At 68.2% G+C, this 135,707-nt stretch overlaps 5 protein-coding genes across 7 annotated transcripts; 2 read left to right on the top strand and 3 right to left on the bottom strand.

The window, feature by feature from the left end:
• Positions 1-11,731: 11,731 nt before the first annotated feature.
• LOC142824342 (cell adhesion molecule CEACAM6-like) lies at positions 11,732-24,301 on the bottom strand. The gene is made up of 5 exons (XM_075916232.1): positions 24,147-24,301; positions 23,200-23,574; positions 16,508-16,783; positions 16,111-16,377; positions 11,732-11,879 (listed from the first exon to the last, which is right to left on the bottom strand). The coding sequence occupies exons 1-5, from the start codon at positions 24,199-24,201 to the stop codon at positions 11,839-11,841; spliced, it is 1,014 nt and encodes a 337-aa protein (XP_075772347.1). The 5' UTR covers positions 24,202-24,301; the 3' UTR covers positions 11,732-11,838.
• A 12,961-nt stretch (positions 24,302-37,262) lies between these two features.
• On the bottom strand, positions 37,263-57,218 carry CEACAM19 (CEA cell adhesion molecule 19). 3 transcript variants are annotated; one of them, XM_075916222.1, is made up of 8 exons: positions 57,025-57,218; positions 55,946-56,016; positions 55,005-55,370; positions 48,185-48,380; positions 41,797-41,849; positions 41,622-41,716; positions 41,409-41,447; positions 37,263-41,318 (listed from the first exon to the last, which is right to left on the bottom strand). In XM_075916222.1, the coding sequence occupies exons 2-8, from the start codon at positions 55,995-55,997 to the stop codon at positions 41,271-41,273; spliced, it is 849 nt and encodes a 282-aa protein (XP_075772337.1). In that variant the 5' UTR covers positions 55,998-56,016; positions 57,025-57,218; the 3' UTR covers positions 37,263-41,270. The 3 variants fall into 3 exon arrangements, with proteins under 3 accessions (XP_075772337.1, XP_075772339.1, XP_075772338.1); XM_075916224.1 differs by lacking the exon at positions 57,025-57,218 and adding an exon at positions 56,143-56,969; XM_075916223.1 differs by lacking the exon at positions 57,025-57,218 and having other exon boundaries at positions 55,946-56,969.
• A 3,685-nt stretch (positions 57,219-60,903) lies between these two features.
• Positions 60,904-72,280, top strand: BCL3 (BCL3 transcription coactivator). Its single transcript, XM_075916219.1, is given in 11 exon segments — positions 60,904-62,328; positions 62,474-62,642; positions 63,682-63,790; positions 66,540-66,741; positions 66,889-66,977; positions 67,781-67,858; positions 67,968-68,135; positions 70,556-70,676; positions 71,123-71,161; positions 71,164-71,265; positions 71,268-72,280. Coding segments are annotated over 11 exon segments (2,109 nt in total). The 5' UTR covers positions 60,904-61,964; the 3' UTR covers positions 71,936-72,280.
• A 263-nt stretch (positions 72,281-72,543) lies between these two features.
• CBLC (Cbl proto-oncogene C) lies at positions 72,544-83,051 on the top strand. The gene is given in 14 exon segments (XM_075916220.1): positions 72,544-72,564; positions 73,041-73,675; positions 77,147-77,293; positions 78,380-78,452; positions 78,454-78,534; positions 79,137-79,261; positions 80,104-80,241; positions 80,885-80,907; positions 80,910-80,971; positions 81,053-81,184; positions 81,490-81,638; positions 82,356-82,463; positions 82,565-82,823; positions 82,918-83,051. Coding segments are annotated over 11 exon segments (1,581 nt in total). The 3' UTR covers positions 81,634-81,638; positions 82,356-82,463; positions 82,565-82,823; positions 82,918-83,051.
• Positions 83,052-87,164: 4,113 nt separating this feature from the next.
• Positions 87,165-119,762, bottom strand: BCAM (basal cell adhesion molecule (Lutheran blood group); the record flags this gene model as incomplete). Its single annotated transcript, XM_075916233.1, has 15 exons — positions 87,165-87,272; positions 87,863-87,983; positions 88,476-88,623; positions 91,448-91,474; positions 91,608-91,746; positions 93,199-93,326; positions 101,576-101,717; positions 104,604-104,719; positions 105,250-105,406; positions 106,033-106,157; positions 112,717-112,899; positions 115,994-116,090; positions 116,266-116,336; positions 117,671-117,887; positions 119,153-119,762. Coding segments are annotated over 15 exons (2,287 nt in total), but the record flags the coding sequence as incomplete, so codon positions are not given.
• Between the last annotated feature and the right edge of the window lie 15,945 nt (positions 119,763-135,707).

Raw genomic sequence — 135,707 nt, forward strand, 5'->3', positions numbered from 1 at the left:
TCTCTCTCTGCACTCTGATAAGCTCTGTTTCTAACTTCCAGTAGCTAGTACAGGCTGCTTGCCACACACCCTTTAACAGCCAGATGCAAGTGTCTTTCCTTAACATCTCTTTATCCCACTTAGGGTTGCCCCATCCCTCTCGGGCAAACTCCTTTTCTATACAGCTAAAATCCATGACAATCATGATAGGCTTCATGCTGCTGTATTTGAACCAATAGCACAATCCTGCCGACTACGCCAATTCTGTCAGCCGACGGTCAGGGCAGTGTGTGTGTGTATGCTTCCGAGAAAAGGTTTAACGTCCGTGTCTTTACTGCTAGGACCAGGGTCCCGTCGCAGAGGGTGGCCAGCAGGCCAACAGACGCCCCGTTATATAGGAAGAGCTTATTACACCTTAGATTTTAGCTGCTAGAACACAGGGGTTCCTTCGCAGAGGGCAGCCTAGGAAAGGCTGAAAAGGTGCCCCAACGGATCTTGTCACCTGGGAGTGACACAGATCCAAATGCCCAAGCTCTCCCTATGTCTGTCCCTTTATGACCGGCTGAAGTTCTTTTAAATTGTGCTTGGTTCTGTTACAGCAACTGAAGGAGTCAGGTTAAAGCTTAAACAGTTACAGGTTTATTAAAAGACTTATAAAAGCATATGGTTACAATGGCTATTGCTCTATTTCTTAAATGCTAACAAATACAGATTTTAAAAATGGTTACAAAGAAAATAAAGATAGAAAATAGAAATAATGGTACCAAGTGACAGCTTAATCTTTAAAGAGCTCTAAGTCTATGTATATATATACTTAAACAAAGGACCACATCCAGGTACAATTTTTACCCCTTTCTGTGCCTCTCGACTCCAGCGTGTCAGGCCAGGGCCGGTCTCTCAATTCCTAGGAAAGACGAATACGAGGTGGGCGTCCCCTTGGAACCTCGGGAGATCAAACACCAAACCCGACCAGCAGATAGATGGTAGATTGACACTCAGAGAAAATGCGCTGCTGGACCTATCTTTATACCCCTGGGGGCCCGTATTCTCTTTCTTATCTAAGATGCCGAATTCTACTGGTCCGTTTTGTGGCGCCAGTTCTTACAAGCAAGTTTCAAGTTAATTTACACTTGCAAGAGAGAGAACTAAATTGTGAGCACTAGACATTTTTTTACTGGGCGAGAGATTCCTCCCCCCCGCGGATGGATGTGTGTTCGTATCAATATGGGTTAAGTTAAGGGCACTCCTTGGCAGCCTCTTGGTCAGCAATTGGCATATCTCTGTTTATAGCCATTCACGGTCACAGCAGCCTGGGCCTTCTGCTCTGTGTGCCCTGTATGCTCCAGGCAAGCAAAAATGGATGTTACAAGGGGGTTCCTGTCTGGCTACACCCGCTTGCAAAGAAGTTCTGGCTTGGAGTGCCCTGAGTGCCCACACTGAGCACATCACACCACTCGGCCATCAGCCCGGCTGCACTTGCCGCAGGCTGCCATCTGGGGAGAGGGAGTAATTGGGGGGCTGCAGGAGAGCTTCCACCCCCAGAAGCCCGCAGAGCCAGCCCAGTCCTCCCCATCGGGGGCTCGTACCCCATTCCTCCCTCACCTCCTTCCACTTACCCTTCCCTAGCCCCCCCTTCTTATTGATGTACAAAATAAAGATAACGTTTCTTCCAACATTGACTCTGTCTTTATTGAACAAAACTGGGGGAGACTGGGAAAAGGAGGTGGGAGAGGGGAAGAGAAAGGCTGGGAGAGGGGAGGGCAACTAACATGATCAGGGGTTGGGAACAGGTCCCAGATGAAGAAAGGCTACAGAGACTGGGACTGTTCAGCTTAGAAAAGAGGAGACAGAGGGGGGACAGGATAGAGGTCTCTAAAAGCAGGGGTTGGGTGGAGAGGGTGCATTCAGAAAAGTTCTTCCTGAGTTCCCATAAAGAAGGACTAGAGGACACCAAAGGAAAGGAATGGGTAGCAGGCTTGAAACTAGTAAGAGAAAGTTGTTCTTCTTGACAAAGCAAATAGTTAACCTGTGGAACTCCTTGCTGCAGGAGGCTGTGAAGGTTACAACTAGAACAGAGTTTAAAGGGAAGTGAGATAAAGTGATGGAGGTTTGGTCCATGGAGTCCTATTAGCCAGAGGGTAGGAGTGGTGTCCCTGCCCAAAGTTTGTGGAAGGCTGGAGAGGGATGGCACGAGACAAATGGCTTGGTCACTGTCTTCGGTCCATCCCCTCCAGGGTCCCTAGGGTTGGCCGCTGTCGGCAGACAGGCTACTGGACTAGATGGACCTTTGGTCTGACCCAGGACGGCCATTGTAAGCTCAGGGCTCAGTGTCGGGGGTCTCAGTGGACCCCCTTGATTTTCATGCACACCTGGTCCTGGGTGGCCAGGCTGGAAGCTCTCCTGCCCTAGACAGCCACTTTCCTGTGCCTAGTGCGGAGATCGTGGACGAGGTCCACGATGTCCGCACTAGCCCAGGAAGGTGCCCGCCTCTTGCGGTCCAGGGCAAGCTCCCGGGAGCCGCCAGCCTGGTCCCGGCAAGAGGGGGTGGGCTGGGGGGCATCGGGTGGGTGGCTCTGTGCCGTGCCAGGTGCAGGGTCTGCTAGCTGGGTGCTGGCAGGCTTGCACCTGGCACGGGCACCGTAGCCAGCCCGTGCCCCTTTAAGGGGTCCGGGGCCGGGAGGGGGGCATAGAGTTTCCCTGGTGTTGGCCAGAGTGGCCACCAGGGAAACCTGGGGAGGGCTAGCCTCCCACTAGTTCGAACTAAAGGGCTACACAGCCCTTAGTTCGAACTAGCTAGTTCGAACTAGGCGTTAGTCCTCGTAAAATGAGGTTTACCTAGTTCGAACTAAGCGCTCCGCTAGTTCGATTCAAATTCGAACTAGCGGAGCGCTAGTGTAGCACCTATTGAAGTTAGTTCGAACTAACTTTGTAGTGTAGACATACCCGATGTTATTTGCACTGGTGTTGCAGAGGCTAGCAACCCCACTTCATTCACAATGGGCTGCCCACAATGTCTCTGGGACATCTGAGAGGTCCAGGAGGGGTGTATGTCCTGAGGTCTCATCGGATTCCTCTGAGAGTAGTAATGCCATCAAATTTGGAGCCTGATAGGGGGGAAGGTCAACAAATATCCCTTCCTCTCTACAGAGAAGGTTTGCACCCAATTTACACAACAAGTCAGGTCCCATAAGGTTTACAAGAGAACAGGGAGATAACAGGAAAGAATGTTCAGCTGACAAGGGTCCAAAGCGGGTGGGGGTGCAGATGGCACATCTGGGGAATCAAGCTGTTTCTTTAGAGTAGCCAATTCTTGCTGCAGCTTTTCAATAGAATCTTTTTTGCTAGCCATAGTGCTCTGATTTTTTTTTTTTTTTTTTTACTGCCACATCCTCTCAGAGGCACCAATATTCCATCTGGTTAGGATGTTTTTCCTCGAGGAAAACTCTAAGATAAGCAAGCTTTTGTAAGTCAAAGTTCTAATTGTCATTTATTCTGGGAATTCCCCTGAGTATAGCCATTCCAAATGCTCAATAATTCCTTAAGTCTCCTTAGTTTCAAACCTGCAGGCAATACCTAGCTGACTGATCATCTGAGACAAGGGAGTCCCAGGCTGTGAGAAACCTTTTCCCTCAGTAGGAGACAGACTTGAGGGAGCAATCTTATCCATGTTAGCACTGTCTTGTCCAAGGACAGCGCAGGAGCCCAACAGTACTACCCTCTCCAAGGATAGCACAGGCGTCCAGCAGCACTACCCTCTCCAAGGATAGTGTGGGAGTCCACACAAACTGTCAGCTTCACTCATACTCCTTATGTGCCGGGGGAAACCGCCCTTGCTTTCAGCAGCTGTGCAGTGACACTGACAGCATTGGTGCGGCTGCAGTCCCCCTCCGGACTTCACTCACTCAAAACCATGCGCTTGGACTCGCCACCAATCAGTCAGCAACAACAACAACAACAACAACAAAATCCAACCCCTATTTGGCTATACCCAGTGTTTTCACTTTAAATTTCCCTCAAGCCTCTTAACAAAAAATTTTAAGTAAAAGATGACTCTTACCGCCAGCCGGTCCAGCTGGTGACGAGAACAGGGAGGCAGACTGGGGGATTTTAAATGGATCCCTTACCCTCCAGATGCGCGCTGTAGTCCGTTCCCATTCCCCGTCATCAGCCTTTCCAACTGGAGTTCCAAGCCATCCCACTTCTGACACCAAATTGAGGGGGAAATCTCGCTCCCCTGGGGTACAGAGCCCCCAGAAGGGTCCGAGGCCGGAGGTCAAATCAGTGAGGCAGGAGAGAAACCTAGAAGGAAAAACTTTATGATGCATGCATGCAGGCTGTCACTTCCAAGAGTGAAGCAGCCCTGACAGACAGATTCAGGGAATCTTTATACAGTATGTTCAGACAGTTCAGTTGTGGATTGTTCTTCTTTAACATCTCAAAGTCTCAGCAGAAGCACTCTGAGACTTCTGTTCACCCCAGGAGTGCTAGAAGTAAGTTTTACAGAACAAAGCCACATGAGAACTTGAGTGGAGGAGTCTACAAGGCAAACTGTGACAAAGATAAGGGTTTACATGACAAATTGTGACAGACTAGGAGTCTCCATGAATTTGAGATAGTCATTTGTAAGGGTCTTTGATTAGAGCTCATTTGATTTCTCTCTGTTACAGGGAGAGAGGCCTGGAAAACTTTTTAACCCTTCCAGCAGTTTTCTCTTAGAAAGTTATGATTTCTGCACAGTCCCCCCTTAGACACAATTGGAGTTATTTGATTTTTCTCCCACAGTGCCCACCCAAACTGAGGCTGTGGCTCAAGGACCGGAGACTAGAGAACCCCCAGGAGGCCGGGAGACTGGCGGATGAGTTCACGGAGAGCCGGTCCGGGGGTGAACGGGAGTTCCGGAGAGAAAGAGAATCGCGCAGAGACCGGTTCTCGGCGGAGCAACGGAGAGAGACACCTCCGAGGCGAGCCCCAGGGACCAGGACCAGTCATCGATACCCCAGAGAACCAGCCAGGCCCTGGACAGAGACAGCCCAAAGCCCAACTTGCCATCGCTGTGGGCAAAAAGGCCACAAGAGGGCTCAGTGCACCAGGTCCCAGGACCGGGGACTTTCCAGGGTTAACTGGCTGGGGCGGGAGGAAGGGCAGGCTGCCCCAGAGGCAGGGGCTGGCAGGCAAACCTCAGCTCAGAGAGAGGGGAAGGATGCTCAGTGCACCTCCCCTGGGAGGTCTGATTCTCAGGAGGCGGATTTCTCCGTGTACCGGGTGGAGGCAGGACAGCCCCTGCGGAGCGAGTGCCTCATACCCCTGGAGGTGGATGGTAGGAAGATGACGGGCTTCTGGGACACGGGGGCGGAGGTGACTCTGGCCCGATCCGACATAGTGGCCCCGGAGCGGATACTACCCCACGCGCAGCTGACCCTGAAGGGCATAGACGGGTCCCCGTTTAAGGTGCCTGTATCCCGGGTGCATCTGAAATGGGGGGCGAAGGAAGGTCTCAAGGAAGAGGGGGTGCACCCGCACTTGCCCACCGAGGTGCTGATGGGGAATGACCTAGAGGAGTGGCCCCATGAATCCCAGCGGGCTCTAGTCACTACCCGGAGCCAGAGCCAGCGGGGGGCTGACAACGTGGGTCCAGTGAAGGACTCCGGGCAGCGTCCTCAGGGTCCCATCCCAGTGGACACGGGGTCCAGCCAGGCTGGGACTCCGGACCTAGGCAGAGGTGGGGAACAGGTCCCAATCCCTGCCTCAGCAACTGAATTCCAGGCTGAGGTGCAGGCAGACCCCTCCTTGCAGAGGCTGCGGGACCAGGCTGGCCTCCGTGCAGCTCAGCCCCGTGGGAGAGGTGGCCAGGAGAGATTCCTGCAGGAGCGTGGACTCCTGTTCCGGGAATGGCTTCCCCCCAGGAAGGCGAGGGCATGGAGGGTCCAGCGGCAGCTGGTCGTCCCCCGAAAGTATCGCCTCAAGCTGCTGTATTTGGCCCACGACATCCCCGTTGGGAGCCACCGGGGGATCCGGAGCACCCGGCTGAGGCTGCTCCAGCACTTCTATTGGCCGGGAATCTTTACAGCCGTGCAGCGGTACTGCCGGTCCTGTGACTCCTGCCAGAGGGGCGGGAAGGCCCAAGATAGTAGGAAAGCGGCTTGGGGGTCTCTACCCCAGGTAGAGGACCCTCTGGGCTTGCTGAGAGAGTTATGGGAGGGGAAGACCTCCCTGGATGGAGCATCGGGGATGGAAGCCGCCCTGGCTGTCCAGAGAAGGCTCGCTGGGCTCATGGCCCTGGCCCGAGAGACCCTGGCCAGAGATCAAGGCCAGCGGAAGGGTGGGTGTGACCCCCGAGGACAGGCCTGGGCCAGTCGCCCTGGAGCGGGGCAGCGAGTGGACAGAGGGAAGCCAGCTCATGTGGGGCCTTGCCGCGGCCGGCCCGAGTCAAGGGGAGCACCCGTGGCCCCAGGGCGGGTTCCCACGCAGAGGACCCGAACTTCCCTAGGTCACGAGCGGAGTGACCCTGCTCAGTTCGCTCTCGGAGGGGGGAGAACTGTGACGTAGTGGGGGTACCTGGCTGGTTTCTATGCTGCTGGCTCTGGGGGAACCCCCACTGGCTGCCGTGGGTACCACGACCCAGCAAAACAGGATGAGTCACTATGCAAACCAGTGGCCAGACACCCCCCATGGAGAGGAACAAAGGAAGGTGGATGCTGCCCTGGCTGGGGGGGAGGACTGGAAGTTAGTTAGTTGGCTGCTGGCTGTCTGAGAGCATGGAGGAGACAGCCTAGGGAAGGGGCTGGAGTTTAGGGGCCCAGTCTCCCCCATCTCAAGGGGGCCTGAGGCATCCTAGCCCAGCTCTGTGACCAGATTCCATCTGTGCTGTGCTGTATCCTGGAGAGGCAATAAACTTCCTCTATTCCACCGGCTGGTGCAGTCTGTTTGTGCCATTTCGGGGTGCAGGAGACGGGGGACCCCAACGCGCCATCACAGCCTGGTTCCCCCCCCCCCCAGCCCCGCTACATGGAGCCCTGGCTCCCCCCCCCCAAAATCCGCCCCCCCCCTGGCCTGGTTCCCCCTCAGGCGTCCGGACAGGAAGAAAAACCCGTTTGTGCCGCAGGTTTGCTTAGCGGCGATGCAGGAAAGTGACAAAGGAAACGGAGAGAAACCTCCCCCCTCCCCCCCTAACGCTCACAGCTGCCCCAGGGTGCAGCCTCGCCCCCCCCCCCCCCGTGAGGGCTGAGTCCCTGGCCAGGCTGGCTGGGGTGGGGGGGCACCAGGGGGCCAGGCCCGGGGAAGTTGCCTCAGTCAGGCAGGGCAGGAATCTCCCTTCCTGCCCCCCAAACACTCCCCTCCCGGCACAGGGCGGGGGGCTCACACGCCTCGCCCCGAGGGAGCCGGACAGACGGACCCAGACAGACAGGCCTGGCCATTGCAGGGGGGGGCTTCCCGGTGTGAAACCCACAGGGAGGGGCTGACCCCCCCCCCCAGCTCTTGCAGGGGCCCAGACGCCTGGGTCCCCCATAACCCCCAGGGACTCCTGCCCACCCCCGGGGCGCAGGCTGCTGGGGGAGCGTGTCTGGGTGGGTGCAGCGCCCGGTCCCCTGGGTCCCTGGCAGGGCCAGCGTGGAACAGACGTCACCGGGGGACTCTGCCCTGCGAACGGCCTTGGGCGGCTTCCTCATCGCGGGGACCTGCCCCGCCCGGCTGTGAGGGGGAGGGGCAGGCGGCGCCAGGGGAGCCACGAATCCGGAGACCTGGGGGGGGGGCAGATTTGGCTCCTCCATGCTGCCGCATGGGCCCCTCCCCCAGCCCCAGACATGAGCTGGTGCCCACAGGCCTGCGTGGGGGGGGGGAGACGCAGGGAGATTTATGGGGGGAGGGGAAGGGGAAGTGGGGGGCTGGATGGGGAGGGGAGGGTGAATGGGGAAGGAGGCTGCCTGTGTGATAAGGGAGGGGAAGCAGAAGTGGGGGGCTGGGTGGGGGAGGGTGGATGGGGGAGGGGAGGGGCCGGCCTATGTGGTAAGGGAGGGGAAGGGGAAGTGGGGGCTGGGTAGGGAGGAGTGGGTCCATGGGGGAGGGTTCTGACTGTGTGGTAAGTCTCACACCCCCAGACTTTGGGTGCACGCGCCCCTCCCTCCACACACACACCCCCCCCCACAGGGTAGAACCGCAGGCCAGTTCTTGCCACACCAGCGACTGTGGCTTTTCCTGCCACGTCCTCAGGGCGCTGACGGGAGGCCGGGCTAGATGGGCCCTTGGTCTGAGCCAGGAGGGTTGGGCCGTCCCAGGCCAGACGGCCCCGCGTCTCGCTTGTGCCCCACCCGCCAGCCCGGTCCTGCCAGCGCCACCCCAGGGGTGACAGGCCCCCGCCCCACTCAGAGCCGACCCCCAGCCAGCGCAGGGGAGCCCCGATCCGGGATCTCCCGGGGAGCTGCGGAGGCTGGAGCGGGAGCTGGAGGATAGACGGGCCAAGGGGGCCTGTCCAGGTCAGTGGGGAAGGGCTCCGCCTACCCGGAGGGGGCCAGCGTGCTGGGGGAGGGGACCAGGGCCAGCACTTCCGGGGACGGGTACAACCCAGTGGGGCTGGAGCAGCCGTGGGACATTTGCCCCCCCAGACCTCAAGGGGCAGCTGGCCGACCCGCAGCCCCAAGGCTGCGCAGGGTGGGATGCGTGTGAGGCCAGCAGGTCAGGGACAGGCGACAGACCCACACCGGGGTGTCGCGAGGATCCCCCTGAAATGGGCCCAAGGAGGTGGGGTGCAGGATCAGCTGCCCACGGAGGTGCTAGTGGGAACCGATCTGGAGGGACCAGTGATGCTGAGCGGGTCCCACCAGGTCATGTAGCGCTGGGGAGAAGGGTCAAGGAGTTCGGAGCGCCTGGGGTTCTCGTCCCCCCTCCCGGCTGAGGGGAAGGGCCGGGCAGGGGTGGTCGACTGAGGCAGTAAGTGCGAGGTTGCGCAGGAGAGTCGCAGAGGGGGCTTCGGTTTCTTCGACCCGGGACTCTGTTCCGGGCACAGGGATTGCTAGGAAGAGACGGGACCCACCTAGCCAAGCGAGGAAGGAGCATCTCCGCGGGCGGCTTGCGCACTAGTGAGGAGGTTTGAACTAGGGTCGTCGGGGGACGGTGACCAAACCCCCAGGGGGGTGGGGAAGCCGGACACCGGGAGGAATCACAAGGAGGAACGAGCAAGGAAGAAGGACCCGATTGGGCTGGAGAGGGCGGGGCGATCAGCTGGTTCTCTAGCCCCGCCCCCCTGATTGGGATGGAGAGGGCGGGGCGATCAGCTGGTTCTCTAACCCCGCCCCTCTGATTGGGATGGAGAGGGCGGGGCGATCAGCTGGTTCCTAGCCCCGCCCCCCTGATTGGGATGGAGAGGGCGGGGCGATCAGCTGGTTCTCTAACCCTGCCCCCCTGATTGGGCTGGAGAGGACGGGTGATCAGCTGGTTCTCTAGTCCGGCCCGTGGGGCGGAGGAATCCCAGGCCTTGTTACAGGCTGGGGGCCGACTGGCTAGGCAGCAGTTCTGCAGAAAAGGACCTGGGGGTGCCAGTGGGTGAGAAGCTGGAGATGAGTCACTAGGGTGCCCTGGTAGCCACACTACACGGGGGCTGGTGCAGACACACCCTGAGGGATCCGTTGCTGGGTTCAAAGCTCCGTAACCCCCCTGCTGGGGGCTGGCTGGGAGTCGCTCTGGGCTGGGGAGCAGGCTGGGCTAGTCCCGTTCTGCGTCTCTTACAGCTGCCATCAGGCGCCCTCCATCAGTTGGCGTCCGGGGCAGCAGCCCAGCTCCGCCCCTTAGTCCAGCGCTGAATCCAGTGACCGGCAGTGTCTGAAGGCGAGGGCCTGGCAGACAGTCGTCTGAGTGTGTCTGTTAAATTGTCTCTGAAAAGAAGCCAGCCGGCCTTTATGGCAGCCGTCCTGCATGGTCTGTCTGTCTCTGGAAGGAAGAGGCCGGGCGTCTTCCATTGTCTGTGAATTGTTTCTAAGGACGTTGGGCTCCCTTTATGGCAAGTGCCTTCCTGGTTTTCCCTGGTGTGGGACCCTAACGAAGCAAAGAATAACTTCAGCTGAAGTCTGGTGGGAAGCGCCGGGTCCTTAGGGCAGCGCCACGTCACAGAGACCCACGGGAACTGGGCGAGAGAGACGCATCTACAGGTGGAAACTAGGGGCAATGTGAAAAGGAGAAAAGAGAAAAGCAATGTGGGTCTGTCTACACTACCCTCCTAGTTCGAACTAGCGGGGTAATGTATGCATACCGCACTTGCAAATGAAGCCCGGGATTTGAATTTCCCGGGCTTCATTTGCATAAGTGGGGAGCCGCCATTTTTAAATCCCCGCTGGCTCGAACCCCGTGTAGCGCGGCTACACGGGGCTCGAACTAGGTAGTTCGGACTAGGTTCCTACTCCGAACTACCGTTACTCCTCGTGGAACAAGCTGTACCGGTAGTTGGGAATAGGCACCCTAGTCCGAACTACCTAGTTCGAGCCCCGTGTAGCCGCGCTACACGGGGTTCGAAGCAGCGGGGATTTAAAAATGGCGGCTCCCCGCTTATGCTAATGAAGCCCGGGAAATTCAAATCCCGGGCTTCATTTGCAAGTGCGGTATGCCTACGTTACCCCGCTAGTTCGAACTAGGAGGGTAGTGTAGACAGACCCTGTGTGTGGAGAATGTTGAGTACGGATGTGCTGAGGGGCCTGTGATGCCGCTGCCCGGGTCTGAGGGTTACGGATTCCAGGGCTCTCCCACGAGGGGGTTCTGAAAGCAGGGGGGTCGGCGAACTCGGAACACGTGTGGAAGTGACGACTCCCCTTATTTCATGAGCTGCTGCTACGGCCTGACGCTCCAGACCCAGCAGCCCCTTCTCTGGTTTCCGATGAGCCGCTGAGCGGACAGGCAGTGGACAGGGTACGCCCGGTGACTAACATAGGTGGGCCGGTCTAAGCACACCCCGCCCCGCCGGAAGGCGCCCTGCGTACCACAGGTGCGGGCATCATGGACCAGGGACCTGTCCGCTTTTGGCAGAGAAGGATTTAATCAGGGGGCGCTGGGAAAGGAAAGTGCCAGCACCAAGGAAGTAGAAATAACATTGCCCCCCCCCCCCCGGCATCAACAGAGCGAAAATCAAAGCCCTGAGGGGTGAGTGAAGCTCAGAAAAGCAAAAATCCCCCCCCCCCCCAGTGAGACGTAACTCGCAAGCAGCAGCACCGTGACTGGGCCTGTCCCGGCTCCCAGGGCCCTCCCACGCTTGGCCCCTCGGCTCCAGGGCAGAGCCCCCCCCAGTGCGGCAGCCCCTTCTCGGGGAGTCCCCCCCTCTGGCAGCAGAGACAGCCCTTTCCCGGGGCCACTCCAGTGCGGGGACCCTCTCCTGGGGGCCCCTCTCACCTGGGGGCCACCCCTCCGCCTCTGGGATGGCACCTCTCAGGGCCTCCAGCCGCCTCCTCCACCATGAGCCCCTCGGGGGTCCCGTCCCTCTGTTCCCCTGGGGTCCCCCTCCCAGAGGGAGCAGGGCCCCCCGTTCTCTAGAGCAGAGCGACTCGCAGCCAGCACCGAACAGGCGGGTTTATTGGGCTTTGAACAGCAACAGGTCTCCAGGCCAGTCTCCTGGGCCTCAGCCCCCCGTCAGCCTCCCTGCAGCCAGGTGAGTCCTGCCCTCAGTCCCCAAAAACAACCACCCCAGGTCCTCGAGCAGCGCCCCCAATAGCCCCTCCCCCGCCCATTGGCTACTCCCAGGTAAGAGGGTCGCCTGGGCCTCTCTTCTCCCCCCCCCCCATGTTCCCCCCTCGCTGGGGTCAGCTGGGCCGGTTCCGGGTCCCCTCTGCAGCCCCTTGTCTGTGTCTGGTCTGAACTAGCCGTGTCCTCCGAGCAGGGTCGGGGTCACCAGGGTCCCACATACGCCTCCACCTCTGGGCTGCTGTCTGAAACAAGAAAGTCCCCCCCTTTGTCACATGAAACCAGTAACTGCTGGGCACTGAGCCCCCCTGTAACACCCCCCTTTGAGCCCCCAAACTCCCCCCTCCTCACAGCGACGAAATGCCCTGGGGAAGGAATTGGGTGGTGGTTTGTCAGAGCTACGCGGGGAGTTTCGATTAGAACATTTCTAATAGTGCTGGTGCTGTCCTGGGGCTTCCAAAGTCAATTAAAACCCTGAAACTATTGAATGTAACCTGCTGGGTTAGAGAACCCCAACGGCAAGAGGGAGGAACTGGGGGGTAAACTGAGGCAGTCCATGGTATCTTGCTGAGAACTGACAACTCAAATCCTAAATTGAAGGCTTGGGAACACAGCACGGGCAGTTAACTGGACCCTGCCTTCCCTGACAACCACAGTCCAACGGGGCTTTATCGAAGTGACGGGCTGAAGCTTTCACACGCTCTTCGTTACTGTCAGGTGTTAATGAAACGTGTCTGATACGAAGTTTCTATGGAGAAGACGACAGAAGGGGTCTCTGAACACAAGGGACTTGATGAGACGGCTGGACACAAAGATCCATCTAAACACACACGATCTCTCTTGGGACTGAGATCTTTACACACTTTCTCTTAATACAAAGTTCTGTGGGAATGCTACAGAGATTTAGTCACACCTGGCTGCCCAGGGCAGTGCCGGGTCCTGGTCCCTGTGGGAGGACCGCAGGGAGGGATTCCTGGACTGGGAACAGACCGGCAGGGACAAACCGAATCCTGGGAGGGGAGGAGGCAGCTGGGGGTGCTCCAGGGGTCCCGCCGCCGGCTGCTGTTCCTGGCCCGCGAGATCCCCCTTGTGGGGCACCGAGGAATCCGGCCCCCAGGCAGAAGCTGCTGCAGAACTTTTACTGGCCGGGGTCTTTGACGCTGTTCACGGGATTGCCGGGCCCGTGACTCCTGCTGGGGGGGAGCCCAGGACAATTGCAAAGTGGGTCTGAGGCCCTGCCCATCACAGAGGAGCCTGCCAGAAGGGGGCGCTGGATCTAGGGGGCCCCTGGGCAGGGCGACCCGGCCGGGGAAGAAATACGCCCTGGGGGGTGGATTTGGCTACTTGCCACTCCAGGCCGTGGCTCTGCCCTCACTGGCTCTGCCCTCACGGTGGCAGACGCGCCGCTGGCCCTTTTCAGCAGGGGGGTTCCCCCAGGAGTCCTCATGGACCAGGGACCCCACTTCACGTGGGCCCCGCTCCGGTGCCTGTGGGAGACGTGCGGGGTCCATCCCCCATCCGGCGTACCCCATTCCGGGCCACTGGGGGACGTCTGCACTAGGTCGGTAGTTCGAGCTAGGTAGGCAAACGAGGGCAACCGGAGTTGCAAATGAAGCCCCGGATTTAAGTATCTCTGGTGTATTTGCATCTTCCAGGGTGCCGCCATTTTTAAATCCCCCTTAGTCCGAACTAACTGCCCGCGGCTCCACGCAGCTCCACATGGCTCCATGCGGCTCCATGCGGCTCCACGCGGCTCCATGCGGCTCCACGCGGCTCCACGCAGCTCCATGCGGCTCCACGCGGCTCCATGCGGCTCCACGCGGCTCCATGCGGCTCCACGCGGCAGTTAAACGTTAATTCAAACTAACTCCTTAGTTGGAATTAACTGTTACTCCTCGTGGAATGAGACACCCTGGGAGAGCAGCCCGGGCCCTGGAGAGGGAGGCTGGGGACACGCTGGCTCTTGGGGGGACCCAGCCCCCTCCTGTCCCTGGGCCCCCCCCCGTGGTGCTGGTCCCCACGAGGGGCGGAACAGTCCGGGTCTGCGTGGACTGTCGGGAACTCGGCGCCCTCCCCGCGCCCGATGCCGACCCATGGCCAGGGCTGACGGACCCCAGACAAGGGGGGGCCGGTTCCTCACTGCCATGGACCTGCCCAAAGGGGACTGGCAGTTGCTGGGACCCGGAGGCCCGGGGGAAGTCGGCTCCATCACCCCACTGGGGCTCTTTGAGTTCCTGGTCCTGCCCTTTGGCCTCAGGGGCCCGGCCCCCTCCCAGCGCCTGGGGGGTCAGTTACTGGGGGGGGGGGACTGGGCTTTGGCTTCTCTCCACGATCCCGTGTCTGTGGCCAGGCCTGGGAGGACCACGTGGCCGGGTGCAGAGGGGCCGGGCCGTCTCCCGGGGGCCGGGCTGACCGGAGGAGCCGGGAAGTGCAGGGTGGGGCTGGCCAAGGGGAGGCGTCTGGGCCACAAGGGGGGGAGCAGTCGGCCGGAGCCGGAGCCGGCCAAGGTGGGAGCCACCCGGGACTGGCCCCCCAGCCCAAGAGGCAGGCCCAGGCTCTCCTGGGAGGGCCGGGTGCTACCGGAGGTTTGCGCCCCATTGTAGCGCCTGGCCGCTCCCCTGCCCGGGCTGTGCAGGACGGGACGGGCCGGGGGGGTCTGGGCCCAGCGGGGCCGGGGGCTCTCGGGGCCTGAGCGAGGCCTCAGCCAGGGCCCGGTGCCGTCAGCCCGGACTGGAGCAAACCCGCCCTGGGCTCACGGAGCCTCCCGCACGGCCGGGTGCAAACTGACCCCAAGGGGCGCGACGCCCCAGCGCTACCTGAGCAGGGAGCTCTGCCCGGGAGCAGCACGGCGCGGCCAGAGAGCAGGCGCCGGCCCGGGGCCCTTGGAAAGCTGCAGCCCTGCCTGTGGGGGGGCCTCTCCCAGGGCGGCCGACCCCTCCCCAGACCTGGCTGCACCGGGCCCAGGGGCCGAGGCCGAGCGGCTGAGATGGAGCCTGGGAGGGTCCGTGCCAAGGGGGCGCCAGTGTCCCAGCCGGCGCCTGATCCCGGGGGGCTGAGCTGCCCCAGGCCCCTGGCGGAGCGACCCCCTCAGTCCGGTCTGGAGGGGGAGGGGGGTGAGCAAGGGGGAGTTTTGGGGGGGTCAAGGGGAGGGCTCAGTGCTGGGATGTGACTGGTTCAGTGTGATGGGGCGGGGGAGGAGATTGTCCTGGCAGAGACCAGCCCAGATCTGGAGTCGGTGTCTGGTGCCCTGGTGCCCCCGGCCCTGCTCAGAGCCCCCGGCCGGTTCCCACCAGACGCCAGACAAGGGGGTGCAGAGAGGAGACCCCAGCACCCTGCCCAGCTGGTCCCAGCGAGGGGGGAACATTGGGGGGAGGGGAGAAGAGGGGCCCAGGCGACCCTGTTACCTGCAGAGACACTGGCTGGGGGGGCTGTTGCTGGAGGTATTGGGGGCTCAGATTGGGATGGGGGGCAGAGCAGGCAGAGCCCCGGGCAGCAGGGGGACTCAGCCATGCTGGGCTGGGGGGGCCCAGGCCGACAGGCCTGAGGGTTTGTCTACACTAGCCCCCTAGTTCGAACTAGGGAGGCTCGTGTCGGCATTCGAAGTTGCAAATGAAGCCCAGGATTTAAACATCCCGGGCTTGACTTGCATCTTCCCGGCCGGTCGCCATTTTGAAATGTCACTAGTCCGGACTAACGGCCCGCGGCTGCACGCGCCAGGGACCCGCTAGTGCGATTAACGCCCCTAAATCCAGCTACCCGGTATTGCTCCTGCAAGGAGGTTTAAGGAGATTGGAACTGGGGGGCTGGTACAGGCACTCCCGGAGGGGCCGTTGCTGGTCGCAGCCCCATAGCCCTCCTGGGGGGCTGGCCGGGGGTCGCTCTGGGCTGGGGAGCAGGCTGGGCTAGGCCCTTGGGAGGGGACCCCCAAGGGCTCACAGTGGAGTGAGGCATCAGGAGGCCCTGAGAGGCACTGTCCCGCAGGCGGAGGGGGACCCCCCCAGGTGAGAGGGGCCCCCCAAGAGAGGGTCGCCGCACTAGAGTGGCCCCTGGGAAAGGGCTGTCTCACTGCCACCGGGCTGGAGGGGCCCCCTGGAGGGGGCTGCAGCACTGGAGGGGGGGACAGACGGGCCCAGCGTGGGCAGGGCTGGGAGCCAGGATTCCTGGGTTGTCCCCCCAGTTCTCCGGCCAGCGCCACCCCCGCCAGGGACCCGATGACGATCCCAGCGAGGGCCCCGGCAGAGAGACCCGAATCGGCACCCGGGGGAGGGGGATTTGGGGGAGAGATGGGGGAGGGGTGTTACAGCCACCGTCCCCCCCACCCTCTGCCCCACAGCGCCCCCTAGTGCCCATTGGGGCAGCCCTGCCTGCCAGAGAAGAGCGCCCCCTGCTGAGCCCCAGGTACCTGCAGCCCAGGGCCCCCTAGCGCTGCGCTGCCCCGTAGGGTGTGCAGAGCCCAGCTCCCTCCTGGGGACTCACCCGGGCCCGGCACCCGCACGGTGACCGACGCCCAGGCAGTGAGGCTGGTGCCCGAGTTGTGAGCCTGGCACTCGTACGTGCCCTGCTGAGTGCTGGTCGTGAGGGTCAAGGTGAAGCTGCTGCCGGTCTGGCCAGTGTCGGTGCCGTTGAGAGCCCAGTGATAGCTCGGGGCTGGGACGGAGTCGGCGACACACGTGAGGGTCAGAGGGGACCCCAGGGGCAGGAGGATGGGGCCTGGTGGGTCTGTCCTGGCGGAGTCTGGCCCGTCTACACAGAGAGAGACGGGGCAGGAGACGGTGGCACCAGAGAGGGGTCTCTGGTGACCAAAGCCACACGCCCCACCCCAGAAGCAGCTGCATCTCGGTGGCCAGGCAGGGCCGGGGCTGCGGCTACTCACAGGTCACTGTCACGGAGCTGGGCTCGCTGTGGTTGGAGCTGACGGCGTTCCTGACCTCACACTGGTAGGCGCCGGCGTCGCCCCGGGTGACGTTCAGCACCGTCAGGGTGCGGTTGTCGGGGGACAGCACCAGCCGCCGGCTGGGCCCAAGGGGCTCCCCGTCCCGGAGCCAGAGCCGGGTGTCGGCGCTGGGGGAGCTGTTACACGTGAGGGAGAAGGTCCCGTTCTCAGGCACCAGGGTCTGGTTGGGCGTCACCGTGGGCCTGGGCAGCATTTCTGTGCGAGGAGCAGAGAGAGCCTCAGTGGGGGGAGCAGATGGACCCGGCCCCACCCCCAGGGGAACCCTCGGCCCCGGCTCTGCCCCACGGCCCCGTGGGGGACTCAGACCCAGCGCCCCGCCCACACTAGGGAGCTGTATCCAGCCAAACCCTCTGGCAGGGCTTGGGGGCAGTGGGGGGCTGGCAGCGGGGGGCTGGCAGCCTGCCCCCCCGGGCTCTATTCCCCACGCGAGGGGGGCAGGGGCATCGCAGGTAACACCACCCGCCACAGCAGCGCGGGGGAGGGTGTCACAGAGTGCAGGGGGGCCCCCGGGCGTTGCCCCCACCCGCAGCCAGAGGGGACTCTCAGGCGGCAGGTAGAAGAGAAGGTCTGTCGGGTCCCAGGACTTGTTACAGGAGCCAGGCCCAGCCAGCCCGGCCCGGCCGGGGGGTGGGGGGGGCCCGGAGCCAGCGCAGTGGAATCCACCTCACAAAAGAGCTGCCGTTTCGTGTAGGCGAGAGGGCCGCGTAGTGTGAAAGGGGAGGAAGTGAAACATTTGATCCCCAAAGAGAACGTCACCGTGCTGAGCGTGCCGAGGGCCAAGCATGTGCTAGTGACAGTCTGTTCTGGGCCCCTGCCAGAGGAGGAGCTGGAGCTGCGTTCGAAGGGAGAACACACTTCGCTGGGCTCTCGCTGTGCTGCAGCATGTCGGAATAAACTATCCTCCCGACCTTTTACTGAGTGGGAGGATCCCTTCGACCATTTGGAGGTTCCACCGAGATCCCAAACGTCAGCTCCCTGCCCCGGTGACGGACTGCCGTCCTGCAACCCGCTCAGAGCGCACGGCTGCAGGGAGGACACCAGCTTTGCTAGTTTCATAGTGTAGGGCCTGGGGGTCGGTCTTCGCCGCCTGGCGGGTGAGTTCCGACTACGGGATTTCTCCTACGTTTATTATCTTATGGGGAGTAGTTTATTGTTGTGTGTTATATGCAGGGCTCAGCCACGTGGGTCTGTGCATGCGCAGATCGCTCTGCGCCGGCTCTTCTGGGGTGTAATCTACTCGTCACGGGCAAGTCAGTACATTGCAGTCGGGCCCGGGTTAGATGTGTCTGTTCTGAACGCCAAGTCGCCACCCCGGCCTGCCCTCTAGGAGCAATCCAGTGACCGGCAGTGTCTGAAGGCGAGGGCCTGGCAGACAGTCGTCTGAGTGTGTCTGTTAAATTGTCTCTGAAAAGAAGCCAGCCGGCCTTTACGGCAGCCGTCCTGCATGGTCTGTCTGTCTCTGGAAGGAAGAGGCCGGGCGTCTTCCATGGTCTGTGAATTGTTTCTAAGGACGTTGGGCTCCCTTTATGGCAAGTAGCTTCCTGGTTTTCCCTGGTGTGGGATCCTAACGAAGCAAAGAATAACTTCAGCTGAAGTGTGGTGGGAAGCGCCGGGTCCTTAGGGCAGCGCCACGTCACAGAGACCCACAGGAACTGGGCGAGAGAGACGCATCTACAGGTGGAAACTAGGGGCAATGTGAAAAGGAGAAAAGAGAAAAGCAATGTGGGTCTGTCTACACTACCCTCCTAGTTCGAACTAGCGGGGTAATGTAGGCATACCGCACTTGCAAATGAAGCCCGGGATTTGAATTTCCCGGGCTTCATTTGCATAAGCGGGGAGCCGCCATTTTTAAATCCCCGCTGGCTTGAACCCCGTGTAGCGCGGCTACACGGGGCTCGAACTAGGTAGTTCGGACTAGGTTCCTACTCCGAACTACCGTTACTCCTCGTGGAACAAGCTGTACCGGTAGTTGGGAATAGGCACCCTAGTCCGAACTACCTAGTTCGAGCCCCGTGTAGCCGCGCTACACGGGGTTCGAAGCAGCGGGGATTTAAAAATGGCGGCTCCCCGCTTATGCTAATGAAGCCCGGGAAATTCAAATCCCGGGCTTCATTTGCAAGTGCGGTATGCCTACATTACCCCGCTAGTTCGAACTAGGAGGGTAGTGTAGACAGACCCTGTGTGTGGAGAATGTTGAGTACGGATGTGCTGAGGGGCCTGTGATGCCGCTGCCCGGGTCTGAGGGTTACGGATTCCAGGGCTCTCCCACGAGGGGGTTCTGAAAGCAGGGGGGTCGGCGAACTCGGAACACGTGTGGAAGTGACGACTCCCCTTATTTCATGAGCTGCTGCTACGGCCTGACGCTCCAGACCCAGCAGCCCCTTCTCTGGTTTCCTATGAGCCGCTGAGCGGACAGGCAGTGGACAGGGTACGCCCGGTGACTAACATAGGTGGGCCGGTCTAAGCACACCCCGCCCCGCCGGAAGGCGCCCTGCGTACCACAGGTGCGGGCATCATGGACCAGGGACCTGTCCGCTTTTGGCAGAGAAGGATTTAATCAGGGGGCGCTGGGAAAGGAAAGTGCCAGCACCAAGGAAGTAGAAATAACATTGCCCCCCCCCCCCCCCCGGCATCAACAGAGCGAAAATCAAAGCCCTGAGGGGTGAGTGAAGCTCAGAAAAGCAAAAATCCCCCCCCCCCCCCCCAGTGAGACGTAACTCGCAAGCAGCAGCACCGTGACTGGGCCTGTCCCGGCTCCCAGGGCCCTCCCACGCTTGGCCCCTCGGCTCCTGGGCAGAGCCCCCCCCAGTGCGGCAGCCCCTTCTCGGGGAGCCCCCCCCTCTGGCAGCAGAGACAGCCCTTTCCCGGGGCCACTTCAGTGCGGCGACCCTCTCCTGGGGGCCCCTCTCACCTGGGGGCCGCCCCTTCCCCTCTGGGATAGCGCCTCTCAGGGCCTCCAGCCGCCTCCTCCACCATGAGCCCCTCGGGGGTCCCGTCCCTCTGTTCCCCTGGGGTCCCCCTCCCAGAGGGAGCAGGGCCCCCCGTTCTCTAGAGCAGAGCGACTCGCAGCCAGCACCGAACAGGCGGGTTTATTGGGCTTTGAACAGCAACAGGTCTCCAGGCCAGTCTCCTGGGCCTCAGCCCCCCGTCAGCCTCCCTGCAGCCAGGCGAGTCCTGCCCTCAGTCCCCAAAAACAACCACCCCAGGTCCTCGAGCAGCGCCCCCCATAGCCCCTCCCCCGCCCATTGGCTACTCCCAGGTAAGAGGGTCGCCTGGGCCTCTCTTCTCCCCCCCCCCAATGTTTTCCCCTCGCTGGGGTCAGCTGGGCCGGTTCCGGGTCCCCTCTGCAGCCCCTTGTCTGTGTCTGGTCTGAACTAGCCGTGTCCTCTGAGCAGGGTCGGGGTCATCAGGGTCCCACATACGCCTCCACCTCTGGGCTGCTGCTGGAACAACCAAGTCCCCCCCTTTGTCACATGAAACCAGTAACTGCTGGGCACTGAGCCCCCCTGTAACACCCCCTTTGAGCCCCCAAACTCCCCCCTCCTCACAGCGACGAAATCCCCTGGGGAAGGAATTGGGTGGTGGTTTGTCAGAGCTACGCGGGGAGTTTCGATTAGAACATTTCTAATAGTGCTGGTGCTGTCCTGGGGCTTCCAAAGTCAATTAAAACCCTGAGACTATTGAATGTAACCTGCTGGGTTAGAGAACCCCAACGGCAAGAGGGAGGAACTGGGGGGGTAAACTGAGGCAGTCCATGGTATCTTGCTGAGAACTGACAACTCAAATCCTAAATTGAAGGCTTGGGAACACAGCACGGGCAGTTAACTGGACCCTGCCTTCCCTGCCAACCACAGTCCAACGGGGCTTTATCGAAGTGACGGGCTGAAGCTTTCACACGCTCTTCGTTACTGTCAGGTGTTAATGAAACGTGTTCGGGCTCTTTACTCCCGGTAAAGGAAGCGTTTCCCAAGGACCCCGAGCAACCTTCACACCCGTTAGAACCAGGAGCCTGGTTCTAAAGGTCCAGCAGTGAAAGACGCTCTAGCCCCACGTTGGGAAGGCCCTGACCAGGTTTTGCTAGCCACCACCACTGCTGCAGTGCCCGTCTGGACCCGTGGCTCTCACTGCAGAGAGACCCCTCCGCCTCGAGAGGAGTCCACCCGACTACTGAGAAGTCTCCCTCCTTCCGGTCCTGCTTTCCCTCCGCTGCACAGCAAGAGTTAAGTACGAGAGGAAGGTCTGGCCACTAACAGCATTGCCAGGCCTTCCATATCCGCCAGAAGAGCAAAGTATTACAGGCGATGTGCTGGGAACCTCTCCCCTGTTCACTAACAGCATTGCCAGGCCTTCCATATCCGCCGGAAGAGCAAAGTATTACAGGCGATGTGCTGGGAACCTCTCCCCTGTACACTAACAGCATTGCCAGGCCTTCCATATCCGCCGGAAGAGCAAAGTATTACAGGCGATGTGCTGGGAACCTCACCCCTGCACGATACTGAACCACGACTGTCGGGAAAGGAGGAGGCGTGTCGGCGCGGAAGCCCAGAGATTTCTGACTTCAAAAGTACATTAAGAACTGACCTTGGTGAAAGTGCAGTATTGTATATTGGCAAGGAGAAACGTGTGGGTGTGGTTTGGGTTTCTTTCAGGATCTGGACTCTGTGCTTATGGACAGATACCATCAGCATGTACAGCCCTCCCTCACTGGTTTTTAGATGCAATTAATCCTTAGATTCCAAATAATCTTTCAGTGGATTATCTTAGTGCCTGACTGCTTCCAAAACCTGCTTTCACTCCTACCAGAGGTTTAGAAAATCTCTGAATTACAAGATCAAATTCATATACTCCAAAGTATTTACCGAATTGAGGAACAGGCTTCCATACAGTCTATAGAGCAGTGGTCCCCAACCTTTTCAGGTTGGCGGGCGCCAGGGGGGCATGGCCGTTCGCCCACCGGGCGCCAGGGGGTGGGGACACTTGCCCGCCCTGGGGCAGCCCCCCCCCAGCCGCATGCCCAGAGGCGGGGCACCCCATAGCCACGGGGCCGGGGCTAGAAGAAAAGATCCCCCCCCATAGCCGCGCGCCTGGGGCCAGCGCCCCCCCCCATAAGCGCCGCGCGCCCGGGGCCAGCGCCCCCCCCCCATAAGCGCCGCGGGGCCAAGGCCGGCGCCGGAGCTGGCAAGGGTACGCGCAGCGTCCCTGGGGCCGGGACCAGCCATGCGCCCGGGGCTGGCACCTGCCAGCCCAGATTGCTCCGCGGGCGCATGTAAAGAGCCCGGCGGGCGCCATGGCGCCCACGGGCACCGGGTTGGGGACGACGGCTATAGAGCATCTCTCTTGTGTATTCATTACGATTTATTGTGTTATGTTACTAACGTTATAAAACAGCCCCATCATAGAATTATAGTAGGGACATTAATGAGTTTCTTGCTTTTGCTTATTTTAGAATTGTTGTCTATTGCTGTAATTTTACTAATGTATTATGCATTGTTTATGTTAGCTGAATGCTATATTAGCTGCTGTATGAGAAAAACTGAACCGTTTGTAACGGGAAAACAAGTGTACCAAGTGCTGCTGAAGTATGAAGAGGAACAGACGGAATGCAGGATGTTGTAAATGGTATGACAGCAATTGAAATGGAGCCATGAAATGGAAAGTAATGTTGTCCTTAAAGGACAAAAGGGGGGAATTGTGGAATCCATCTTGGAAGATCGCTGCCATTGTAGGTAGGGAAGAAGGTCACGTAGTTTGAAAGTGTGGGAAAGTGAAACACTTTATGGTAAAAGAAAACGGAATCATGCTGAGAGTTTGCCCAGCCCCAAGCATGCGCTAGTGACAGTCTGTTACGTAGCTCCTACTAGAAGAGGAATTGTAGCTGTATTGGAAGGGAGAACACACTTTGGTGGGTTCTCGCTGTGCTGCAGCATTTCTAAATAAACTATTCTCCGGACCTTTTACTGAGTGTGAGGCTCGTTTCGACAGCACCCTGAATCCCCCCGTGTCCTCTGCTAACCGAGACCCTCTCCCATCCTCAGCAACCAATCCCAGTCTGCCAGCAGCCCCACCCCTCTTCTGTCCTGTGCCCCGGAATGGTGTCACCAGGTTACTCCCCTCCCTAGGGAAACTGAGGCACACCCATGCACAGTTCCTGCAGGGCAGCACAGGATAGTGGGAATCACAGGCAGCACAACAACGCAACCAGACAGAACACAATCCCCACTATGACTCGGTGTGTGTGTGCCTCAGTTTCCCTGGCACGGGGCACTGGCTGGACGAGAAGGGGGCTGCGGGGCATGGTTCCCTGGGTGCAGCCTCTCAGCCCCAGGATCCGCCGGGCGGGGCACAAAGGGGAGGCGGGTGACTCCGGGCTGGGGACTAGGGCCTGGGGGCGGGTGAGTCTTGGCTGGTCTGAGGACCAGGGAGAGGGTGGCGCAGGAGGGGGCCAGGCCCCAGGCGCTGCTCCCCCAGACCAATAGCGCGGACCGCGCCCGGCTCCCGGCTACGAACCAATAAACCTTCCGTTCGCCTGGGCTGAGCGGCTGTCTGGTCACTTCACAAGCCCGGGGAGAGGCCAGGAGCCCGAGGGGGGGGGTCCCCGGGGTGTCACTTACCCCAGACGCGCACAAACACCGCGGCGAGGACTCTGTTGGGCGGAGCCTCCATCAGCAGCGAGTAGTTCCCGGTGTCACTGAGCGTCACCCCCGCGATGTGCAGGGCGCAGCCCGGCCCCCCTGTCTCCCGCCCCGTGTGCGCCGGGCCGATGCTCGGAACAGACGGTGCCGACGGGTAGTAAGTGAGGATCCGTCTGGTCTCATCAGTGGTCGCTGATCGGTACCAGGCGCAGGTCAGCAAGTTCTGCGGAGGATCCCGCGGGGCCAGGCTGACGCCCCCTCCCACCACGGGGCTCGGCGGGCTGAGGACGATGGTCCCTGGGGGCCGGGTGCTCTGGGCCGGCGCCGGCTGGAGGCAGGAGCCCAGGACGGAGGCTGCGGGGGGAGCCCAGATACTAACGGTGCCCCTCACTCCCGACCTGCCCCCCCGCTTTCCTTTGCCCCCATCGGGCAGCCCTTCGTGTCCCCTGCCCCGCCCCTCCCCCGACTGCCCCGTCTCAGCTGCCAGGGCCCCTCGCCAGGAGCCTTTGCTGCAGCGGGCGGGGGCAGGGGGCTCTGGCAGGGCAGCCCCGACTTCCCCTCCCACCTCGACCCGCCCGCTCCCCCGCTGCTTTGAGCAGGAACCAGTGGGGGGGGGGGTTCCCCCGTGGGGGGCCCGGTCCCTGGGTCACCGCACAGGCTGGGGCTGGGGAGGAGCGAGACACAAACAGCTGCTCCCTGCGAACCTTCCCTTGCGAGGCAGGGTCTGCGGGGCCCAGGGGCTGGTGCGGGGCCCCCCCGGGCTGGGGACGCTGCCGCGGGGGGCTGGGCGGGGACAGAACCGGCCTAGGGGGGAATCCTCGGACCCCCCCCCCCGCCCCCGCGCCCTGGGGTCCCCGCAGCTCAGCCCCGCTGCTTCGCCGGACACCGGCTCGTGCCCCGGACACCTGGGTCCCCCCCGCTCTGACCTGCCAGGAGAACCCGGGCCCAAGGGCCGCCCGGCCGGGGGGGGCCTCGCTCCATCGCCCGTCGCTGCCGCGGGACGCGCCGGGTGTCAGACGCCGGGTCCCAGCGGGGCGAAGGGCAGAGCGGGGGGGGGCGGGGCGGGGCGGGGGAAGCTCCGCCCCCGCCCTGCTCAGCGCAGGCACCTGGTCCGGCCCCTTTCTCGCACCCGCCCTGCCCGCGACCGCCCCCTCGTGGAAACTCGGAGGCTGCCGAGCGAGACGTGTCCCCGGGGCAGCGACCCGGACCCGGACCAGAGGGGGGGGGGGGTGTTCTGCTCGTAGCGCGTGGCCCGAGCCGCAGGATCTGCGGGACTCACCGCCGCGGGCCCCTGGCCAGGGCTTCCTCCCCAGGCGGGTTCTTGAACCCGGCCGCTCTATGGGGCGCCTCGCCCGGCTCCCACGGGCCGCAGCTCGCCCCCTCCAGCCCAGCCCCCAAGGGGCCAGGCTCCCCCCCCACCTGCTGCATGGCAACTGGTCCTGGTCCCCGCCCCCTCAGGCTGTCGTAAGCGCCTGCCCCCTCCTCCCCCCCCACTTACCCACCCGCCCCGCACCCACCATCCACCTGCTCCTTGTGGGGGCGAGTCGGTCCCGATCCCGCAGCTGCAAGAACAGACTCGGCCAGCGGTAGGATCGAGGGGGGTTCATTGTCCCTCGGGACACAGCCCAGCACAGACGTGAGGTGGCTACAGGGGCCGGGGCCAGGGCGCTTCAGCCCGAGGGTTAGCCCCCCCCCCCGCTTAGTCTCTTCTCCCCTGCTTCCCCGACAGCCACTGCCCTTCCCCCGCCCCCAGGCCTGTGTCCCTCTCCCGGTAGCTTGGGCGATAGCAGGAGAGACGCAGCCTGTTCGTCTGGTGCAGCTGAAACAAGAGCCGGGGCTGTGCACCGCCGGGCAGGGACCGCTCCCGTGGGCCTGACACTGTTTCCAGGAGGTGTCAGGGGTGGGATTTGGGGGGGCAGAGACGTGGAAGGACCCTGCGTGCCGGGGGGGGGCCTGTCTGCTCTGTGAGCCGGGCCCCCTGCGCTGGGCTGGGATCCCACTGACTCCCCCACGTGGGGATGGCCAGACACCCCGGCCCAGCCCGAGCAGGTAACAAGGCTCTTTGGGGGGGGGGGGAGACAAAGGGGGGGGCGGAGACGAACACCCGGCTGGGGAGCGAGGCAGTTTCTGATTGGGAAACAGACTAAGTGGGTGCGGAGGGTTGGGGGGCGATGGACCCTGCCCAAGGGGCCTGGGGCGCCCTGGCCCTGCCTCCTGTTGCCACCTCACGTCTGGGCTGGGCTGTCCCGGAGACGCAATAACCCCCCCCACTTCCACCGGCTGGGGAGTCTGTTCTCGCTGCTCCGGGGTGCAGGATGGGGGCCCCCACGTGCTGCCACAGGGGGTCTGAGCTCTCGCGCCGCTGGGACCACGGGACAGGCTCAGATGACTCCAGAGCAGCGTTTCCCGATTGGTGCTCCGGGGAGCCCTGGGGTCCCGCAAAGCAAACGAGGGGTTCCGCGAGGAGCCGGCGCTGCCCCGCCCCTCTGAAAGAGAGAGCCGGCTGGCCAGAGGCGTGGGCGGCGAGTTGTGTGGGCTCGTGGTGCCCACGCTCCAGCAATATTTGGAGCTGGAGTGGGACCCGGCCCCCGCGCGTCCTCCCACCCCGGCCCCAGAGCGTCTCTCCCCCGGCCCCGGCCCTGGCCCGTCCCTGCCGTGCGCAACCTTCACTGAGCTCCCCCTCGCCAGCTGCTGCTGCCTGCGCGGCGTGCTCAAACCGGTGGGCGGGAGGCGCCTGGGTGAGACGTAACATCACGGCCCGGGACTTTAAAAGTGCTGGGCGCTGAGTTGTGGGTTTGGAGTCCGGGGACAGAGCGTAGAATTCAGCCCCACAACGTGGAGGGAAGGGGAAGGGGCTTGTGCGGAGGCAGAGGGAAGGGGAAGGGCTGGGAGGGGAAGGGGCTTGTGCGGAGGCAGAGGGGAGGGGAAGGGCTGGGAGGGGAAGGGGCTTGTGCGGAGGCAGAGGGAAGGGGAAGGGCTGGGAGGGGAAGGGGCTTGTGCGGAGGCAGAGGGGAGGGGAAGGGCTGGGAGGGGAAGGGGCTTGTGCGGAGGCAGAGGGGAGGGGAAGGGCTGGGAGGGGAAGGGGCTTGTGCGGAGGCAGAGGGGAGGGGAAGGGCTGGGAGGGGAAGGGGCTTGTGCGGAGGCAGAGGGAAGGGGAAGGGCTGGGAGGGGAAGGGGCTTGTGCGGAGGCAGAGGGAAGGGGAAGGGCTGGGAGGGGAAGGGGCTTGTGCGGAGGCAGAGGGAAGGGGAAGGGCTGGGAGGGGAAGGGGCTTGTGCGGAGGCAGAGGGGAGGGGAAGGGCTGGGAGGGGAAGGGGCTTGTGCGGAGGCAGAGGGGAGGGGTAGGGCTGGGAGGGGAAGGGGCTTGTGCGGAGGCAGAGGGAGGGGGAAGGGCTGGGAGGGGAAGGGGCTTGTGCGGAGGCAGAGGGAAGGGGAAGGGCTGGGAGGGGAAGGGGCTTGTGCGGAGGCAGAGGGAAGGGGAAGGGCTGGGAGGGGAAGGGGCTTGTGCGGAGGCAGAGGGAAGGGGAAGGGCTGGGAGGGGAAGGGGCTTGTGCGGAGGCAGAGGGGAGGGGAAGGGCTGGGAGGGGAAGGGGCTTGTGCGGAGGCAGAGGGGAGGGGAAGGGCTGGGAGGGGAAGGGGCTTGTGCGGAGGCAGAGGGAAGGGGAAGGGCTGGGAGGGGAAGGGGCTTGTGCGGAGGCAGAGGGAAGGGGAAGGGCTGGGAGGGGAAGGGGCTTGTGCGGAGGCAGAGGGAAGGGGAAGGGCTGGGAGGGGAAGGGGCTTGTGCGGAGGCAGAGGGAGGGGGAAGGGCTGGGAGGGGAAGGGGCTTGTGCGGAGGCAGAGGGGAGGGGAAGGGCTGGGAGGGGAAGGGGCTTGTGCGGAGGCAGAGGGGAGGGGAAGGGCTGGGAGGGGAAGGGGCTTGTGCGGAGGCAGAGGGGAGGGGAAGGGCTGGGAGGGGAAGGGGCTTGTGCGGAGGCAGAGGGAAGGGGAAGGGCTGGGAGGGGAAGGGGCTTGTGCGGAGGCAGAGGGGAGGGGAAGGGCTGGGAGGGGAAGGGGCTTGTGCGGAGGCAGAGGGGAGGGGAAGGGCTGGGAGGGGAAGGGGCTTGTGCGGAGGCAGAGGGGAGGGGAAGGGCTGGGAGGGGAAGGGGCTTGTGCGGAGGCAGAGGGGAGGGGAAGGGCTGGGAGGGGAAGGGGCTTGTGCGGAGGCAGAGGGAAGGGGAAGGGCTGGGAGGGGAAGGGGCTTGTGCGGAGGCAGAGGGGAGGGGAAGGGCTGGTAGGGGAAGGGGCTTGTGCGGAGGCAGAGGGAAGGGGAAGGGCTGGGAGGGGAAGGGGCTTGTGCGAAGGCAGAGGGAAGGGGAAGGGAAAGGGGCTTGTGCGGAGGCAGAGGAAAGGGGAAGGGCTGGGAGGGGAAGGGGCTTGTGCGGAGGCAGAGGGAAGGGGAAGGGCTGGGAGGGGAAGGGGCTTGTGCGGAGGCAGAGGGAAGGGGAAGGGCTGGGAGGGGAAGGGGCTTGTGCGAAGGCAGAGGGAAGGGGAAGGGCTGGGAGGGGAAGGGGCTTGTGCGAAGGCAGAGGGAAGGGGAAGGGCTGGGAGGGGAAGGGGCTTGTGCGGAGGCAGAGGGAAGGGGAAGGGCTGGGAGGGGAAGGGGCTTGTGCGGAGGCAGAGGGAAGGGGAAGGGCTGGGAGGGGAAGGGGCTTGTGCGGAGGGAGGGGGAAGGGCTGGGAGGGGAAGGGGCTTGTGGGGAGGCAGAGGGAAGGGGAAGGGCTGGGAGGGGAAGGGGCTTGTGCGGAGGCAGAGGGAAGGGGAAGGGGAAGGGGAAGGGGCTTGTGCGGAGGCAGAGGGAAGGGGAAGGGCTGGGAGGGGAAGGGGCTTGTGCAGAGGCAGAGGGAAGGGGAAGGGCTGGGAGGGGAAGGGGCTTGTGCGAAGGCAGAGGGAAGGGGAAGGGCTGGGAGGGGAAGGGGCTTGTGCGGCGGCAGAGGGAAGGGGAAGGGGAAGGGGCTTGTGCGGAGGCAGAGGGGAAGGGGAAGGGCTGGGAGGGGAAGGGGCTTGTGCGGAGGCAGAGGGAAGGGGAAGGGCTGGGAGGGGAAGGGGCTTGTGCGGAGGCAGAGGGAAGGGGAAGGGCTGGGAGGGGAAGGGGCTTGTGCGGAGGCAGAGGGAAGGGGAAGGGCTGGGAGGGGAAGGGGCTTGTGCGGAGGCAGAGGGGAGGGGAAGGGCTGGGAGGGGAAGGGGCTTGTGCGGAGGCAGAGGGAAGGGGAAGGGCTGGGAGGGGAAGGGGCTTGTGCGAAGGCAGAGGGAAGGGGAAGGGGCTTGTGCGGAGGCAGAGGAAAGGGGAAGGGCTGGGAGGGGAAGGGGCTTGTGCGGAGGCAGAGGGAAGGGGAAGGGCTGGGAGGGGAAGGGGCTTGTGGGGAGGCAGAGGGAAGGGGAAGGGCTGGGAGGGGAAGGGGCTTGTGCGGAGGCAGAGGGAAGGGGAAGGGCTGGGAGGGGAAGGGGCTTGTGCGGAGGCAGAGGGAAGGGGAAGGGCTGGGAGGGGAAGGGGCTTGTGCGGAGGCAGAGGGAAGGGGAAGGGCTGGGAGGGGAAGGGGCTTGTGCGAAGGCAGAGGGAAGGGGAAGGGCTGGGAGGGGAAGGGGCTTGTGCGGAGGCAGAGGGAAGGGGAAGGGCTGGGAGGGGAAGGGGCTTGTGCGGAGGCAGAGGGAAGGGGAAGGGCTGGGAGAGGAAGGGGCTTGTGCGGAGGCAGAGGGAGGGGGAAGGGCTGGGAGGGGAAGGGGCTTGTGCGGAGGCAGAGGGGAAGGGGAAGGGCTGGGAGGGGAAGGGGCTTGTGGGGAGGCAGAGGGAAGGGGAAGGGCTGGGAGGGGAAGGGGCTTGTGCGGAGGCAGAGGGAAGGGGAAGGGGAAGGGGCTTGTGCGGAGGCAGAGGGAAGGGGAAGGGCTGGGAGGGGAAGGGGCTTGTGTGGAGGCAGAGGGGAGGGGAAGGGCTGGGAGGGGAAGGGGCTTGTGCGGAGGCAGAGGGAAGGGGAAGGGCTGGGAGGGGAAGGGGCTTGTGCGGAGGCAGAGGGAAGGGGAAGGGCTGGGAGGGGAAGGGGCTTGTGCGGAGGCAGAGGGAAGGGGAAGGGCTGGGAGGGGAAGGGGCTTGTGCGGAGGCAGAGGGAAGGGGAAGGGCTGGGAGGGGAAGGGGCTTGTGCGGAGGCAGAGGGAGGGGGAAGGGCTGGGAGGGGAAGGGGCTTGTGCGGAGGCAGAGGGAAGGGGAAGGGCTGGGAGGGGAAGGGGCTTGTGCGGAGGCAGAGGGAGGGGGAAGGGCTGGGAGGGGAAGGGGCTTGTGCGGAGGCAGAGGGAGGGGGAAGGGCTGGGAGGGGAGGGGGCTTGTGCGGAGGCAGAGGGAAGGGGAAGGGCTGGGAGGGGAAGGGGCTTGTGCGGAGGCAGAGGAAAGGGGAAGGGCTGGGAGGGGAAGGGGCTTGTGCGGAGGCAGAGGGAAGGGGAAGGGCTGGGAGGGGAAGGGGCTTGTGCGGAGGCAGAGGGAAGGGGAAGGGCTGGGAGGGGAAGGGGCTTGTGCGGAGGCAGAGGGAGGGGAAGGGCTGGGAGGGGAAGGGGCTTGTGCGGAGGCAGAGGGGAGGGGAAGGGCTGGGAGGGGAAGGGGCTTGTGCGGAGGCAGAGGGAAGGGGAAGGGCTGGGAGGGGAAGGGGCTTGTGCGGAGGCAGAGGGAAGGGGAAGGGCTGGGAGGGGAAGGGGCTTGTGCGGAGGCAGAGGGGAGGGGAAGGGCTGGGAGGGGAAGGGGCTTGTGCGGAGGCAGAGGGGAGGGGAAGGGCTGGGAGGGGAAGGGGCTTGTGCGGAGGCAGAGGGGAGGGGAAGGGCTGGGAGGGGAAGGGGCTTGTGCGGAGGCAGAGGGGAGGGGAAGGGCTGGGAGGGGAAGGGGCTTGTGCGGAGGCAGAGGGGAGGGGAAGGGCTGGGAGGGGAAGGGGCTTGTGCGGAGGCAGAGGGAAGGGGAAGGGCTGGGAGGGGAAGGGGCTTGTGCGGAGGCAGAGGGGAGGGGAAGGGCTGGGAGGGGAAGGGGCTTGTGCGGAGGCAGAGGGAAGGGGAAGGGCTGGGAGGGGAAGGGGCTTGTGCGAAGGCAGAGGGAAGGGGAAGGGGAAGGGGCTTGTGCGGAGGCAGAGGAAAGGGGAAGGGCTGGGAGGGGAAGGGGCTTGTGCGGAGGCAGAGGGAAGGGGAAGGGCTGGGAGGGGAAGGGGCTTGTGCGAAGGCAGAGGGAAGGGGAAGGGCTGGGAGGGGAAGGGGCTTGTGCGGCGGCAGAGGGAAGGGGAAGGGGAAGGGGAAGGGGCTTGTGCGGAGGCAGAGGGGAAGGGGAAGGGCTGGGAGGGGAAGGGGCTTGTGCGGAGGCAGAGGGAAGGGGAAGGGCTGGGAGGGGAAGGGGCTTGTGCGGAGGCAGAGGGAAGGGGAAGGGCTGGGAGGGGAAGGGGCTTGTGCGAAGGCAGAGGGAAGGGGAAGGGCTGGGAGGGGAAGGGGCTTGTGCGGAGGCAGAGGGAAGGGGAAGGGCTGGGAGGGGAAGGGGCTTGTGCGGAGGCAGAGGGGAGGGGAAGGGCTGGGAGGGGAAGGGGCTTGTGGGGAGGCAGAGGGAAGGGGAAGGGCTGGGAGGGGAAGGGGCTTGTGCGGAGGCAGAGGGAAGGGGAAGGGGAAGGGGCTTGTGCGGAGGCAGAGGGAAGGGGAAGGGCTGGGAGGGGAAGGGGCTTGTGTGGAGGCAGAGGGGAGGGGAAGGGCTGGGAGGGGAAGGGGCTTGTGAGGAGGCAGAGGGGAGGGGAAGGGCTGGGAGGGGAAGGGGCTTGTGTGGAGGCAGAGGGGAGGGGAAGGGCTGGGAGGGGAAGGGGCTTGTGAGGAGGCAGAGGGGAGGGGAAGGGCATTTTTTCTACAATTGCAAGACATTTGTTTAAACAACTTAATGGCAACGGGCGGGCGCTGACACTTCTGGGTGTAAGAAGCACAAAAATAACAAAACTCCGTAAAATTAAAACAAAAATTCAGTTTTCTTCAAATTTCAGTTGTGGTTTGGTGGCCCCAGACGTCTCTGGAATACGGTGACGGCGCGTCGGGGTCCCCCGCCTCCTGCACCCCCGTCATGGCACGAACAGACCCCCCCAGCCAGTAGAGCAGAGGGAGTTTACTGCTTCTCCCGGACACTGCACAGATGGAATCTGGTTCCAGGGCCTAGGACGCCTCAGCCCCCTGGAGATGGGGGAGCCTGGGCCCCTAAACCCCAGCCCCTGCCTAGGCTGCCTCCCCCATGATCCCAGCCAGAAACTCAAACTCTCTCCCAGCCCAGTGCTGGTCTCCCCCCCCTTTGTCTCCCCCGGGGAGGCTGTGCCGGGGTGTCTGGTGAATCCACATTTGGGGGAGTCCGTGGGAATCTCCCCTCCCAGCGCAGGGCCCCGGGGCACAGAGCAGACACCCCCCCGAAGGTACTCGAACTGCTGGTTGAGAAGCTCTGCTCTAAGTTCACTCAGCTCATTGTTTAGACTCCGTAGGACCTCGTTACACCCGGGCACTATTTCTCTGGCTGCCACTGCCTGCTGGCTTAGACGCTTCCATTTGACACCGGCTGAGCCCGGCCGGGTCACGGGGAACTGGCCCCAACACAGACACCCTGAGGTGCCCTGTGACTCCCTGGCCTCCCCCTTCCCCTGGCAGACGGTGCCCGGTGCCCTCTCCTGAGATGGGGGTTCTGCACCCCACCCCCCAACCTGCCCCTCCCGGCTCCGGCTCTCCCTGGGGGCGCCAGCTGTGACAGGGGGTTGGGGTTGAGCTGTACCGGGTGCGGGGGGATCCCTGGGCTCCCCAGCACCCACCAGAACCTGCCCTGCCCACCACTGCCCCTGCAAGGGCCCTGGGTGACATGAATTTGCTGGGTCTCAGCTCAGCCCTGAGTGAAATCCAGCCCCTCACCAGCAGGGGGCCAGGGAGTCTGAGATCCTGGGGGGGGGGGGCACACCGGGGGAGGGGGCTGTGTATGGGTTGTGGGGGCTCCCTGCATTGACCCTGTGACGTATTGGGAGGCTGTCTGCTCTGTGACCTGGTGTCCCCACCTGGCTGCGCTGGGCTGGGATCCCCACTGACTCCACGTGTGCACCGGCCCAGACCCCCAGGCCCAGCCTGAGCTGGTAACAAGGCTCTTCCCAGGGGGGAGACGGCACCTGGCTGGGGGCAGGGCCTGGGGGCTGGGCAGTCTTGGCTGGGGGGACGCATGAAGGGAGCAGACTAAGTCCAGTACGGGGGGGGGGGGGGCAGGGGCAGGTGAACCCCTCCCCCCACGAGGTCTAAGGCTCTGCCCTGGCTCCTCTGGCAATGCTGAATCTGTGCTTCTACTGGCCGGCGGAGAGTCCCGCCTGCACACGAGGTCCCCGACGCTGCCCCCCATCCCCTCAGTGCGCTGTCCGGGGGGGAGCTGTGAGGTGGGGGGCGTCTGCCCTGTGCCCCGGCGTTCCCGCCTGCACACGAGGTCCCCAACGCTGCCCCCCATCCCCTCAGTGCGCTGTCCGGGGGGGGGAGCTGTGAGGTGGGGGGCGTCTGCCCTGTGCCCCCCGACGCTGCCCCCATCCCCTCAGTGCGCTGTCCGGGGGGGGAGCTGTGAGGTGGGGGGGGCGTCTGCCCTGTGCCCCGGCGTTCCCGCCTGCACACGGGGTCCCCGACGCTGCCCCCCATCCCCTCAGTGCGCTGTCCGGGGGGGAGCTGTGAGGTGGGGGGCGTCTGCCCTGTGCCCCCCGACGCTGCCCCCCATCCCCTCAGTGCGCTGTCCGGGGGGGGAGCTGTGAGGTGGGGGGGGGGCGTCTGCCCTGTGCCCCGGCGTTCCCGCCTGCACACGAGGTCCCTGACGCTGCCCCCCATCCCCTCAGTGCGCTGTCCGGGGGGGAGCTATGAGGTGGGGGGCGTCTGCCCTGTGCCCCCCGACGCTGCCCCCCATCCCCTCAGTGCGCTGTCCGGGGGGGAGCTGTGAGGTGGGGGGCGTCTGCCCTGTGCCCCCCGACGCTGCCCCCCATCCCCTCAGTGCGCTGTCCGGGGGGGGAGCTGTGAGGTGGGGGGGGGGGCGTCTGCCCTGTGCCCCGGCGTTCCCGCCTGCACACGAGGTCCCTGACGCTGCCCCCCATCCCCTCAGTGCGCTGTCCGGGGGGGAGCTGTGAGGTGGGGGGGCGTCTGCCCTGTGCCCCCCGACGCTGCCCCCCATCCCCTCAGTGCGCTGTCCGGGGGGGGGAGCTGTGAGGTGGGGGGGGCGTCTGCCCTGTGCCCCGGCGTTCCCGCCTGCACACGGGGTCCCCGACGCTGCCCCCATCCCCTCAGTGCGCTGTCCGGGGGGGGGAGCTGTGAGGTGGGGGGGGCGTCTGCCCTGTGCCCCCCGACGCTGCCCCCCATCCCCTCAGTGCGCTGTCCGGGGGGGAGCTGTGAGGTGGGGGGCGTCTGCCCTGTGCCCCCCGACGCTGCCCCCATCCCCTCAGTGCGCTGTCCAGGGGGGGAGCTGTGAGGTGGGGGGCGTCTGCCCTGTGCCCCCCGACGCTGCCCCCCATCCCCTCAGTGCGCTGTCCGGGGGGGAGCTGTGAGGTGGGGGCCATCTGCCCTGTGCCCCCCGACGCTGCCCTCCATCCCCTCAGTGCGCTGTCCGGGGGGGAGCTGTGACGTGGGGGGCGTCTGCCCTGTGCCCCCCGACGCTGCCCCCCATGCCCTCAGTGTGCTGTCCGGGGGGGGAGCTGTGACGTGGGGGGCGTCTGCCCTGTGCCCCCCGACGCTGCCCCCATCCCCTCAGTGCGCTGTCCGGGGGGGGAGCTGTGAGGTGGGGGGGGCGTCTGCCCTGTGCCCCCCGACGCTGCCCCCCATCCCCTCAGTGCGCTGTCCGGGGGGGAGCTGTGAGGTGGGGGGCGTCTGCCCTGTGCCCCCCGACGCTGCCCCCCATCCCCTCAGTGCGCTGTCCGGGGGGGGAGCTGTGAGGTGGGGGGGGGGCGTCTGCCCTGTGCCCCGGCGTTCCCGCCTGCACACGAGGTCCCTGACGCTGCCCCCCATCCCCTCAGTGCGCTGTCCGGGGGGGAGCTGTGAGGTGGGGGGGCGTCTGCCCTGTGCCCCCCGACGCTGCCCCCCATCCCCTCAGTGCGCTGTCCGGGGGGAGGAGCTGTGAGGTGGGGGGGGCGTCTGCCCTGTGCCCCGGCGTTCCCGCCTGCACACGGGGTCCCCGACGCTGCCCCCATCCCCTCAGTGCGCTGTCCGGGGGGGGAGCTGTGAGGTGGGGGGGGCGTCTGCCCTGTGCCCCCCGACGCTGCCCCCCATCCCCTCAGTGCGCTGTCCGGGGGGGAGCTGTGAGGTGGGGGGCGTCTGCCCTGTGCCCCCCGACGCTGCCCCCATCCCCTCAGTGCGCTGTCCGGGGGGGGAGCTGTGAGGTGGGGGGCGTCTGCCCTGTGCCCCCCGACGCTGCCCCCCATCCCCTCAGTGCGCTGTCCGGGGGGGAGCTGTGAGGTGGGGGCCATCTGCCCTGTGCCCCCCGACGCTGCCCCCCATCCCCTCAGTGCGCTGTCCGGGGGGGAGCTGTGACGTGGGGGGCGTCTGCCCTGTGCCCCCCGACGCTGCCCCCATCCCCTCAGTGTGCTGTCCGGGGGGGGAGCTGTGACGTGGGGGGCGTCTGCCCTGTGCCCCCCGACGCTGCCCCCATCCCCTCAGTGCGCTGTCCGGGGGGGGAGCTGTGAGGTGGGGGGGGCGTCTGCCCTGTGCCCCCCGACGCTGCCCCCCATCCCCTCAGTGCGCTGTCCGGGGGGGAGCTGTGAGGTGGGGGCCGTCTGCCCTGTGCCCCCCGACGCTGCCCCCCATCCCCTCAGTGCGCTGTCCGGGGGGGAGCTGTGACGTGGGGGGCGTCTGCCCTGTGCCCCCCGACGCTGCCCCCATCCCCTCAGTGTGCTGTCCGGGGGGGGAGCTGTGACGTGGGGGGCGTCTGCCCTGTGCCCCCCGACGCTGCCCCCATCCCCTCAGTGCGCTGTCCGGGGGGGGAGCTGTGAGGTGGGGGGGGGCGTCTGCCCTGTGCCCCCCGACGCTGCCCCCCATCCCCTCAGTGCGCTGTCCGGGGGGGAGCTGTGAGGTGGGGGGCGTCTGCCCTGTGCCCCCCGACGCTGCCCCCCATCCCCTCAGTGCGCTGTCCGGGGGGGAGCTGTGAGGTGGGGGGTGTCTGCCCTGTGCCCCCCGACGCTGCCCCCATCCCCTCAGTGCGCTGTCCGGGGGGGGAGCTGTGACGTGGGGGGCGTCTGCCCTGTGCCCCCCGACGCTGCCCCCATCCCCTCAGTGCGCTGTCCGGGGGGGGAGCTGTGACGTGGGGAGCGTCTGCCCTGTGCCCCCCGACGCTGCCCCCCATCCCCTCAGTGCGCTGTCCGGGGGGAGCTGTGAGGTGGGGGGCGTCTGCCCTGTGCCCCCCGACGCTGCCCCCCATCCCCTCAGTGCGCTGTCCGGGGGGGAGCTGTGACGTGGGGGGCGTCTGCCCTGTGCCCCCCGACGCTGCCCCCCATCCCCTCAGTGTGCTGTCCGGGGGGGAGCTGTGACGTGGGGGGCGTCTGCCCTGTGCCCCCCGACGCTGCCCCCCATCCCCTCAGTGCGCTGTCCGGGGGGGAGCTGTGACGTGGGGAGCGTCTGCCCTGTGCCCCCCGACGCTGCCCCCCATCCCCTCAGTGCGCTGTCCGGGGGGGAGCTGTGACGTGGGGGGCGTCTGCCCTGTGCCCCCCGACGCTGCCCCCCATCCCCTCAGTGTGCTGTCCGGGGGGGAGCTGTGACGTGGGGGGCGTCTGCCCTGTGCCCCCCGACGCTGCCCCCCATCCCCTCAGTGCGCTGTCCGGGGGGGAGCTGTGACGTGGGGGGCGTCTGCCCTGTGCCCCCCGACGCTGCCCCCCATCCCCTCAGTGTGCTGTCCGGGGGGGAGCTGTGACGTGGGGGGCGTCTGCCCTGTGCCCCCCGACGCTGCCCCCCATCCCCTCAGTGCGCTGTCCAGGGGGGGAGCTGTGACGTGGGGGGCGTCTGCCCTGTGCCCCCCGACGCTGCCCCCCATCCCCTCAGTGTGCTGTCCGGGGGGGAGCTGTGACGTGGGGGGCGTCTGCCCTGTGCCCCCCGACGCTGCCCCCCATCCCCTCAGTGCGCTGTCCGGGGGGGAGCCGTGACGTGGGGGGCGTCTGCCCTGTGCCCCCCGACGCTGCCCCCATCCCCTCAGTGTGCTGTCCGGGGGGGGAGCTGTGACGTGGGGGGCGTCTGCCCTGTGCCCCCCGACGCTGCCCCCATCCCCTCAGTGTGCTGTCCGGGGGGGAGCTGTGACGTGGGGGGCGTCTGCCCTGTGCCCCCCGACGCTGCCCCCCATCCCCTCAGTGCGCTGTCCGGGGGGGAGCCGTGACGTGGGGGGCGTCTGCCCTGTGCCCCCCGACGCTGCCCCCATCCCCTCAGTGTGCTGTCCGGGGGGGAGCTGTGACGTGGGGGGCGTCTGCCCTGTGCCCCCCGACGCTGCCCCCATCCCCTCAGTGTGCTGTCCGGGGGGGAGCTGTGACGTGGGGGGCGTCTGCCCTGTGCCCCCCGACGCTGCCCCCCATCCCCTCAGTGCGCTGTCCGGGGGGGAGCTGTGACGTGGGGGGCGTCTGCCCTGTGCCCCCCGACGCTGCCCCCATCCCCTCAGTGCGCTGTCCGGGGGGGGAGCTGTGACGTGGGGGGCGTCTGCCCTGTGCCCCCCGACGCTGCCCCCCATCCCCTCAGTGCGCTGTCCGGGGGGGAGCTGTGACGTGGGGGGCGTCTGCCCTGTGCCCCCCGACGCTGCCCCCCATCCCCTCAGTGCGCTGTCCGGGGGGGAGCTGTGACGTGGGGGGCGTCTGCCCTGTGCCCCCCGACGCTGCCCCCCATCCCCTCAGTGCGCTGTCCGGGGGGGAGCTGTGACGTGGGGGGCGTCTGCCCTGTGCCCCCCGACGCTGCCCCCCATCCCCTCAGTGCGCTGTCCGGGGGGGAGCTGTGACGTGGGGGGCGTCTGCCCTGTGCCCCCCGACGCTGCCCCCCATCCCCTCAGTGCGCTGTCCGGGGGGGGAGCTGTGACGTGGGGGGCGTCTGCCCTGTGCCCCCCGACGCTGCCCCCCATCCCCTCAGTGCGCTGTCCGGGGGGGAGCTGTGACGTGGGGGGCGTCTGCCCTGTGCCCCGGCGTTCCCGCCTGGCTGCGCCGTGCTGCGTGACGCCCACTGACTCACACGCGTGCACCGGCCCAGTCTGGGCAGGTAACAAGGGGGGACGGGAGGGGGGTTCTGCAGTCCTGTGGCCCGGGGCCCCTGCCGGGCAGTCACTGGTCGCTGTGCGGGCTGGGGGTCCCCCTACTGGCCGGTGCCTGTAGCACGGCCCAGCCGGGCGCCCTGACCACCAGCACTTAGACAAAGACCAGCCAATGTTTCTCAGCTGGCCGGGGGAGGGGTGTGAACAAGGGAGGGGGGCTGCCTGGGGGAGGGGTGCTCTGTGGTTTGGAGAAGGGGCAGGCTGGCTGGGCAAACATGGAGAGAAGAGACTGAGCTGAGTGCTGGGGGTTCCGGGTCCTGTGTCCCCCTGGCCCAAGGGGGCTGAGGCTGCCAGCCCCCCGCTCCTGTGCTGCGCTGCATCCTGGAGCAGCAATAGTCCCCCTCCTCCCCGTTCTAATGGCTGGCGGAGCCTGTTCTTGCTGCAGACGGGGTGCAGGGTTTGGGGGGACCCCGAAGCGCCATCACACTGGTGTCAGCGGTGGGATGCGCTGCACCCCGTGGATGGAGCTTCCAGTAGCAAGTAACGGGGTGCAGGGTTTGGGGGACCCCAACGCGCCATGACACTGGTGTCAGCGGTGGGATGCGCTGCAGCCCGTGGATGGAGCTTCCAGCAGTGAGTGACGGGGCGCAGGGTTTGGGGGGACCCCGACGCGCCGTCACACTGGTGTCAGCGGTGGGATGCGCTGCAGCCCGTGGATGGAGCTTCCAGCAGTGAGTGACGGGGCGCAGGGTTTGGGGGGACCCCGACGCGCCGTCACACTGGTGTCAGCGGTGGGATGCGCTGCACCCCGTGGATGGAGCTTCCAGCAGTGAGTGACGGGGCGCAGGGTTTGGGGGACCCCAACGCGCCATCACACTGGTGTCAGCGGTGGGATGCGCTGCACCCCGTGGATGGAGCTTCCAGCAGTGAGTGATGGGGTGCAGGGTTTGGGGGACCCCGACGCGCCGTCACACTGGTGTCAGCGGTGGGATGCGCTGCACCCCGTGGATGGAGCTTCCAGCAGTGAGTGACGGGGTGCAGGGTTTGGGGGACCCCGACGCGCCGTCACACTGGTGTCAGCGGTGGGATGCGCTGCAGCCCGTGGATGGAGCTCCCAGCAGTGAGTGACGGGGTGCAGGGTTTGGGGGACCCCGACGCGCCGTCACACTGGTGTCAGCGGTGGGATGCGCTGCAGCCCGTGGATGGAGCTCCCAGCGGCGAGTGACAGGGCGCAGGAGAAGGAAGGGGCTAGAAAGAGCCAGACGTGCGGGAGGCAGAGCGAAGCGGTTCCTGGGAGTCGTGGGGCGCTGCAGCATCGGCCGGTGAGTCTGCGCCCCAGGGATCGGCGGGGCGATGGCCTGCGCCCGACTCCTGAAGGCAGCCTTGTGGGGCTGTGCAGAGAGAGGGGAAAGCAACCGAGGCCCAGCTGGAGAAGGACCAGTCCCGGGGCCTGGATCCTGGCCTGGGGGGGAGCAGCCAGGAGGAGTAACGTCGTACCCAGTCCCTGCCGCGTGGAGCCGCGGGCAGGGAGTTCGAACTACGGGCATTTAAAAATGGCGGCGCCCGGGAACATGCAAATGAAGCCCGCGGTATTTTAATCCCCGGAATGAGGATCCAGCTTGCGAGCTCAGTGGGGGGAGGGGGGATTCCCCTGGTGGAGGAAACACCCTCCAGGCCATTCCCCATAAGGAGGGTCCCCAAAGCTCCCAGGCAATTCTCCATGGGGGGTTCCCCGCAGCCTGGGCACCCCCAGGCAATTCTCCATGGGGGGTTCCCCCCAGCCTGGGCGCCCCCAGGCAATTCTCCATGGGGGGTTCCCCGCAGCCTGGGCGCCCCCAGGCAATTCTCCATGGGGGGTTCCCCGCAGCCTGGGCGCCCCCAGACAATTCTCTATGGGGGGTTCCCTGCAGCCTGGGCACCCCCAGGTTATTCTCTATGGGGGTTCCCCGCAGCCCGGGCGCCCCCAGACAATTCTCTATGGGGGGTTCCCTGCAGCCTGGGCGCCCCCAGACAATTCTCTATGGGGGGTTCCCTGCAGCCTGGGCGCCCCCAGGCAATTCTCCGTGGGGGGTTCCCCGCAGCCTGGGCGCCCCCAGGCAATTCTCTGTGGGGGGTTCCCTGCAGCCTGGGCACCCCCAGACAATTCTCTATGGGGGGTTCCCTGCAGCCTGGGCGCCCCTAGGCAATTCTCCGTGGGGGGTTCCCCGCAGCCTGGGCACCCCCAGACAATTCTCTATGGGGGGTTCCCCGCAGCCTGGGCGCCCCCAGGCAATTTTCTATGGGGGGTTCCCCGCAGGCTGGGCGCCCCCAGGCAATTCTCCATGGGGGGTTCCCCGCAGCCTGGGCGCCCCCAGGCACTTCTCCATGGGGGGTTCCCCGCAGCCTGGGCGCCCCCAGGCAATTCTCCGTGGGGGGTTCCCCGCAGCCTGGGCGCCCCCAGGCACTTCTCCGTGGGGGGTTCCCCGCAGCCTGGGCACCCCCAGGCAATTCTCCGTGGGGGGTTCCCCGCAGCCTGGGCACCCCCAGGTAATTCTCTATGGGGGGTTCCCTGCAGCCTGGGCGCCCCCAGGCAATTCTCCATGGGGGGTTCCCCGCAGCCCGGGTGCCCCCAGGCAATTCTCCGTGGGGGGTTCCCTGCAGCCCGGGTGCCCCCAGGCAATTCTCCGTGGGGGGTTCCCCGCAGCCTGGGCACCCCCAGGCAATTCTCCATGGGGGGTTCCCCGCAGCCCGGGTGCCCCCAGGCAATTCTCCGTGGGGGGTTCCCTGCAGCCCGGGTGCCCCCAGGCAATTCTCCGTGGGGGGTTCCCCGCAGCCTGGGCGCCCCCAGGCAATTCTCTATGGGGGGTTCCCCGCAGCCTGGGCACCCCCAGACAATTCTCTATGGGGGGTTCCCCGCAGCCTGGGTGCCCCCAGGCAATTCTCCATGGGGGGTTCCCTGCAGCCTGGGCACCCCCAGGCAATTCTTCGTGGGGGGTTCCCCGCAGCCTGGACACCCCCAGGCAATTCTCCGTGGGGGGTTCCCCGCAGCCTGGGCACCCCCAGGCAATTCTTCGTGGGGGGTTCCCCGCAGCCTGGGCACCCCCAGGCAATTCTCCGTGGGGGGTTCCCCGCAGCCTGAGCACCCCCAGGCAATTCTCTATGGGGGGTTCCCTGCAGCCTGGGCACCCCCAGGCAATTCTCTATGGGGGGCTCCCTGCAGCCTGAGCACCCCCAGGCAATTCTCTATGGGGGGTTCCCTGCAGCCTGGGCACCCCCAGGCAATTCTCTATGGGGGGCTCCCTGCAGCCTGGGCACCCCCAGGCAATTCTCTGTGGGGGGTTCCCTGCAGCCTGGGCACCCCCAGGCAATTCTCCGTGGGGGGTTCCCCGCAGCCTGGGCACCCCCAGGCAATTCTCCGTGGGGGGTTCCCCGCAGCCTGGGCGCCCCCAGACAATTCTCCGTGGGGGGTTCCCCGCAGCCTGGGCGCCCCCAGGCAATTCTCCGTGGGGGGTTCCCCGCAGCCTGGGCACCCCAGGCAATTCTCCGTGGGGGGTTCCCTGCAGCCTTGGCACCCCCAGGCAATTCTCCGTGGGGGGTTCCCCGCAGCCTGGGCGCCCCCAGGCAATTCTCCGTGGGGGGTTCCCCGCAGCCTGGGCACCCCCAGGCAATTCTCCGTGGGGGGTTCCCCGCAGCCTGGGCGCCCCCAGGCAATTCTCCGTGGGGGGTTCCCCGCAGCCTGGGCGCCCCCAGGCAATTCTCCGTGGGGGGTTCCCCGCAGCCTGGGCGCCCCCAGGCACTTCTCCGTGGGGGGGTCTGCGCTCCAGGCACGTCACAACGGGGCGCCAGACGTCACCTCTGCATCTGTGTGTAGACAGACTCGGCTCGCTGCAGCAGCTCCTGCCGGGAGAGGGGCCGTTAGGGGCAGGCCGGCGCGAGAGGGTCCCAGACACACGGGCCTGCCCCCCAGGCTCGGCTGGAGGCGCTTACCGTGTAGTTGGGGTCTGGCCGGGGGGGCGCAGGGATGGACTGCAAGACAGACAGACAGACGGGAGAGATCGTTATAACCTGCAGGGGACCCTCCCTCTGGCAAGGGGACAAGCCCCGGGGAGAGGCTCCGACCCACAGGCTCTGTGGGGGCTGGGGAGAGGGGTACCTGGTGCCCATCGGGGCTGGGGCAGGGGCTGGCCCTGCCTTACTCACCGGGGGCACTTGGGGCTCGGAGCTGCCCCTTCTCCCCTCAGGCTGGGGCAGCTCCAGCGGCGACTCCATCACCTCGTAAATCGGCTCCGTGTCATCTGGGGAGAGAAGGGGAGATGGAAGCCAGGAGTCTGGGCACTCGGCCCGGCCCCCACCCCCCAGGGGGGCTGAGACTCACCCCTGGCTGACCTGGGGGGTTTCTTCCCTCTGGGATCCGGCTTCCCTGCGGAGCTAAACACGACACGGGCCCCATCACCAGGAGAAAAGAACCCAGGAGTCCGGGCCCAGCCCCACTTCTACCCCACACCAGCCTGCCCCACACACAGCTGAGAGAACCCAGGAGTCCGGGCCCAGCCCCACTTCTACCCCACACCAGCCAGCCCCACACACAGCTGAGAGAACCCAGGAGTCCGGGCCCAGCCCCACTTCTACCCCACACCAGCCTGCCCCACACACAGCTGAGAGAACCCAGGGGTCCGGGCCCAGCCCCACTTCTACCCACACCAGCCTGCCCCACACACAGCTGAGAGAACCCAGGAGTCCGGGCCCAGCCCCACTTCTACCCCACACCAGCCTGCCCCACACACAGCTGAGAGAACCCAGGGGTCCGGGCCCAGCCCCACTTCTACCCACACCAGCCAGCCCCACACACAGCTGAGAGAACCCAGGAGTCCGGGCCCAGCCCCACTTCTACCCCACACCAGCCAGCCCCACACACAGCTGAGAGAACCCAGGAGTCCGGGCCCAGCCCCACTTCTACCCACACCAGCCAGCCCCACACACAGCTGAGAGAACCCAGGGGTCCGGGCCCAGCCCCACTTCTACCCACACCAGCCAGCCCCACACACAGCTGAGAGAACCCAGGAGTCCGGGCCCAGCCCCACTTCTACCCACACCAGCCTGCCCCACACACAGCTGAGAGAACCCAGGAGTCCGGGCCCAGCCCCACTTCTACCCCACACCAGCCTGCCCCACACACAGCTGAGAGAACCCAGGAGTCCGGGCCCAGCCCCACTTCTACCCCACACCAGCCAGCCCCACACACAGCTGAGAGAACCCAGGAGTCCGGGCCCAGCCCCACTTCTACCCCACACCAGCCTGCCCCACACACAGCTGAGAGAACCCAGGGGTCCGGGCCCAGCCCCACTTCTACCCACACCAGCCTGCCCCACACACAGCTGAGAGAACCCAGGAGTCCGGGCCCAGCCCCACTTCTACCCCACACCAGCCTGCCCCACACACAGCTGAGAGAACCCAGGGGTCCGGGCCCAGCCCCACTTCTACCCACACCAGCCAGCCCCACACACAGCTGAGAGAACCCAGGAGTCCGGGCCCAGCCCCACTTCTACCCCACACCAGCCAGCCCCACACACAGCTGAGAGAACCCAGGAGTCCGGGCCCAGCCCCACTTCTACCCACACCAGCCAGCCCCACACACAGCTGAGAGAACCCAGGGGTCCGGGCCCAGCCCCACTTCTACCCACACCAGCCAGCCCCACACACAGCTGAGAGAACCCAGGAGTCCGGGCCCAGCCCCACTTCTACCCACACCAGCCTGCCCCACACACAGCTGAGAGAACCCAGGAGTCCGGGCCCAGCCCCACTTCTACCCCACACCAGCCTGCCCCACACACAGCTGAGAGAACCCAGGAGTCCGGGCCCAGCCCCACTTCTACCCCACACCAGCCTGCCCCACACACAGCTGAGAGAACCCAGGAGTCCGGGCCCAGCCCCACTTCTACCCCACACCAGCCTGCCCCACACACAGCTGAGAGAACCCAGGAGTCCGGGCCCAGCCCCACTTCTACCCACACCAGCCAGCCCCACACACAGCTGAGAGAACCCAGGAGTCCGGGCCCAGCCCCACTTCTACCCCACACCAGCCAGCCCCACACACAGCTGAGAGAACCCAGGAGTCCGGGCCCAGCCCCACTTCTACCCCACACCAGCCTGCCCCACACACAGCTGAGAGAACCCAGGGGTCCGGGCCCAGCCCCACTTCTACCCACACCAGCCTGCCCCACACACAGCTGAGAGAACCCAGGAGTCCGGGCCCAGCCCCACTTCTACCCCACACCAGCCTGCCCCACACACAGCTGAGAGAACCCAGGGGTCCGGGCCCAGCCCCACTTCTACCCACACCAGCCTGCCCCACACACAGCTGAGAGAACCCAGGAGTCCGGGCCCAGCCCCACTTCTACCCCACACCAGCCTGCCCCACACACAGCTGAGAGAACCCAGGAGTCCGGGCCCAGCCCCACTTCTACCCCACACCAGCCAGCCCCACACACAGCTGAGAGAACCCAGGAGTCCGGGCCCAGCCCCACTTCTACCCACACCAGCCAGCCCCACACACAGCTGAGAGAACCCAGGGGTCCGGGCCCAGCCCCACTTCTACCCCACACCAGCCTGCCCCACACACAGCTGAGAGAACCCAGGAGTCCGGGCCCAGCCCCACTTCTACCCCACACCAGCCTGCCCCACACACAGCTGAGAGAACCCAGGAGTCCGGGCCCAGCCCCACTTCTACCCCACACCAGCCTGCCCCACACACAGCTGAGAGAACCCAGGAGTCCGGGCCCAGCCCCACTTCTACCCACACCAGCCTGCCCCACACACAGCTGAGAGAACCCAGGAGTCCGGGCCCAGCCCCACTTCTACCCCACACCAGCCAGCCCCCACACAGCTGAGAGAACCCAGGAGTCCGGGCCCAGCCCCACTTCTACCCACACCAGCCTGCCCCACACACAGCTGAGAGAACCCAGGAGTCCGGGCCCAGCCCCACTTCTACCCACACCAGCCTGCCCCACACACAGCTGAGAGAACCCAGGAGTCCGGGCCCAGCCCCACTTCTACCCCACACCAGCCTGCCCCACACACAGCTGAGAGAACCCAGGGGTCCGGGCCCAGCCCCACTTCTACCCACACCAGCCTGCCCCACACACAGCTGAGAGAACCCAGGAGTCCGGGCCCAGCCCCACTTCTACCCCACACCAGCCTGCCCCACACACAGCTGAGAGAACCCAGGAGTCCGGGCCCAGCCCCACTTCTACCCCACACCAGCCAGCCCCACACACAGCTGAGAGAACCCAGGAGTCCGGGCCCAGCCCCACTTCTACCCACACCAGCCAGCCCCACACACAGCTGAGAGAACCCAGGGGTCCGGGCCCAGCCCCACTTCTACCCACACCAGCCAGCCCCACACACAGCTGAGAGAACCCAGGAGTCCGGGCCCAGCCCCACTTCTACCCACACCAGCCTGCCCCACACACAGCTGAGAGAACCCAGGAGTCCGGGCCCAGCCCCACTTCTACCCCACACCAGCCTGCCCCACACACAGCTGAGAGAACCCAGGAGTCCGGGCCCAGCCCCACTTCTACCCCACACCAGCCTGCCCCACACACAGCTGAGAGAACCCAGGAGTCCGGGCCCAGCCCCACTTCTACCCCACACCAGCCTGCCCCACACACAGCTGAGAGAACCCAGGAGTCCGGGCCCAGCCCCACTTCTACCCACACCAGCCAGCCCCACACACAGCTGAGAGAACCCAGGAGTCCAGGCCCAGCCCCACTTCTACCCACACCAGCCAGCCCCACACACAGCTGAGAGAACCCAGGAGTCCGGGCCCAGCCCCACTTCTACCCACACCAGCCTGCCCCACACACAGCTGAGAGAACCCAGGAGTCCGGGCCCAGCCCCACTTCTACCCCACACCAGCCTGCCCCACACACAGCTGAGAGAACCCAGGGGTCCGGGCCCAGCCCCACTTCTACCCCACACCAGCCTGCCCCACACACAGCTGAGAGAACCCAGGGGTCTGGGCCCAGCCCCACTTCTACCCACACCAGCCAGCCCCACACACAGCTGAGAGAACCCAGGAGTCCGGGCCCAGCCCCACTTCTACCCCACACCAGCCTGCCCCACACACAGCTGAGAGAACCCAGGGGTCCGGGCCCAGCCCCACTTCTACCCCACACCAGCCTGCCCCACACACAGCTGAGAGAACCCAGGGGTCCGGGCCCAGCCCCACTTCTACCCCACACCAGCCTGCCCCACACACAGCTGAGAACCCAGGGGTCCGGGCCCAGCCCCACTTCTACCCCACACCAGCCTGCCCCACACACAGCTGAGAGAAACCAGGAGTCCGGGCCCAGCCCCACTTCTACCCCGCACCAGCCTGCCCCACACACAGCTGAGAGCACCCAGGAGTCCGGGCCCAGCCCCACACACAGCTGAGAACCCAGGAGTCTGGACCCCGGCCCTTACTGCTCTGACCAGCCAGCCCCACTCCCCCCCGGCCCTTACAGCTCTGACCAGCCATCCCCACTGCCCCCCGGCCCTTACTGCTCCGACCCACTAGCCCCACTGCCCCCCCGGCCCTTACTGCTCTAACCATCCAGCCCCACTGCCCCTCCGGCCCTTACTGCTCCAACCAGCCAGCCCCACTTCCCCCCCAGCCCTTACTGCTCCAACCCGCCAGCCCCACTGCCTCCCCCAGCCCTTACTGCTCCAACCAGCCAGCCCCACTGCCCCCCCGGCCCTTACTGCTCCAACCAGCCAGCTCCACTTCCCCCCCGGCCCTTACTGCTCCAACCAGCCAGCCCCACTGCCCCCCGGCCCTTACTGCTCCGACCAGCCAGCCCCACTGCCCCTCCGGCCCTTACTGCTCTGACCAGCCAGCCCCACTGCCCCTCCGGCCCTTACTGCTCCAACCAGCGAGCCCCACTGCCTCCCCAGCCCTTACTGCTCTGACCAGCCAGCCCCACTGCCCCCCCGGCCCTTACTGCTCCGACCAGCCAGCCCCACTGCCCCTCCGGCCCTTACTGCTCTAACCATCCAGCCCCACTGCCCCCCCGGCCCTTACTGCTCCAACCAGCCAGCCCCACTGCCCCCCGGCCCTTACTGCTCTAACCAGCCAGCCCCACTGCCCCCCCGGCCATTACTGCTCTGACCAGCCAGCCCCACTGCCCCCCCGGCCCTTACTGCTCCAACCCGCCAGCCCCACTGCCCCCCCGGCCCTTACTGCTCTGACCAGCCAGCCCCACTGCCCCCCCGGCCCTTACTGCTCTGACCAGCCAGCCCCACTGCCCCCCCGGCCCTTACTGCTCTGACCAGCCAGCCCCACTGCCCCTCCGGCCCTTACTGCTCTGACCAGCCAGCCCCACTGCCCCCCCGGCCCTTACTGCTCTGACCAGCCAGCCCCACTGCCCCCCCGGCCCTTACTGCTCCAACCCGCCAGCCCCACTGCCGCCCCGGCCCTTACTGCTCCAACCAGCCAGCCCCACTGCCCCCCCGGCCCTTACTGCTCCGACCAGCCAGCCCCACTGCCCCCCCGGCCCTTACTGCTCTGACCAGCCAGCCCCACTGCCCCTCCGGCCCTTACTGCTCTGACCAGCCAGCCCCACTGCCCCCCCCGGCCCTTACTGCTCTGACCAGCCAGCCCCACTGCCCCCCCGGCCCTTACTGCTCTAACCCGCCAGCCTCACTGCCCCCCCCGGCCCTTACTGCTCTGACCAGCCAGCCCCACTGCCCCCCCGGCCCTTACTGCTCTGACCAACCAGCCCCACTCCCCCCCGGCCCTTACTGCTCTGACCAGCCAGCCCCACTGCCCCTCCGGCCCTTACTGCTCTGACCAGCCAGCCCCACTGCCCCTCCGGCCCTTACTGCTCTGACCAGCCAGCCCCACTCCCCGCCGGCCCTTACTGCTCTGACCAGCCAGCCCCACTGCCCCCCCCAGCCCTTACTGCTCTGACCAGCCAGCCCCACTGCCCCCCCAGCCCTTACTGCTCTGACCAGCCAGCCCCACTGCCCCCCCGGCCCTTACTGCTCTGACCAGCCAGCCCCACTGCCCCCCCGGCCCTTACTGCTCTGACCAGCCAGCCCCACTCCCCCCCGGCCCTTACTGCTCTGACCAGCCAGCCCCACTGCCCCTCCGGCCCTCACTGCTCTGACCAGCCAGCCCCACTGCCCCTCCGGCCCTTACTGCTCTGACCAGCCAGCCCCACTCCCCGCCGGCCCTTACTGCTCTGACCAGCCAGCCCCACTCCCCCCCGGCCCTCACTGCTCTGACCAGCCAGCCCCACTGCCCCCCCGGCCCTTACTGCTCTGACCAGCCAGCCCCACTGCCCCCCCGGCCCTTACTGCTCTGACCAGCCAGCCCCACTCCCCCCCGGCCCTTACTGCTCTGACCAGCCAGCCCCACTGCCCCTCCGGCCCTCACTGCTCTGACCAGCCAGCCCCACTGCCCCTCCGGCCCTTACTGCTCTGACCAGCCAGCCCCACTCCCCGCCGGCCCTTACTGCTCTGACCAGCCAGCCCCACTCCCCCCCGGCCCTCACTGCTCTGACCAGCCAGCCCCACTGCCCCTCTGGCCCTTACTGCTCTAACCAGCCAGCCCCACTGCCCCCCCGGCCCTTACTGCTCCAACCAGCCAGCCCCACTGCCCCTCCGGCCCTTACTGCTCCGACCAGCCAGCCCCACTGCCCCCCCGGCCCTTACTGCTCCAACCAGCCAGCCCCACTGCCCCCCGGTCCTTACTGCCCCCCGGCGTGCTGTGCCCTGCTCACCCCAGGGCCAGGTCTGAGCGCCGCAGGACAAGGTGGTAAATGAGCGCAGCCCCAAGAGCGACCGTCAGCAAAACGCCGACCACAACCCCTGCCACGACCCAGCCCAGGATCTGTGGGGTGCTGGGAGCTGCCGACGCTGGGGGGGGCGGCGTGCCTGGGCCCGGCGGTGTCTGCGGGCCCAGGGTGCTCGCCGGGGCTGCAAGGAAGAGACATTGAGAGTGGTTAGCGGGACGCTGGGTCTTGGGTCAGATGTGGGGGGTGATGGAGGGCCTCTGAGTCCTGGGCTAGGAGCTGTGGGGGGCTAGTGTGGTTGGGGGAGGGTCACACGCTGGATCCCCTGGAGGTTGAAAGGTTGGGGTCCCTGGGGCAGTCTATGGAGATATTGGGAGTCTCGAGAGATCCATGAGGGGATGGAGAGCGGGATGGGTACCTTGGGGGGGGGGGAGGACTCTGAGGCAGTCCCTGGCAGGAATGGGGGGGCCATATGGTACCTGTGGCATTGAGGGGGCTCTGAGGCAGTCCCTGGCAGGAATGGGGGGGCATAGGGTACCAGTGGTGCTGGGGGGCTCTGAGGCAGTCCCTGGCAGGAATGGGGGGGCATAGGGTACCAGTGGTGCTGGGGGGGCTCTGAGGCAGTCCCTGGCAGGAATGGGGGGGGCATAGGGTACCAGTGGTGCTGGGGGGCTCTGAGGCAGTCCCTGGCAGGAATGGGGGGGCATAGGGTACCAGTGGTGCTGGGGGGCTCTGAGGCAGTCCCTGGCAGGAATGGGGGGGGCATAAGGTACCAGTGGGGCTGGGGGGGCTCTGAGGCAGTCCCTGGCAGGAATGGGGGGGCCATAGGGTACCAGTGGTGCTGGGGGGCTCTGAGGCAGTCCCTGGCAGGAATGGAGGGGTCATAAGGTACCAGTGGGGCTGGGGGGCTCTGAGGCAGTCCCTGGCAGGAATGGGGGGGTCATAAGGTACCAGTGGGGCTGGGGGGCTCTGAGGCAGTCCCTGGCAGGAATGGGGGGGCCATAGGGTACCAGTGGGGCTGGGGGTCTCTGAGGCAGTCCCTGGCAGGAATGGGGGGGCATAGGGTACCAGTGGGGCTGGGGGGCTCTGAGGCAGTCCCTGGCAGGAATGGAGGGGTCATAAGGTACCAGTGGGGCTGGGGGGCTCTGAGGCAGTCCCTGGCAGGAATGGGGGGGCCATAGGGTACCAGTGGGGCTGGGGGTCTCTGAGGCAGTCCCTGGCAGGAATGGGGGGGCATAGGGTACCAGTGGGGCTGGGGGGCTCTGAGGCAGTCCCTGGCAGGAATGGGGCAGCAATGGGCTTAAACTGCAGCCAGGGAGGTTTAGGTTGGACATTAGGGAAAAGTTCCTGCCTGTCAGGGGGGTCAAACCCTGGGATAAGTTGCCCAGGGAGGCTGTGGAATCCCCGTCTCTGGGGATGTTCAGGAGCAGGTTGGATAAATGTCTCTCAGGGCTGGTCTAGTCGGTGCTGGGTCCTGCCATGGGGGCCGGGGCCTGGACTCGCTGGCTCTCGAGGTCCCTGCCAGGCCTAGTGCTCTATGGTTCTACCCCAGGAGAGCCAGGCCGCTCGCTGGCCCCCGTGGCTCGCAGCAGGGGAGTGGCTGGGCCCGGCCCCCATTCGTCTCTGGCGGCTGAGCACTGGGCCTGGGTGCAGAGCGGACCCGCTACCGCTGCCTGGGCCACAGCCCTGCTCCAGGGAAAGGCGCCCGATGCCCCAGGCTGGGGCTGCCGGTCTGCAACCGAGCCGCCCCTGGAGCTGAGGCTCTGCAAGGGGCTCCGAGTGCGAGCGGCATAGGGCCAGCCAGGGCGCCGCGCGGCAGGGCCTGGAGGGGGCCAGGGGCTGGGGGCCGAGGATCAGGAGCCGGAGGCTGGGGGACGGGGATCAGGGGCCGGGGGTCGGGGGCTGGGGGACGGGGATCAGGGGCCGGGGGTCGGGGGCTGGGGGCCGAGGATCAGGAGCCGGGGGTCGGGGGCTGGGGGACGGGGATCAGGGGCCGGGGGTCGGGGGCTGGGGGCCGAGGATCAGGAGCCGGGGGTCGGGGGCTGGGGGACGGGGATCAGGGGCCGGGGGTCGGGGGCTGGGGGCCGAGGATCAGGAGCCGGGGGTCGGGGGCTGGGGGACGGGGATCAGGGGCTGGGGGACGGGGATCAGGGGCCGGGGGTCGGGGGCTGGGGGCCGAGGATCAGGAGCCGGGGGCCAGGGGCTGGGGGACGGGGATCAGGGGCCGGGGATCAGGGGCCGGGCCTCCCTCCAAGATCTTCCATCCTTGAGCAGAGGGGTTTTGTCTCGTGCAGCTTGGCCGCCTGTTCGGACGGGGCCACCGTGCACCCAGCAGCGGCACTGCCCCCGAGACCCGCCCGCGCCTGCTCCCATGGGGCTGGGGGCGTCCCTGCCCGGGCAGAGGGAAGCTGCTGCGGGCGCTGGGTGTGGCGTGGGGGGTGTCTGCTCTGGGGTAACGTTAGTTCGGACCGAGGGTTTAGTCCGAACTCCCGCGTCCCGGCGCGGACCAGCGGGGATTCGAACCGGCGCGCGGGGTGTTTCCATCCCGCTTCATCGACCGCCTCCGCTGGCGTCCCGCGTCCGAACCAGGGTGCCGGGCAGCCGCGCCCCGCCCCACCAGGGCAGGCCCCTCCCCCGCACGAGGACGAGGCTCCGCCCCGGCTCCTGCGTCAGCACCGAGCCTGCGCCGCGTCTCCGCGAACCAAGAAACCTTCCTCTCCAGCGGCCGGCGGGGGGCGCCTCTGGCGGGTCGGGGGCTCCCGCCACGGGGGAGCCGGCAGGGGGCTCAGAGCCAGAGGGCGGGGGGAGCCGGCAGGGGGCTTAGAGCCAGAGGGCGGGTGGGGGGGCTCCCGCCACGGGGGGAGCCAGCAGGGGGCTCAGAGCCAGAGGGGGGGGGGGAGCCGGCAGGGGGCTCGGAGCCAGAGGGCGGGGGGGGGAGCCGGCAGGGGGTCAGAGCCAGAGGGCGGGGGGGGGGAGCCGGCAGGGGGTCAGAGCCAGAGGGCGGGGGGGGGAGCCGGCAGGGGGTCAGAGCCAGAGGGCGGGGGGGGGAGCCGGCAGGGGGTCAGAGCCAGAGGGCGGGGGGGGGAGCCGGCAGGGGGTCAGAGCCAGAGGGGGGGGGGGGGAGCCGGCAGGGGTCAGAGCCAGAGGGCGGGGGGGGGGAGCCGGCAGGGGTCAGAGCCAGAGGGCCGGGGGGGGGGGGGAGCCGGCAGGGGGCTCAGAGCCAGAGGGCGGGGGGGGGGAGCCGGCAGGGGGCTCAGAGCCAGAGGGCGGGGGGGGAGCCGGCAGGGGGTCAGAGCCAGAGGGCGGGGAGGGGGGGAGCCGGCAGGGGGGTCAGAGCCAGAGGGCGGGGGGGGGGAGCCGGCAGGGGGCTCAGAGCCAGAGGGCGGGGGGGGAGCCGGCAGGGGGTCAGAGCCAGAGGGCGGGGGGGGGGAGCAGGCAGGGGGGTCAGAGCCAGGGGGGGGGGAGCCGGCAGGGGGGTCAGAGCCAGAGGGCGGGGGGGGGAGCCGGCAGGGGGCTCAGAGCCAGAGGGCGGGGGGGGAGCCGGCAGGGGGTCAGAGCCAGAGGGCGGGGGGGGGGGAGCCGGCAGGGGCTCAGAGCCAGAGGGCGGGGGGGGGGGGAGCCGGCAGGGGGTCAGAGCCAGAGGGCGGGGGGGGGGAGCCGGCAGGGGTCAGAGCCAGAGGGCGGGGGGGGGGAGCCGGCAGGGGGCTCGGAGCCAGAGGGCGGGGGGGGGAGCCGGCAGGGGGCTCGGAGCCAGAGGGCGGGGGGGGGAGCCGGCAGGGGGCTCAGAGCCAGAGGGCGGGGGGGGGGAGCCGGCAGGGGGTCAGAGCCAGAGGGCGGGGGGGGGAGCCGGCAGGGGGTCAGAGCCAGAGGGCGGGGGGGGGGGAGCCGGCAGGGGGTCAGAGCCAGAGGGCGGGGGGGGGAGCCGGCAGGGGGTCAGAGCCAGAGGGGGGGGGGGGAGCCGGCAGGGGTCAGAGCCAGAGGGCGGGGGGGGGGGAGCCGGCAGGGGTCAGAGCCAGAGGGCCGGGGGGGGGGGGGAGCCGGCAGGGGGCTCAGAGCCAGAGGGCGGGGGGGGGGAGCCGGCAGGGGGCTCAGAGCCAGAGGGCGGGGGGGGAGCCGGCAGGGGGTCAGAGCCAGAGGGCGGGGAGGGGGGGAGCCGGCAGGGGGGTCAGAGCCAGAGGGCGGGGGGGGGAGCCGGCAGGGGGCTCAGAGCCAGAGGGCGGGGGGGGAGCCGGCAGGGGGTCAGAGCCAGAGGGCGGGGGGGGGGAGCAGGCAGGGGGGTCAGAGCCAGGGGGGGGGGGGGAGCAGGGGGCTCAGAGCCAGAGGGCGGGGGGGGAGCCGGCAGGGGGCTCAGAGCCAGAGGGCGGGGGGGGAGCCGGCAGGGGGTCAGAGCCAGAGGGCGGGGGGGGGGGAGCCGGCAGGGGCTCAGAGCCAGAGGGCGGGGGGGGGGGAGCCGGCAGGGGGTCAGAGCCAGAGGGCGGGGGGGGGGGAGCCGGCAGGGGTCAGAGCCAGAGGGCGGGGGGGGGAGCCGGCAGGGGGCTCGGAGCCAGAGGGCGGGGGGGGGGAGCCGGCAGGGGGCTCGGAGCCAGAGGGCGGGGGGGGGGAGCCGGCAGGGGGCTCAGAGCCAGAGGGCGGGGGGGGAGCCGGCAGGGGGCTCAGAGCCAGAGGGCGGGGGGGGGAGCCGGCAGGGGGCTCAGAGCCAGAGGGCGGGGGGGGAGCCGGCAGGGGGTCAGAGCCAGAGGGCGGGGGGGGTCGCCTCTGGCGGGTGGGGGGCTCCCGCCACGGGGGGAGCCGGCAGGGGGTCAGAGCCAGAGGGCGGGGGGGAGCCAGCAGGGGGCTCAGAGCCAGAGGGCGGGGGGGGGGGGGGAGCCGGCAGGGGGCTCAGAGCCAGAGGGCGGGGGGGGGAGCCGGCAGGGGGTCAGAGCCAGAGGGCGGGGGGGGGGAGCCGGCAGGGGGCTCGGAGCCAGAGGGCGGGGGGGGGGGAGCCGGCAGGGGGCTCGGAGCCAGAGGGCGGGGGGGGGGAGCCGGCAGGGGGCTCGGAGCCAGAGGGCGGGGGGGGGAGCCGGCAGGGGGCTCGGAGCCAGAGGGCGGGGGGGGGGGAGCCGGCAGGGGGTCAGAGCCAGAGGGCGGGGGGGGGGAGCCGGCAGGGGGCTCAGAGCCAGAGGGCGGGGGGGGGAGCCGGCAGGGGGTCAGAGCCAGAGGGCGGGGGGGCGCCTCCGCCCTGCCGCAGCGCTCCATGGGGGCCGGTCTCACCCCCTCCCCACGAGGGCCCTTCCTCGCCAGAGCAGACGAAGGCGGCTCCCTCCACCACAGGGCACCTGCCCCACCCACGGGCCTCCCTCCCCCCAGCCTGGTGGCCTCTCGCTCCCCAGCCGGGGACCCGGCCCAAGGGCAACAGCAGATGAAGACGCTCGGGCCAAGCCCAGAGGGAGACAGATCCCGTCCCTGCCCACAGACCCGCTCTGCCCAGTGGCTAAGAAGGGAGGGGACGGAGGGGGAGGGGAGGACAGCTCTGTGCCGTAGTGGGGGGGCGGGCTGTCTGCTCTGTGACCGGGTCCCTGCGCTGGGCTGGGATCCCACTGACTCCCCCATGTGTGCGTTGGCCCAGACACCCAGGGAACAAGGCTCTTCCCAGGGGAGACGGCACCCGGCTGGGGGCGGGGCCTGGGCAGTTTCTGGCTGGGAAACATGAAGGGAGCAGACTAAGCTGGGTGCGGAGGGTTGGGGCCCGATGGACCCTGCCCCAAGCGGTCTGGGGCATCCTGGCCCTGACTCCAGTAATACATCACGTCTGGGATGGGCCGTGTCCCGGAGAAGCAATAATCCCCCCCCCCTCCGTTCCACTGGCCGGTGGGGTCTCATCTTGCTGCTACGGGGGTGCAGGATCAGGGGGAACCGACGGCCATCACAAGAGGGGATGACAGAAGATGGAGGGGGGAGCGGAGGGGAGGTCGGAGTAAGGAGCAGAGAGTGGAGGGGGGAGCAGAGAGCGGAGGGGAGGTGCAGAGGGGAGGGCGGAGGGCAGAGAACAGGGGAGGGCGGAGGAGTTTTCCAGGCACGCGAGGCGGCCAGAGATGAGAGGGTCCCAGCCGCTGATCCGGGGGTGTTCTCGGAGAGGTTCCCGCCGCTGGAGACCGCTGCCCCGGTGCACTGGGACCCGTGGGGCGCGCTCCTGCGGCGGCTGCCTGCCCTAGGCCCGTTCCGGGTCTCTCTGCTGGCAGGTGGCACTCGGCCGAGGAGGGGGGCTCGCCTCGTGTTCCTGGCGCTGCCCGTGCAAGCGCGCGTCTTAGAGGGAACACCGGCTCAGCCCCAGAGCCTGCTGGGCCTCACGCATGGAAGTGCCTGGCCAGCCCCCCGCGCCCTGCAGCCCATGGAAGCAGTGGCCACGAGCCTCACCAGGCTGCGGGTTCCAGGCTCTGGCCGCCACGCCCAGACCCGGCGCACAGGGGCAGCTGCCAGCGCTTGGCTCACGAACGTGGCCGGCCGGGCGCCATGGCAAGGCCCTGCCCATGAGCGCTGGGGACCCAGGGTGCCGGGTGCCTCGGGCTACCCCTGCCCACGCACTGAGGCCAACCCCCCACTGGGAGCTTGGCGCAGGATCGCGGGTGTTTCCCGCTCTTGCAAGATGCCAGAGGACGCAACCTGCTTCCTGCCTGGCTGCAAGAGGGCCCAGCGTCCTGCCAGGCCGCGCCCGGGGTCGCCTCACCCCAGGAGCCCGCCCGGCCGCAGGCCCCCTCCCCCGCATTTCCCTTCCCATCCTGCCTCCTTTGCCCTCCCTGCTCCTCAGCCCGTCCCGCCAAGGGCCACTCACCGCTCACCCGCAGCTCCACGATGCCCCTCTCGCTGCCCTGCGGCACCAGCTGCAGGGCAACCCGGTAGGTGCCGCTGTCGTTGGCCTGGGCGTTCCGCAGGAGCAAGGACCCGTTGGGGAAGCCGACCTCGCGGCCTGTGAACTGCACCCCATTGCGCTGGGGCCGCTCCTGCCCTGGGAAGTAGCTGAAGATGCGGGTGCTGCCTTCGCTCAGCCGCCCGCGGTACCAGTCGAAGTGCCGCAGCGGCTCCTGGCCGACCTCCACGGAGAGAGTGACATTCTGCCCCGCCACGGGCGCCTCCGGGGCCACACGCACCACCAAGGGGCAAACCACGGAGCAGGGGCCCCGGCACAACAGGAGACAGCCTGCGGCGTGGGCCCGGAGAGACAGAGGGGTGGTCAAAATGCCCTCGCTCCTGCCCCCAGCCCCCCCGGCGCCCCTCACTCCTGCCCCGCATCCCCCGGCCCTGCCGGTGCCCCTCACCCCCACCCCCACCCTGCACCCCCCAGCCCTGACGGTGCCCCCACCCCCACCCTGCACCCCCCAGCCCTGCCGGCGCCCCTCCCTCCCTCCCGTCCTGCACCCCCCGACCCTGCCGGTGCCCCTCACCCCCACCCTGCACCTCCCAGCCCTGCCGGTGCCCCTCACCCCCACCCTGCACCTCCCAGCCCTGCCGGTGCCCCTCACTCCTCCCCGCACCCCCCAGCCCTGCCGGTGCCCCTCACTCCTGCCCCGTACCCCCCGGCCCTGCCTGCACCTCCCAGCCCTGCTGGTGCCCCTCACTCCTGACTTGCACCCCCCGGCCCTGCTGGTGCCCCTCGCTCCCGCCCTCGAGCCTCCCTAGCCCTGCCGGTGCCCCTCGCTCCCGCCCCCGAGCCTCCCCAGCCCTGCCGGTGCCCCTCACCCCCTGGCTCCTCCTACACACTGTTCTGTGGTTCACCTGCAAACAGAAGCCCCGTAAATGGGGTGTCCCAGAAACGAGGCCCCCCCATCCTCCGGGAGGGTCACAGGCTGTGGAGAGAGAAGACTCTTGTGAGTCCCTCGCTGGGGCCTGGCCCAGCTCCTCTGGCTGCCCGGGGCGGGACCAGCGCAGGCTGTGGGGGCGGCAGCGGTGGAACCCGTCTGGCCCTGACTCACCAGATGCTGGAATGTGGCTGGAGAGGCAGGTGCCCGGTGCCCAGCCCAGCAGGTTTCCTGGGAAACACCTCAGGGGAGCCCCCTGGGCATGAAGGGGCCAAACCGCAGGAGTCCTGCCTCCCAGCCCTGCTCCTGTCCTAACCATTAGGCCCCACACCCCTTCCAGAGCCAGGAGTCCTGGCTCCCTATGCCCCCGGTCCTACTCTAACCACTAGGCACTGCTCCCCTCCCAGAGCCAGGGAGTGAACTCAGGAGTCCTGGCTCCCAACCCACCTACACTCATCCTGCTCTAAGCACTGCTCCTCCGCCCCACCAGGAAGAGAACCCAGCAATCCTGGCTCCCAATGCCGCCCTGTTCTAACCACTACGCCCCACTCCCCTTCCAGAGCTGGGAAGAGAACCCAGCAATCCTGGCTCCCAATGCCGCCCTGTTCTAACCACTAGGCCCCACTCCCCTTCCAGAGCTGGGAAGAGAACCCAGCAATCCTGGCTCCCAATGCCGCCCTGTTCTAACCACTAGGCCCCACTCCCCTTCCAGAGCTGGGAAGAGAACCCAGGAATCCTGGCTCCCAATGCCGCCCTGTTCTAACCACTAGGCCCCACTCCCCTTCCAGAGCTGGGAAGAGAACCCAGCAATCCTGGCTCCCAATGCCGCCCTGTTCTAACCACTAGGCCCCACTCCCCTTCCAGAGCTGGGAAGAGAACCCAGCAATCCTGGCTCCCAATGCCGCCCTGTTCTAACCACTAGGCACGGCTCCCCTCCCAGAACAAGCACAGAACCCAGGAGTCCTGGCTTCTCCCGCCCTCACCCTGCTCTAACCACTGGGCCCCTTTCGGCCCCCGAGAGCAGGGGAGCGAACCCGGGAGGCGGCGGCGTCTCACCGAGGCCAGGGGGGAGATGAGGCTCCTCTGGCTGCGGCGGGCGGTCGGTGCCTCTGTCCGCCCGTCTCCTGCCCGGCTCCCTCCCCCGCGGGGCGGGGCCGGACGGGACGCGCCTCCCTTCTCGGGGTGACGCGAACCCCGCGCCCGTCGGTCACAGGCGGCTCGCTGGGGAGCAGCAGGGGGCGGGCGGGGCGATGGGGGGCTCGCTGGGAAGCAGCAGGGGGCGGGCGGGGTGATGGGGGGCTCGCTGGGAAGCAGCAGGGGGCAGGCGGGGCGATGGGGGGGCTCGCTGGGGAGCAGCAGGGGGCGGGCGGGGCGATGGGGGGCTCGCTGGGGAGCAGCAGGGGGCGGGCGGGGCGATGGGGGGCTCGCTGGAAGGAGCAGGGGACGGGCGGGGCGATGGGGGAATCGCTGGGGAGCAGTAGGGGGCGGGCGGGGCGATGGGGGGCTCGCTGGGGAGCAGCAGGGGGCGGGCGGGGCGATGGGGGGCTCGCTGGGGAGCAGCAGGGGGCGGGCGGGGCGATGGGGGGCTCGCTGGGGAGCAGCAGGGGGCGGGCGGGGCGATGGGGGGCTCTCTGGGGAGCAGCAGGGGACGGGCGGGGCGATGGGGGGGCGATGGGGGGCAGCAGGGGGCGGGCGGGGCGATGGGGGGGCGATGGGGAGCAGCAGGGGCGGGCGGGGCGATGGGGGAATCGCTGGGGAGCAGCAGGGGGCAGGCGGGGCGATGGGGGGCTCGCTGGGGAGCAGCAGGGGACGGGCGGGGCGATGGGGGGCTCGCTGGGGAGCAGCAGGGGGCGGGCGGGGCGATGGGGGGGCTCGCTGGGGAACAGCAGGGGGCGGGCGGGGCGATGGGGGGCGATGGGGAGCAGCAGGGGGCGGGCGGGGCGATGGGGGGGGGGGGCTCGAGCCGCACATCAGCGCGGAATCGCAGAGCGAGTGGCTGAAGGGAAGAGCCTCTTCCCCCGCCCTCCCGGCCGCTCCGCAGCGCCCCCTGCCGACTCTAGGGAGTAGTTAGGCTCAAGGTCCTTGCAGCGCAGCACTGGAAAGGGGAGCAGGGTCACTGGAAAGGGGAGCAGGGTCACTGCAGGGGAGCGGTGGAGGGGGGAGCAGGGTCACTGCGGGGGGTTCAGTAGGGAGGGGAGCAGGGTCACAGCAGGGGAGCAGTGGAGGGGGGAGCAGGGTCACTGCAGGGGGTTCAGTAGGGAGGGGAGCAGGGTCACTGCGGGGGAGCAGTAGGGAGGGGAGCAGGGTCACAGCAGGGGAGCGGTGGAGGGGGGAGCAGGGTCACTTCAGGGGGTTCAGGAGGGAGGGGAGCAGAGTCACTGCAGGGGAGCGGTGGAGAGGGGAGCAGGGTCACTGCAGGGGGTTCAGGAGGGAGGGGAGCAGAGTCACTGCAGGGGAGCGGTGGAGAGGGGTTTGGATCACTGCAGGGGAGCAGTGGAGAGGGGAGCAGGGGTCACTGCAGGGGAGCAGTGGAGAGGGGAGCAGGGTCACTGCAGGGGAGCAGTGGAGAGGGGAGCAGGGTCACTGCAGGGGAGCAGTGGAGAGGGGTTTGGGTCACTGCAGGGGAGCAGTGGAGAGGGGAGCAGGGTCACTGCAGGGGAGCAGTGGAGAGGGGAGCAGGGTCACTACAGGGGAGCAGTGGAGAGGGGTTTGGGTCACTGCAGGGGAGCAGTGGAGAGGGGAGCAGGGTCACTGCAGGGGAGCAGTGGAGAGGGGTTTGGGTCACTGCAGGGGAGCAGTGGAGAGGGGAGCAGGGGTCACTGCAGGGGAGCAGTGGAGAGGGGAGCAGGGTCACTGCAGGGGAGCAGTGGAGAGGGGAGCAGGGTCACTGCAGGGGAGCAGTGGAGAGGGGAGCAGGGGCCACTTCAGGGGAGCAGTGGAGAGGGGTTTGGGTCACTGCAGGGGAGCAGTGGAGAGGGGTTTGGGTCACTGCAGGGGAGCAGTGGAGAGGGGAGCAGTGGAGAGGGGAGCAGGGTCACTGCAGGGGAGCAGTGGAGAGGGGAGCAGGGTCACTGCAGGGGAGCAGTGGAGAGGGGAGCAGGGGCCACTGCAGGGGAGCAGTGGAGAGGGGAGCAGGGTCACTTCAGGGGAGCAGTGGAGAGGGGTTTGGGTCACTGCAGGGGAGCAGTGGAGAGGGGAACAGGGTCACTGCAGGGGAGCAGTGGAGAGGGGAGCAGGGTCACTGCAGGGGAGCAGTGTAGAGGGGTTTGGGTCACTGCAGGGGAGCAGTGGAGAGGGGAGCAGGGGTCACTGCAGGGGAGCAGTGGAGAGGGGAGCAGGGGTCACTGCAGGGGAGCAGTGGAGAGGGGTTTGGGTCACTGTAGGGGAGCAGAGGCCCCTCTGGCACGCCCCGCCCCCATGCTTTCTGCCCCTCCGCCCCTCAGACACCGCAACCTGCCTCCCTCCCCACAGGAGCCCTCCTCTGTCCGGGGCGGGGTGTCTGGCTGCGGCTCGCGCTATCGCCCCCTGCCGGCTGCCACCGAAGCCCGGCCCTGCCCAGGACAAAGGCGCGTTTCCACAGTTCACCACCAGGTGTCCCCACTGCTCCAGGAGAACCCGCCTTTGGCGCGGGGTTGGTGCGACCCGGCTCCTGCGGTCCAGGCCTGGCTCCGGGAGGGCAGTGGGGTAGGCGGGTTAGAGCAGCGGTCGGGAGCCAGGGCTCCCGGGTTCACCCCCAGCGCGGGGGGGCGGGACTAGCACGCTTCTACACAAGGGGTATTCTCCATCCTGGGGCCCTGGTCACCTGCACACTGGTCTGCTCACTAGTGATCTTTGCACGCTTGCAGGAGACTGACATTTCCACTACCTGGGCCTTGCACACGCCCCCACCGTGCAGTTGCACCCTCTTGGGCTCTGTGGCAAGCTCCCATCCTCTTCCGGTCACTCCTGGCTTCACCTGTCCCCCCTTTCCCCGCCCAGTGGGGAATGCAGGAGAAGAGTCGGGGACTTTCCAACCCCAGAGCTTCTGGGAAACCGGAGCCTGCTTCCAGGGCGGAGAAGGGGGGCTCGGGGCTGCGTGGACAAAGGAAGCAGGGCAGAGGCACAGACAGTGGAAAGGTTGGTGCCTGGGTTGTGTCCCTCTGGGCAGGAGGCTGCGGGCAGCCACACAGCTCCTGCCCCGTCCCAGGAAATGCGGGCAGCCCCCTTCCTCCCCCCACTCACCTGCACCTGAAACAGGGATCTGGCTGGGGGAGGGGATGCAGGGCAGGAGTCACTGCTGGGGGAGCAGGAAGGGTGGGTGTCACTGCCAGGGAAAGGGGGTCACTGCCGGGGGAGCAGGAAGGGTGGGGGTCACTGCAGGAGGTGGGGGTCACTGCCGGGGGACATGGGGAGCAGGAGGGGTGGGGTCACTGCAGGGGGAGATGGGGAGTAGGAGGGGGGGGTCACTGCCAGGGGAGATGGGGAGCAGGAGGGGTGGGGGTCACTGCCGGGGGACATGGGGAGCAGGAGGGGGGGTCACTGCAGGGGGACATGGGGAGCAGGAGGGGGGTCACTGCCGGGGGAGATGGGGAGCAGGAAGGGGGGTTACTGCAGGGGGAGCAGGAGGGGTGGGGGTCACTGCCGGGGGAGCAGGAGGGGTGGGGGTCACTGCCGGGGGAGATGGGGAGTAGGAGGGGTGGGGGTCACTGCCGGGGGAGATGGGGAGCTGGGTCGCTGAGTCTCTCCCCCCCCCCCCCCCCGCTGTCCCCGGCGCTATGGGGCCAGGGGGCAGGCTCGGAGAAGAGACTGAACGCTGCCCCCCCTGGGCCCGGCTGGGCCCTCTGGGGAGACCGGGTGAGGGATGGTCACGGGGGGGCTTCGGGGACTCAGACCTGCCCGCTCTGCCCCCTCCCGGCTCCCGGCTCCCGGCACTGCTGACTCCCCCAGCCCCTCCCCCCAAGCAACAACCGCGGGCCTGGGTCTGGGCCAGGCGGCGGAGCCAGGGAGTCTCTCCGTGCGGGGGGGGCGAGGAGTTAACCCCCCCGCCGAGCCCGGGGCGTTCCCTCCCCCCCCCTGCGGGCCGTTTCCGGTGGGGGAGAGTCCGGGAAAGCAGGGCCAGGGCGCCGGGGCTCCCCTCTGCCGGGGCGGGGCCGGGCCGTAACTCCCCGCCCCTGCCCGGGGGGAGGGGGCTGAAAGTCCCTGAGTTCAGCTGAGCGGCGGGGGAAGTCCCGGCGGCCAGTCCTCTGCCGCCGCCTCCCCGGCCTTAGACGGGGGCTGCGGGCAGCCGGGCCGCCCCCTCTCCGGCTCAGGATGCGGCTGCAAACGGACGGAGCCGGGCTCGCTTGGTGACCCTCCCCCCCCCCGGGAAAGGACCCAGGAGCCCGAGCGTGTGACCCCCCCGGGGAAAGGACCCAGGAGCCCGAGCGTGTGACCCCCCGGGGAAAGGACCCAGAAGCCCGAGCGTGTGACCCCCCCGGGGGAAAGGACTCAGGAGCCCGAGCGTGTGACCCCCCCCGGGGAAAGGACCCAGGAGCCCGAGCGTGTGACCCCCCCGGGGAAAGGACTCAGGAGCCCGAGCGTGTGACCCTCCGGGGCAAAGGACCCAGAAGCCCGAGCGTGTGACCCCCCCGGGGAAAGGACCCAGGAGCCCGAGCGTGTGACCCCCCCGGGGGAAAGGACTCAGGAGCCGGAGTGTGTGACCCCCCCCCCGGGGGCAAAGGACCCAGGAGCCCGAGCGTGTGACCCCCCCGGAGGAAAGGACTCAGGAGCCGGAGTGTGTGACCCCCCTGGGGGGCAAAGGACCCAGGAGCCCCGAACTTGTGACCCCCTCCGGGGAAAGGACCCAGGAGCCCCGAACTTGTGACCCCCCCGGGGAAAGGACCCAGGACCTCGAGCGTGTGACCCCCCGGGGAAAGGACCCAGGACCTCGAGCGTGTGACCCCCCCCCGGGAAAGGACTCAGGAGCCCGAGCGTGTGACCCCCCGGCGGGGGGGGCAGAGGACCCAGGAGCCCGAGGCATGGCGGAGGAGCTGCCGGTGGATCTGAGGACGTGGCGGAAGGGGGACGCCCCCGGGTGCCAGGGAAGCGGGGTACCCCGTCTCGGAGGCCCCGCGTCCCCTGCCACAAGGACGCCTCCTCCCCGCCCCGGGGCGCCGAGCCCGGGCCCCCCCGACGAGTGGGGCAGGAAAGCGGAGACCTCGCTGCCCCTGCGCAAACGCCGCTACGCGGTGCGGGGCCCGGGCGCGGAGCGACAGGGGCCCCCAGCCGGCAAGGTGCCCAAGACGGAGAGCGACGGGGGGCAGCGCCCCCCCTTTTGCAACGGCTACTGCCCCCCCTTCGTGGCCGTGGGCTACCCCCGCCTGCCAGCTGCCTACTACCCAGGTGGGTGCGCCCAGCCCGCGCCCCCCAAGACTGGACCCGGGGCGCCCCCGGCCTCCTGGGTCCCCCGCGACGGGCCTCGGAGGGGGAGGGGAGCCCGGGAGCTGCGGGCCCCTCCTCACTGACCCCTCCACTTCCCTTTCGGCAGGTCTGGCCGGACCCTTCCTGGTCCCGGAGCGCGCCCCCTTCTTCCACCCCGCGCCCCCGCCCCCCCTGCTGGGGCTCCCCGCCGCCCCCTACCCCCTGCTCTGCCCCCTGCAGACCCAGCTGGCGGCGGACATCGCGACGGCCACCAAGCAGGACGAGGATGGAGACACGTAAGTGGGGGGGGGGGGGGTTAAATCGCCCGGGGCCCCAGCGCGGACCCCGCCGGCGACAGCGACCGCGAACCGGCTGCCAGGGGGAATCCCCGGCCCCGACCCAGCTGTGGAGCCCCCTGACCCCGCCCCTCGGTGACGTTTTCTTCCTGCGTCATCGTCTCAAGGCTCAAACTTCTTACTGGAAGGGGAGGGACGCGGATTTCCGGCCCGGCTGGGCACTGCTGAGGGAAGTTCGCAGCACTGGGGTCCCAGCTGGGCAGCGACAGGGCGCTGTTGTGGGGGAGGCTTGCAGCAGCGGGGTGCTGGCGAGGGCACTGTCACAGGGAAGCTCCCAGCCCGGAGCTGCCAGTGGATATGGAGGCAGGAAGTGGGGGTCAGCTGGTGGCCAGGGGCTCTTACTGGAAGCCCCAAATGGAGGGCACCGGCCCCTCCCCCGCCTTGCTGATGAGAGATTGACTTTTCGCTTAACTTGGCTGCTGGAGCCATTCTCTGAAATGCCCTGCACGCTGGGGGGCAGCAAAGGGGCTGGGGCTGAGGGGCAGTAGAGCCAGGGAAGAAGGTGGGGAGCTGGGGTGACAGGCTGCTGGGGAGCAGGGCATGAGAGGGAGGGGAGAGCTGGATGGCCAATTTCTGGGCCTTGGGGGTGGGGAAGATGTGGGGGCTCAGGGCCATTGGGGGTGGGGAGGGCCCCTTGCTAACACTGCAGAGCTTATTCTAAGCAGCGCCAGCAGGGCAGGCTGGGGATTCAGTGACATTGTCACGCCTGCTGTTCTAGCTGGCACCTGCCCAGGGCTTCATCGGCTGCTCTCGAGGGCCCAGTGGGGAGGGGGGGGGTCAGTGACACTGTTGCCCCTGCTCTTCTCGCCAGCACCTGCCTGGTGAATTACTGTGGCTGGAGGAGGTGGGAGGAACTTTCTGGGGAGCAGGGGGCCCTGAGGATGCTAGAGCTGGCAGAGACCTCAGCAGGTCAAGTCCAGGCCCCTGCCCAAGGCAGGCCCAGTCCCAGTGACGGTCTCTCCCTCCCCTCTGCCTGCAGGGCTCTGCACATCGCTGTGGCCCAGGGAAACCTGCCAGTCGCCCAGCGCTTGGTCGGCCTCTTCCTCCAGGGCCAGCGGGACCTGGATGTCTACAACAACCTGCGGCAGGTGGGGTGCGATGCGCCTGGTGGGCGGGGGCGGGGCTGTCATGTGGCACCAGGCTGATGGGAGGGGCAGCCCGGGCAGAGGTTCCCAGAACCCACGTGCCCAGCCCCGCCCAGCCCCAGCACAGACGGGACTTTCCCCAACAACTTCCTCCCCCGTTGCCTGGGAGATGCCCCAGGGTCAGAGTCTGAGTCACGGGGCGGGAGGAGGCTGGGATAGAGACAAGGACAAAGGAGCACGGGGAGGTACCTGCTTGCAGGTCACGCTGCAGTGACCAGGCCAAACCCTGCGGCACCCTCCTCTCCAGCTCCCTGCCACACCGAGATTGCCGGGGCACCTGAGCGTGGTGCATTGCACGCTTACCGTGCACGGCTGTGACACTGCGACATGCACCCAGACACGCTCCCACCGTGCAGTGTGTGCTCCAGAGCACCGGGGCGTGCTCCATTGCACGCTTACCGTGCACGGCTGTGACACTGCGACATGCACCCAGACACGCTCCCACTGTGCAGTGTGTGCTCCAGAGCACCGGGGCGTGCTCCATTGCACGCTTACCGTGCACGGCTGTGACACTGCGACATGCACCCAGACACGCTCCCACTGTGCAGTGTGTGCTCCAGAGCACCGGGGCGTGCTCCATTGCACGCTTACCGTGCACGGCTGTGACACTGCGACACGCACCCAGACACGCTCCCATCCTGCAGTGTGTGCTCCAGAGCACCGGGGCGTGCTCCATTGCACGCTTACCGTGCACGGCTGTGACACTGCGACACGCACCCAGGCATGCTCCCACCGTGCAGTGTGTGCTCCAGAGCACCGGGGCATGCTCCATTGCACGCTTACCGTGCACGACTGTGACACTGCGACACGCACCCAGACACGCTCCCACCATGCAGTGTGTGGTCCAGAGCACTGGGGCATGCTCCATTGCACGCTTACCGTGCACGGCTGTGACACTGCGACACGCACCCAGACACGCTCCCACCGTGCAGTGTGTGCTCCAGAGCACCGGGGCATGCGCCATTGCACGCTTACCGTGCACGGCTGTGACACTGCGACACGCACCCAGACACGCTCCCATCCTGCAGTGTGTGCTCCAGAGCACCGGGGCATGCTCCATTGCACGCTTACCGTGCACGGCTGTGACACTGCAACACACACCCAGACACGCTCCCACCGTGCAGTGTGTGCTCCAGAGCCCTGGGGCATGCTCCATTGCACGCTTACCGTGCACGGCTGTGACACTGCGACACGCACCCAGACACGCTCCCACCGTGCAGTGTGTGCTCCAGAGCACTGGGGCGTGCTCCATTGCACGCTTACCGTGCACGGCTGTGACACTGTGACACGCACCCAGACACGCTCCCACCGTGCAGTGTGTGCTCCAGAGCACTGGGGCGTGCTCCATTGCACGCTTACCGTGCACGGCTGTGACACTGCGACATGCACCCAGACACGCTCCCACCGTGCAGTGTGTGCTCCAGAGCACTGGGGCATGCTCCATTGCATGCTTACCGTGCACGGCTGTGACACTGCGACACGCACCCAGGCATGCTCCCACCGTGTAGTGTGTGCTCCAGAGCACCGGGGCATGCTCCATTGCACGCTTACCATGCACAGCTGTGACACTGCGACACGCACCCAGACACACTCCCATCCTGCAGTGTGTGCTCCAGAGCACTGGGGCATGCTCCATTGCACGCTTACCATGCACAGCTGTGACACTGCGACACGCACCCAGACACGCTCCCATCCTGCAGTGTGTGCTCTGGGGCACGCTGCATTGCACGCTTACTGTGCACAGCTGTGACACTGCGACACACACAGGCACGCTCCCATCCTGCAGCGTGTGCTCCAGAGCACGCTGCATTGCACGCTTACTGTGCACGGCTGTGACACTGCGACACACACAGGCACGCTCCCATCCTGCAGCGTGTGCTCCAGGGCATGCTGCATTGCACGCTTACCGTGCACGGCTGTGACACTGCGACACGCACCCAGACACGCTCCCATCCTGCAGTGTGTGCTCTGGGGCACGCTGCATTGCACGCTTACTGTGCACGGCTGTGACACTGCGACACACACAGGCACGCTCCCATCCTGCAGCGTGTGCTCCAGGGCACGCTGCATTGCACGCTTACTGTGCACGGCTGTGACACTGCGACACACACAGGCACGCTCCCATCCTGCAGCGTGTGCTCCAGAGTACCAGGGCACGCTGTACAGCACACGCCCCTTGCAATACCACACTCCCTGGTCTCTCTCACTCGCTGAGGTGCATACACCTGCTCTCACAGACACTGGCTGATTGGACACACACAGTCCTTCTTCCCCCTGCTCCCTCCGCTCTGCTGGTGCCCCTCACTCCTGACCCGCAGCCCCGGGCTCCTTCCCCCCAGCTCTGCTTGGGTGTCAGGGGGTCTCTCTGCTGGGGGTGGCCTCCCTGTGCCCCATTTCCCGTAAAGCAGCTCCAGCCCCTTCTGAGAAGCGCCTGCGTCAAGGCGGCCGGTGCTGGGGGTTGTGGTTAGCGCTGTCGGGACGGGGCAGCTTCCTCTGGTTACAGGGTGTGCACCAGCCAAGCAGCTTGCGTGTCTTAGTGCTGTGAGCTTCCCCATGGCGGTGCCTTGCCTGTGCTCCCTGCTTGGAAAGCCCCTGGCACCACCAGCTTCCCTTGGACAGTGGCTGGGACCCCTGCCAGCGCTGCGCACTTCCCTGCAGCAGTGCCTTGTGCTGATGGCTCTCTTGCCCTCAGACGCCCTTGCACCTGGCGGTAATCACCACCCAACCGGCCCTGGTGAAGCTGCTGCTCTCGCACGGGGCTTCCCCGATGGCGCTGGACCGGCACGGCCAGACCTCGGTGCACCTGGCCTGCGAGCATGGCAGCCCCCGGTGCTTGCGTGAGCTGCTGGAGGGGGGCAGCGACCGGCCCGATCTGGAGGCCCGGAACTACGAGGGTGAGTGGGGGTGGGCGGCAGGTGGGGGGGGGCAGAAGGGGGTGAGGGTGGAGGAGGGCGGTTGCAAAGAATTTTGAACACGGACACCCTGGAGAAGCCCAGGCCCTTCCCCACACCTGGCTCACCCCTCCCCCTTTCTGCCTTCAGGTCTCACCCCCCTGCACGTGGCGGTGGCCACCTCGAACCCCGACACGCTGCTGCTACTGCTGGAGCATGGCGCCGACATCGACGCTGTGGTGGGTATGGGGGCCCCCCAAAGGACTGCATGGGGGCTGGGTCCACCCTGCCCCACACAGGGGTGCTGGGTTCAGTGGCAGGCCAGCCTCTCTGCCCCCCCGTGCATGGGGGCTGGGTCCACCCTGCCCCACACAGGGGTGCTGGGTTCAGTGGGCAGGCCAGCCTCTCTGCCCCCCCGTGCATGGGGGCTGGGTCCACCCTGCCCCACACAGGGGTGCTGGGTTCAGTGGCAGGCCAGCCTCTCCGCCCCCCATGCATGGGGGCTGGGTCCACCCTGCCCCACACAGGGGTGCTGGGTTCAGTGGGCAGACCAGCCTCTCTGCCCCCCCGTGCATGGGGGCTGGGTCCACCCTGCCCCACACAGGGGTGCTGGGTTCAGTGGCAGGCCAGCCTCTCCGCCCCCCATGCATGGGGGCTGGGTCCACCCTGCCCCACACAGGGGTGCTGGGTTCAGTGGCAGGCCAGCCTCTCTGCCCCCCGTGCATGGGGGCTGGGTCCACCCTGCCCCACACAGGGGTGCTGGGTTCAGTGGCAGGCCAGCCTCTCCGCCCCCCATGCATGGGGGCTGGGTCCACCCTGCCCCACACAGGGGTGCTGGGTTCAGTGGCAGGCCAGCCTCTCCGCCCCCCATGCATGGGGGCTGGGTCCACCCTGCCCCACACAGGGGTGCTGGGTTCAGTGGCAGGCCAGCCTCTCTGCCCCCCCCATGCATGGGGGCTGGGTTCAGTGAAGGGCCCCAACCCCTCCAGTTCCCATGGGGGGCTAGGTGCAGCGGGGGGCTGAGCCTGCTGTGCACCCACAGGACATCAAGAGCGGCCGCTCCCCCCTGCTGCACGCCGTGGAGAACAGCCGCCTGGACATGGTGGAGCTGCTCATACAGGTGGGGTCACCCCCTTGTCCCTCCCCAGCATGTCCCCTACCCCGCCAGGCCCCGTGCTCTGAGGGGAGGGGCGCCCTGCCCCGTCTCACCCAGTCCTGTTCCCCGGCAGAGCGGGGCGAGTGTGAACGCGCAGTCGTACGCGGGGTGCACGGCGCTGCACGTGGCCAGCGGGCGGGGGCTGCTGGACGCCCTGCGGCTCCTGGTGCGCAACGGGGCCGACTGTGGCATCAAGAACTATCACAACGACACGGCGCTCATGGTGGCCAAGAACCGGCGGGTGAGAGGGGCCGGGGAGCAACAGGCGATGGGGGCGAGTAGGGTGGGGAGGGGCAGCAGTGGGAGATGGGGGCGGGGAGGGGCGGGAAGGGGGCGAGTAGGTGGCAGGGAGGGGCGGTGGCGGTGGGAGATGGGGGTGAGTAGGTGGAGGGGCAGGGAGGGGCCGTGGCAGGGGATGGGGGCGAGTAGGTGGCAGGGAGGGGCGGTGGCGGTGGGAGATGGGGGTGAGTAGGTGGAGGGGCAGGGAGGGGCTGTGGCAGGGGATGGTGGTGAGTAGGTGGCAGGGAGGGACGGTGGCGGTGGGAGGTGGGGGTGAGTAGGTGGAGGGGCAGGGAGGGGCTGTGGCAGGGGATGGTGGCGAGTAGGTGGCAGGGAGGGGCGGTGGCGGTGGGAGATGGGGGTGAGTAGGTGGAGGGGCAGGGAGGGGCCGTGGCAGGGGATGGGGGTGAGTAGGTGGCAGGGAGGGACGGTGGCGGTGGGAGATGGGGGTGAATAGGTGGAGGGGCGGGAAGGGTCAGTGGCGGGGGATGGGGGGCGAGTAGGTGGCAGGGAGGGGCGGTGGCGGTGGGAGATGGGGGTGAGTAGGTGGAGGGGCAGGAGGGGCCGTGGCAGGGGATGGGGGCGAGTAGGTGGCAGGGAGGGGCGGGTGGCGGTGGGAGATGGGGGTGAGTAGGTGGAGGGGCAGGGAGGGGCCGTGGCAGGGGATGGGGGTGAGTAGGTGGCAGGAGGGGCGGTGGCGGTGGGAGATGGGGGTGAGTAGGTGGAGGGGCCGTGGCAGGGGATGGGGGTGAGTAGGTGGCAGGGAGGGGCGGTGGGCGGCGGGAGATGGGGGTGAGTAGGTGGAGGGGCGGGAAGGGTCAGTGGCGGGGGATGGGGGCGAGTAGGTGGCAGGGAGGGGCGGTGGCGGTGGGAGATGGGGGTGAGTAGGTGGAGGGGCAGGGAGGGACGGTGGCGGGGGATGGGGGGCGAGTAGGTGGCAAGGAGGGGCGGTGGCGGTGGGAGATGGGGGTGAGTAGGTGGAGGGGCAGGGAGGGGCCGTGGCAGGGGATGGGGGTGAGTAGGTGGCAGGAGGGGCGGTGGCGGCGGGAGATGGGGGTGAGTAGGTGGAGGGGCGGGAAGGAGTCAGTGGCGGGGGGATGGGGGCGAGTAGGTGGGCAGGGAGGGACGGTGGGAGATGGGGTGAGTAGGTGGAGGGGCGGGAAGGGTCAGTGGCGGGGGATGGGGGGTGAGTAGGTGGCAGGGAGGGGCGGTGGCAGGGGATGGGGGCGAGTAGGTGGCAGGGAGGGGCAGTGGCGGTGGGAGATGGGGGTGAGTAGGTGGCAGGGAGGGGCGGTGGCGGTGGGAGATGGGGGTGAGTAGGTGGCAGGGAGGGGCGGTGGCAGGGGATGGGGGCGAGTAGGTGGCAGGGAGGGACGGTGGCGGTGGGAGATGGGGGTGAGTAGGTGGAGGGGCAGGAGGGGCGGTGGCGGGGGATGGGGGCGAGTAGGTGGCAGGGAGGGACGGTGGCGGCGGGAGATGGGGGTGAGTAGGTGGAGGGGCAGGGAGGGGCCGTGGCAGGGGGATGGGGGTGAGTAGGTGGCAGGGAGGGGCGGGTGGCGGCGGGAGATGGGGGTGAGTAGGTGGAGGGGCAGGGAGGGGCGGTGGCAGGGGATAGGGGGGCGAGCAGGGGGCTGGGAGGGGTGGCGGTGGGGGGGCCAGCGGCGGGGGATGGGGGGCTAGTAGGTGGCGGGGAGGGTCGGCGGCGGGAGGGTGGGGGAGGGTTGGCAGGGTGTTAGCAGGGGATGCACAAGTGTGATGAAAGGTCTGGAGAACATGGCCTAGGAGGGAAGACTGGAGGAATTGGGCTTGTTTAGTTTAGAAAAGAGAAGATTGAGGGGGACATGAGCCGTTTCCAGGTATCTAAAAGGGGGTCATAAGAAGAAGGGAGCAAACTTGTTCATCTTGGCCTCTGGGGACAGGACAAGCAGCAATGGGCTTAAACTGCAGCCAGGGAGGTTCAGGTTGGACATTAGGGAAAAGTTCCTGCCTGTCAGGGGGGTCAAACCCTGGGATAAGTTGCCCAGGGAGGCTGTGGAATCCCCGTCTCTGGGGATGTTCAGGAGCAGGTTGGATAAATGTCTCTCAGGGCTGGTCTAGTCGGTGCTGGGTCCTGCCATGGGGGCCGGGGACTGGACTCGCTGGCTCTCGAGGTCCCTGCCAGGCCTAGTGCTCTATGGGTCTGTGATCTGCTGGGGCTTAAGGGGGAAGTTTGGGCTGAGCTATGGGGCAGAGTGGGGTCCCGGGCATGGGGGGAAGCAGGGAGGGGCCGGGGAGCAGCCATTCCTGCAAGGTGGGGTAGAGCAGCGACGGGCCTTGGAGTGGTTGTGGGGAGCAGGGGGGTCACAGTGGGGCAGGGTAACACTCTCCCTCCTCCCTTTCTAGGTAATTGATATCCTGAGGGGAAAGGCCTCCCGGCCCCACCCGGCCTCCACCAGTAGCCGGGAAGGCGCCTCCCCGGCACCCAGCTCTGGCAGCTCCCCTGGCGCCTGCCCGACCCCCACTGGTGAGTGCCAGCGCCCCACTCTCCCCACGGCTCCTGAGGGGAGGGACGTTACGTTTCTATGAACGGGAATCTCCATCCATGAGTCAGGAAGGGGGGTCTCGCTGCCCCCACTGCGCCCCGTCCCCATTGCCCCGTGGGGGGCCTGGCTTTCCAGCTAGCTCCCCCCAGCACCGGCTCCTGCCCCTCCCCTCCCCTCTGGCTGATAGAGGCGGGGGGGTGCGAGTCTCCACACGACTGTCTGGTCAGTGCAGGGGATCGCACTGTCCCCCGCCGAGGGCCCTGCGCCGTCGTCCTGCCCACCGCCCTGGAGCCAGCCTGGCGGGAGACGCGCGAGCCCCCTCACCCGTGCCGGGGGGGGCGAGATTTTCTGTGGGGTGTTTCCAGGCTCCCTGGGGGGTGGAGGGCGGAGTCGAGCTGTTCCCTGATGTCCCCTTTGTTCCCCCCAGGTTCTCCCCTTTGTGTCCCGAGCCCTCCCCGGACCCCGGGCCCTGCAGAACTGCCCCCGCCAATCACAGGCCAGAAACTGCTCAGCCAGCCAATGGGGCGTCATCTGCCCCCTTCCCTGGGGTGAAGCTGGAGGGAAACGTGGCCTGCCCACCCTGGGGCAGCCAATGGGCTCTGCGATTACCCCCAAGGCTTTTCCACCATTGGCCGGAAGCCTACTGGAGCCTGCCCTCCATGGGGCCATCTATCCAATTGCATCTCCCGCCCAGAACTCCTCAGCCAATCACCTCTCGATGCCTGTTGCCTGTCCCCCACCAACTGTCTCTCTGGCCCCCCCTCGGATTCCTGGGAGGGGCGCTGGACTGGACCAGCCACGGACTCGGCGTGGGACGGGGAGCCCGCCCCCTGGAGTGGTGGAGGGGCAGCTGCTTGGCAGCCAGGACGGGTGGGGGCAGCTGACAGACGGAGCCCTGGGGGCTGCTGACCCCCAACCCCGGGCCCTGGGGAAATGTGGCCCTGGGCTGCCCATGGGGCGACAGGATTGGGTCTGGGGAGAGCTGCCCCTCCAGGCCCCCCTCTGTTCTCTAGAGACCCCAGGGCCCCTCCTGAGCAGCAGCAGCTGCCTGCGGGACCAAGGAGTCTGCGTGTCTCCATGTTTTTGGTGGGCCCCTGGGCCTCCCACTGCCAGGACCAGCTGCCCCCTGCCTGTGGGCCCCGGCTTCTGGCTGCCTCCAGGGAGGGAGTCCCGGGGGGCTGAGGGGCTGGCTAGCACCATGCCCCACTCCCAGCCTGCCGTGCTGTGCGAGGGGGTTTGAGCATCCTCTCTCTGTCCTGCCTTCCCACCTGCAGCCAGCACTCGGTGGGCTGCCCACGTCACCCCCCCCCCCCCCCGCACCCTGGGGTGGTGCCACAGAACTTACTGCATTGACTGGATTTATGGGGACCTCCAAGCCCCCCCCTTCACGAGCATTAACCCTTTGGCTCCCAGGCTCCCCCTCTCTGCTCCTCTAGAAGCAGGTGGGGGGGGGGCCACCCAGCCTGCCCCCAGGTCAGTTGCTGCCAGTCAGATACTTGAATCTCCTGGGGAGGGAGTTGTGGCTTGGGGGGTAACTTATGGGGGATCTTTTCTAAGCCTCTAATAAAATATTTTTGTACGTTTTGTGCCGGACTGAGACTGCTCTGCTGTGGGGCTGGGGGAGAGGGGGGGGGGGAGGGGCTGGGGGGAATTGGCCGGGCTGCCGCGCCCTCTGGCGGCCGAGGGCGACATTGCAGGCGGATTCCAGCCGCGCCCGGGGACAGGTGAGTTGCGGCCCCTGGATTCACAGGTAGGTTCAGGCCCCGCCCCGCGAGCGTAACAGGGGAGGAGACACCGCAGCGGGCGGGGCCCCTCACTCCCGACCGGCAGCCTTCCCGGCCCAGCCCTATGCCCCCCCCAGCTCGGCCGGTGGTCCTCACTCCGAACCTGCAGCCCCCCCAGCGCGGCCGGTGCCCCTCACTCCTGCCCCCCGCCTGCTGGTGCCCCGCCCCCCGGTGCCCCTCACTCCCGACCTGCAGCCCCTGCCCCGCCCCCCGGTGCCCCTCACTCCCGACCTGCAGCCGCCCCCCCCCCCAAGCCCGGCCGGTGCCCCTCACTCCTGCCCCCCCCCGCCCTGCTCTGCCCCCCCGCCTGCTGGTGCCCCGCCCCCCGGTGCCCCTCACTCCGAACCTGCAGCCCCCCCAGCGCGGCCGGTGCCCCTCACTCCTGCCCCCCCCAGCCCTGCTCTGCCCCCCCGCCTGCTGGTGCCCCGCCCCCCCGGTGCCCCTCACTCCCGACCTGCAGCCCCTGCCCCGCCCCCCGGTGCCCCTCACTCCCGACCTGCAGCCCCTGCCCCGCCCCCCGGTGCCCCTCACTCCGACCTTGCAAGCCGCCCCCCCCCCCAGCCCGGCCGGTGCCCCTCACTCCGAACCTGCGGCCGGCCCGGCCCTGTTCACCGCCCCCCCCAGCTCAGCCCTGCTCTGCCCTCAGCGCCCCGAGGTACACAGGCCGAGCGAGCGGCAGGTGATGTGTTCACGCCCCCGCGCCGCCTCCCGTCCGGGGGGAGTGACCTCTCCGGATGTGGGGGGGGGGCCCAGGGCCTCTTTGTGTGGCTCGCTCCTGCCCCCTCCCCCGCCAGACCCGCCCCGGCCCGGCCCGGCGCAGGAAGCGCGGTCTCCCCTCGGGCCAGGGGCCATGGCGGCTGCAGGGGGGCCGGGCGCCCGTCGGGGTCCCTGCGCCCCGGGCGCGGCCACGCGGAGCGCGCTGGACAAGGCGCTGCAGGCGCTGGAGAAGCTGCAGGTGCTGGTGGAGCAGCCGGGCCTGGGGCTGAGGAGCAGCCCCCCCTGCCTGCCCCAGCTCCTGCCCCAGACGCGCCAGCACCTGCTGCGGATCCGGGCCAGCCCGGGCCCGGCCTGAGCCGCCTCTGGGGGGCCGGCTACTTCCCCGTCTTCCTCAGCAACCTGCAGCGCAAGGCCAAGCAGGCAGCCCGGCTCTTCAAGGGGGACCCCGAGGGGATCTGTCAGGAGGGGTCGGCCTCCAGGTACTGGCCCCCGGCAGCGGGGCAGCGCGAGGCGGGGATGCCCAGGGCCGTGGGTCGGAGCGAGGGGCAGCGATAGGGCTGGGGCCGGCCGTGGGTCGGAGCGAGGGGCAGCGGTAGGGCTGGGCCGGCCGTGGGTCGGCAGCGAGGGGCAGCGGAAGGGCTGGGCCGGCCGTGGGTCGGAGCGAGGGGCAGCGGTAGGGCTGGGCTGGCCGTGGGTCGGCAGCGAGGGGCAGCGGAAGGGCTGGGCCGGCCGTGGGTCGGAGCGAGGGGCAGCGGAAGGGCTGGGCCGGCCGTGGGTCGGAGCGAGGGGCAGCAGTAGGGCTGGGCTGGGCTGGCCGTGGGTCGGCAGCGAGGGGCAGCGGTAGGGCTGGGCCGGCCGTGGGTCGGAGCGAGGGGCAGCGGTAGGGCTGGGCCGGCCGTGGGTCGGAGCGAGGGGCAGCGGAAGGGCTGGGCCGGCCGTGGGTCGGAGCGAGGGGGCAGCGGTAGGGCTGGGCCGGCCGTGGGTCGGAGCGAGGGGCAGCGGTAGGGCTGGGCCGGCCGTGGGTCGGAGCGAGGGGCAGCGGTAGGGCTGGGCCGGCCGTGGGTCGGAGCGAGGGGCAGCGGTAGGGCTGGGCCGGCCGTGGGTCGGCAGCGAGGGGCAGCGGAAGGGCTGGGCCGGCCGTGGGTCGGCAGCGAGGGGCAGCAGTAGGGCTGGGCTGGGCCGGCCGTGGGTCGGAGCGAGGGGCAGCGGTAGGGCTGGGCTGGCCGTGGGTCGGCAGCGAGGGGCAGCGGTAGGGCTGGGTCGGAGCGAGGGGCAGCGGTAGGGCTGGGCCGGAGTGAGGGGCAGCAGTAGGGCTGGGCTGGGCCGGCCGTGGGTCGGAGCGAGGGGCAGCAGTAGGGCTGGGCTGGGCGGCCGTGGGTCGGAGCGAGGGGCAGCGGTAGGGCTGGGCCGGCCGTGGGTCGGAGCGAGGGGCAGCGGTAGGGCTGGGCCGGCCGTGGGTCGGAGCGAGGGGCAGCGGTAGGGCTGGGCCGCTGTGGGTCGGAGCGAGGGGCACTGGCAGGGTAGGGCTGGGAGGGGTTGTAGGCTGAGATCGAGGGGCACCGGCAGCTGCGGGGGGGAGCCAGGGCTGGGCTGGCTGTGGGTCAGGAGTGAGGGGCACTGGTAGCTGGGGGGGCTGTGGGTCCGGAGTGAGGGGCACCGGCAGCTGGGGGGGTAGGGTAGGCCTGGGGGGGCTGTGGGTTGGGAGTGAGGGGCACCGGCAGCTGGGGGGCAGGGTAGGCCTGGGGGGCTGTGGGTTGGGAGTGAGGGGCACCGGCAGCTGGGGAGGCAGGGTAGGCTTGGGGGGGGGGCTGTGGGTCTGGAGTGAGGGGCACCGGCAGCTGGGAGGGCAGGGTAGGCTTGGGGGGGGCTGTGGGTCCGGAGTGAGGGGCACCGGCAGCTGGGGGGGCAGGGTAGCTTGGGGGGGGCTGTGGGTCCGGAGTGAGGGGCACCGGCAGCTGGGGGGGGCAGGGTAGGCCTGGGGGGGGCTGTGGGTCCGGAGTGAGGGGCACCGGCAGCTGGGGGGGCAGGGTAGGGCTTGGGGGGGGGGCTGTGGGTCCGGAGTGAGGGGCACCGGCAGCTGGGGGGCAGGGTAGGCCTGGGGGGGCTGTGGGTCCGGAGTGAGGGGCACCGGCAGCTGGGGGGGGTAGGGTAGGCCTGGGGGGGGGGCTGTGGGTTGGGAGTGAGGGGCACCGGCAGCTGGGGGGGCAGGGGTAGGCCTGGGGGGCTGTGGGTTGGGAGTGAGGGGCACCGGCAGCTGGGGGGGCAGGTTAGGCTTGGGGGGGGCTGTGGGTCCGGAGTGAGGGCACCGGCAGCTGTGGGGCAGGGTAGGCCTGGGGGGGCTGTGGGTCCGGAGTGAGGGGCACCCGGCAGCTGGGGGGGTAGGGTAGGCCTGGGGGGGGGCTGTGGGTTGGGAGTGAGGGTCACCGGCAGCTGGGGGGAAGGATAGGCCCTGGGGGGGGCTGTGGGTTGGGAGTGAGGGGCACCGGCAGCTGGGGGGCAGGATAGGCCTGGGGGGGCTGTGGGTTGGGAGTGAGGGGCACCGGCAGCTGGGGGGCAGGGTAGGCCTGGGGGGGCTGTGGGTTGGGAGTGAGGGGCACCGGCAGCTGGGGGGCAGGGTAGGCCTGGGGGGGCTGTGGGTTGGGAGTGAGGGGCACCGGCAGGCTGGGGGGCAGGGTAGGCCTGGGGGGGCTGTGGGTTGGGAGTGAGGGGCACCGGCAGCTGGGGGGCAGGGTAGGGCCTGGGGGGGGCTGTGGGTCCGGAGTGAGGGGCACCGGCAGCCTGGGGGGCAGGGTAGGCCTGGGGGGGCTGTGGGTTGGAGTGAGGGGCACCGGCAGCTGGGGGGGCAGGGTAGGCCTGGGGGGCTGTGGGTCGGCGGTGAGGGGTGCTTGTCCATAGGGAGGGGCTGGAGGCTCCGGTCCTGCCCTGGTGAAAGGGCGCAGCCCAAGTTACTCAGTAACCAGCTCCCAGCAGCCCAAGCAGAGAGTCTGGGACGGTTAATGAACCAAAATGGGAAACGCCCAGCCCTGCCGGTGCCCCTCGCTCCCCCCCGGCCCTGCTGGCCCTGCCGGTGCCCTTCGCTCCCCCCCCAGCCCTGCTGGCCCTGCCGGTGCCTTCGCTCCCCCCCCAGCCCTGCTGGCCCTGCCGGTGCCCCTCGCTCCCCCCCCCCAGCCCTGCCGGTGCCCCTCGCTCCCCCCCCCCCCACCCTGCCGGTGCCCCCTCGCTCCCCCCCCCCCCGCCCTGCCGGCCCTTGCCGGTGCCCCTCGCTCCCCCCCCGGCCCTGCCGGTGCCCCTCGCTCCCCCCCCCGGCCCTGCCGGTGCCCCTCGCTCCCCCCCCGCCCTGCCGGTGCCCCTCGCTCCCCCCCCCAGCCCTGCCGGTGCCCCTCGCTCCCCCCCCCCGCCCTGCCGGCCCTGCCGGTGCCCCTCGCTCCCCCCCCCAGCCCTGCCGGTGCCCCCTCGCTCCCCCCCCCCAGCCCTGCCGGTGCCCCTCGCTCCCCCCCCCGCCCTGCCGGCCCTGCCGGTGCCCCTCGCTCCCCCCCCCAGCCCTGCCGGTGCCCCTCGCTCCCCCCCCAGCCCTGCCGGTGCCCCTCACGCACCCCCCGGCCCTGCTGGCCCTGCCGGTGCCCCTCACGCACCCCCCGGCCCTGCTGGCCCTGCCGGTGCCCCTCACGCACCCCCCCCGGCCCTGCCGGTGCCCCTCGCTCCCCCCCAGCCCTGTCGGTGCCCCTCACGCACCCCCCGCACGGGCCTCCTGGTGCCCCTCGCTCCTGCCCTGCGCTCCCCGGCACTGCCGGTGCCCCTCACCTCCCCCATCTCAGGGCCTGTTTCTGGGGTGGGCAGAGTCCGTTGTTCCCCATGGCCAGGGATCCTCTCTGATACTTGCCCCCCAAAGTGTTGTCTGTGGTGGGGCAGGGGCACTTGGCCCCGTTCTCACCCCCCCCATGGCTCTCCAGGAGGAAGCTGACCAAGCTCTCACTGATCTTCAGCCACATGCTGGCGGAGCTCCGGGCCCTGATCCCCGAGGGGCAGGACCAGGGCCACCAGTTCCGGCCCAGCCAGCCACCCGCCGAGGCCTTCTGGAGAGGAACCTGGGGGCCACGGTGAGATCCCGATACCCCCCCGCATCCCAGCCCCTCTCCTCCCCCCCGCCCCCTCCGGTATCCCAGCCCCTCTCCTCCCCCCCTGCCCCAGTATCCCAGCCCTCTCCTCCCCCCCGCCCCCCCGCCCCCCCCAGCCCCTCTCCTCCCCCCAGCCCCTCTCCTCCCCCCCGCCCCCCGCCCCCCCAGCCCCTCTCCTCCCCCCCTGCCCCCCCGCTATCCCAGCCCCTCTCCTCCCCCCCCTTCCCCCCCCGCTATCCCAGCCCCTCTCCTCCCCCCCTGCCCCCCCCGCTATCCCAGCCCCTCTCCTCCCCCCCGCCCCCCCGCTATCCCAGCCCCTCTCCTCCCCCCCCTTCCCCCCCGCTATCCCAGCCCCTCTCCTCCCCCCCCTTCCCCCCCGCTATCCCAGCCCCTCTCCTCCCCCCCTGCCCCCCCCGCTATCCCAGCCCCTCTCCTCCCCCCCTGCCCCCCCGCTATCCAGCCCCTCTCCTCCCCCCCTGCCCCAGTATCCCAGCCCCTCTCCTCCCCCCCTGCCCCCCCCGGTATCCCAGCCCCTCTCCTCCCCCCTGCCCCCCCCCCGGTATCCCAGCCCCTCTCCTCCCCCCCTGCCCCAGTATCCCAGCCCCTCTCCTCTCCCCCCGCCCCCCCGCTATCCCAGCCCTCTCCTCCCCCCCGCCCCCCGCTATCCCAGCCCCTCTCCTCCCCCCTTGCCCCCCCCGGTATCCCAGCCCCTCTCCTCCCCCCTGCCCCCCCGCTATCCCAGCCCCTCTCCTCCCCCCTGCCCCCCCGGTATCCCAGCCCCTCTCCTCCCCCCTGCCCCCCCGGTATCCCAGCCCCTCTCCTCCCCCCCTGCCCCCGGTATCCCAGCCCCTCTCCTTCCCCCCCTGCCCCCCCCGGTATCCCAGTCCCTCTCCTCTCCCCCTGCCCCCCAGGTATCCCAGCCCCTCTCCTTCCCCCCCTGCCCCCCCCGGTATCCCAGCCCCTCTCCTTCCCCCCTGCCCCCCGGTATCCCAACCCCTCTCCTCCCCCCCTGCCCCCCAGGTTTCCCAACCTCTCTTTACCCCCTGCCCCTCCTCACTGCCCCTGCAGGAGCCTGGTGCCCTGGAGTGAGTTCCAGGCCGGCTGCAGCAGGTGCATCCCGTGGCACCTGGCCCATGGCCGCAGCCCTGCGAGCCACTATAGACCTCACCTGCAGCGACCACGTCTCCATCTTCGAGTTCCACATCTTCACCCGCCTCTTCCAGGTACAGGGCCAGTCCTGGGGAGACTAGGTCTGGGGGGGCAGTCCTGGGGCCGGTCGGGGGGGGCAGTCCTGGGGAGACTAGGTCTGGGGGGGGCAGTCCTGGGGCCGGTCGGGGGGGGGCAGTCCTGGGGAGATTAGGGCTGGGGAGCAGGTCCAGGCCAGGGAAATGGGGGAGCCAGGCTGGGGAGATGCGGGCTGGGGGGCAGTCCTGGGGCCAGGCTGGGGGTGGCAGCCATCCCCCCCACCTCTGCCCCTTCTGTCCTCTCCCTCCCACCGCCTGCTCCAGGCACCACCCCCATCTTGCAGGCTGCCCCCCCCCCGGCAACGTTCGCTCCATGGGCCCAGCCACATTGCGGGAGTGAGGGGCTCCTCCTGTGGCCCATCCCCCACAAGGCCCCAGTCCGCGCCCCTCCCCCCACGAGCAGAGCCCAGGTGCTGCCCTGAGCCCTAGCAGGATGCAGCGCTGACCCGTGGGCGGGAGCCGTGAGGGTTTCCGGCTAAGCAGCAGCCGGGGGAGCCGGGCCTGTGCGAAGGAAATGGGGTTTGTGTGGGGGGAGGGGCTTGGAGACATGGGCACCCAGCACGACCCTCATGGCCCGGCAGCCCTGGCCCACGCTGCTGAAGAACTGGACGCACCTGGCGGTGACGCACCCGGCCTACGTGGCCTTCCTGACCTACGACGAAGTGAGGGACCGACTGCAGCCCTATTCAACAAGCCAGGCAGGTAGGCACCCATGGGCAGGGCCGATGGAGAGATCCCCCCTCCCGCTGAGCCCCAGCTCCTGCCCCACAGCGCCCCCTAGTGCCGCTCTGGGGCCAGCCCTGCGGGCCTCGGACAGCGCCCCCTGCTGAGCCCCAGCTCCTGCCCCACAGCGCCCCCTAGTGCCGCTCTGGGGCCAGCCCTGCGGGCCTCGGACAGCGCCCCCTGCTGAGCCCCAGCTCCTGCCCCACAGCGCCCCCTAGTGCCGCTCTGGGCCAGCCCTGCGGGCCTCGGACAGCGCCCCCTGTTGAGCCCCAGCTCCTGCCCCACAGCGCCCCCTAGTGCCGCTCTGGGGCCAGCCCTGCGGGCCTCGGACAGCGCCCCCTGCTGAGCCCCAGCTCCTGCCCCACAGCGCCCCCTAGTGCCGCTCTGGGGCCAGCCCTGCGGGCCTCGGACAGCGCCCCCTGCTGAGCCCCAGCTCCTGCCCCACAGCGCCCCCTAGTGCCGCTCTGGGGCCAGCCCTGCCGGCCTCGGACAGCACCCCCTGCTGAGCCCCAGCTGCTGCCCACAGCGCCCCCTAGTGCCGCTCTGGGGCCAGCCCTGCCTGCCTTGGACAGTGCCACCTTCTGAGCCCCAGCTCCTGCCCCACAGCGCCCCCTAGTGCCGCTCTGGGGCCAGCCCTGCCTGCCTTGGGACAGCGCCCCTGCTGAGCCCCAGCTCCTGCCCCACAGCGCCTCCTAGTGCTGCTCTGGGGCCAGCCCGGCCTGCCTGGGGACAGCGCCCCCTGCTCGCCCCCTCTCCACTCTCTGCCATGCCCCCTTGCACCCCCTGAGGCTTTGAGGTCTCTCCCCACTGACTTTGTCCCCCCAGCTACGTGTTCCGTCTCAGCTGCACACAGCTGGGCCAGTGGGCCATTGGCTACGTGAGCCGGGACGGCCGCATCCTGCAGACCATTCCCGAAGAGCGACCCCTCTTCCAGGCACTGATCGAGGGCTACAAGGAAGGCTTGTGAGCGGGGGGCTGGCGGGGCGCGGCTTGTGAGCGGGGGCTGGCGGGGCGCGGCTTGTGAGCGGGGGGCTGGCGGGGGGCGGCTTGTGAGCGGGGGGCTGGCGGGGCGCGGCTTGTGAGCGGGGGGCTGGCGGGGGGCGGCTTGTGAGCGGGGGCTGGCGGGGGGCGGCTTGTGAGCGGGCGGCTGGCGGGGGGCTGGCGGGGGGCGGCTTGTGAGCGGGGGCTGGCGGGCGGCTGGCGGGGGGTGGCTTGTGACCGGGGGGCTGGCGGGGCGCGGCTTGTGATCGGGGGGCTGGCGGGGCGCGGCTTGTGACCGGGGGGCTGGCGGGGGGCGGCTTGTGACCGGGGGGCTGGCGGGGGGCGGCTTGTGAGCGGGCGGCTGGCGGGGGGCGGCTTGTGAGCGGGGGCTCTGCTGGGCCGGGGGCAGAGCCCCACAAGGTGCCCGGAGTCTGCGATTTGGGCCGGGGGGTTGTTTCTGCCTTGGGGCAGCCGCAGGAGGGAACTGGCTGGCCGGGCTCAGTGGGCCCAGGGCCCAGTACCCTGGATTGGGGGAGGGGCCCCCTGTGGGACCAGCCCTGGGTCTGGGTGTGGATCCAGGGAGTGGCGTCAGACCAGCCTGGCCTCAGTTTCCCCTTCCTCCCAGTTACCTGTATCCCGACGGAGGAACGTGAATCCGGACCTGACGGCGCTGATGGAACCGACGCCTCAGAACCGGATCGAGGTCTCACCGGTCGGTACCAGGGCTGCCCCGCCCCCCCCCGCCCCCCCCCCCCGCCTGGGCAGGACCAGCCTCACCCTCCTTGTCCCCCAGGACCAAGCCCAGCTCTATTCCCAGATGGGCTGCACCTTCCAGCTCTGCAAAATCTGCGCCGAGAACGACAAGGACGTTCGCATCCAGCCCTGCGGGCACCTGCTGTGCGGGGGCTGCCTGAGCGCCTGGCAGGTGGGTCCGGCCCCTCCCCCCCGGGGCGCCCCCCCCCGTCCGGCCCCTCCCCCCCGTCCGGCCCCTCCCCCCCGGGGCGCCCCCCCCGTCCGGCCCCCCCCCGGGGGGCGCCCCCCCCGTCCGGCCCCTCCCCCCCGGGGGCGGCCCCCCCCCCGTCCGGCCCCTCCCCCACGGGGCGGCCCCCCCCGTCCGGCCCCTCCCCCCCGGGGGCGGCCCCCCCCGGTCCGGCCCCTCCCCCCCGGGGCGGCCCCCCCCCGTCCGGCCCCTCCCCCCCGGGGCGGCCTTGACCCTCCATCTCCTCTCAGCAAGCGCAGGCCCAGACCTGCCCCTTCTGCCGCCGGCAGATCCAGGGGCAGGAGCAGATTCGCATCGAGCCGCAGGCGGGGGGGCCCCGGAGGACGACGACCTGGAGGACGTGGAGCTGGTGCTGCGGGAGCTGGCTGCCCTGAGAGAGGTGGGGGCTGGAGCAGGGCGGGGGGGGGGGCTGGGATTTGGGAAGTGTCAGGAGGGGCTGGGGATAGATAGTGGGGGGGGGCGACAGGAGGGGGTGGGGCTGGGGATAGGCAGTGGGGGGGCTGGGGTGGGGGAGGCGACAGGAGGGGGTGGGGGCTTGGGATAGCAGTGGGGGGGCTGGGGTGGGGGAGGCGACAGGAGGGGGTGGGGGCTGGGATAGGCAGTGGGGGGCTGGGGTGGGGGAGGCGACAGGAGGGGGTGGGGGCTGGGGATAGGCAGTGGGGGGCTGGGGTGGGGGAGGCGACAGGAGGGGGTGGGGGCTGGGGATAGGCAGTGGGGGGGCTGGGGTGGGGGAGGCGACAGGAGGGGTGGGGGCTGGGGATAGGCAGTGGGGGGGCTGGGGTGGGGGAGGCGACAGGAGGGGGTGGGGGCTGGGATAGGCAGTGGGGGGGCTGGGTGGGGGAGGCGACAGGAGGGGGTGGGGGCTGGGGATAGGCAGTGGGGGGGCTGGGGTGGGGGAGGCGACAGGAGGGGGTGGGGCTGGGGATAGGCAGTGGGGGGGCTGGGGTGGGGGAGGCGACAGGAGGGGGTGGGGCTGGGGATAGGCAGTGGGGGGGCTGGGGTGGGGGAGGCGACAGGAGGGGGTGGGGGGGCAGGGAGACAAGGGGCGTATGGGGTGCAGGAGGAGCTGAAGCCAGCCTCCTGACTTTCACCACAGGCAGGGCACCCTGGGTTCCCCCCCTGCCCAGACCCCAAGCTACCTGGCCCCCCTGTCCCCCCCCGGCTGGACCTGCTGCAACCCAGGACCCTGGACCCCGGACCACAGGTGAGCAACCCTGGCTGGGGGGGAACTGCAGTGTGTGCGCAAGGGAATGTGAGTGTGCAAAGTGCATCCCCTCTGGTGTAACCATCCCCCTCTCTCTCCAGGCCCCCCCAGATCGCCCCTTGGGCCAGCCCAACCAGAACCCCGATGACTGGCTGTGGCATCGGCCTCTGCCCCCCCCTCCCAGGCCTCGGGGGCTGCCTGCCCTGCCCCTCCCCCAGGGACCCAGCTGAGGGGGGCAAGGCGGGGGGGGGCACCGTGAGTGATGGAGAGGCCAACAGACGGGAAAGAGCAGGGCCACGCCCTTCTGCCTCCCCCCCCAGCTCTGCCTGCGCCCCAGGAGTCCGGGGGGGCTCAACCCGGGTGAGTCTCTTACTGCCCGACCCCTCCCACTTGCTCCTGCCCCAGGGCCCCCACCCCCTCCCTGCCTGTCCCTGACGTGTGTGTCTCATTCCAGGCATCCCCCGCCGGACTCCTGCCGAACCCACCAGCGATGGGGGGGCTGATCCTGCCCCGGACGGCCGGACCCGCCATGGGCCTCTGCAGCACCTCGGCTCCGCTCCCCGCAATAAAAGAGATGCAGGGACCAGACACCCCCACCCGTGTCCGGGCTCTGGCTGGGGGGGGGGAGCTGTGATGCCAGCGGTGGCCACTAGGTGTCACCAGCACCCCACAGGGCACCTCTGCCCTTTCAACCCCCCCAGGAGGTTCATCTTGGGGGCTGGCCCTGGGGGGGGGGGGGAGCTGGGGCAGGGGTGGGGGGAAGCGTTTGGCTGTGGGGAGGCTTGGCCTCTTCCTAGACAGAGGGGTGCTCCATCCTCCCGCCCCCCCCAGCGGAGCCCATGGGGTCGCCTGGGGGGGGGGGAGACCCCGGGCCAGAGTTGGGGAGCTAAGACCCTCTGTCCCCCTCCCCCGCTCTGAGGAGACGGTGCCTCGGCTGGGCGGGAAGGGGAGAGTATCCAGGGAGTCCCCAGGGCTTGGCCGGGCCCCTCCCCTCCCCCCCACGCCCTAGCCCCTCCTATCCCGGCTCCTGCAGGGGGGCTGAGGCCGGGCTGAGCTCGGTGCTGCTGAAGGCGGGTCCCTGGCAGCCAGTTCAGTCGGCCTGGCTTGGTACAGCCTGTGTCCCCTGCCCCCGTTGCTTTGGCTCCAGGCCAAGGGGGTGCAGCTGCCCTGGGGGGGGGGGGGGCGCATGCCAGCTGGGGCACTTGGGGGGGGGCGCATGGATTTGTAAGCGGGGCCTGGGGGCTGTGGGTTGCCAGTGGCGCTGGGGCGCAGCGCCCGGCCTGTGGTTGTCCTGGGTCTGGGCTGCAGGCTGGGGGGCTGTGGGGTGCCAGTGGCGCTGGGGCGCAGCGCCCGGCCTGTGGTTGTCCCGGGTCTGGGCTGCAGGCTGGGGGGTGCCAGTGGCGCTGGGGCGCAGCGCCCGGCCTGTGGTTGTCCCGGGTCTGGGCTGCAGGCTGGGGGGCTGCGGGTTGCCAGTGGCGCTGGGGCGCAGCGCCCGGCCTGTGGTTGTCCCGGGTCTGGGCTGCAGGCTGGGGGGTGCCAGTGGCGCTGGGGCGCAGCGCCCGGCCTGTGGTTGTCCCGGGTCTGGGCTGCAGGCTGGGGGGCTGTTCCTGAGCAGGCTCTGCCCCGCCCTGCACAAGGCAGGAGGGTCAGCTAGAACCTGTGCTGGGGGCGAGTGGCCTGGTCTGGGGGGGCAGCTGCCTTCTCTGCCCCCCCCCCGTGACCCGGAGAGCCACGTTCTGAGGGTGGGGGCTGGGCTCCTGGGTGCCTGCCCCTGAGCTGTGGGGCCAGGGGAACGGGGCCCTCGGTGTTGTGCTCAGGAGCCCCCTGGCTGCTGTAGCCAGACCCCCCCCCCCAGCAGTATCGGGGCCCGGGCAGCCAGAGAGGGTGTAGCCAAGGAGTGCAGGGAAAAAGGGGGCAGAGTGGGGGGCTGGGAGCCAGGCCTGCTGGGTTCTCTCCCCCGGGAGCAGAGCCCGGCCTGCTGCGGGGGGGGGGGGGGGGGGCTGGCTGCCTGCAGCGAGCGGAAGAGGGTCGTGCCGCAGGGGCTGCGGGGGACGCGCCTGTTCCAGCCCGGCGGCCGGGAAAACGCGCTGATGCAGCAGAATCCCTCGCGTGCCTGGTGACCTGGGCCGCAGCGACCCCTGAATTGAGCTGGGCTCTCCTGGCCGTCAGCTACAGCCCAGCCTGCAACCTCGGGTCTGGGCCCCAGGCTCTTCAGCCCTCCAGGGCCTGAGCGTACCTGCCTGGGGGGGCTGCGTGCCCCACGCCCACAGCCATTGACACCCATGCGGCGCCTGACGCTGGGTGCACGACGGCAACAGGTGCCTTCCCCTCTGCAGAGGGGGAGCGGTGAGAGCGGGGGGGTTTCTGGTGTGTACTGAGGCCGTCTCGCGCTGCTCCTGCACCCGCATCGTGTTGCTCCCGTCACCCGCCTCGCTCTGCTCCCGCTCCCCTCGCACCCGTCACCCGCCTCGCGCTGCTCCCGTCACCCGCCTCGCGCTGCTCCCGCTCCCCTCGCACCCGTCACCCGCATCGTGTTGCTCCCGTCACCCGCCTCGCTCTGCTCCCGCTCCCCTCGCGCCCGTCACCCGCCTCGCTCTGCTCCCGCTCCCCTCGCACCCGTCACCCGCCTCGCTCTGCTCCCGCTCCCTTCGCTCTGCTCCCGCTCCCCTCGCACCTGTCACCCGCCTCACACCCGCCTCGCTCTGCTCCCGCTCCCCTCGCACCTGTCACCCGCCTTGCTTTGCTCCCGCTCCCCTCGCACCCGTCACCTGCCTCGCTCTGCTCCCGCTCCCTTCGCTCTGCTCCCGCTCCCCTCGCACCCGTCACCCGCCTCGCTTTGCTCCCGCTCCCCTCGCTCTGCTCCCGCTCCCCTCGCACCCGTCACCTGCCTCGCTCTGCCGGTGGGAAGTGGTCCCCAGAAGGCAGAGGGGTCGCCGGTGTAACCCTGGGTTGCCGCTCAAGGAGGCGGGTTGGGGGTGCCCCCCCTTGTGGGGAGCTAGGGACCGGCTCACGCCAGGCTCAACACCTGGGTTTGGCGTTGCAGAGCCTAGCGCTGAGGTGTCCAGGAAATCACTGGAACAGCAGCGGGACCCCCAAGGCCTGAGCTGGTCGGTCCCCAGCTCCCTGCAGACCTTAGAATGGGACCCAACCCCAGAGGGACACGGGCTACATCCCCAGCCCTCTCCACGGGGCCCCGCCCGCCCAACACGGGAGCTGGGTGCAGCCGGGTGATGTTTTGCCTGGACTCTGCAGCAGGCAGGGGGTGAGCGGCTGGGGGCGGGTGCCCAGTGGCCGAGGGCGAGGCGGTTTTGGCTGGGGAAGAAGGGGGCCTGGCAGGCCTGGAACAAGGAGTCTGAGCTGCGACCCAACAGACCTTGTGTTCTACCTGCCGCCTGAGAGTCCCCTCTGGCTGTGGGTGGGGGGCTCCCCCACCCTTGTGACACCTGTCCCGGTGCCTCTGCCCTGCGCGTGGCCCAGCAGTACTGGGTGCAGACCGAGAGCCGGGGGGGGCAGGGCGCCCGTGGGACACTGGCAGACCGAGAGCCCGGGGGGGGGCAGGGCGCCCGTGGGACACTGGCAGACCGAGAGCCCGGGGGGGGGGCAGGGCGCCCGTGGGACACTGGCAGACCGAGAGCCCGGGGGGGGGCAGGGCGCCCGTGGGACACTGGCAGACCGAGAGCCGGGGGGGGCAGGGCGCCCATGGGACACTGGCAGACCGAGAGCCTGGGGGGGGGCAGGGCGCCCGTGGGACACTGGCAGACCGAGAGCCGGGGGGGGGCAGGGCGCCCGTGGGACACTGGCAGACCGAGAGCCCGGGGGGGGGGCAGGGCGCCCGTGGGACACTGGCAGACCGAGAGCCGGGGGGGGGGGCAGGGTGCCCGTGGGACACTGGCAGACCGAGAGCCCGGGGGGGGCAGGGCGCCCGTGGGACACTGGCAGACCGAGAGCCGGGGGGGGCAGGGCGCCCGTGGGACACTGGCAGACCGAGAGCCCGGGGGGGCAGGGCGCCGTGGGACACTGGAAGACCGAGAGCCCGGGGGGGGCAGGGCGCCCGTGGGACACTGGCAGACCGAGAGCTCGGGGGGGGGGGCAGGTGTTACAACCTTTAATACTCGCCTCAATGCAGCGTGTGCCTGGGTCCTGGGGGGGAGGGATGTGGAGCCCATAGGGGGCAGCGTGTGCCAGGGGGGCCGTGGAGTCCATAGGGGGCAGCGTGTGCCAGGGGGGCCTGGAGCCCATAGGGGCAGCTTGTGCCTGGGTCCTGAGGGGGGGGGATGTGGAGCCCATAGGGGGCAGGGTGTGCCGGGGGGGCCATGGAGCCCATAGGGAGCTGCGTGTGCCGGGGGGGGGGGGCCGTGGAGCCTATAGGGGGCAGCGTGTGCCGGGGGGGGCCGTGGAGCCCATAGGGGGGCAGCGTGTGCCTGGATCCCGGGGGGGGACGGACTGTGGAGCCCATAGGGGGCAGCGTGTGTGCCGGGGGGGGCCGTGGAGCCCATAGGGGGCAGCGTGTGCCGGGGGGGCCGTGGAGCCCATAGGGGGCTGTGTGTGCCGGGGGGGGGGGCCGTGGAGCCCATAGGGGGCAGCGTGTGCCGGGGGGCCGTGGAGCCCATAGGGGGCAGCGTGTGCCTGGGTCCCGGGGGGGCAGGGAGCCACCAGGTGTCTGCAGACGTCGACACCAGAAGCAGTAAATGTCCCTCCCTCTCCAGGGGGGCCACGGGGGCCACGTCCGCCTTCTCCTGGCCAGCCCCGCCTCCTCTTCCTCGGGGAGGGGCTCCTGGTGCAGCTGCTCTGCGGGGGTGGGGCTCAGCACTGGGGGGGGAGGAGAGACTCACACAGTGACCCCATGTCCCGAAGCCACCCCTCACCCGCCGACTCCAGGCAGCTCCCCTCCCCCGGCGCTGCTTGGCTCGAAGGCAGCGCCCCCAGCTCCCCCCATTGCAAAGCCACGGCCCCCCCCGGCCCTGTCGCTGCCCCACTTAGCCCCACGGCTCACCTCATGGCCCCCAGCTCCCCCCATTGCAAAGCCACGGCCCCCCCCGGCCCTGTCGCTGCCCCACTTAGCCCCACGGCTCACCTCATGGCCCCCAGCTCCCCCCATTGCAAAGCCACGGCCCCCCCCGGCCCTGTCGCTGCCCCACTTAGCCCCACGCCTCACCTCATGGCCCCCAGCTCCCCCCATCTGCAAAGCCACGGCCCCCCCCGGCCCTGTCACTGCCCCACTTAGCCCCACTGCTCACCTCATGGCCCCCAGCTCCCCCCATCTGCAAAGCCACGGCCCCCCCCGGCCCTGTCGCTGCCCCACTTAGCCCCACGGCTCACCTCATGGCCCCCAGCTCCCCCCATTGCAAAGCCATGGCCCCCCCGGCCCTGTCGCTGCCCCACTTAGCCCCACTGCTCACCTCATGACCCCCAGCGGCCCCCCCACTGCCACCTCTGGGGCTCAGCAGCCCCGTCTGCTCGTGCCCCTCGTCCGTCTTCATCTCCACAGCCGGGGCCTCCACGCCGCCCTCCTTGGACGCCCTGCGGGACAGAGCCCTGAGCTGGTGAGCCCGAGGGGGGAGCCCCGAGCCGGTGAGCCCGAGGGGGGAGCCCCGAGCCGGTGAGCCCGAGGGGGGAGCCCCGAGCCCGAGGGGTGAGCCCCGAGCCAGTGAGCCCAAGGGGGGAGCCCCAAGCCCGAGGGGGGAGCCCCAAGCCCGAGGGGGGAGCCCCGAGCCGGTGAGCCCGAGGGGGGAGCCCCGAGCCGGTGAGCCCCGAGGGGGGAGCTCCGAGCCGGTGAGCCCGAGGGGGGAGCCCCGAGCCGGTGAGCCCGAGGGGGGAGCCCCAAGCCCGAGGGGGGAGCCCCGAGCCGGTGAGCCCGAGGGGGGAGCCCCGAGCCCGGAGGGGCGTGGAGCAATGGTGGGTTTGGGGAACAAGGGGCCGGAGGGCCCAGGACCTCACCCCAACTTGTGACGGAGCCCTGGGCAGCTGCCACGGGGGGGTGCCCTGGCAGGGGGCTGGGCGGGGGCGACTCACAGCGATCTCTTCTCTCCCGCCCCGCAGGGCAGCTGCCCCCGGCGCTGCAGGCAGTAGAAGAAGCCGACGATGATCAGAAGCAGCAGGACACAGACCACGACAGCCACGACCGCGGCGCTGCTGCTCCCCTGGGGCTCGGAGCCCCCCGCTGTGGGGAGAGCAGGGTGCTGAGGCCGGGCCCCTGGGCCCCCTCCCAGTGCAGCGCTGCTGCCCCCCTGGGCTCAGAGCCCCCCGCTGTGGGGAGAGCAGGGTGCTGAGGCCGGGCCCCTGGGCCCCCTCCCAGTGCAGCGCTGCTGCCCCCCTGGGCTCAGAGCCCCCCGCTGTGGGGAGAGCAGGGTGCTGAGGCCGGGCCCCTGGGCCCCTCCCAGTGCAGCGCTGCTGCCCCCCTGGGCTCAGAGCCCCCTGCTGCCCCCACCTGCAGAGCCCCCCGCTGCCCCCGAAGAGAACCCCCACTCCCCCGCGCACAGAGCCCCCCCACTGCCCCTGTGTGCAGAACCCCCCAGCCACCCCCTGCACACACAGCCCCCCACTGCCCCCCGCTGCCCCTGTGTGCAGAACCCCCCAGCCACCCCCTGCACACACAGCCCCCCACTGCCCCCTGCTGCCCCTGTGTGCAGAACCCCCCAGCCACCCCCTGCACACACAGCCCCCCACTGCCCCCCGCTGCCCCTGTGTGCAGAACCCCCCAGCCACCCCCTGCACACACAGCCCCCCACTGCCCCCCGCTGCCCCTGTGTGCAGAATCCCCCAGCCACCCCCTGCACACACAGCCCCCCGCTGCCCCCCACTGCCCCTGTGTGCAGAACCCCCCAGCCACCCCCTGCACACAGAGCCCCCCGCTGCCCCCCACTGCCCCTGTGTGCAGAACCCCCCAGCCACCCCCTGCACACAGAGCCCCCCGCTGCCCCCCACTGCCCCTGTGTGCAGAACCCCCCAGCCACCCCCTGCACACAGAGCCCCCCACTGCCCCCCACTGCCCCTGTGTGCAGAACCCCCCAGCCACCCCCTGCACACACAGCCCCCCACTGCCCCCTGCTGCCCCTGTGTGCAGAACCCCCCAGCCACCCCCTGCACACAGAGCCCCCCACTGCCCCTGTGTGCAGAACCCCCCAGCCACCCCCTGCACACACAGCCCCCCACTGCCCCCCGCTGCCCCTGTGTGCAGAACCCCCCAGCCACCCCCTGCACACAAAGCCCCCCACTGCCTCTGTGTGCAGAATCCCCCAGCCACCCCCTGCACACACAGCCCCCCACTGCCCCCCGCTGCCCCTGTGTGCAGAACCCCCCAGCCACCCCCTGCACACAGAGCCCCCCACTGCCCCCCACTGCCTCTGTGTGCAGAACCCCCCAGCCACCCCCTGCACACAGAGCCCCCCACTGCCCCCCGCTGCCCCTGTGTGCAGAACCCCCCAGCCACCCCCTGCACACACAGCCCCCCACTGCCCCCCACTGCCCGTGTGCAGAACCCCCCAGCCACCTCCTGCACACACAGCCCCCCGCTGCCCCCCACTGCCCCTGTGTGCAGAACCCCCCAGCCACCCCCTGCACACAGAGCCCCCCACTGCCCCTGTGTGCAGAACCCCCCAGCCACCCCCTGCACACAGAGCCCCCCACTGCCCCCCACTGCCTCTGTGTGCAGAACCCCCCAGCCACCCCCTGCACACAGAGCCCCCCACTGCCCCCCGCTGCCCCTGTGTGCAGAACCCCCCAGCCACCCCCTGCACACACAGCCCCCCACTGCCCCCCGCTGCCCCTGTGTGCAGAACCCCCCAGCCACCCCCTGCACACACAGCCCCCCACTGCCCCTGTGTGCAGAACCCCCCAGCCACCCCCTGCACACACAGCCCCCCACTGCCCCCCGCTGCCCCTGTGTGCAGAACCCCCCAGCCACCCCCTGCACACACAGCCCCCCACTGTCCCCCACTGCCCCTGTGTGCAGAACCCCCCAGCCACCCCCTGCACACACAGCCCCCCACTGCCCCCCACTGCCCCTGTGTGCAGAACCCCCCAGCCACCCTCTGCACACACAGCCCCCCACTGTCCCTGTGTGCAGAACCCCCCAGCCACCCCCTGCACAGAGCCCCCCACTGCCCCTGTGTGCAGAACCCCCCAGCCACCCCCTGCACACAGAGCCCCCCACTGCCCCCCGCTGCCCCTGTGTGCAGAACCCCCCAGCCACCCCCTGCACAGAGCCCCCCATTGCCTGCCACTGCCCCTGTGTGCAGAACCCCCCAGCCACCCCCTGCACACACAGCCCCCCACTGCCCGTGTGCAGAACCCCCCAGCCACCCCCTGCACAGAGCCCCCCATTGCCCCCCACTGCCCCTGTGTGCAGAACCCCCCAGCCACCCCCTGCACACACAGCTCCCCACTTTCCCCCGCTGTCCCTGTGTGCAGAACCCCCCAGCCACCCCCTGCACACAGAGCCCCCCACTGCCCCCCGCTGCCCCTGTGTGCAGAACCCCCCAGCCACCCCCTGCACACACAGCTCCCCACTTTCCCCCGCTGCCCCTGTGTGCAGAACCCCCCAGCCACCCCCTGCACACACAGCTCCCCACTTTCCCCCGCTGCCCCTGTGTGCAGAACCCGCCCCGCCCCCACCTGCAGAGCTCCCCCTCCCCTGCACACAGAGCCCTCTGCTGCCCGTGTGCAGAAGCCCCCTGGCCACCCCCGCACACAGAGCCCCCCCGCTACCCCTGTGCACAGAGCCCTCTGCCGTCCCCCACATACAGAACCCCCTGGCCACCTCCTACGTGCACAGCCCCCCTCTGCGCCCGCCTGCAGAGCTCCCCACTGCAGGGACACCAAAGGGTCTGCGCTTGGCCCCTTGGCATGAATCCCCCGCCCCCCAGCACCCGCCCATCCAGAGCGCGGGGTCCCCTGGCCAGCACGAGCGACAGGGACCCCACCCCCAGTGCCAAACAGCCTGGGGTACCCCCTTTGGCACAGCCCCACGGGGGAGGGGCACTCACCTGCCGGAGGGGTCGCTGCCGCCGGTTCTGCCGTGGGAGGGAGAGACAGGTCAGTGCCCCCCGCCGGCCCCGTGCCCCCACCAGCCCCGTGCCCCCCCCCCGGCCCCGTGCCCCTCCCGGCCCCGTGCCCCCGCCGGCCCCGTGCCCCCGCCCCACTCACCGATCACCAGGGCGAAGTGCTGCACGGCCTCCCCCAGCCCATTGCTGGCCCGGCACCAGACTCCAGCCTTGGCCAGCGCCGCCGTCACCTCCACCGTCACCGCACTCGTCACCCGGCTCCCCGAGCGGCTCACCACCGGCTGGGGGGACAGAGGGTGAGGGACCCGGCCGCGGCCCCCTGCCGCCCTGGCTGTCTGCGCAGAGCCGCACACCGAGCACGCCTCGCGGGGCTCTCCAGTCGGGCTCTGCACCGGCACTGGGTGTCCCCCGTGCACGAGGACTCACTCTGCTACTCCTCCCTCGTGCACCGGGACTCACCCTGCAACCCCCCCTCGCACCCCATGCACGAGGACTCACTCTGCTACTCCTCCCTCGTGCACCGGGACTCACTCTGCAACCCCCCCTCGCACCCCGTGCACGAGGACTCACTCTGCAACCCCCCCCTCGCACCCCGTGCACGAGGACTCACTCTGTTACTCCCCCTTTGCACCTCGTGCACCGGGACTCACTCTGCAGCCCCCCCCGGGCACCCAGTGCACTGGGACTCACTCTGCAACCCCCCCTCGCACCCCGTGCATGAGGACTCACTCTGCTACTCCCCCTTCGCACCCAGTGCACCGGGACTCACTCTACAATCCCCCCCCCCCGTCCCATCCAGGCTGAGCCCCACAGCAGCACGGGAAGGTCATGACCCCCACTTGGCCACCCAGCGCTGACCCCCTCCCCGTTCCCAGGCTCAGTTTCAATTCTGGACGCCTCTGAAGCTGCCGACCTGCAGCTGCCACTAGAGCAGCTGGACTGAGGTGGAAAGAGAGGAGCTCCCCGCTTCAGGGGGGTGGAGAGAAGGAAGCTTCTGGCTGGGGGAGGCGCAGAGAGGGAGGCGTGGCCGGGGGGCGCAGAGGGGGGGGGCGCGTCCGGCTCGGGGGGGGGCGCAGAGAGGGGGCGCGTCCGGCTCGGGTGAGGCGCAGAGAGGGGGGCATGCCTGGCCGGGGGGGGCGCGCAGAGAGGGGCGCGTCCGGCTCGGGGGGGGGCGCAAAGAGGGGGGCGTGCCCGACTGGGGGGGGCGCAGAGAGGGGGGCGTGCCCGGCCGGGTGAGGTGCAGAGAGGGGGGCGTGCCCGGCCCGGGGGGGGCGCAGAGAGGGGGGCGTGCCCGGCGGGGGGGGCGCAGAGAGGGGGGCGTGCCCGGCCGGGTGAGGTGCAGAGAGGGGGGCGTGCCCGGCCGGGGGGGGCGCAAAGAGGGGGGCGTGCCCGGCCGGGGGGGGCGCAGAGAGGGGGGCGTGCCCGGCCGGGTGAGGTGCAGAGAGGGGGGCGTGCCCGGCCGGGGGGGGCGCAAAGAGGGGGGCGTGCCCGGCCGGGTGAGGTGCAGAGAGGGGGGCGTGCCCGGCCGGGGGGGCGCAAAGAGGGGGGCGTGCCCGACTGGGGGGGGGCGCAGAGAGGGGGGCGTGCCCGGCCCGGGGGGGGCGCAGAGTTGGTCCACATAACGACAGTCATTCTGTGCATGGACATAACACGCTGGGGGGACAGCGGCAGGCAGAGGGCTGCTCCCCATCCCGTGCCCCCTGCCTCTGCCGCCCCACCACATACCCCCTCACCTTTACCCCCGGCAGGCTCCAGGTGAGCTGGGGTTCGGGGTGCCCCACAGCCGAGCAGTTTAGCGGGAGGTGCTGCCCTTCGGCCAGGAGCTGGTGCCGGCTCGGGCGCTCGTCCAGCTCCGGCTTCCCTGTCGGAAGGAACAAAGTCACTGATGGGGGTGCCCAGGACCCCACCCTACATCTGTCCCCCAGAACCCCAGCTGGCCCCGGACACCCAGCCCCCACTCCCCTGGCTCAGCAGCCACCAAGCGAGACCCCCACCCTGCCCCCATTCCTGTAGGCAGTGGTCCCCAGCGCGGAGCCCTGAAAGGTTGGGGACCACTGCTGTGAGGGGCACCCCGCCCCAGGGCAGCTGGCCACACCAGAGCTCCCCAGGCACAGCCCTGCGGGGGGGGGGCCTTACGGGAGAACAGGCTTTGCCTGCAAGGCAGAGCCTGGGGGGGGGGGGGGGGGCAGACATGGATGGTGCCAGAGGTGGATTCTCAGGCCAATGCTCCTGCCAACCCTAGACGGTCCCGGCCCACCCTCTGGGAAACGCCCAACTTCACCCCCCCCACCCATCCGCATACACCCCCACCCTCACCCCCCACCCTACATACACCCCCTACACCACACCCATCCACATACATCCCCCCACACCACACCCCCCATACACCCCCACCCATCCGCGTACATCCCCCACCCCCACACCCCATCCATCCGCATACACCCATTCACATACCCCCCCTACAGCCCACCCATCCACATACACCCCCCACCACACCCATCCACGTACACCCCCCACAGATGACAGACACCCCTACACCACACCCATTCACATACACCCCCTACAGCCCACCCATCCACATACACCCCTACACCACACCCATCCACATACACCCCCCACCTTCACACACCCCTACACCACAAACATCCACACATCCCCTTTTACACCGCACACACCCACATCACAGACACACCTACACCCCACTCATCCACATACCCCCCCCACATACCACAATACACAGACACACCTACACCACACCCGTCCACATACACCCCTCACACCCACGCGCGGTGCTCTATGGAGACCAGGCCTTGGGACATCTGCGTTCCTCCCGCGGAGGTTCCGACTCCGTTCTCTGCACCCCCCAGCGCGGTGACACGGGGCTGCCTGGGCCTTCGCTCGTGTTGGAAGATGTTCAAGCGCCGTGACAGCCGCCGAGCGGCGCTAAGATGAGAGTGGCGCTGGGGGGTGCTGTGAGCGGGGGGACTAGCCAGTGCCTGTCGCTCTGTTTGACTGTGCTTGTCGTCTGCCAGCGAACGGGGGGCTGTGGTCGAGGTGAGGAGCAGCCCACAGAGGGACTTTGCCTGGGGTGCCCCACAGAGTTTGTGTGCGGGGGGGGGTTCGGGTCGGTTCTAGGGCCGGTTTTGTTCAACCCAGCTGGGGGGATGGGCTGCACCCTCGGCCAGTTTGCGATGACACTAAACTGGGGGGAGAGGTGGATACGCTGGGGGGCAGGGAGGGTCCAGAGTGACCTGGACCGATTGGAGGATTGGGCCACAAGAAATTTGATGAGGTTCAACAAGGACAAGTGCAGAGTCCGGCCCGTGGGACGGAAGAATCCCAAGAAATGTTACAGGCTGGGGACCGACTGGCTAGGCAGCAGCGCCAGAAAAACAGCTGGGGATTGCAGTGGACGAGAGCTAACAGCGTGCCCTTGTAGCCAGGAACGCTAACACATAACAGAAGAACTAGGGGTCACCAAATCAAAATAATGGGCAGCAGGTTTAAAACAAGCCAAAGGAAGTTTTTCTTCACACAGTGCACAGTCAGCCTGTGGAACTCCTCGCCGGAGGATGTTGTGAAGACCAGGAATTTAACAGGTTCAAGAAAGAACTAGGTGAATTCATGGAGGTTTGGTCCATCCATGGCTATTAGCCAGAGTGGGAAGGGCTCGTGTCCCTGGCCTCTGTCTGTCAGGCTATGTCTAAACCGCAAGGCTTTGCCACAAGAGGAAATGCAAATGGAGCACTCGTTTGCATATGTCACGCTTGTATCTGCATTTCCTCTTCGGATCCCTTTTGCACAAGAGGCTGTGTACACGGCCCCTTTTGGTGCAAAAACCCCTCTTGTGCAAGAGCCGTGCCTGCTGACGTGAGGCAGAACGGCCCTTGAGCAAGAGGAGTTTTTGCACCAAAAGGAGCCATCTACACAGCTCCTTTTCGCGCAAAAGTCTCTTGTGCAAAAGTGGCTGCTAATTAATTATGCAAATGAAGTGCGGCCATATTCCACTCCGAACTTCACTTGCATCGGCTTCTGTGGATGAAGGCTACAGTGTAGATGTAGCTCTGGAGTGATGTGTCCACTTCTGGGGACCCCCTACAGAAAGGAAGTGGACGCACTGGAGAGGGCGACCAAACTGATTAGGGGCTGGAGCGATGGCCTGCGAGGAGCGGCCGAGGGACTTGGGTCTGTTCAGTCTGCAGAAGAGCAGAGTGAGGGGGCTCTGGCAGCAGCCTGCACCGTCCTGGGGGGGTTGGACTCAATGGCTCCCGAGATCTCTTCCAACCCTGGGACTCTAGGGGTGTGTCTAGTCTACACTGCCGCCGAGTTCTGTCGACAGCGCGGTGACAGCGCTCGGCTGTGTGAGTAACCCTCATTCAGCGAGGAACGGCGCCTGTTGCAGACAGAGTCCTGGCGCCAGACAGCGTTACTGCACCTGCACCGTCCTGTGCTTCTGCACTCGCCTGTCGACAGCGCGGTGACAGCGCTCGGCTGTGTGAGTAACCCTCATTCAGCGAGGAACGGCGCCTGTTGCGGACACAGTCCTGGCGCCAGACAGCGTTACTGCACCTGCACCGTCCTGTGCGTCTGCACTCGCCTGTCGACAGCGCGGTGACAGCGCTCGGCTGTGTGAGTAACCCTCATTCAGCGAGGAACGGCGCCTGTTGCAGACAGAGTCCTGGCGCCAGACAGCGTTACTGCACCTGCACCGTCCTGTGCTTCTGCACTCGCCTGTCGACAGCGTGGTGACAGCGCTCGGCTGTGTGAGTAACCCTCATTCAGCGAGGAACGGCGCCTGTTGCGGACACAGTCCTGGCGCCAGACAGCGTTACTGCACCTGCACCGTCCTGTGCTTCTGCACTCGCCTGTCGACAGCGCGGTGACAGCGCTCGGCTGTGTGAGTAACCCTCATTCAGCGAGGAACGGCGCCTGTTGCAGACACAGTCCTGGCGCCAGACAGCGTTACTGCACCTGCACCGTCCTGTGCGTCTGCACTCGCCTGTCGACAGCGCGGTGACAGCGCTCGGCTGTGTGAGTAACCCTCATTCAGCGAGGAACGGCGCCTGTTGCGGACAGAGTCCTGGCGCCAGACAGCGTTACTGCACCTGCACCGTCCTGTGCGTCTGCACTCGCCTGTCGACAGCGCGGTGACAGCGCTCGGCTGTGTGAGTAACCCTCATTCAGCGAGGAACGGCGCCTGTTGCGGACAGAGTCCTGGCGCCAGACAGCGTTACTGCACCTGCACCGTCCTGTGCGTCTGCACTCGCCTGTCGACAGCGCGGTGACAGCGCTCGGCTGTGTGAGTAACCCTCATTCAGCGAGGAACGGCGCCTGTTGCGGACAGAGTCCTGGCGCCAGACAGCGTTACTGCACCTGCACCGTCCTGTGCGTCTGCACTCGCCTGTCGACAGCGCGGTGACAGCGCTCGGCTGTGTGAGTAACCCTCATTCAGCGAGGAACGGCGCCTGTTGCGGACAGAGTCCTGGCGCCAGACAGCGTTACTGCACCTGCACCGTCCTGTGCGTCTGCACTCGCCTGTCGACAGCGCGGTGACAGCGCTCGGCTGTGTGAGTAACCCTCATTCAGCGAGGAACGGCGCCTGTTGCGGACAGAGTCCTGGCGCCAGACAGCGTTACTGCACCTGCACCGTCCTGTGCTTCTGCACTCGCCTGTCGACAGCGCGGTGACAGCGCTCGGCTGTGTGAGTAACCCTCATTCAGCGAGGAACGGCGCCTGTTGCGGACACAGTCCTGGCGCCAGACAGCGTTACTGCACCTGCACCGTCCTGTGCGTCTGCACTCGCCTGTCGACAGCGCGGTGACAGCGCTCGGCTGTGTGAGTAACCCTCATTCAGCGAGGAACGGCGCCTGATGCGGACACAGTCCTGGCGCCAGACAGCGTTACTGCACCTGCACCGTCCTGTGCTTCTGCACTCGCCTGTCGACAGCGCGGTGACAGCGCTCGGCTGTGTGAGTAACCCTCATTCAGCGAGGAACGGCGCCTGTTGCAGACAGAGTCCTGGCGCCAGACAGCGTTACTGCACCTGCACCGTCCTGTGCTTCTGCACTCGCCTGTCGACAGCGCGGTGACAGCGCTCAGCTGTGTGAGTAACCCTCATTCAGCGAGGAACGGCGCCTGTTGCGGACAGAGTCCTGGCGCCAGACAGCGTTACTGCACCTGCACCGTCCCGTGCTTCTGCACTCGCCTGTCGACAGCGCGGTGACAGCGCTCGGCTGTGTGAGTAACCCTCATTCAGCGAGGAACGGCGCCTGTTGCAGACAGAGTCCTGGCGCCAGACAGCGTTACTGCACCTGCACCATCCTGTGCGTCTGCACTCGCCTGTCGACAGCGCGGTGACAGCGCTCAGCTGTGTGAGTAACCCTCATTCAGCGAGGAACGGCGCCTGTTGCGGACACAGTCCTGGCGCCAGACAGCGTTACTGCACCTGCACCGTCCTGTGCGTCTGCACTCGCCTGTCGACAGCGCGGTGACAGCGCTCGGCTGTGTGAGTAACCCTCATTCAGCGAGGAACGGCGCCTGTTGCGGACAGAGTCCTGGCGCCAGACAGCGTTACTGCACCTGCACCGTCCTGTGCGTCTGCACTCGCCTGTCGACAGCGCGGTGACAGCGCTCGGCTGTGTGAGTAACCCTCATTCAGCGAGGAACGGCGCCTGTTGCGGACAGAGTCCTGGCGCCAGACAGCGTTACTGCACCTGCACCGTCCTGTGCTTCTGCACTCGCCTGTCGACAGCGCGGTGACAGCGCTCGGCTGTGTGAGTAACCCTCATTCAGCGAGGAACGGCGCCTGATGCAGACAGAGTCCTGGCGCCAGACAGCGTTACTGCACCTGCACCGTCCTGTGCTTCTGCACTCGCCTGTCGACAGCGCGGTGACAGCGCTCAGCAGTGTGAGTAACTCCCATTCTGTGAGGAACGGCGCCTGTTGCGGACAGAGTCCTGGCGCCAGACAGCGTTACTGCACCTGCACCGTCCTGTGCTTCTGCACTCGCCTGTCGACAGCGCGGTGACAGCGCTCGGCTGTGTGAGTAACCCTCATCCAGCGAGGAACGGCGCCTGTTGCGGACACAGTCCTGGCGCCAGACAGCGTTACTGCACCTGCACCGTCCTGTGCTTCTGCACTCGCCTGTCGACAGCGCGGTGACAGCGCTCGGCTGTGTGAGTAACCCTCATCCAGCGAGGAACGGCGCCTGTTGCAGACAGAGTCCTGGCGCCAGACAGCGTTACTGCACCTGCACCGTCCTGTGCGTCTGCACTCGCCTGTCGACAGCGCGGTGACAGCGCTCGGCTGTGTGAGTAACCCTCATCCAGCGAGGAACGGCGCCTGTTGCGGACAGAGTCCTGGCGCCAGACAGCGTTACTGCACCTGCACCGTCCTGTGCGTCTGCACTCGCCTGTCGACAGCGCGGTGACAGCGCTCGGCTGTGTGAGTAACCCTCATCCAGCGAGGAACGGCGCCTGTTGCGGACAGAGTCCTGGCGCCAGACAGCGTTACTGCACCTGCACCGTCCTGTGCTTCTGCACTCGCCTGTCGACAGCGCGGTGACAGCGCTCGGCTGTGTGAGTAACCCTCATTCAGCGAGGAACGGCGCCTGTTGCAGACAGAGTCCTGGCGCCAGACAGCGTTACTGCACCTGCACCATCCTGTGCGTCTGCACTCGCCTGTCGACAGCGCGGTGACAGCGCTCAGCTGTGTGAGTAACCCTCATTCAGCGAGGAACGGCGCCTGTTGCGGACACAGTCCTGGCGCCAGACAGCGTTACTGCACCTGCACCGTCCTGTGCGTCTGCACTCGCCTGTCGACAGCGCGGTGACAGCGCTCGGCTGTGTGAGTAACCCTCATTCAGCGAGGAACGGCGCCTGTTGCGGACAGAGTCCTGGCGCCAGACAGCGTTACTGCACCTGCACCGTCCTGTGCGTCTGCACTCGCCTGTCGACAGCGCGGTGACAGCGCTCGGCTGTGTGAGTAACCCTCATTCAGCGAGGAACGGCGCCTGTTGCGGACAGAGTCCTGGCGCCAGACAGCGTTACTGCACCTGCACCGTCCTGTGCTTCTGCACTCGCCTGTCGACAGCGCGGTGACAGCGCTCGGCAGTGTGAGTAACCCTCATTCAGCGAGGAACGGCGCCTGTTGCGGACACAGTCCTGGCGCCAGACAGCGTTACTGCACCTGCACCGTCCTGTGCGTCTGCACTCGCCTGTCGACAGCGCGGTGACAGCGCTCGGCTGTGTGAGTAACCCTCATTCAGCGAGGAACGGCGCCTGTTGCGGACAGAGTCCTGGCGCCAGACAGCGTTACTGCACCTGCACCGTCCTGTGCGTCTGCACTCGCCTGTCGACAGCGCGGTGACAGCGCTCGGCTGTGTGAGTAACCCTCATTCAGCGAGGAACGGCGCCTGTTGCGGACAGAGTCCTGGCGCCAGACAGCGTTACTGCACCTGCACCGTCCTGTGCTTCTGCACTCGCCTGTCGACAGCGCGGTGACAGCGCTCGGCTGTGTGAGTAACCCTCATTCAGCGAGGAACGGCGCCTGATGCAGACAGAGTCCTGGCGCCAGACAGCGTTACTGCACCTGCACCGTCCTGTGCTTCTGCACTCGCCTGTCGACAGCGCGGTGACAGCACTCAGCAGTGTGAGTAACTCCCATTCTGTGAGGAACGGCGCCTGTTGCGGACAGAGTCCTGGCGCCAGACAGCGTTACTGCACCTGCACCGTCCTGTGCTTCTGCACTCGCCTGTCGACAGCGCGGTGACAGCGCTCGGCTGTGTGAGTAACCCTCATCCAGCGAGGAACGGCGCCTGTTGCGGACACAGTCCTGGCGCCAGACAGCGTTACTGCACCTGCACCGTCCTGTGCTTCTGCACTCGCCTGTCGACAGCGCGGTGACAGCGCTCGGCTGTGTGAGTAACCCTCATCCAGCGAGGAACGGCGCCTGTTGCGGACAGAGTCCTGGCGCCAGACAGCGTTACTGCACCTGCACCGTCCTGTGCGTCTGCACTCGCCTGTCGACAGCGCGGTGACAGCGCTCGGCTGTGTGAGTAACCCTCATCCAGCGAGGAACGGCGCCTGTTGCGGACAGAGTCCTGGCGCCAGACAGCGTTACTGCACCTGCACCGTCCTGTGCGTCTGCACTCGCCTGTCGACAGCGCGGTGACAGCGCTCGGCTGTGTGAGTAACCCTCATCCAGCGAGGAACGGCGCCTGTTGCGGACAGAGTCCTGGCGCCAGACAGCGTTACTGCACCTGCACCGTCCTGTGCTTCTGCACTCGTCTGTCGACAGCGCGGCTTGCTTGGCCACAGACCTGGCTGTCGTCTAGACGCTCCGTCGCGGAGTCCAGACGTACCCCAGGGTGCCAGGGAGGCTGGTCTCAGCAGGGGCAGATGCAGAACGGGGAGCAATGGGCTCAAGTTGCCGGGGCGGGGGGGCTCCAGGCTGGACATTAGGACAAGCTATTTCCTGAGGCAGGCGGGGAGGCCCGGGGGGGGGGGGGGGAGGTTGAGGGAATCTCGGGAATCTCCACCCCGGAGCGGTTTCCGTCCCGGCTGGTCACAGCCCTGGCTGGGCTGGCTGCCTCGGGGCTGGCCCTGCCTTGGGCAGGGGCTGAATGCGATGCCCCGAGGTCTCTGCCCGCCCTGGGATCCTAGGATCTGACATGCCCAGTCCCTGTGCTGCCCCCCATGCCAGGCACCACTTAGGGGGCACACCCCCACCTGTGCTGCCCCCCATGCCAGGCACCACTTAGGGGGCACCCCCCCACCTGTGCTGCCCCCCATGCCAGGCACCACTTAGGGGGCACCCTCCCACCTGTGCTGCCCCCCATGCCAGGCACCACTTAGGGGGCACACCCCCCACCTGTGCTGCCCCCCATGCCAGGCACCACTTAGGGGGCACACCCCCACCTGTGCTGCCCCCCATGCCAGGCACCACTTAGGGGGCACACCCCCACCTGTGCTGCCCCCCATGCCAGGCACCACTTAGGGGGCACACCCCCCACCTGTGCTGCCCCCCATGCCAGGCACCACTTAGGGGGCACACCCCCCACCTGTGCTGCCCCCCATGCCCTGTGCCCCCAGCCCCACAGGCAGCCCATACCTTCCACAGTAACCTGGACGGCCTGCTCCTCCCACAGCCCGGGCACGCTGGGCACGGAGGCCTCACAGGTGTAGGTGCCGGCCATGAGGTAGGAGACCGAGCGCAGGGTGTGGCTGCCGGCATCGGCCACTCGCTCCCTGCCCTGCAAAGAGAGGGGTCTGTGCTGGGGGGCTGAGAGTCTCAGTGGGGGGCGCTGCCCTGGCCCATCCCGGCACTGGGGGGCGCTGGCCCTGCCCCCGATATCCCATCCCGGCACTGGGGGGCGCTGGCCCTGCCCCCGATATCCCATCCCGGCACTGGGGGGCGCTGGCCCTGCCCCCGATATCCCATCCCGGCACTGGGGGGGCGCTGCCCCTGCCCCCACACCCCATCCCGGCACTGGGGGGCGCTGCCCCGGCCCCCGACATCCCATCCCGGCACTGGGGGGCGCTGCCCCTGCCCCCACACCCCATCCCGGCACTGGGGGGCGCTGCCCCGGCCCCCGACATCCCATCCCAGCACTGGGGGGCACTGCCCCGGGCCCCGACATCCCATCCCGGCACTGGGGGGCGCTGCCCCGGCCCCCGATATCCCATCCCGGCACTGGGGGGCACTGCCCCGGGCCCCGACATCCCATCCCGGCACTGGGGGGCGCTGCCCTGCCCCCGATATCCCATCCCGGCACTGGGGGGCACTGCCCCTGGCCCCGATATCCCATCCTGGCACTGGGGGGCGCTGCCCCGGCCCCGATATCCCATCCTGGCACTGGGGGGCGCTGCCCCGGCCCCCGACATCCCATCCCGGCACTGGGGGGCGCTGCCCCGGCCCCCGATATCCCATCCCGGCACTGGGGGGCGCTGCCCTGCCCCCGATATCCCATCCCGGCACTGGGGGGCGCTGCCCTGCCCCCGATATCCCATCCCGGCACTGGGGGGCGCTGCCCCGGCCCCCGACATCCCATCCCGGCACTGGGGGGCGCTGGCCCTGCCCCCGACATCCCATCCCGGCACTGGGGGGCGCTGCCCCGGCCCCCGATATCCCATCCCGGCACTGGGGGGCGCTGCCCCGGCCCCCGATATCCCATCCCGGCACTGGGGGGCGCTGCCCCGGCCCCGATATCCCATCCCGGCACTGGGGGGCGCTGCCCCTGGCCCCCACACCCCATCCCGGCACTGGGGGGCGCTGGCCCTGCCCCCGATATCCCATCCTGGCACTGGGGGGCGCTGGCCCTGCCCCCGATATCCCATCCCGGCACTGGGGGGCGCTGCCCTGCCCCCGATATCCCATCCTGGCACTGGGGGGCGCTGCCCCGGCCCCCGATATCCCATCCTGGCACTGGGGGGCGCTGCCCCGGCCCCCGATATCCCATCCTGGCACTGGGGGGGGTGCTGCCCCTGCCCCCACACCCCATCCCGGCACTGGGGGGCGCTGCCCCGGCCCCCGACATCCCATCCCGGCACTGGGGGGCGCTGCCCCGGCCCCCGACATCCCATCCCGGCACTGGGGGGCGCTGCCCCGGCCCCCACACCCCATCCCGGCACTGGGGGGCGCTGCCCCGGCCCCCGACATCCCATCCCGGCACTGGGGGGCACTCCCCCTGGCCCCCACACCCCATCCCGGCACTGGGGGGCGCTGCCCCTGCCCCCACACCCCACCCTGGCACTGGGGGGCGCTGCCCTGCCCCCGATATCCCATCCCGGCACTGGGGGGCGCTGCCCCTGGCCCCGATATCCCATCCCGGCACTGGGGGGCGCTGCCCCTGGCCCCGATATCCCATCCTGGCACTGGGGGGCGCTGCCCTGCCCCCGATATCCCATCCCGGCACTGGGGGGCGCTGCCCCTGGCCCCGATATCCCATCCTGGCACTGGGGGGCGCTGCCCTGCCCCCGATATCCCATCCCGGCACTGGGGGGCGCTGCCCTGCCCCCGATATCCCATCCCGGCACTGGGGGACGCTGCCCCTGGCCCCGATATCCCATCCCGGCACTGGGGGGCGCTGCCCCTGCCCCGATATCCCATCCCGGCACTGGGGGGCACTGCCCCGGCCCCCGATATCCCATCCTGGCACTGGGGGGCACTGCTCCTGGCCCCGATATCCCATCCTGGCACTGGGGGGCGCTGCCCCGGCCCCCGATATCCCATCCCGGCACTGGGGGGCGCTGCCCTGCCCCCGATATCCCATCCTGGCACTGGGGGGCGCTGCCCCGGCCCCGATATCCCATCCCGGCACTGGGGGGCGCTGCCCCTGGCCCCGATATCCCATCCCGGCACTGGGGGGCGCTGCCCCGGCCCCCGATATCCCATCCCGGCACTGGGGGGCGCTGCCCCGGCCCCCGATATCCCATCCCGGCACTGGGGGGCGCTGCCCCGGCCCCCGATATCCCATCCCGGCACTGGGGGGCGCTGCCCCTGGCCCCGATATCCCATCCCGGCACTGGGGGGCGCTGCCCCGGCCCCCGATATCCCATCCTGGCACTGGGGGGGGTGCTGCCCCTGCCCCCACACCCCATCCTGGCACTGGGGGGCGCTGCCCTGGCCCCGATATCCCATCCCGGCACTGGGGGGACACTGCCCCGGCCCCCTCCTGGCACTGGGGGGACACTGCCCCGGCCCCCTCCTGGCACTGGGGGGCGCTGCCCCTACACCCCATCCCGGCACTGGGGGGGGTGCTGCCCCGGGCCCCGATACCCCATCCCGGCACTGGGGGGGTGCTGCCCCTGCCCCCACACCCCATCCCGGCACTGGGGGGCGCTGCCCTGGCCCCCTCCCGGCACTGGGGGTCGCTGCCCCTGCCCCCACGCCCCATCCTGGCACTGGGGGGCGCTGCCCTGGCCCCCTCCCGGCACTGGGGGGCCCGGCAGGAGCAGGATTTGCTGTTATTCAAGTGGTTCAGAAAGATCCGTGTGTGACTCTTGTGCCGTGTCCTCCCCAGAGGTGGCTGCATCTGAGCCCAGGTGCGGGGCCCTGTAGAAACAGCCCCTGTGCCCCACCCCAGCGGAGTCCGGTTGAACCAGCCTGTGGGGGCCTCCCCGCGCCCCCGGGATCTCACCTTCCTCCAGAGCAGGCGGGGGGGCTTTGAGCCCCGTGCGGCGCAGCCGAGTGTGACTTCTCCCCCCAGGGGTACGGTCACGCGGCTGCCTGGCTGCACCGTCAGGGGGTCCAGGTCTGTGGGGGGCAGAGCGTGGGGTCGGGTTAGAGAGAGGCAGCGGGCCCCCCAAACTGCACCTCTTCCGCTCCTGTCTCCCAGCAGCCCCGGGGCTCTCACCGGTGAAGTGGGGGGGAGGGTGAAATGGGGGGGTGGATCACCCAGCAGGCCCTGGGGCTCTCAGGGGTGAAATGGGGGGGGTCCCCGGGGCTCTCAGGAGTGAAATGGGGGGGCTCCCCAGGGCTCTCAGGGGTGAAATGGGGGGGGGTCCCCGGGGCTCTCAGGAGTGAAATGGGGGGGCTCCCCAGGGCTCTCAGGGGTGAAATGGGGGGGTCCCTGGGGCTCTCACGGATGAAATGGGGGGGTCTCTCCCTGGGGCTCTCACGGATGAAATGGGGGGGGTCCCCGGGGCTCTCAGGGGTGAAATGGGGGGGTCCCTGGGGCTCGCACAGATGAAATGGGGGGGTCCCTAGGGCTCTCACGGATGAAATGGGGGGGTCTCTCCCTGGGGCTCTCACGGATGAAATGGGGGGGTCCCCGGGGCACTCACAGTTCACGTCGATGGCCACCTCCTTCTCCAGCTGCACCTCTGGGGGGCTGTCGAAGTCCAGCACCTGGCACCGGTAGGTCCCGCCGTCGGCCCTGGAGACCCCGGGCAGGGTCAGGACCCCGTCCTGCTTGGTGGCCACTTCCACGGCCTGGGAGTCCTGAGGGGATGGGGGCAGGGCAGCTGGGTGTCATTCCTGGGCTCAGCCCCCCCAACTCAGCCCCCCGGGGCCTGGGCAGCCCAGTGCCCCCCCAACTCAGCCCCCCGGGGCCCGGGCAGCCCAGTGCCCCCCCAACTCAGCCCCCCGGGGCCCGGGCAGCCCAGTGCCCCCCCGACTCAGCCCCCCGGAGCCCGGGCAGCCCAGTGCCCCCCCGACTCAGCCCCCCGGGGCCCGGGCAGCCCAGTGCCCCCCCGACTCAGCCCCCCGGGGCCCGGGCAGCCCAGTGCCCCCCCGACTCAGCCCCACGGGGCCCGGGCAGCCCAGTGCCCCCCCGACTCAGTCCCCACGGGGCCCGGGCAGCCCAGTGCCCCCCCGACTCAGCCCCCCAGGGCCCGGGCAGCCCAGTGCCCCCCCAACACAGCCCCCCGGGGCCCGGGCAGCCCAGAGCCCCCCCGACTCAGCTCCCCGGGGCCCGGGCAGCCCAGTGCCCCCCCGACTCAGCCCCCTGGGGCCCGGGCAGCCCAATGCCTCCAGCAACCCCCCTGGTTCTGCCCCATGGGCCACAGGCAGCCCCTACTCGCCCATGCAGCCTGGCGCCCCCCATCCCTGGGCTAGGCCCCCAGTACCTGCACCCGGTAGAAGACGTACTCCGGCTCGGGGTGCCCGTCCCCCTGGCACCGCAGTCTGACGCTGTCCCCCTCCTTGATCACCTGGGGCGACTCCAGGCCGAACTCCACGTTCTCTGTGAAATCTGGGGGGACGGGCTGAGTGAGCTCCGCGTGCCGGGGGGGCCGGCGTGTGACCCAGGGTCCCAAGGGGTCTCCGCCCATGCAAAGCCCGTTTCACAGGCCCCCTTGTGAGCAGCTGTCTGCCCCCTCCAGCGACCCGCCGGGCCTCACGCAGGGAGGGCGACTCCGCCAGGCCAGCCGCAGCCTCAGCCGCTCCGGGGATCTCGCCACCTGCCCATCTGCCGGACTGAACAGCCTTGAGCCCTGCCCCCCGGGCCACCGCGGGACCCGGAGCCTCCTCCGTGGGGCGGGCACAGGGCCGGCACCAGCTCTCCCCAGCAGCGCCAGGGAGGGGCCATGGCCCCCCATGCACTCTCCAGCTGCCCAGAGCTTCCTAGATGCGGGCGCGGCACCGCGCCCCACGCAGGGAGACTCCCGGAGCGGCTCGGCACGATTTACCACCCCTCCGGGGGCAGCTGCAGACCGTGGCCACCAGGACGCCGGCTTTCCCTAGGCCACTGGTACCACTGAACGCAGGGCCACGAACTGAGCCTGCAGACCCCACTGCCCTCCCTTAACGCCTTGTGCAGCAAGGCCCCGGCACTACCCCGCCCAGGCCACGGACCTAGCCTGATCCCAACATGGCCCTTGCTGCTCCCCCGCCGATGCCGCCGCTGGGCGCCTACCAGGGCCGCCTGGGTACGTCTAGACGACAGGCTGCTGGCGACAAAGAGCGTCTAGACACATTGAGTTCTGGCGACAAAGGAAGCTGCTTTGTCGACATGGCAGTGTGGACGCAGGGACAGGTTACAGGCAATAACACCTGTCGACAGAACTCAGTGGCAGTGTGGACGCAGGGACAGGTTACCTGCAATAACACCTGTCGACAGAACTCAGCGGCAGTGTGGACGCAGGGACAGGTTACAGGCAATAACACCTGTCGACAGAACTCAGCGGCAGTGTGGACGCAGGGACAGGTTACAGGCAATAACACCTGTCGACAGAACTCAGCGGCAGTGTGGACGCAAGGACAGGTTACAGGCAATAACACCTGTCGACAGAACTCAGCGGCAGTGTGGACGCAAGGACAGGTTACAGGCAATAACACCTGTCGACAGAACTCAGCGGCAGTGTGGACGCAGGGACAGGTTACCTGCAATAACACCTGTCGACAGAACTCAGCGGCAGTGTGGACGCAGGGACAGGTTACAGGCAATAACACCTGTCGATAGAACTCAGCGGCAGTGTGGACGCAGGGACAGGTTACAGGCAATAACACCTGTCGACAGAACTCAGCGGCAGTGTGGACGCAGGGACAGGTTACAGGCAATAACACCTGTCGACAGAACTCAGCGGCAGTGTGGACACAGGGACAGGTTACCTGCAATAACACCTGTCGATAGAACTCAGCGGCAGTGTGGACGCAAGGACAGGTTACAGGCAATAACACCTGTCGACAGAACTCAGCGGCAGTGTGGACGCAGGGACAGGTTACCTGCAATAACACCTGTCGATAGAACTCAGCGGCAGTGTGGACGCAGGGACAGGTTACAGGCAATAACACCTGTCGATAGAACTCAGCGGCAGTGTGGACGCAGGGACAGGTTACAGGCAATAACACCTGTCGACAGAACTCAGCGGCAGTGTGGACGCAGGGACAGGTTACCTGCAATAACACCTGTCGATAGAACTCAGCGGCAGTGTGGACGCAAGGACAGGTTACAGGCAATAACACCTGTCGATAGAACTCAGCGACAGTGTGGACGCAGGGACAAGTTACAGGCAATAACACCTGTCGACAGAACTCAGCGGCAGTGTGGACGCAGGGACAGGTTACAGGCAATAACACCTGTCGACAGAACTCAGCGGCAGTGTGGACGCAGGGACAGGTTACAGGCAATAACACCTGTCGACAGAACTCAGCGGCAGTGTGGACACAGGGACAGGTTACCTGCAATAACACCTGTCGACAGAACTCAGCGGCAGTGTGGACGCAGGGACAGGTTACCTGCAATAACACCTGTCGACAGAGCTCAGTGGCAGTGTGGACGCAGGGACAGGTTACCTGCAATAACACCTGTCGACAGAACTCAGCGGCAGTGTGGACGCAGGGACAGGTTACCTGCAATAACACCTGTCGACAGAACTCAGCGGCAGTGTGGACGCAGGGACAGGTTACCTGCAATAACACCTGTCGACAGAGCTCAGCGGCAGTGTGGACGCAGGGAGAGTTTGTTGACAAATCTCTGTAGTCTAGACACACCCCTGGAGTCCTGGCTTCTCAGCGCCTGCTCCCACCAACGCGCTCCAGCCAGCAGCACGTACCACCTCAGCCCTGCAGAGCGCAGCGCTGGCCACAGCCCCCAAGCCAGCCCGAGCGTCACCCTCACGGGCTGACAGGGGTGCTGTCGGCGTCACGAACAGGCCAGCAGACAGATCACCAACACCAGATTCTCCAGGCCTCTCCCCTGTGACCCCCCCCCCCAAGAACACCAAAAAAACCCGACAGCTGCTCAGGAGGCTCCCTGAGGCTGCTCAGCACCAAATTTACACTAACACCCTCCAATCCCTAACCAGGAGTCTTCTGTCTGCTACCCAAGATACACACACCCGGAAATCCCGGCGGCCCAGCATCTCCAGCATTGGCACACTCACCGCACGACTTTCTGGCTGTATCGACTCCTCCGCAGACCATTTGCCGCCAGCACTGCCGGCTTCCCGAGGAAACTCCAAAACACCAGTAATGACCCGAAAACACCGCCCCGGCCAGACGCCCTTTGCACCAACATTCCACGTGAAGACGGATTACAGGCCGTCAGGAACACCGTCCCCGTGGACAGCCCTGCACACCTGGTCAGAGCGCCGCGACTGTCGTCTCCCACGACTGCTTCGATTCTGAGACCGCTTGTAACTTCACGTCAGCGGCACGGTCCTGGGCACCCGCACGGCCCTACAATATGCCAACGTCTTTAGGGCTGACCTTGAACAATGGTTCCTCAGCGCCTGCCCCTAACGTCCATGACATCTTCACCATATGGACCCACGGGAAAGAGACCCTTGAAGAATTTCACAGGGATTTCAACACCTTCCACCCTGGAGCAGTGCACTAGGGAAACCCACTTCAGTAGTTAAATAAGGGACACGTTTCCACCACACTGTACCGGAAACCTCCCGACCACTACACTTCCCCTCATGCCATCTCAGCCGATTGTACACAGCCAAGCCCTGAGATACAACCGGATTTGCTTCGACCCCACGGCCAGAGACAAACACACCTCCAGGATCGATACAGAGCTTTCTTACCACTGAAATACCCACCCGGAGAAGTGAAAGCACAGAGCCACAAGAGCACCCAGACACCAACTACTTCAAGACAGGCCCAAAAGAGAAAACAACAGAATTCCACTGTCATCACCTGCAGCCCCCAACTTACCCCCCGCAAGGTATTCTCAGCGATCCACAACCTAACCTGGGACATGACCCCTCACTCTCACAGGCCTTGGGGGAAGGCCACCCCCTAACCCCAAACACATTGTCCAGTAACCACACAGCACGCCTCCATCACACTCATCCAGGACCCCACCTGCCCACACAGCTACACCAGGCCTTCATCACTGGCCCCAGCCACATCAGCCAGCCAACCAGAGGCACATTGACCTGCACGTCCGCTGGCGTGACCTGTGCCAGCCACGCCCCTCTGCCACGTACACCGGCCAACTGGACAGTCTCTGCGGGAACGAATGGATGGACACGAATCAGAGCTCCGAAAGGGCAACCCACAGGAACCTGACGGAGACGCGGCGAGGACCCTGCGGCGCCTTGTAGGCGAACCGACGTGTTGGAGCAGACGCGTTCGCAGGCGAAGACCCACTTCGGCAGATGCATGTGACGAGCCAGGTCTCTGCCGCGACAGCGTCTGCTCCAGCACGTCGGTGCATCTCTAAGGCGCCGCAGGGTCCTCGCCGCGTTTGCAGATTCAGACTGACCCGGCCACCCGATACCTGGAGACACTTTACCTGCCGGGCTCTCAGCAATGGCTCTCCAAGCCACCCGGCTGCTTCAGGCCAATTCCACAAGCCAAATCCACAGAGAAGGGTTGGAGCTTAACTTCACGGACACGTGGAATTCGTATGCAAATGGATGAAGGGGACATTGGCCGGCTCCCACACGACCTGCCCCGTCCGAACGACTTAACCGGGGCCAAGTGCTCTTAGCAGCCTCTTGCAGCTAGCTGAACCATCTCCCCTCGGGCTCGCTCGATTGTCTTTTCTTTCCCCCTTGTGATGCAGGGTCAGTATCTTGCCGGTCCCTATGCTTGGGCTGTGAGCGACCCCTACTGGCCGGTGTCGGTCGCTACGCTTGGGCTGTGAGCGACCCCTACTGGCCAGTGTCGGTCCCTACGCTTGGGCTGTGAGCGACCCCTACTGGCCAGTGTCGGTCGCTACACTTGGGCTGTGAGCGACCCCTACTGGCCGGTGTCGGTCCCTACGCTTGGGCTGTGAGCGACCCCTACTGGCCAGTGTCGGTCCCTACGCTTGGGCTGTGAGCGACCCCTACTGGCCGGTGTCGGTCGCTACGCTTGGGCTGTGAGCGACCCCTACTGGCCAGTGTCGGTCCCTACGCTTGGGCTGTGAGCGACCCCTACTGGCCGGTGTCGGTCGCTACGCTTGGGCTGTGAGCGACCCCTACTGGCCGGTGTCGGTCGCTACGCTTGGGCTGTGAGCGACCCCTACTGGCCGGTGTCGGTCGCTACGCTTGGGCTGTGAGCGACCCCTACTGGCCAGTGTCGGTCCCTACGCTTGGGCTGTGAGCGACCCCTACTGGCCAGTGTCCGTCCCTACGCTTGGGCTGTGAGCGACCCCTACTGGCCGGTGTCGGTCGCTACGCTTGGGCTGTGAGCGACCCCTACTGGCCAGTGTCGGTCCCTACGCTTGGGCTGTGAGCGACCCCTACTGGCCGGTGTCGGTCGCTACGCTTGGGCTGTGAGCGACCCCTACTGGCCGGTGTCGGTCGCTACGCTTGGGCTGTGAGCGACCCCTACTGGCCGGTGTCGGTCGCTACGCTTGGGCTGTGAGCGACCCCTACTGGCCGGTGTCGGTCGCTACGCTTGGGCTGTGAGCGACCCCTACTGGCCGATGTCGGTCGCTACGCTTGGGCTGTGAGCGACCCCTACTGGCCGATGTCGGTCCCTACGCTTGGGCTGTGAGCGACCCCTACTGGCCAGTGTCGGTCGCTACGCTTGGGCTGTGAGCGACCCCTACTGGCCGGTGTCGGTCGCTACGCTTGGGCTGTGAGCGACCCCTACTGGCCGGTGTCGGTCGCTACGCTTGGGCTGTGAGCGACCCCTACTGGCCGGTGTCGGTCCCTATGCTTGGGCTGGGAGCGACCCCTACTGGCCGGTGTCGGTCGCTACACTTGGGCTGTGAGCGACCCCTACTGTCTGGTGTCGGTCGCTACGCTTGGGCTGTGAGCGACCCCTACTGGCCGGTGTCGGTCGCTACACTTGGGCTGTGAGCGACCCCTACTGGCCGGTGTCGGTCGCTACGCTTGGGCTGTGAGCGACCCCTACTGGCCGGTGTCGGTCGCTACACTTGGGCTGTGAGCGACCCCTACTGGCCGGTGTCGGTCGCTACACTTGGGCTGTGAGCGACCCCTACTGGCCGTTGATCCCAGGCTCCACGTGGCGTTTCAATATTTCGCAGGCGGAGCGCCATGCGGCTCTTGCTCCATTTCAGGCGGAAGTGCCCTTATCGACCGATTGGACAGTCGATGTAAATTCCGACTATTCGTTTAGTTGATTCATCTAATTTTAACATCCTGACGTCAACGTTCCCGTCACGTGTCTCAGACGTGCGTCTGTCCAGCCATCCGCGAGGCTCTTTGCTCAAGAACCCCTCCTCAGCGGTCAGGGCTAGGGCACCCAAGCCAGCTCCGGGATGCTCGTGCCGCGTCAGTGGGACATGCCCGGAACTCGACTGTTTCTCCTAACACGGAGAGGGCGGGGCTGGTAGACTGGCTGCAGGGGGGCAGCGAGGGGCCAGAGACGGGGCCAGGACGTCTGTAACCCCACAGGCCGGCAGGGGGGGAGAAAGGGCGGCTCTCCACCACACACTGCTGAGTTTGTGCGTCTCTCCGTCTCCCCCCCAAGGAACTGCAGCAGCCATGGGGAGGCTGCGGGGAGAGAGGGCTGGGGATGTCTCTCCACAGGGCAGCCTGCGCCTGGACCCTCCTCCCCAGCCCCGGCCCCGGCCAATCCAGTGCTGTGTAGGTAACAGCTGCCGTCCCTCCCCCGACCCCGACCCGGCCGCTCCTCACCAGCGTCGCTTGCTTCCCGGATGGTGCGACGGCCTTTGAGCAAGGCGGAAGGTGCTCTTACATTTGCACGTGAACCCCGCCAGGCGTGTGCACTAGGAGGAGGCCCTTGCACGTGCGTGCGAGTGCAGAGACCTAGCGGCTGCGGCTCGCAGGCGGGACTGGCTGACCAAGGTCTCTGTCCCTGCGCGTGGCTGCCCACCACAGGGGTGGTTCCCAGTCCCGGGGCGGGAGTCAGGGTCAGGCCCCCGGGGAAGGGGGGATACTCACAGTGCAGCACCAGGCTGAAGAGCTCCGAGGTGTGATTGCCCACCTGCCCCCGGGGCAACGGGTACTGCACCAGGCACTGGAACTGGGCGTCCTTCTCAGCCTTGCTGGGGCGCAGGTAGAGTGAGCTGGACACCGACTGCAGCCCGGAGGCCTCCTTCACGGTGCGGGTCACCATGTACAAGTCTGGGGAGTGAAGGCGTCACCATGGAGACGGCAGGACCACGGTGCGGGGGCACAGGGCTCAGTGCGAGGGGAGGACCACGGTGCGGGGGCACAAGGCTCAGTGCGAGGGGAGGACCACGGTGCGGGGGCACAGGGCTCAGTGCGAGGGGAGGACCACGGTGCGGGGGCACAGGGCTCAGTGCGAGGGGAGGACCACGGTGTGGGGGCACAAGGCTCAGTGCGAGGGGCACAGGGCTCAGTGCGAGGGGAGGACCACAGTGCGGGGGCACAGGGCTCAGTGCGAGGGGAGGACCACGGTGCGGGGGCACAGGGCTCAGTGCGAGGGGAGGACCACGGTGCGGGGGCACAGGGCTCAGTGCGAGGGGAGGACCACGGTGCGGGAGCACAGGGCTCAGTGCGAGGGGAGGACCACGGTGCGGGGGCACAGGGCTCAGTGCGAGGGGAGGACCACGGTGCGGGGGCACAGGGCTCAGTGCGAGGGGAGGACCACGGTGCGGGAGCACAAGGCTCAGTGCGAGGGGAGGACCACGGTGCAGAGGGCACAGGGCTCAGTGTGAGGGGAGGACCACGGTGCGGGGGCACAGGGCTCAGTGCGAGGGGAGGACCACGGTGCAGAGGGCACAGGGCTCAGTGCGAGGGGAGGACCACGGTGCGGGGGCACAGGGCTCAGTGCGAGGGGAGGACCACGGTGCGGGAGCACAGGGCTCAGTGCGAGGGAAGGACCACGGTGCGGGAGCACAGGGCTCAGTGCGAGGGGCACAGGGCTCAGTGCGAGGGGAGGACCACGGTGCGGGGGCACAAGGCTCAGTGCGAGGGGAGGACCACGGTGCGGGAGCACAGGGCTCAGTGCGAGGGGAGGACCACGGTGCGGGGGCACAGGGCTCAGTGCGAGGGGAGGACCACGGTGCGGGGGCACAGGGCTCAGTGCGAGGGGAGGACCACGGTGCGGGGGCACAGGGCTCAGTGCGAGGGGAGGACCACGGTGCGGGGGCACAGGGCTCAGTGCGAGGGGAGGACCACGGTGCGGGGGCACAGGGCTCAGTGCGAGGGGAGGACCACGGTGCGGGGGCACAAGGCTCAGTGCGAGGGGAGGACCACGGTGCGGGAGCACAGGGCTCAGTGCGAGGGGAGGACCACGGTGCGGGGGCACAGGGCTCAGTGCGAGGGGAGGACCACGGTGCGGGGGCACAGGGCTCAGTGCGAGGGGAGGACCACGGTGCGGGGGCACAGGGCTCAGTGCGAGGGGAGGACCACGGTGCGGGGGCACAGGGCTCAGTGCGAGGGGAGGACCACGGTGCGGGGGCACAGGGCTCAGTGCGAGGGGAGGACCACGGTGCGGGAGCACAGGGCTCAGTGCGAGGGGAGGACCACGGTGCGGGGGCACAAGGCTCAGTGCGAGGGAAGGACCACGGTGCGGGAGCACAGGGCTCAGTGCGAGGGAAGGACCACGGTGCGGGGGCACAGGGCTCAGTGCGAGGGGAGGACCACGGTGCGGGAGCACAGGGCTCAGTGCGAGGGGAGGACCACGGTGCGGGGGCACAGGGCTCAGTGCGAGGGGAGGACCACGGTGTGGGGGCACAAGGCTCAGTGCGAGGGAAGGACCACGGTGCGGGAGCACAGGGCTCAGTGCGAGGGGAGGACCACGGTGTGGGGGCACAAGGCTCAGTGCGAGGGGCACAGGGCTCAGTGCGAGGGGAGGACCACGGTGCGGGGGCACAGGGCTCAGTGCGAGGGAAGGACCACGGTGCGGGAGCACAGGGCTCAGTGCGAGGGGAGGACCACGGTGTGGGGGCACAAGGCTCAGTGCGAGGGGCACAGGGCTCAGTGCGAGGGGAGGACCACGGTGCGGGGGCACAGGGCTCAGTGCGAAGGAAGGACCACGGTGCGGGGGCACAAGGCTCAGTGCAAGGGGAGGACCACGGTGCGGGGGCACAGGGCTCAGTGCGAAGGGCACAGGGCTCAGTGTGAGGGGCACAGGGCTCAGTGCGAGGGGAGGACCACGGTGCGGGGGCACAGGGCTCAGTGCGAGGGGAGGACCACGGTGCGGGGGCACAAGACTCAGTGCGAGGGGAGGACCACGGTGTGGGGGCACAGGGCTCAGTGCGAGGGGAGGACCACGGTGCGGGAGCACAGGGCTCAGTGCGAGGGGAGGACCACGGTGCGGGGGCACAGGGCTCAGTGCAAGGGGAGGACCACGGTGCAGAGGGCACAGGGCTCAGTGGGAGGGGCACAGGGCTCAGTGCGAGGGGAGGACCATGGTGCAGAGAGCACAGGGCTCAGTGCGAGGGGAGGACCACGGTGCGGGGGGCACAGGGCTCAGTGCGAGGGGAGGACCACGGTGCAGAGGGCACAGGGCTCAGTGCGAGGGGAGGAGCACGGTGCAGAGGGCACAGGGCTCAGTGCGAGGGGAGGAGCACGGTGCGGGGGCACAGGGCTCCGTGCGAGGGGAGGAGCACGGTGCGGGGGCACAGGGCTCCGTGCGAGGGGAGGACCATGGTGCAGAGGGCACAGGGCTCAGTGCGAGGGGAGGAGCACGGTGCGGGGGCACAGGGCTCAGTGCGAGGGGAGGAGCACGGTGCGGGGGCACAGGGCTCCGTGCGAGGGGAGGAGCACGGTGCGGGGGCACAGGGCTCCGTGCGAGGGGAGGAGCACGGTGCGGGGGCACAGGGCTCAGTGCGAGGGGCACAGGGCTCCGTGCGAGGGGAGGACCACGGTGCGGAGGCACAGGGCTCCGTGCGAGGGGCACAGGGCTCCGTGCGAGGGGAGGACCATGGTGCGGGGGCACAGGGTTCAGTGCGAGGGGCACAGGGCTCCGTGGAGGGGCACAGGGCTCCGTGCGAGGGGAGGACCACGGTGCAGAGGGCACAGGGCTCCGTGCGAGGGGAGGACTACGGTGTGGGAGCACAGGGCTCCGTGCGAGGGGAGGACCACGGTGCGGAGGCACAGGGCTCCGTGCGACGGGCACAGGGCTCCGTGCGAGGGGAGAACACGTCAGAGCAGCGAGGTCCCAGGCAGTGCAAAGAGGTCGGGATGCAGCTGTCTGGGGGACGCGGAGGGAGCAGCCGGACATCGCAGGAGCAGGCGAGTCTCTTACCGTCATTGCGTTCGGTGGCCACTTCCAGGCGGGCCCCGTCCTTGAGCCAGCGGATGGTGGGGGCGGGGTTGGCGTTCCGGCTGGTGCACGTGGCAATCTGGGCAGAGACACGACGTCACTGCTGACACAGCCCCCCCCCCGACGTGGGTCCCCGCCTCGCTCCCTTTGCAGGGTCCCCCGGTCAGAGGGAGGTATCGGGCTCCCCACTCCAGGGGGCTGAGTCCAAGGGAGCCTAATGACCTGTGGGACCCGCACCCGCCTGCCCCCCTCACCTCGGACACGGTCAGCTCCGTCACCGACAGGACCCTGGTGTTGGTCGTGAGCTCCGGGGCCCCTGGGGGCCCTGTGGGGGGAGAGGAGAGAGTGAGATGGAGCACCACCATGCCAGGCCCAGGCCGAACTGGAGCAGCAAGGCGGCGACAGCCAGAGAGAAGGGGTCCGGGGGCAGATGCGCCACCGAGCCGCGCTGGGGCGGGGCTACTGGGCGAGGGGCACTTGACTGCTGCCCCTGAGGGGCTGCAGGACTCAAAGGGTCGCGTACGCGGAGAGGAGTCCCAGGCGGCACCAGCGCCCCTCCGAGAGAGCAGACTCAGCCAGAGGGGAGCACTGGGGGGGGCGGGGGGGTCTCACCATACACGCGGGGAGCAGACTCAGCCAGAGGGGAGCACTGGGGGGGGCGGGGGGGTCTCACCATACACGCGGGGAGCAGACTCAGCCAGAGGGGAGCACTGGGGGGGGCGGGGGGGGTCTCACCATACACGCGGGGAGCAGACTCAGCCAGAGGGGAGCACTGGGGGGGGGGGGGGGGTCTCACCGTACACGTGGGGAGCAGACTCAGCCAGAGGGGAGCACTGGGGGGGCGGGGGGGGTCTCACCATACACGCGGGGAGCAGACTCAGCCAGAGGGGACCACTGGGGGGGGCGGGGGGGTCTCACCATACACGCGGGGAGCAGACTCAGCCAGAGGGGAGCACTGGGGGGGGGGCGGGGGGGTCTCACCATACACGCGGGGAGCAGACTCAGCCAGAGGGGAGCACTGGGGGGGGCGGGGGGGTCTCACCGTACACGCGGGGAGCAGACTCAGCCAGAGGGGAGCACTGGGGGGGGCGGGGGGGTCTCACCATACACGCGGGGAGCAGACTCAGCCAGAGGGGAGCACTGGGGGGGGCGGGGGGGTCTCACCATACACGCGGGGAGCAGACTCAGCCAGAGGGGAGCACTGGGGGACGGGCGGGGGGGTCTCACCGTACACGCGGGGAGCAGACTCAGCCAGAGGGGAGCATTGGGGGGGGCGGGGGGGTCTCACCATACACGCGGGGAGCAGACTCAGCCAGAGGGGAGCACTGGGGGGGGCGGGGGGGTCTCACCATACACGCGGGGAGCAGACTCAGCCAGAGGGGAGCACTGGGGGGGGCGGGGGGGTCTCACCATACACGCGGGGAGCAGACTCAGCCAGAGGGGAGCACTGGGGGACGGGCGGGGGGGTCTCACCGTACACGCGGGGAGCAGACTCAGCCAGAGGGGAGCATTGGGGGGGGCGGGGGGGTCTCACCATACACGCGGGGAGCAGACTCAGCCAGAGGGGAGCACTGGGGGGGGCGGGGGGGTCTCACCATACACGCGGGGAGCAGACTCAGCCAGAGGGGAGCACTGGGGGGGGGTGGGGGGGGGTCTCACCGTACACGCGGAGCTGGGCTACTCCCACGGCGGTGCCGGCTGCGCCTGCCGTCACCTGGCAGGAGAAGGCTCGTTCGTCGGCCACGTCGGCCCTCAGCAGCACCAGGCTGAGCTCGGGGTCCATGTACACGCGGCCGGAGTACTCCGTGCCCTGGTCCACCTCCCCGCGGCCCCCCTCGCTGTACGCCACACGGCGCTTCTCACCATCCCGCTCCGTCTGGGGGGGACAGAGCTAGTGACCCCTCCCTCGCACGCACACCCAGCGTGCGATCCGCCCCAAGGGCCCCCTCCCTCGCACGCACACCCAGCGTGCGCTCCGCCCCAAGGCCCCCCTCCCTCGCACGCACACCCAGCGTGCGCTCCGCCCCAAGGGCCCCCTCCCTCGCACACACACCCAGCGTGCGCTCCGCCCCAAGGGCCCCCTCCCTCGCACGCACACCCAGCGTGCGCTCCGCCCCAAGGGCCCCCTCCTTCGCACGCACACCCAGCGTGCGCTCCGCCCCAAGGGCCCCCTCCCTTGCACGCACACCCAGCGTGCGATCCGCCCCAAGGGCCCCCTCCCTCGCACGCACACCCAGCGTGCGATCCGCCCCAAGGGCCCCCTCCCTGGCATGCACACCCAGCGTGCGATCTGCCCCAAGGACCCCCTCCCTCACACCCACACCCAGCGTGCGATCCGCCCCAAGGGCCCCCTCCCTCGCACGCACACCCAGCGTGCGATCCACCCCAAGGGCCCCCTCCCTCACACCCACACCCAGCGTGCGATCCGCCCCAAGGGCCCCCTCCCTCGCACCCACACCCAGCGTGCGATCCGCCCCAAGGGCCCCCTCCCTCGCACGCACACCCAGCGTGCGATCTGCCCCAAGGACCCCCTCCCTCGCACGCACACCCAGCGTGCGATCCGCCCCAAGGACCCCCTCCCTCGCACGCACACCCAGCGTGCGATCCGCCCCAAGGGCCCCCTCCCTCGCACACACACCCAGCGTGGGGTCCGGAGGCTGGGCCTGGAGGAGGGGGCAGGAAGAGCCCCCCGGCCGCAGGGGTTCTGAGACGGGCTGGGCTGGGGGGGCCAGGCCCACAAGCCTGAGGGTTCCTGAGCCGGGTTCAAAGCTCCATCAACCCCCCCATGTGCCGCTGGCGGAGTCGCTCCAGGCGGGAGACCAGGGCTGTTCTGTTCCCTCCGGGGCTGGGCCCCAGGGCAAGAGCGAGGGGACCCCGAGGGGCCCAGAGAGGTGTGGGCCTAAGAGGCGGAGGGGCTGACCCCCAAGGGAGACTGGCCCCACTAATGGGGGTTCCCATGGACACCTTGCACGCACTCACCTGTGTGGGTTTCACCCCAAGTCCTTGCACACGCATGCAGGACTTCCCTTTTACAGCCCCGTGGTGATCACACGTGCACATTTGTCTGTGCACTCACGTTACACCCAGCCCCCGCCCCCCCCAGGGCACACCCGCCCCCTCGCACGCCGGCCAGGTACTCACAATGAACCACTCCACCCGGCGGAAGTCAGGCGACCCGGTGACACTGTGCGTGCAGGGGATGATGCCCAAGTCCCCCAGCAGCACCTCGACCTGTGCGGGCACCCAGACGTGCACGGCGGCCAGGCAGCCTAGGCACAGGAGGGGCCAACATGACCCAGAGCAGCCCGCATCCTGCCTAGGGCCCACAGCCCCCTCTCGGCCCCAGGCCAACCGTGCCTGGCTGCTTAGCCCCTCCTGACCCCCACGGCCTGGCCCCACAAGCCCCTGGGCCCTCGCCAAGGGCTGGGCAGCTCTTAGGAGCTGGGGGAGGGGCAGGGGGATGGGGTGAGCGGGGCAGGTGCAGAGGAAGTGGGGAGTACAAGGAGGAGGGAAGGGGCTGGGAGCAGGATGTGGAATGGGGCTATGGGGGGAGCAGGGGCTGGGAGCAGGATGTGGAATGGGGCTATGGGGGGAGCAGGGGAAGGGAGCAGGATGTGGAATGGGGCTATGGGGGGAGCAGGGGCTGGGAGCAGGATGTGGAATGGGGCTATGGGGGGAGCAGGGGCTGGGAGCAGGATGTGGAATGGGGCTATGGGGGGAGCAGGGGAAGGGAGCAGGATGTGGAATGGGGCTATGGGGGGAGCAGGGGAAGGGAGCAGGATGTGGAATGGGGCTATGGGGGGAGCAGGGGAAGGGAGCAGGATGTGGAATGGGGCCATGGGGGGAGCAGGGGAAGGGAGCAGGATGTGGAATGGGGCCATGGGGGGAGCAGGGGCTGGGAGCAGGATGTGGAATGGGGCTATGGGGGGAGCAGGGGAAGGGAGCAGGATGTGGAATGGGGCTATGGGGGGAGCAGGGGCTGGGAGCAGGATGTGGAATGGGGCTATGGGGGGAGCAGGGGCTGGGAGCAGGATGTGGAATGGGGCTATGGGGGGAGCAGGGGAAGGGAGCAGGATGTGGAATGGGGCTATGGGGGGAGCAGGGGAAGGGAGCAGGATGTGGAATGGGGCCATGGGGGGAGCAGGGGAAGGGAGCAGGATGTGGAATGGGGCCATGGGGGGAGCAGGGGCTGGGAGCAGGATGTGGAATGGGGCTATGGGGGGAGCACGGGCTGGGAGCAGGATGTGGAATGGGGCTATGGGGGGAGCAGGGGAAGGGAGCAGGATGTGGAATGGGGCTATGGGGGGAGCAGGGGCTGGGAGCAGGATGTGGAATGGGGCTATGGGGGGAGCAGGGGAAGGGAGCAGGATGTGGAATGGGGCTATGGGGGGAGCACGGGCTGGGAGCAGGATGTGGAATGGGGCTATGGGGGGAGCAGGGGAAGGGAGCAGGATGTGGAATGGGGCTATGGGGGGAGCACGGGCTGGGAGCAGGATGTGGAATGGGGCTATGGGGGGAGCAGGGGAAGGGAGCAGGATGTGGAATGGGGCCATGGGGGGAGCAGGGGAAGGGAGCAGGATGTGGAATGGGGCCATGGGGGGAGCAGGGGAAGGGAGCAGGATGTGGAATGGGGCTATGGGGGGAGCAGGGGAAGGGAGCAGGATGTGGAATGGGGCTATGGGGGGAGCAGGGGAAGGGAGCAGGATGTGGAATGGAGCTATGGGGGGAGCAGGGGAAGGGAGCAGGATGTGGAATGGGGCTATGGGGGGAGCAGGGGAAGGGAGCAGGATGTGGAATGGGGCTATGGGGGGAGCAGGGGAAGGGAGCAGGATGTGGAATGGGGTTATGGGGGGAGCAGGGGCTGGGAGCAGGATGTGGAATGGGGCCATGGGGGGAGCAGGGGAAGGGAGCAGGATGTGGAATGGGGCTATGGGGGGAGCAGGGGCTGGGAGCAGGATGTGGAATGGGGCTATGGGGGGAGCACGGGCTGGGAGCAGGATGTGGAATGGGGCTATGGGGGGAGCAGGGGAAGGGAGCAGGATGTGGAATGGGGCTATGGGGGGAGCAGGGGAAGGGAGCAGGATGTGGAATGGGGCTATGGGGGGAGCACGGGCTGGGAGCAGGATGTGGAATGGGGCTATGGGGGGAGCAGGGGAAGGGAGCAGGATGTGGAATGGGGCTATGGGGGGAGCAGGGGCTGGGAGCAGGATGTGGAATGGGGCTATGGGGGGAGCACGGGCTGGGAGCAGGATGTGGAATGGGGCCATGGGGGGAGCAGGGGAAGGGAGCAGGATGTGGAATGGGGCTATGGGGGGAGCAGGGGCAGGAAGGGACGTGGAGAAGAACTAGGAGGGGAAGGGGATGAAGGAGGCAAAAAGTGGAGAAGTGGGGGGCTGGGGGCAAAGGGGGAAGGCAGAGCAGGGAGAAGGGGGGCTGGGGGCAGGCAGAGCAGGGAGAAAGGGGGCTGGGGAAGGCAGAAGGGGGGCTGAGGGGAAGGGGGGCTGGGGAAAAGGGGGCTGGGGGGCAGGCAGAAGGGGGAGAGAGGGGGGAAGGGGGGCTGGGGGCAGGCAGAGCAGAGAGAAGGGGGGCTGGGGAAGGGGGGCTGGGGGCAGGCAGAGCAGGGAGAAGGGGGGCTGGGGAAAAGGGGGCTGGGGCAGGGAGAAGGGGGCTGGGGGGGAAGGGGGGCTGGGAAGGGGCACTGGGGGCAGGCAGAGCAGGGAGAAGGGGGGCTGGGGAAGGGGGGCTGGGGGCAGGCAGAGCAGGGAGAAGGGGGGCTGGGGGAAGGGGGGCTGGGGGCAGGCAGAAGTGGGGCTGGGGGAAGGGGGGCTGGGGGCAGGCAGAAGGGGGGCTGGGGGAAGGGGGCTGGGGGCAGGCAGAAGGGGGGCTGGGGGAAGGCAGAGCAGGGAGAAGGGGGGCTGGGGGGCAGGCAGAAGGGGGGCAGGCGGAAGGGGGGCTGGGGGCAGGCAGAAGGGGGGCTGGGGGAAGGCAGAGCAGGGAGAAGGGGGGCTGGGGGGAAAGGGGGCTGGGGGAAGGCAGAGCAGGGAGAAGGGGGGCTGGGGGGAAGGGGGCCTGGGGGCGGGCAGAGCAGGGAGAAGGGGGGCTGGGGGGAAGGGGGGCTGGGGGCAGGCAGAGCAGGGAGAAGGGGGGCTGGGGGGAAGGGGGGCTGGGGGCAGGCAGAGCAGGGAGAAGGGGGGCTGGGGGGAAGGGGGGCTGGGGGCAGGCAGAGCAGGGAGAAGGGGGGCTGGGGGGAAGGGGGGCTGGGGGCAGGCAGAGCAGGGAGAAGGGGGGCTGGGGGGAAGGGTGGCTGGGGGCAGGCAGAGCAGGGAGAAGGGGGGCTGGGGGCAGGCAGAGCAGGGAGAAGGGGGGCTGGGGGGAAGGGGGGCTGGGGGCAGGCAGAGCAGGGAGAAGGGGGGCTGGGGGCAGGCAGGGGGAAGGACACGGGGGGGGGGGGGGGCAGCGTCAGCCACCAGCAGCTGTTGGAGATTCCAGGCGGGGGTCGGGTCGGGCCTCGCTGGGTTTTTGTTCCAGGATAAAGCGGGGGGGGGGTGGGGGTGGGGGGGGGCAGAGACTGCCAGGGGCAGCCTGGGAGAGACAGGCCCTGGGGGCGGGGGACTGAGGGAAGTGCGGGGGAGGGGCATTGCCATGGTGCAGGGAGATTATGGGATGGTGGGGGGGGCACTTGACTTGTTTTCCTGACTGGCAGCAGCTGGGTGTTGACACGCTTGCCTGGGGTGAGAACAGGCAGCAGGGCCTCGCACGGACTGGGCGTGTAACACACGCTTGCACGGCAGGGTGTGCGACACAGGCCCGCTAACGCCCACACCTGGCAGGACATGTAACCCACACACACGAGCTTGCCCTGGCTGGGCATGGGACACACAAGGGCTGGGTGTGCAGCACAAAGGTGCACTAACACACTCGCAGGCTGGCTTTACCCACCCTGGCCTGCACACACACAATTCCACCCCGCTGTTGCTGGGCCAAGGGCCAGGCCCCTCACACACACACACACGCCCCCGCCACGGCACGCTCCCCCAGCCAAGCTTTGCACCCGCCGGCCTGCAGTAGAGACAGGCCTGCTAGGACCCGCCCCCCCGCCTGGCACTGGCCAGAGCTTCCAGAGACCACCCAGACAGAACAGATCCCAGGGCAGGGAACGAAGCGGGCGCAGACACCATGGCACTCGCACAGGGAGATAAGTCCTGGCAATGGCGCCGAGGGATAAGAACCCCACAGTGCTCGAGGGAGCGGGACTGGGGCGTGACTCATCAGAGGAATCACAGTGCTAGTGCACAGGGGCTGGGCTGTGGCGTCGGGGGATCACCGTGCTAGTGCACAGGGGCTGGGCTGTGGCGTCGGGGGATCACCGTGCTAGTGCACAGGGGCTGAGCTGTGGCGTCGGGGGATCACCGTGCTAGTGCACAGGGGCTGAGCTGTGGCGTCGGGGGATCACCGTGCTAGTGCACAGGGGCAGGGCTGTGACGTCGGGGGATCACCGTGCTAGTGCACAGAGGCTGGGCTGTGGCGTCGGGGGATCACCGTGCTAGTGCACAGGGGCTGGGCTGTGGCGTCGGGGGATCACCGTGCTAGTGCACAGAGGCTGGGCTGTGGCGTCGGGGGATCACCGTGCTAGTGCACAGGGGCTGGGCTGTGGCGTCGGGGGATCACCGTGCTAGTGCACAGGGGCTGAGCTGTGGCGTCGGGGGATCACCGTGCTAGTGCACAGGGGCAGGGCTGTGACGTCGGGGGATCACCGTGCTAGTGCACAGGGGCTGGGCTGTGACGTCGGGGGATCACCGTGCTAGTGCACAGGGGCTGGGCTGTGACGTCGGGGGATCACCGTGCTAGTGCACAGGGGCAGGGCTGTGGCGTCGGGGGATCACCGTGCTAGTGCACAGGGGCTGGGCTGTGGCGTCGGGGGATCACCGTGCTAGTGCACAGGGGCTGGGCTGTGACGTCGGGGGATCACCGTGCTAGTGCACAGGGGCTGGGCTGTGGCGTCGGGGGATCACCGTGCTAGTGCACAGGGGCTGGGCTGTGGCGTCGGGGGATCACCGTGCTAGTGCACAGGGGCTGGGCTGTGGCGTCGTGGGATCACCGTGCTAGTGCACAGGGGCTGGCTGTGACGTCGTGGGATCACCGTGCTAGTGCACAGGGGCAGGGCTGTGGCGTCGGGGGATCACCGTGCTAGTGCACAGGGGCAGGGCTGTGGCGTCGGGGGATCACCGTGCTAGTGCACAGGGGCAGGGCTGTGGTGTCGGGGGATCACGGTGCTAGTGCACAGGGGCAGGGCTGTGACGTCGGGGGGATCACCGTGCTAGTGCACAGGGGCTGGGCTGTGGCGTCGGGGGATCACCGTGCTAGTGCACAGGGGCTGGGCTGTGGCGTCGGGGGATCACCGTGCTAGTGCACAGGGGCTGGGCTGTGACGTCGTGGGATCACCGTGCTAGTGCACAGGGGCAGGGCTGTGGTGTCGGGGGATCACCGTGCTAGTGCACAGGGGCTGGGCTGTGGCGTCGGGGGATCACCGTGCTAGTGCACAGGGGCAGGGCTGTGGTGTCGGGGGATCACGGTGCTAGTGCACAGGGGCAGGGCTGTGGTGTCGGGGGATCACGGTGCTAGTGCACAGGGGCTGGGCTGTGGCGTCGGGGGATCACCGTGCTAGTGCACAGGGGCAGGGCTGTGGGTGTCGGGGGATCACGGTGCTAGTGCACAGGGGCAGGGCTGTGGTGTAGGGGGATCACCGTGCTAGTGCACAGGGGCAGGGCTGTGGTGTCGGGGGATCACCGTGCTAGTGCACAGGGGCTGGGCTGTGGCGTCGGGGGATCACCGTGCTAGTGCACAGGGGCTGGGCTGGGATTTTCGTGGTGCTCACAGACCCGTAGGGCAGCCAAGCAGAGCAGGGCTGAGACGCTCGGGGTGAGTGTTCCCTTTGCTCCCCCCTCTCCAGCTGAGGCCTCCGTGCGTCTGGGCGCTGCGGCCGGCAGGGACACATGAGTCCGGCTGGCAGGACCCTCCACTGGGGGCCCAGGCTGGGCCAGGGGCCGGGAAGGGCTGAGGTGGCAGCAGGGACCCACCCGGGAAGGACCAGTCGACCAGCCGGTCAGCAAACGCTTATCCCACAGCCGAGTCGATTAGTGTCCCCCCCCCCCGCTGCCTCTATTAGACAGAGGTGGGGGGAAGAGGGGGCACTTCAAAGTGGCAGAACCACATGGAGCCCAGGGTCCCCCCCCCCCCGACCTCGGACTCCAGGAGGGCGCGGCCACTTTGAAATGCACAAGAGCCCCTGGGGACTCCGGTACATCTCCCCCCCCCCCCCGAGAGCGCCCAGCTACCCTGGTTCCAGCCCCGCCCCCACTAGACCCGTCTCCCCCCCCCCCCCCCGAGAGCGCCCAGCTACCCTGGTTCCAGCCCCGCCCCCACTAAACCCGTCTCCCCCCCCCCCCCCGAGAGCGCCCAGGTACCCTGGTTCCAGCCCCGCCCCCACTAGGACCCGTCTCCTCCCCCCCCCCCGAGAGCGCCCAGCTACCCTGGTTCCAGCCCCGCCCCCACTAAACCCGTCTCCCCCCCCCCCCGAGAGCGCCCAGGTACCCTGGTTCCAGCCCCGCCCCCACTAGACCCGTCTCCTCCCCCCCCACGAGAGCGCCCAGCTACCCTGGTTCCAGCCCCGCCCCCACTAAACCCGTCTCCCCCCCCCCCTGAGAGCGCCCAGGTACCCTGGTTCCAGCCCCGCCCCCACTAAACCCGTCTCCTCCTCCCCCCCAGCCCAGAGAGAGCCCAGGTACCCTGGTTCCAGCCCCGCCCCCACTAAACCCGTCTCCTCCTCCCCCCCCCAGCCCAGAGAGAGCCCAGGTACCCTGGTTCCAGCCCCGCCCCCACTAAACCCGTCTCCCCCCCCCAGCCCAGAGAGAGCCCAGGTACCCTGGTTCCAGCCCCGCCCCCACTAAACCCGTCTCCTCCTCCCCCCGAGCCCAGAGAGCGCCCAGGTACCCTGGTTCCAGCCCTGCCCCCACTAAACCCGTCTCCTCCTCCCCCCCCAGCCCAGAGAGAGCCCAGGTACCCTGGTTCCAGCCCTGCCCCCACTAAACCCGTCTCCTCCTCCCCCCCCCCAGCCCAGAGAGAGCCCAGGTACCCTGGTTCCAGCCCCGCCCCCACTAAACCCATCTCCTCCCCCCCCCAGCCCAGAGAGAGCCCAGGTACCCTGGTTCCAGCCCCGCCCCCACTAAACCCGTCTCCCCCCCCCAGCCCAGAGAGAGCCCAGGTACCCTGGGTTCCAGCCCCGCCCCCACTAAACCTGTCTCCTCCTCCCCCCCAGCCCAGAGAGAGCCCAGGTACCCTGGTTCCAGCCCCGCCCCCACTAAACCCGTCTCCTCCTCCCCCCCCCCAGCCCAGAGAGAGCCCAGGTACCCTGGTTCCAAGCCCCGCCCCCACTAAACCCGTCTCCCCCCGCCAGCCCAGAGAGAGCCCAGGTACCCTGGTTCCAGCCCCGCCCCCACTAAACCCGTCTCCTCCTCCCCCCCAGCCCAGAGAGCGCCCAGGTACCCTGGTTCCAGCCCTGCCCCCACTAAACCCGTCTCTCTCCTCCCCCCCCCAGCCCAGAGAGAGCCCAGGTACCCTGGTTCCAGCCCCGCCCCCACTAAACCCGTCTCCTCCCCCCCCAGCCCAGAGAGAGCCCAGGTACCCTGGTTCCAGCCCCGCCCCCACTAAACCCGTCTCCCCCCCCCAGCCCAGAGAGAGCCCAGGTACCCTGGTTCCAGCCCCGCCCCCACTAAACCCGTCTCCTCCTCCCCCCCCAGCCCAGAGAGAGCCCAGGTACCCTGGTTCCAGCCCCGCCCCCACTAAACCCGTCTCCCCCCGCCAGCCCAGAGAGAGCCCAGGTACCCTGGTTCCAGCCCCGCCCCCACTAAACCCGTCTCCTCCTCCCCCCCAGCCCAGAGAGCGCCCAGGTACCCTGGTTCCAGCCCTGCCCCCACTAAACCCATCTCCCCCCCCCCCCCCAGCCCAGAGAGAGCCCAGGTACCCTGGTTCCAGCCCCGCCCCCACTAAACCCGTCTCCTCCTCCCCCCGAGCCCAGAGAGCGCCCAGGTACCCTGGTTCCAGCCCTGCCCCCACTAAACCCGTCTCCTCCTCCCCCCCCCAGCCCAGAGAGAGCCCAGGTACCCTGGTTCCAGCCCTGCCCCCACTAAACCCGTCTCCTCCTCCCCCCCCCCCCAGCCCAGAGAGAGCCCAGGTACCCTGGTTCCAGCCCCGCCCCCCACTAAAACCCGTCTCCCCCCCCCAGCCCAGAGAGAGCCCAGGTACCCTGGTTCCAGCCCCGCCCCCACTAAACCCGTCTCCTCCCCCCCCCAGCCCAGGTACCCTGGTTCCAGCCCTGCCCCCACTAAACCCGTCTCCCCCCCCCCCCCCAGCCCAGAGAGAGCCCAGGTACCCTGGTTCCAGCCCCGCCCCCACTAAACCCGTCTCCTCCTCCCCCCCAGCCCAGAGAGAGCCCAGGTACCCTGGTTCCAGCCCCGCCCCCACTAAACCCGTCTCCCCCCCCCAGCCCAGAGAGAGCCCAGGTACCCTGGTTCCAGCCCCGCCCCCACTAAACCCGTCTCCTCCTCCCCCCCAGCCCAGAGAGAGCCCAGGTACCCTGGTTCCAGCCCCGCCCCCACTAAACCCGTCTCCCCCCCCCCCCCAGCCCAGAGAGAGCCCAGGTACCCTGGTTCCAGCCCCGCCCCCACTAAACCCGTCTCCCCCCGCCAGCCCAGAGAGAGCCCAGGTACCCTGGTTCCAGCCCCGCCCCCACTAAACCCGTCTCCTCCTCCCCCCGAGCCCAGAGAGAGCCCAGGTACCCTGGTTCCAGCCCCGCCCCCACTAAACCCGTCTCCTCCTCCCCCCCAGCCCAGAGAGAGCCCAGGTACCCTGGTTCCAGCCCCGCCCCCACTAAACCCGTCTCCTCCTCCCCCCCCAGCCCAGAGAGAGCCCAGGTACCCTGGTTCCAGCCCCGCCCCCACTAAACCCGTCTCCCCCCCCCAGCCCAGAGAGAGCCCAGGTACCCTGGTTCCAGCCCCGCCCCCACTAAACCCGTCTCCTCCTCCCCCCGAGCCCAGAGAGCGCCCAGGTACCCTGGTTCCAGCCCTGCCCCCACTAAACCCGTCTCCTCCTCCCCCCCCAGCCCAGAGAGAGCCCAGGTACCCTGGTTCCAGCCCTGCCCCCACTAAACCCGTCTCCTCCTCCCCCCCCCCAGCCCAGAGAGAGCCCAGGTACCCTGGTTCCAGCCCCGCCCCCACTAAACCCGTCTCCTCCCCCCCCAGCCCAGAGAGAGCCCAGGTACCCTGGTTCCAGCCCCGCCCCCACTAAACCCGTCTCCCCCCCCCAGCCCAGAGAGAGCCCAGGTACCCTGGTTCCAGCCCCGCCCCCACTAAACCCGTCTCCTCCTCCCCCCCAGCCCAGAGAGAGCCCAGGTACCCTGGTTCCAGCCCCGCCCCCACTAAACCCGTCTCCTCCTCCCCCCCAGCCCAGAGAGAGCCCAGGTACCCTGGTTCCAGCCCCGCCCCCACTAAACCCGTCTCCCCCCGCCAGCCCAGAGAGAGCCCAGGTACCCTGGTTCCAGCCCCGCCCCCACTAAACCCGTCTCCTCCTCCCCCCCAGCCCAGAGAGCGCCCAGGTACCCTGGGGGGTTCCAGCCCTGCCCCCACTAAACCCGTCTCCTCCTCCCCCCCCCAGCCCAGAGAGAGCCCAGGTACCCTGGTTCCAGCCCTGCCCCCACTAAACCCGTCTCCTCCTCCCCCCCCCCCAGCCCAGAGAGAGCCCAGGTACCCTGGTTCCAGCCCTGCCCCCACTAAACCCGTCTCGCCCCCCCCCCCAGCCCAGAGAGAGCCCAGGTACCCTGGTTCCAGCCCTGCCCCCCTCCCGCCCAGAGAGAACCCAGGAGCCCTGTCCAGCTCCGATCCCCTGCAGCTCTCACCCCGGAGGCCTCGGCTCTTTGCAGACGCCCCGCTGGGTGGGGGAGGCTCTTCCCTTCCGGCCCAGAGGGATGCTCCCCGCGGGGCTCCGGGAGGCTCCCATCTCTCTGGCGCCCCGGCCAGGAATGGGTTACAGGCCAGGCAGGCGGGAGCAGGGAGCAGATTAAACAGTAACAGGTGCTGCTGACCCAGGGAGCAGCTATGGCTGCTTGAGCCTGAGCTGGGGGAGGAGCAGGGGTTGGGACCCTCCTGCCCCACACACAGAGGGGGCATGTCATCTCCCCACACGCAGACAGGGCACTGGGACGGGGGTCTCCTTCCACCCGTGTGCAAAGGGCCCCACCAGCCCATCTGTACCCTGCATACATGTACCAAGGGCCCAGCCTAGTCACGAGTGCATCACAGGGAACGGAACACACTTACTGGTGCAGGTGCGTGCAAAGGGTCCAGCCTATTCACGCGTGCGTCACGGGGAACGGAACACACTTACTGGTGTAGGTACGTGCAAAGGGTCCAGCCTATTCACGAGTGCGTCACGGGGAACGGAACACACTTACTGGTGTAGGTACGTGCAAAGGGCCCAGCCTAGTCACGAGTGCGTCACGGGGAACAGAACACACTTACTGGTGCAGGTGCGTGCAAAGGGCCCAGCCTAGTCACGAGTGCGTCACGGGGAACGGAACACACTTACTGGTGTAGGTACGTGCAAAGGGCCCAGCCTAGTCACGAGTGCGTCACGGGGAACGGAACACACTTACTGGTGCAGGTGCGTGCAAAGGGTCCAGCCTATTCACGAGTGCATCACAGGGAACGGAACACACTTACTGGTGCAGGTGCGTGCAAAGGGCCCAGCCTAGTCACGAGTGCGTCACAGGGAACGGAACACACTTACTGGTGCAGGTACATGCAAAGGGCACAGCCTAGTCACGAGTGCGTCACAGGGAACGGAACACACTTACTGGTGCAGGTACATGCAAAGGGCCCAGCCTAGTCACGAGTGCATCACAGGGAACGGAACACACTTACTGGTGCAGGTACATGCAAAGGGCCCAGCCTAGTCACGAGTGCATCACAGGGAACGGAACACACTTACTGGTGCAGGTGCGTGCAAAGGGTCCAGCCTATTCACGAGTGCGTCACGGGGAACGGAACACACTTACTGGTGTAGGTACGTGCAAAGGGTCCAGCCTATTCACGAGTGCGTCACGGGGAACGGAACACACTTACTGGTGTAGGTACGTGCAAAGGGCCCAGCCTAGTCACGAGTGCGTCACGGGGAACAGAACACACTTACTGGTGCAGGTGCGTGCAAAGGGCCCAGCCTAGTCACGAGTGCGTCACGGGGAACGGAACACACTTACTGGTGTAGGTACGTGCAAAGGGCCCAGCCTAGTCACGAGTGCGTCACGGGGAACGGAACACACTTACTGGTGCAGGTGCGTGCAAAGGGTCCAGCCTATTCACGAGTGCATCACAGGGAACGGAACACACTTACTGGTGCAGGTGCGTGCAAAGGGCCCAGCCTAGTCACGAGTGCGTCACAGGGAACGGAACACACTTACTGGTGCAGGTACATGCAAAGGGCCCAGCCTAGTCACGAGTGCATCACAGGGAACGGAACACACTTACTGGTGCAGGTACATGCAAAGGGCCCAGCCTAGTCACGAGTGCATCACAGGGAACGGAACACACTTACTGGTGCAGGTGCGTGCAAAGGGCCCAGCCTAGTCACGAGTGCGTCACAGGGAACGGAACACACTTACTGGTGCAGGTACCTGCAAAGGGCCCAGCCTAGTCACGAGTGCGTCACAGGGAACGGAACACACTTACTGGTGCAGGTACCTGCAAAGGGCCCAGCCTAGTCACGAGTGCGTCACAGGGAACGGAACACACTTACTGGTGCAGGTACCTGCAAAGGGCCCAGCCTAGTCACGAGTGCGTCACGGGGAACGGAACACACTTACTGGTGCAGGTACCTGCAAAGGGCCCAGCCTAGTCACGAGTGCGTCACAGGGAACGGAACACACTTACTGGTGCAGGTGCGTGCAAAGGGCCCAGCCTAGCCACGAGCACGTCACGGGGAACAGAACACACTTACTGGTGTAGGTGCGTGCAAAGGGCCCAGCCTAGCCACGAGTACATCACGGGGAACGGAACACACTTACTGGTGCAGGTGCATACAAAGGGCCCAGCCTATTCACGAGTGCATCACAGGGAACGGAACACACTTACTGGTGCAGGTGCGTGCAAAGGGCCCAGCCTAGTCACGAGTGCGTCACAGGGAACGGAACACACTTACTGGTGCAGGTACATGCAAAGGGCCCAGCCTAGTCACGAGTGCATCACAGGGAACGGAACACACTTACTGGTGCAGGTACATGCAAAGGGCCCAGCCTAGTCACGAGTGCATCACAGGGAACGGAACACACTTACTGGTGCAGGTGCGTGCAAAGGGCCCAGCCTAGTCACGAGTGCATCACAGGGAACGGAACACACTTACTGGTGCAGGTGCGTGCAAAGGGTCCAGCCTATTCACGAGTGCGTCACGGGGAACGGAACACACTTACTGGTGTAGGTACATGCAAAGGGCCCAGCCTAGTCACCAGTGCGTCACGGGGAACGGAACACACTTACTGGTGTAGGTACATGCAAAGGGCCCAGCCTATTCACGAGTGCGTCACAGGGAACGGAACACACTTACTGGTGCAGGTGCGTGCAAAGGGTCCAGCCTATTCACGAGTGCGTCACGGGGAACGGAACACACTTACTGGTGTAGGTACATGCAAAGGGCCCAGCCTAGTCACGAGTGCGTCACGGGGAACGGAACACACTTACTGGTGTAGGTACATGCAAAGGGCCCAGCCTATTCACGAGTGCGTCACGGGGAACGGAACACACTTACTGGTGTAGGTACGTGCAAAGGGCCCAGCCTAGTCACAAGTGCATCACAGGGAACGGAACACACTTACTGGTGCAGGTGTGTGCAAAGGGCCCAGCCTAGCCACGAGTACATAACGGGGAACGGAACACACTTACTGGTGCAGGTGCGTGCAAGGGGCCCAGCCTAGCCACGAGTACGTCACGGGGAACGGAACACACTTACTGGTGCAGGTGCGTGCAAAGGGTCCAGCCTATTCACGAGTGCGTCACGGGGAACGGAACACACTTACTGGTGTAGGTACATGCAAAGGGCACAGCCTAGTCACGAGTGCGTCACGGGGAACGGAACACACTTACTGGTGTAGGTACATGCAAAGGGCCCAGCCTATTCACGAGTGCGTCACGGGGAACGGAACATACTTACTGGTGTAGGTACATGCAAAGGGCCCAGCCTATTCACGAGTGCGTCACGGGGAACGGAACACACTTACTGGTGTAGGTACGTGCAAAGGGCCCAGCCTAGTCACAAGTGCATCACAGGGAACGGAACACACTTACTGGTGCAGGTGCGTACAAAGGGCACAGCCTAGCCACGAGTGCGTCACGGGGAACGGAACACACTGGTGCAGGGACATACAAAGGGCCCAGCCTAGTCACGAGTGCATCACGGGGAACGGAACACACTTACTGGTGCAGGTGCGTGCAAAGGGCCCAGCCTAGCCACGAGTACGTCACGGGGAACGGAACACGCTTACTGGTGCAGGTGCGTGCAAAGGGCCCAGCCTATTCACGAGTGCGTCACGGGGAACGGAACACACTTACTGGTGTAGGTACGTGCAAAGGGCCCAGCCTAGTCACAAGTGCATCACAGGGAACGGAACACACTTACTGGTGCAGGTGCGTACAAAGGGCACAGCCTAGCCACGAGTGCGTCACGGGGAACGGAACACACTGGTGCAGGGACATACAAAGGGCCCAGCCTAGTCACGAGTGCATCACGGGGAACGGAACACACTGGTGCAGGGACATACAAAGGGCCCAGCCTAGTCACGAGTGCATCACGGGGAACGGAACACACTTACTGGTGCAGGTGCGTGCAAAGGGCCCAGCCTAGCCACGAGTACGTCACGGGGAACGGAACACGCTTACTGGTGCAGGTGCGTGCAAAGGGCCCAGCCTAGCCACGAGCACGTCACGGGGAACGGAACACACTTACTGGTGCAGGTGCGTGCAAAGGGCCCAGCCTAGCCACGAGTACGTCACGGGGAACAGAACACACTTACTAGTGCAGGTGCGTGCAAAGGGCCCAGCCTAGTCACGAGTGCATCACGGGGAACGGAACACACTTACTGGTGCAGGTGCGTGCAAGGGGCCCAGCCTAGCCACGAGCACGTCACGGGGAACGGAACACACTTACTGGTGCAGGTGCGTGCAAGGGGCCCAGCCTAGCCACGAGCACGTCACGGGGATCGGAACACACTTATTGGTGCAGGGACATGCAAAGGGCCCAGCCAGCCTACCCAGGCATGCGCCATGGGGCACAGACATGCTCAGTGGTGCACGCATGTACACAAGACTCAGTGCACATCCATGTGCGAGGGGAGGGCTTGGGACACCCTCCCATGAGTGCATCCAGCCAAGGGCCCAGCCTGCCTATCTGTGCGCCCCGCCAGTGGCTCCCGCATGCAGAGACGGATTCTCCGCTCCTCACTCTGCATGTTCATTGTAGCAGACCCCCCCCCCCCCGCCTGTGCTGCCGTGAGAAAGGCCCGGTCTAAGGCCCAGCTATGAATAGCAGCTTGGCCATCCACCCAGCTAGAAATAGCCCTGGGGGGGGGGGGGTAACTGCTGCTCCCGGCCCAGCAGTCAGGGCCGATTAACCCTTCCCCAGCTCGCTAGGGCTGGGCACCTCTGCCAGACAGAGCTACGGGCCCCCAGCCTCGGGGACGGGCAGCCAGGCACAGTGAGGGCAGGGGGCCTGGAGCCTCCCCCCCACTCCTTGGGGATGGGCAGCCAGGCAGTGAGGGCAGGGGGCCTGGACCCTCCCCCCCGCTCCTCGGGGACGGGCAGCCAGGCACAGTGAGGGCAGGGGCCTGGAGCCTCCCCCCCGCTCCTCGGGGACGGGCAGCCAGGCCCAGTGAGGGCAGGGGGCCTGGAGCCTCCCCCCCGCTCCTCGGGGACGGGCAGCCAGGCCCAGTGAGGGCAGGGGGCCTGGAGCCTCCCCCCTGCTCCTCGGGGACGGGCAGCCAGGCCCAGTGAGGGCGGGGGGCCTGGAGCCTCCCCCCTGCTCCTCGGGGACGGGCAGCCAGGCCCAGTGAGGGCAGGGGGCCTGGAGCCTCCCCCCTGCTCCTCGGGGACGGGCAGCCAGGCCCAGTGAGGGCAGGGGGCCTGGAGCCTCCCCCCTGCTCCTCGGGGACGGGCAGCCAGGCAGTGAGGGCAGGGGGCCTGGAGCCTCCCCCCCGCTCCTCGGGGACGGGCAGCCAGGCACAGTGAGGGCAGGGGGCCTGGAGCCTCCCCCCTGCTCCTCGGGGACGGGCAGCCAGGCACAGTGAGGGCGGGGGGCCTGGAGCCTCCCCCCTGCTCCTCGGGGACGGGCAGCCAGGCCCAGTGAGGGCAGGGGGCCTGGAGCCTCCCCCCCGCTCCTCGGGGACGGGCAGCCAGGCAGTGAGGGCAGGGGCCTGGAGCCTCCCCCCCACTCCTCGGGGACGGGCAGCCAGGCAGTGAGGGCAGGGGGCCTGGAGCCTCCCCCCTGCTCCTCGGGGACGGGCAGCCAGGCAGTGAGGGCAGGGGGCCTGGAGCCTCCCCCCTGCTCCTCGGGGACGGGCAGCCAGGCCCAGTGAGGGCAGGGGGCCTGGAGCCTCCCCCCCGCTCCTCGGGGACGGGCAGCCAGGCCCAGTGAGGGCAGGGGCCTGGAGCCTCCCCCCCGCTCCTCGGGGACGGGCAGCCAGGCACAGTGAGGGCAGGGGGCCTGGGCCCTCCCCCCTGCTCCTCGGGGACGGGCAGCCAGGCCCAGTGAGGGCAGGGGGCCTGGGCCCTCCCCCCCGCTCCTCGGGGACGGGCAGCCAGGCCCAGTGAGGGCAGGGGGCCTGGGCCCCCCCCCCCCTGCTCCTCGGGGACGGGCAGCCAGGCACAGTGAGGGCAGGAGGCCTGGCCCCCCCCCCCTGCTCCTCGGGGACGGGCAGCCAGGCACAGTGAGGGCAGGGGGGCCTGGGCCCTCCCCCCCCGCTCCTTGGGGACGGGCAGCCAGGCCCAGTGAGGGCAGGGGGCCTGGGCCCTCCCCCCCCCCGGCTCCTCGGGGACGGGCAGCCAGGCCCAGTGAGGGCGGGGGCCAGGGCGCCTGGGCCCTCCCCCCCACTCGGCGAAGGGCCGGCCCCTCCTGCCTAGGGAGAGATGGGGGCAGGGCGATGAGCAAGGAGGCTGCTGGCAGGACCTGAGAGCCTCTGTGCTACCTGCCCCCCTCAGCAGTGCAGGCTGGGGGAGGGGTGAGACCGGCTGGCTCCAGCCACACACCTGGGCCAGGCTGGAATGTGCGGCTGGGGGCCGGCCAAGGAGAGCCCCCCGGCTCCCCCGGCTCCCGGCACCGCAGCTGAGCGCCTCTCCCCCTCCCCCGCCGACCCCAGCACTGCCCAGGGCTCCCCCCGGCCCATCCCAGGGACCCCCAAACCCCACAGCCCCCCCGCCGATCCCAGCACTGCCCAGGGCTCCCCCGGCCGATCCCAGGGACCCCCCAACCCCACAGCCCCCCCCCCGCCGACCCCAGCACTGCCCAGGGCTCCCCCCAGCCAATCCCAGGGACCCCCAAGCCTCACAGCCCCCCCCCCGCTGATCCCAGCACTTCCCAGGGCTCCCCCCAGCCGATCCCAGGGACC

Source organism: Pelodiscus sinensis, unplaced genomic scaffold (assembly GCF_049634645.1).
Source record: "Pelodiscus sinensis isolate JC-2024 unplaced genomic scaffold, ASM4963464v1 ctg126, whole genome shotgun sequence".
NCBI classification, from domain to species: Eukaryota; Metazoa; Chordata; order Testudines; family Trionychidae; genus Pelodiscus; species Pelodiscus sinensis.

Bases quoted from the DNA above. Each gene is read 5' to 3' on its own strand.
- LOC142824342 (XM_075916232.1), bottom strand. From the start codon at position 24,201: ATGGAGCGAGGCCCCCCCCGGCCGGGCGGCCCTTGGGCCCGGGTTCTC. The intron at 16,784-23,199 runs GTAAGTGACACC...CTCCTCGCACAG, and splicing joins GGTGTTTGTGCGCGTCTGGG to AAATGCTGCCCAGGCCCACG. The intron at 11,880-16,110 runs GTGAGTCCCCAG...TTCTTGTTTCAG, and splicing joins CGTGCGGGTGCCGGGCCCGG to ACAGCAGCCCAGAGGTGGAG.
- CEACAM19 (XM_075916222.1), bottom strand. From the start codon at position 55,997: ATGGGGGGGCCTCGTTTCTGGGACACCCCATTTACGGGGCTTCTGTTT. The intron at 41,850-48,184 runs GTGAGCAGGGCA...TGTCGTGTTTAG, and splicing joins CGCTCAGACCTGGCCCTGGG to CTCCGCAGGGAAGCCGGATC. The intron at 41,448-41,621 runs GTGAGTAAGGCA...TCTGTCTTGCAG, and splicing joins CCGAGCCCCAAGTGCCCCCG to TCCATCCCTGCGCCCCCCCG.